The sequence below is a fragment of the Eulemur rufifrons genome, chromosome 12 (genome assembly GCF_041146395.1).
Source record: "Eulemur rufifrons isolate Redbay chromosome 12, OSU_ERuf_1, whole genome shotgun sequence".
NCBI classification, from domain to species: Eukaryota; Metazoa; Chordata; class Mammalia; order Primates; family Lemuridae; genus Eulemur; species Eulemur rufifrons.
The window spans coordinates 2,798,005-2,940,201 of record NC_090994.1 but is presented as its reverse complement, the minus strand read 5'-3'; the positions used below and the strand labels follow the sequence as shown (position 1 = coordinate 2,940,201).

The following is a 142,197-nucleotide window of genomic DNA, read 5'->3' as shown; positions in this document are numbered from 1 at the left end:
CCCCTCCTTGCACCATCAAACCTCACTCAGGCAACCATACCTTTGGCCATTGAAAAAATAGCATCCCGTTTATTTTTTATTTTGCCAAATGTTATTTGCATTCATTCTATACCTTTACCATATTATTTCATTTTTTATTCCCACTCCAACATTATTGATTGCAGGGCAGAAGGAAATATAATTTCTGTAAGATGTTGTGTGTACTGTTACATATATGTATTTACCAAGGTGTTCTATGTTGAATAATTAGGAAATTGGCATTTTAAATGCTTGATATTAAAATTCTTCATGAATATTTAAATAAATAGAGATTTTCATAATATTTGGTGAAATTCATTAAGGTTTTAGTTGAATAATCTGGTAACTCATTAATATTTTTTCAATTTGTAGGAAAAGAATATAGGATCCAGTTATCTAGACATACATTTTCTATTATATTTTCAAAACTACATTAGATTATGACAATGAAGAATGTCTGCATTTTCTTATGCGGTATTAAGTCTCTGTTTCACTTAACATTTTTCTGGAAAAATTTCTCATCTCCCCTTCCCATCATCCCTCTCCCTTCATGCCTCTCTTAATTGGGTCAAATTTGCATCAACGTTTCTGGCTGACTGGTTATTTGATTTTAAATGTTAACTTTCAGTTAATGACCTTTCCCAATTCTCTCTGCTTATTGGTTACTGATTGAAGCGTAACAAATTAACCCAACACACAACGGCTTGAAACAACTTTTCTGTAATTATAGTTTCTGTAATTATTGTACAGGAATTATTTCTGTATTATCCTATAGTTTTTGTAGGTTGGGAGTCTCTCACAAGGCTGCAGTCATCTCGAGGCTTGATTTTGAGGGATCTGCTTCTGAGTTAATTCACATGGTGATGGCAGGATCCAGTTCCTCGTGGCCTGTTGGACTGAAGCCGCTCTCAGCTCCTTGGTGTGTGGGCCTCTCCGTAGAGCGTTTTACAACATGGTAGCTGGATTTACCAGAGAAAGCAAGTGAGAGGGCAAGGGATAATACCAGAGAGAGAGAGAGGAGAGAGAGAGAGAACAAGAGGGAAGTTTTAGTCTCTTAAAACCTTATCACAAGTTGGCGAACTCCATCACTTTTTGCTGTCTTTGATTCATGAGAAGCAAGCCAGTTGGTCCAGGGCACACTCAAGGGGAGGGGACGACACAAGGGCATGAAAACCAGGAGGCAGGGATTATAGGGAGCTATGTCAGAAGCTGCAACTCTACGGATTGTATAAGTTTTTAGTGGATATTTTTCCCTCACTAAAAAAATTTCATTAGCAAATACGAAACAATTCTTGTCTTTTACTTTCTTTCTTTTTAAAAAATATATATTTACTCTTATACCCTTCTTTTGACTAATTACAGGGACTAGGATTTTCAGAGCAATTTAAAGTATTTTAATTTGTAGGTAGAGAAAATCCTTATTTTAATACTTGCTTCTTTCATCATTGTGCATGGTGCTGATAGTTGGTTTAAAGTATATTTTCAGCAAGGCAAGTGTACAAACATTATTATTCATATGCATATGATATGACATAAGATTACATATCTCATATCTTAGTCTTTTCTTAGTAAAACAGTCACCTTTGGCTTAATGCTTGGTCTTTAAGAGTTCCTTTCCCTCACTCTGTTTCTCCCTAAATTTGTATCATTTTGTGTTTGTGAGCGGAAGGGGTGGTGTTGGTGATCTTTTGTTAGTGGGGAACTTGGAAATCATGTTTAAGTGGATATACTACAGAAGAGAATCATTGTCAGGACTATTCAATTTAGTAGAATAAAATTTTACATTTTACGTCATAATCCTAAATATTGTGTAGGAGTGATGTTAGCTTATCTGAACAGTAAACCAGTATAAGAAATATTTTCATTATCCTTGTGGTTATTAAGGATGTGTTTTAATTACTTTGTTTACTTATTTTAGTTTTCATTTTGTTATTAAATTGCAGGTACATTGCATTATGATAAAATATCCTTGTCTGTGCTATTGCTACTCAGAAGAAACTATCGAGGATCTCAGGAGGGCTCTTCTATAGCCAATTCTTCTTTATGTTCTGTGGAAAATAGAAATTAAATTGTGTCTTACATTATCAATGTTTAGAGTTGAACTTAAGTCTTCTAGATTTTACCTAATGAACCATTGTTTTAGTTTATTCTTGGTTTTAATGTATTTTTCACCTACTTGATCTATCAATTACGATGAAATATAGTCTGCATCATTACTCTTTTTCCACATATCCACTAGGTGCCCAGACCTGTTTATCTTACAGACATATAGGATAAGGTAGTGGCAACAGCAGCAGCAACAGGAAACAGTGGTACCATAGTGAGAGCAGTGTTATGTTTTGAATCGTCACACTTTTGTTTTGACACGCAGGTGTTTTAAGTGACTGTGTTGTAAACTCACTTGTAATTTCTCTGACAGATTTTAAGTAATCTGGAGAAGCAATGTTCCAGGGTAAAATATAAAGAAAAGTACAAAACTAGGGGAATGAATTTAGTCAGATTCATTTGGGCAATCAGATCTGACGCTAATCAAGCCAGAAATTAGACACTTTCAGAAGATGGAGAAGCAAAAACAAGAGAGAAACCATATGCAAGAATAAGCATGTTAACAATTACGCTGGCGTATCCAGGAATCACTTTCATGTGCTGCGTGTCTGTGAAGTAAAGACACCGCATGCCAAAGGGGTGGGTGTGGGTGAGTGGCCTGCACTTCTTCAGAGGTGGGACTTGGGGTTCCCTAGGAAGATCACACCGTGCTCTTGAGGCAGGACATTGGTCTTCCTCTGGCGCCTCTGGTCCTTATCACTGTGCAAAGCCTACAGCAGGGTTTCCAAATCTCAGCACTATTGACATTTCCTAGGATGTGTAGTAGCATCCCTGGCCTCTACCTGCCAGATGCTGGCAGCACCTTTCTGGTTGTCACAACCCAAAATATGTCCAGACATGTCCAGTTATGTGCTAGAGGCAAAACCATCTCCACTGGAAATACCTGGTCTACAGTATCTAAATCCTCATCCCAGATTTTTTTTTTTTCTCCCTAGTCATTTGAACTAATAATTCAGGGTTAGGTTGGGCTCTAGGATTGTCAGATTGCAGCTGACTTTGAATGAACCCAAGGGAAAGTTTGGGTTATGTGAATATGTCAGGTGCAGAGACAAATCAGATTCTTTGTGTGAACATTACTGTATACTTTGGACTACAAGAGAGAATTATGCAGGTTTTTCTGCATGACTGGGTCTCCTCCAGGTTTTTATCTGCCCTGTAGTTGTGCCAAGCCTCAAAGGGACAGGAAAGTTATGGGGGTGGAAGCTATGCTCATTCTGGAAGGTTGTGTTCTGGGTGGGTGGAGGAATACAGCAAATTCTCATAACTGATTTTTAAAACTTATTTTATTTTGTTCTTTATGCTGACATACAAAATTGTATGTATTCACTGCCTACAACATGGTATTTTAAAGTATACATGCTTTGTGGGATGACTAAGTCTGGCTAATTAGCACGTGCATTACCTCACAGGGATCATTTCTGTGATGAGAATGCTCAGAGAATGGGCGTAAAGTATAAATAAAACTGTATCATTGACATTCCAGCAATGTGTTCTTCTCTAATATAAGCATTTGGATACAACTAGTTTAGTTCAAAATGCTACTTTACCTTCTTCCACACATTTTGATATGTTGTGTTTTTATTTTTATTCAATTCAAAATGCTCACTAATTTTGATTTGGAAGTTTGTTGTTTAATTTCCAGATATCTGAGAATTTTAAAAAATATTGGCTATTAATTTCTAGTTTAAGTCTATTAAGGTCACAGATCATACTTTGTATGACTTAGATCATTTTTTTTTTCAAGACTTGTTTTGTGGTCCAGAACATGGCCTATATTGGTAAATGCACACTTCAATGTTTATTCTGCTGTTGTTATATGAAGTTTTCTGTAAATATTTGTTAGATTAAGTTGGTTAGTATTTTCTGGGTCTTCTAGCCTCCACCGAACTTATGTGCTTTTATTTTATTTATGATTGAAAGAGAAATGTTAGGTTCTCCAATTGTAAGTGCATATTTAGCTATTTCTCCTCCCCCCCGCTTAGTGTATTTTAAAGCTCTATTATTGGGTGCACATATATTTGGGATTTTTATGTCTTCTTATTAGATTAACCTTGGTACTATTATGTGATGTCCATCTATGTCCCTGGTAATAATCCATGTTTTTAAGTTTATTTTATCTGATGTTAAACTAACAACTACAACTTTCTTTTGACTAGTATTTACACGGTATATCTTTTTCATCCATTTACTTTTAACCTAAATATTTTTACATATAAACTGAATTTCTTGTAGACCACAATGTAGTTGGGTTTTCCTGTTTATCCACTTACACCATCTACCTTTTAATTGTTGTGTTGGACAACTCATACGTGAAATGATTATGGATATGATTGGATTAAAATCTATCATCTTATTAGATATTGTGTTTTTCTTCTTTCTGTTTTAACTTTTTGTCTTTTTAAAGCATGTTGTCTTAAGTCACTAAGTTTTGGGGTAATATGTTTTTTTTTTTTTTTTTTTGAGACAGAGTCTCGCTTTGTTGCCCAGGCTAGAGTGAGTGCCATGGCGTCAGCCTAGCTCACAGCAACCTCAAACTCCTGGGCTTAAGCGATCCTACCGCCTCAGCCTCCCAAGTAGCTGGGACTACAGGCATGCGCCACCATGCCCGGCTAATTTTTCTATATATATATTTTAGTTGTCCAGATAATTTCTTTCTGTTTTTAGTAGAGACGGGGTCTCGCTCTTGCTCAGGCTGGTCTCGAACTCCTGACCTTGAGCGATCCACCCGCCTCGGCCTCCCAGAGTGCTAGGATTACAGGCGTGAGCCACCGCCCCCGGCCTCTCTCACTTTTTAAAATAATGTATTCTTTGGATAGAAAATTCTGAGTTGACAGGTTAGCATTTTTTTTTTTTTTTGGCACTTTAAAGAGATGTCATTTTTTTTTTTTTTTTTTTTTGCTTGCATAGTTGCTCATGAGTAGCTGACGTAATTATTATCTTTATCTCTCAGTATGCAATTTTTTTCTCTGGCTAGTTTTAAGACTTTTTCTGTTTTATTTTGTTTCCAGCAGTTTGAATATCATGCATGCACGAGTGTGTGTGTGTGTGTGTGTGTGTGATTTATACTGCTTGGAGCATTTTTTATCCAATTTTTCAGATTTTTGAATCTGTGATTTAATGTCTTTCCTTATTCTGGAAAGTTTTCTAGTAATTATCTCTTTAAATATTCCCCCTGCCCTGTTCTCTCTTTCTCCTCCTTTTGAGATTCTAAATACACATACAGTAGACCATTTGATATTGTCCCACAAGTCTTGAATACTGTGTTTTTAGCATCTATATTTTCTCTTTGTATGTCAGCGTGGGATTTTTGATGGAGTGTGCAGGCACTGCTGGTGGCAAGATGCTGGTTTAACCCCCCAGCCGCAGACAATGTGCGTGGGTGCTGGTGGTGGCAGCAGCAAGTGGGCCTAAGCCCAGGTGCCCTAGTAGTGTGTGTGAGGGACAGCTGCAGTGAGCAGGTGGTTGGACAGCCTGCTCGGATGGTGGTAGTGATTGTGGTGGTTGGGGTGGGCCTGTCCTCAGGCCGTGGGACAATGCCCAGGGAGGCCAGTCCCCAGGCCCTTTGGAGGTGATGGCAGGTGTGTGGTGGCCCTGCTGCTGGGGGCCAGAGTTGCTGTCAGTGGGAGCAGCCCCAGGCAGGCAGCTCTCAGCCTCTGGAAAGTGCACACTTTGGCTCCCTTTGCAGCCTCTGTGGTGCCCTGCACTGCCCCTTCCCCAGGGCACAGGACACTGCATGGCCAGAGTGCTGGGGGCCAGGCTGCACTGCTGGGTCCAGCCCAAGTGGAGACTCTACAGCTCTCTGGGTGGATGTGGGGGGATGTAAGCAGAGATCCAGGGATGTGGAGATGAAGGGGCTGTTGAGCCCCGGAGCAGGACATAGTCTGGTGGGGGCTGGACTATCCAAATGGTGCCGAGCTGCAGCTGTTTGGGTCTCAGGGAGTGTATAGGACCCAGTGTGAACTCCCTCTCCGGGACAGTGCTGTCACATGGACTCCAGGCACCTCCCTAAACCAGTTTCAGGGCCTTCGAGGGCTGAGGGCCTCTCCCGTGGCTGAGGCTGCAGGGAGTCCACAGTGGGATGTGGACCACTGGGCACCTCTCCCTTGCCTTCCCCACACTGGGGACTCCCATCCCTGCGTTGGTCCTGGCTGGCCTGGCTGCTTTGCTTCTCTCAGAGGTTCCCCATCGCTTCCCTGCTGAATCCCAGTGTTCCCTCTTAGGTGCTCTGTTCAATGTGTGGTTGTCTGCTCTCGGTTTTGGTCTTTGTGGAGGAGGTGAGTGCTGGGGCCTTTATTCAGCCACCTTGAAGCTCCCCCAACAATGGAAGAATGAAATTCATTGTGATGGCTTTAATATATTTGTCCCAGCTGCTTCTCTTCCAGGCAGGTGCTTGCCCCAAGGAGTAAATAACATACAGTGCAAAAATATATTAAAGGGTCAGTTGGTGATGTAATTTCCCGAGTAGCTCTGAGGAAAATTGGCAGTTCTACAAGAGCAGAGGTGGTCGGAATTTGTATAAGTCTCTGAGAGTTTGAGTCCAACGTTTTGGACTTTCTGAGAGTTTGAGTGGGCCAAAGTGGCACAACTTTACATTCCCTGTTTGCCAGATCAGACAAAGCGGAGCATGAAATCCAGTCAATATCCTTGTAAATATCTGGATTCTATACTCTTTCAATGACTAGGGCGAGGCCTCCATAACTTTACACAAAAGAAAACTCTATCAATGAGAGTGTCTTCACAGGAAGCAACTAAAACTATGTCTACATTGAACAAGATGATGACGTGTGGAGGAAACACTTGGTGGCTGTGGTGGGCAGAATAATGCCCCCTCTCCGCTGTAGCGGTTCATGCTCTGATCCCTGGAACTTGTGACTGTGTCACTGTACGTGCCAAGGGGAATTGAGACCACAGGTGGAATGAAGGCTGCAATCAGCTGACCTTCAAATAGAGAGATTACCTTGGATTATCCAGATGGGCCCAATACAATCATGAGAGTCCTAAGAAAATGAAAGAGGAAGCAGATGAATTCAGAGTGATGGGATGTGAGAAGAACCTAACCCACCGTTGGCTGGAATAAAGGTGGAGAAAGGGAACCACAGAGCCTCAGAAGGGAGCTGACTGCTGACTGCTTGATTTTGGCCCCCTGAGGTTCCTGCCAAACTTCTAACCTACAAAGCTGACAGATAATAAATTGTTGTTGTTTTAAACTACCACATTTGTGTTAATTTGTTGCAGTAGCCATAGGAAGGCAAAGCAGTGGTTCATGAGACAGAAAAAGTGCTGACTGGTCATGCCCAGTGAAAGTCAGGAATTAGAGAAATTCCCTGCATCTCTGCCAGGAATTCACAGACAGACCCAGAGCACTGCTTTTGAAGAGGCTGCAGAAGTGGCTCACGCCTGTAATCCAAGCACTTTGGGAGGCCAAAGTGGGAGAATTGCTTGAGGTCAGGAGTTCCAGACCAGCCTGGGCAACACAGCGAGACCCAGTCTTTACAAAACATTAAGTAAAAAATTAGCTGGGCATGATGGTGATTGCCTGTAGTCCCAGCTACTCGGGAGGCTGAGGCAGGAGGGAGGATGGCTTAAGCTCAAGAGTTCAAGGCTACAGTGAGCTGTGATCATGACACTGCACTCCAGCCTGGGTGACAGCGGGAGATCCTGTCTCAAAAAAAAAAAAAACCCCAACAAAATAGCTATAATAAAAGTTTCCCCACCCTCCCCCAGGTCATGTTCAATCAGGAGGGCATCCAGACCAGATAGAAGGATGGGTTTTGCAAGGAACCGAACAGTCATCAAGTGATCATATATAACAGGAATTTTTAAAATAAGTTTTGTGTTTGCTAGCTTCGCTTTATTCTTTATCGAGGACTCAGTAAGAATCCCCGTGGAAAGAAAAGGACAAAGACAAAGAGGGAGAATATAAAACATGCAAAAGAACAAAAGGCTCCACCTTCATTTATGGTCGGGTGTAGTACTCTCAATGCCAGGTTGGTGCCCCAGGGGCAGGCAGCAGTGTTGCTTATTTAAACATCTCCCAACGTGGATTTCTGTTTCGAGGCAGAACTCCTGGCAGGAGCCATTTGGACGCTCACAGATCTCCTTGAACTCGCCCCTGGCTGCACACAGAAGAGGGTTATTGCACCACCTGTTAGTCTCCCTGGATTTTCATTGAATTACATGGAGGTGGGATACGGTGTCTGGAAGCAATCTTGTGTGGATGTTTTTTGGTTGCATTGTTATTTGATTTCTTAAATGAATACTTAATAATCTAGTGTTACACAAAAATTTGAATCTTTTGGTGTTCTTGAAGAATCTGACAATATTGGGTGCACCTAAGTAACAAAAGGCTGGAGCTGAGAAGCACTCCCCCCATCTTTTTAAGTTCCAGGGCATGTACACTCCTGTGTATTTTTCTTACTCCTTATTTTCTTCTGTCACTCATGGCAGAGACTGGTTTGTTTTTAATATCATGTCTTATACTGCTGATTTTCCTAGAGTAGAAGAAAGTTTTTAGAGAAGAATAATATGTCTCTCTTTCTCCCCCTGCTTTCTCTCCACATACACATTTACACACAAATATGTATGTTAGGTTTTATATATATATATATCTTTCAAAAGTGGAACTTAAATATAGATCTAAATGATTATATACTTTAAGGTAATTGTTAGAAAGGACGTTTTTCTAGGGAAGGGAAAACTTTTCCTTCATGTTTAACACACAAATACGTGTGTGTCTGTATTTGTTACATCCTGTGGCTTCATCTACTCCTCGCCTCTCTGCTGCTGGTTTTGAGGTTGCAGTCTTGCTCTAGACACCACTGCATACGTTAGGAGTGAAACATTCAGGTTCTTCTTAAAGGCTGAACAACTAGTTTAAAATATTGAGTAGTATTGGATTTATATCCTAACGTCTCACTGTTCTGAGGATGGACCACAGTTTCAAAACTGGTTTAATTCTGAACGGACTCCATGTCTGACAAAGTGTACCATTTCCATGACAACTTCTGTAGCTCTTTGCTGACAAAAAAAGAGGTATCCAAACCAGTGCTTCTAATTATTTTTCCTATTGTGGAACACAGAGACTGATTCTTCAATAGCTTCAAATCAGTACTCGGCATTTACGATACACTCAATAAATGCCTATTGAATTGAATTGAACTGAAATCCAAATGCATTAGGTTGAATTTACCTCTTTAGTTGTCACAAATGAATTAGTTAATGGATGTGAAGATTAAATATGCAACACCCTATTTTTACCTAAAATGTGAATTGGGAAATAATTTTAAGAGTATTTTTATTTTTAAATGAATGATCATTCTAAGTGTTGAGCACTTGGTAGAAACCAGCTGAAATTGAGTTTTTGATCCTTACGCTTTATATTAATATCTCCTCCTTTTATCTGTAACTAGTCAAGTACCATATGGCCCATTTATCTTGGGCTAAAATGGGACTTTTGCAGCCAGAAGAGTCACATGAGATTAGTATGCTATAGAGGATGAACTGTTGCCATGTCTTGCGCTATGTGGAAAAATCACTCTTGAATGTCCTCCTATTGTGGGAATTCTTGCATTCTACTGTGGGTGTAGAATCTGACTTCATTTCTTGATGATAAATTTCTTGACGTCAGGAATCATATCTTACTCTTCTCTGTATGTGTATCTTAGAATCTGACTCAAGTCTTGGCATATAATAGGTATTCAGCAAATGACTGAGAAATAAATGATTGAGATATAGCTATTTCCCATCCTGTAACCTGTTTGCAGAAATTCGTTATTACCCTCAGTTCACATGTCTTGGAATCCTGTGTGCTATTTTGCTGCAGCTGGCTCTGTTGAGCTTAAATTTTCAAATTGCAAAGGAGCTTTGTAAAAATATGGTGTTCTGTTGCTTGTTTATAAGAGTTCAAGTCACATTATGGGCATTTTATTCTTATTAATTTTTTTGTTTTTAATTTGTTCTTTGCTAGTGAACCTTGTATGTTGCATATTGTGGGCATACTGTCATTGCCAGCTATTTGCTTGGAAACAAATGTTAGATTTACAATAAGCAGTACAGATTATTTTGCTTAGTCACTTACCTTACAGATGAAGAAATGAGACCAAGGGAAAGGAAGACCAAGATCACCTAGTGATCTACTGAGGAAGGTGGAAGAGACAGAGCTAAAGCTTGGGCATCCTGAGCTACATTCTATTTCCCCTTCTTACTCCCTCTCTGTATCCTCCTCTCTTCCCCCAGCCTTTCAAAAAAATTGCACTCCTGCTGCAAATGTCTACCTAAGGACACCCAGAGAGGACCCCACCTTCCGTGCAGACTGCTGTCTTTGGCAGAGTCCTGTGTTCTCTTCTCTAGTCTTATTGCATTTTGGCTCTATTTTGATTGGGTGATTATGAAAACAAACAAAAATGAATTAGGTTTTCTAAATTTGGAAGTTTTAAAGCTTGATCAAAAGCATGGATTTTTCTGGGGATATGAGTACAAACCATATATTTTAAATTTAGTTTTAAAATCCAACCCATATGTTTAGCAAGGGTGACTACTTAATAAGTACTGAGCAGATGGGTCTTTAGCAATCAGAAGGATAATTATCTTCTAAGTCGAAGTCACCAGTTTTGTGTGCTACTGAGTTAGTATAACTGCATATGGCGTCCCCTTTAACCAGTCTTCGGGGAGTCGTACGAGGGAAGCAGCACGACAGAACCCAGGGTGGGATGTGCAGGGAAAGCCAGGAAGGAAAGAGAAGCCTTCACTCTGGTACGGAGTCCACTCTTGAGGGAGGCACTTCACTTTTTAGGGCCTTAATTTTTTCCTCTATACAACAAGAATAAGGAGCTAGGTCATCTTTAAGGTCTTTTAGAATCTTGTCACTGACCGATTTCAGTGTCTGCAGTCCTCATAGCTTCTCTGCTAATTGTAACGAGGCTAACTGCTCTTTTGTTTTGTGAAAAATACTTCTGCATTTGTTTAAAAACTACTCATTCTTCTCTTCTTAAAAATGAAAGCATTTTTAAGGTAATGTATAAAACGTTCAATGAGTCTCTCACATATCAGCTCTTCACACTGTGGTGGGGTAGCTTAGCCCATCCATGGGGGTGTAGCTCTCGATCAGCCTGTCCTTCCTCCCCAAACCCATGTGGAACGTGGGATGGAGGACACACTTCACACGCATGCAAAGACACAACACACACACTCGATTACCAAGGGAAAGGTGCGGAGGAAAGCCTGGGACGGACAGCTCAAAGACTCTGCATATTCTCTGTGGCCATGATTTTCCTTCCACAGCCTGATCGAGGGTCCCTAAGACTTTGCCTTAGGCTTTCAAGCCTTGTGTTACTTGTGGTTTTCAGCTTTCTTTTGGTCATATGTTATTTCTCTAATAGCTCTAATTAATAAAACCTCTTTTTCATCCTGTGCCCATGCTGTGTTTTAGGGGCTTGCTAACTTTTCCCTGGACTATACAGCCGTCAAAGCGACCAGCCTATGGCTTCTTGGGAGTCAAAGGTCCTGTGTTTTTGTTCTTTGCTTGTTTCCTTGTAAGGGCCCCACATACAGTGGATGCTTAACAAATATCTGAAAAACAGAACTGGTTTTCTACCTCTGTTCTCTTCCCAACTCAATCTCTTACGTTTACTTCTTCCAGATTAGTTTTCCTGAAGCAAAAAGGGCATCATCTCACAAACCACCCCTCATCTCCCAGACCTGAGGGCCCAGCTTCCCATTAACACTGTGTAGCCCTTCAAAAGTTACCAGCACAGATTAAGACAGGAAGGTCTGGATTCACCAAGAATAGGCATGCCTCCCATCATATTTTCTGTTGTAAATGTTGGGTAATGTCTTTTTTCAAACAACATAAAGCACAGCCATTGACAGTTCTGGAAAATATAAAAGAATTGTCCACCCTCTCACATATCTGTAACCACTTTCTGACTCCTTCCCAACCCTCAAGTTCCTGAATTCTACGAAAAGATAGGAAGATATTCCACCTGATGAAAGGCAGTAAGTTGCTTATTCTTTTTTGGATCTACATATTCAGGAACTCCAGGCAATGTCCAGATCTATTTTAGATATCTGGTCACTTCCGTGGCTAAAAGCAAAGTGTCCTGCACATTACTACCCCAAAGCATGTCTGTGCAAGATGCCTTACACCTGTTATTCACACATGCATGATGGATGCAGAATACACTCTGTTGCAGGTTCCTCTCTGGTTCTTCCATTTAAGTTCTACATTAGAAGACTAGACGTTGAAAAGGAAGAGGGAAAGCCAAGAATTGGGATGGAGCCTTAAGGGACAAAATCAAGCCCAAGGCACCATCAGTATTATGGGGTAATGGTATGGAGACTTCTTAGAGTACAGTAATCTTCTTAGAGTACAGTAATCCACCCCACCACCTCCACCAGTCCCTTCTGCCTGAGACCTCTCTGGCTTTGGAGCAGCTCCTACAGCAGTGAATTAGGAAAAATCACTTTTTCTGAAAGGAACTAAAGGAGTTTTGCAGACAAATATTTAGTAGAATAATACCCTATATTTTTGTTGTCAAGATCTAGAAACTGCTAGTAAACCTAACTAAATTCACATTTAGTGATGGAGTAAAGAGGGTTTTGAGCACTTGAAACACACTTGCCTTCATTTCATCTAACAGAGTTGCTGTGGAGAACTAATGAGTCAGGTGGCTGCAGGAATCTCAGCCAAGGGGTCTTCCAGATTCCCTGTGAAACCCCCTTTTAGGTCATAGGTGATGGTGATTTCGTTTTGCATATTGGATCCCTGTAAGGTCTCAGGCACTCTACTCTTACCAAGCCTTCTGCAAAGTGTATTTTGTTACCTGGTAGAACTTGGCTCCTAAAGAAGAGAATGGTAAAGAGGGGAACAGGAATCCTCATGGCTGCAGAGAGAAGGAAGCCTGGCTTCATTTCCAGGAGGTGGAGAACACTTCCGTCTGCGGCTCTCTAGCGCCAGTGGAATGTTTCTGTCTGGATACTAAGTGCCCGTCTGTGCTCATTAGTGATGCTCATGGACAGAGCTGCTCCATGTGTGCAGAATGGCTCTCGTGGGAACACTGAGAGTCCTTGTTTTGTTGGACATTCAGTTCATTAGAAGGATGTGGGCGCACAGTTTGACCAGAAAACCTTGTTAAATAGGAACACAAGCTACAAACGTTTTGGCAAAAGATTAAAGTTTGTGAATAAACATCCATCTATATTAAGTTACAATGAGTTAGGCTATGTGGAGAAACCAGTTGGTTTAGTTAAGGACTAAGCATTTTGTTAGCGAATACTTCCCAGACTTAACTAACCCTAATAATAATGAATCACCCTACTCTCTCCTGATCTGAACCTCACATCGGGGAGAAACTATACAAAGGCCGTCCATGTGGCAAACCCCGTAGTTAATATTTTCACATTATACAACATGAGAAAACTCACAGAGGAGAGAAACCATATGGATGTCATGTACGTGGAAAAGCCTTTAGTCAGTGATCTATCCTTAGATGACATGACACAACTCACCCTGGAGAGAGACCATATGAATGTGATGTGTTTGGGAAAGCCTTCAGTCAACAATCTGGCCTTAGATCACACAAGAGAATTCATACTGGAGAGTGGCTATATAAATGCCATCTATGTGGGGAAAGGCTTCACCCAAAGTACTAACCCTAGGCAACACAAGACAACTCACACTCAAGAGAACATTGAGAATGTCTTCTGAAAATATTTTAATGTTAGATGACATGGTATTATAAATGATGAATGTAAGAAATGTTCACAAGGCTCTAGCCATAGTTTTTTTTTTTTTTTTTTTTTTGAGACAGAGTCTCACTTTGTTGCCCAGGCTAGAGTGAGTGCCGTGGCGTCAGCCTAGCTCACAGCAACCTCAAACTCCTGGGCTCAAGCGATCCTCCTGCCTCAGCCTCCCGAGTAGCTGGGACTACAGGCATGCACCACTATGCCCGGCTAATTTTTCTATATATATATTTTTAGTTGTCCATATAATTTTTTTCTATTTTTAGTAGAGACGGGGTCTCGCTCTTGCTCAGGCTGGTCTCGAACTCCTGACCTTGAGCGATCCACCCGCCTCGGCCTCCCAGAGTGCTAGGATTACAGGCGTGAGCCACCGCGCCCGGCCCATAGTTTTAAAATCTAAACACACCATAGGACTTAATTGAAGAAACACTGTAATCTATATGGAAGATCCTTCAGGTATCCTTATTCTTCACTCTTTACAAGTAAATTTACATGGAAGGGAATCCAGTATAAATGACATCTATGTAGCAATAACTTGTCAATGGTTTGATCATAGGTGACAGAAGAGAACCAAAACTGTCAATATAATTAATTTTAAGGTATTGAGCAACAGCTATGACTTAAAAGACACCAAAGAACATGTATAAGACAGAACCCCTATGTGTGTAATTAATGTGGGAATGCCTTAGTTTATTGTTAAATAACATGAAAAAAACCCCACTTGGGAGAATAATTGGTCTGTAGATAAGGTGAAACACTATTCTTCCAAGCACCAGGCTTGTTGTGTGCAAGAAAACTCTATGAGGAAATAGTTGGAAAAACAGTAAATATGAGCAGAAAGGCTTTAAAACAGCAGTGAATCCTCTTGTGAAATACAAAATATGTCATACTGGAGAAGTTACTCAGTGAAAAATCATGAGACATCCTTTATTCATAGAGCAAGACTCCTAGCACATGTGAGGTTTCACCCTTCATGAGATACTCGTCGTGCCACGAGAGGAAAAAGTCCTCATTGATCATGTATTTCTTAGTTAACATTGAGTTTCTCACACTGAGGAGGTATCAATCATAGAATCAATGTGGAGAAATGGCCTGCTAGATTTCAGGTCAGAAAAATGGGTCAAAAACAGAATGTGGACTCTTTAAATACACCTCTAACACAATTTATCAAATCATTCTGAATTCTGAGAACTTTCAGAATTAAAGCACCGAAAAATCTGAAAACCTAAATTCAGCGACTCCAATTCATCTCTTGCACTGTCTTAACACGGCCGGCAGAGGGCGTGCAGGTCCGCCTTGCCTGACCGCATTGGCGCATGCGCGCTCCGCCCGCGGAAACCCAATGTGGATCCATCCCGAGGGAGAAGCTCCCCGTCATGGGCCCTGACTGCGTCTGAAGACGACCCGAGGGTTCCGCGGGTGGCTGCAGGGATGGAGGCGTCCGAGGCCAACTGCCGACCCAGGTGCAGAGGACGGGGCGATGAGGCCCGGAGAACCCGGTTGAGAACCGGAAATGCTGAAACTCACTCCAGCAGCAAATGACTGTTTCCAGCCGGCAGGAAACTGGTGGTTCCGCAGGGGCGTGGTCTAGAAGCAGGCGCCGTGCCCCTCCCTTGTCGCGTTTCCGGGTCAGTTTCTACTTCCGCTTGGTGGATCCCGAGACTTCCGGTTTGTCTCCACTCGATTGTGTGGTGTGCGCGGTGGGTCTGGGCTTCTTCCACCCACTTCAAGCATTAATAAAATGGTTCTCATGTTTTATGGCAACAGCTTATTGTGTGAGGCCATTTATATTATTCCCTCCGAACAGCGAGAAACCAGTTGACTTTAAAGGCCATTTCCTGCACGGATGGAGAAGAGGCGCTGTCTGCGCAGCCGGTGCGACTGCGTCCCCGGGCTCCGGGGGCGACGTGGGCGGTGGGGAATGTGCAGTTGCACGTTCCATCTGTCCTAGACCCCGGTTTCCATTTCCTTTCCCTGTTCACCGGAGCGGTGGAGAAGGAAAGCACCGGCTCAGCCGCAGGGACTTCACAGGGCCAGGACCTGGGCAGTGAGGGCGGAGGGCAGAAAACTGTCTGAGAAGAGCAAAATTACTGCCTGTTTATATACACACATAACATTTTTTTACTTCCCCTCTTTATATTTAGTTCTTATTCTGTTTCACACGGGAGATGATTTATCAACTGAAATACCTTTAAGGTCAATATGAGTTATAGCTCATAATTTAATCCATTCATTAATTCCTATATAGATTGTAATTTCCCATTTGTTTTTACCTTTATTCCCAGAGTATCTGAAAAATTATTTTAAGTTTGGAAAATATGAATTATTTTAACCTATGTTTTAGCTTTCTCTTTTTGAATATTTTATAGTCAATATGGATAATGAGACTTATAAAATGTATTCTTCTTGAGAGATATGTGGAAATTGCTTTTATCTAATGAAAAATTAGTTTTTCAATATTTCTGGGAACACTTACTAAGGAACTCTATACTTTCCCATCAACATGAAAACAATAATAATGGTTTTCATTACTATCAGGTAATTAAACTTTGATGACTAGAACTACCAAGAAATTGATCTGAGATGTTTAGAAATTAAGCTCTGGGCAACATAGGGAGACCCCCAGCTCTACAAAAAAAAAAAAAAATTAGGCAGGCATGAACTCAGTGGCCTGTTTTTCCAGCTGAGCCAGGATGATGTCTCAGGCCTTGGAGGTGAGTGTTGCAGTGAACTGTGATCTTGCCACTGCATTCGACCGTGGGTAAAGAGTCAAACCCTGTTTCCCAGGAAAAAAAGAAACCAGAGTACCTATTGGATATGTCATATTGGGATGAATTTTATTAACATTGCAACAGATTTAAAAGCTACAGCTTTAGAATCAAATTTAACAACCATGTATACACGATGTCACATTTAATGATTATGCAGTATCAGCAGGTATCTCCAAAAAAATGTAGATTTCCCAGCCTACTTGATCCCCCTAAGACTCCATGGGAATTACTTTGATAACCTACTAAAATACATGAAACAATCTATACTCACAGAAGGCATGGAAAAGTAAAAACATCATACCTATCTTAAAAATTTACTCCTGTTTCAATCAGTGAAAGTCATGAATGTGATTCATAGATATCCCACAACACCCAAAACCAAACATCTCATGTCTATTCACAAGGGGTAATACAGCACAACTGGAAAATCATGAAACCCAGTAATAAATCCAGTCCTCTCGACCTCAGAATCATACAATTCAATACATAAAATTCAGCAATTCCCGCTAAATTTCGTATACTTTAAACATATGCACATACAAAGTTCCTCCAAATGTTTGAAATGTTGAGAACACTTGCAAATGCAAAACAAAGTATTTAGCACATGTGGCCACGTCCAGGAATGGAGCCAGCACTGCCCAGGGGCCCCAGGTGCATATACACAAACCTGACCTCTTCCTTTGTTCCTTTCTTCCTCTGGCTAGTGACTGAGTGTGTGTGTGTGTGTGTGTGTTCTCTCACAGGGGTCACTTGTCCTACTGAGATTATTAGAACAGAACCAGAGACCTCAAGCCCAGCTTGTTCCTCCTCTTGCTACCTCTGGCCCCCCTGTCCAGGCAAGGGACATTGCTGAGGGCAGGCACAGCTTCAGAGATTCAGTTCACAGGAATTATCTAAAAATTCTCCAAATTCAGTCATTCAAATCCCAAATACAGAATCATTTCCCAGTTTGCTCTTCACATGATAGTTTACAACTTACTCTTACATGTCAACTCAGTTTCTTACACAATTAACTTCATTAAAAAAAACTTTAAATGCCTGTTAAATAAGTGCCATTTCAACACAATTTGAGTTTCCATAATTCAAGCATGCAGTGTCTGTCTGTGTCCAACATTATCAGGAGTTCCACCATCGGCACAAGCTCTGAGGCTGGAGAAGGTGATTCTCCAGACCCAGGGTGCTCCCTCCACCACCCCCTCCTCAGCCCAAAAGTCCCCTCCTAAGCCATGAGGCTGGAAGCTGAGTCTCCGTCCGCCTCGTGTCTCACTCTGACTCACTGTACTCAGAGGAGGAAATATGAAAGTTTTCAAAGAGGACATTCAATGGGACACAGACACACTTATCCTCACACTTCTCTAGGAAGTGTGGGCTCTGAGCAGGAGGGCCTGGATTCTCAGGAGGGAGGCAAGAGGCAGATGGCAGGAGGCTGGAGCTCCACTGTCCATTGTCCAGTCTCCTGAAGGCCATCCTGAGGGGCTGGCCTGGAGCAGGGCTGGGTGACAGGAGATGGGGCTTGGTGCAGGCCTGGGCAGGGTTCAGGAGAGCTCTGCGCTGTGGAGGCTGCAGTTCAGTGCTGGGCACCTGGACTGCTTTCTTCCTGGTTAATTCAGGTGACACTTTGGATTCAAGTCCAGCTGCTCTTGGTGGAGACTGGTCATTCTTCAGAGGGCGCAGCTCCGGTCTGCGAGAGCTCTTCTGAGGGGTCTGGAAGGGGCTGTGTCTCGGTTTCTTTTGGGGATGCTGGCAAGTCTGGATGGGGCTCTGGGCAGATCTCTTGCCTGGTGCCCTGATGTTGAGATTGAAGTCTTGGCCTGAGCTGTGTGTGGCAGGCGGTGGGCAGGGCTGTGAGATCAGAGCAGGACACTTGGCTCCTGCCTGAGGCTGGAGGACCTGGCTGAGACCAAGGATTTTTGCGGCAGCCTGGGGAGCTGAAAGGGAGACATCATTTGGCCTGTGGTGTGCCAGCTTGTCAAAGATAAGAGAGTCCTGGCCATAGTGGTTTAATGCAGGCTTGGGACAGTCAGTGAGAGCCACCGCTTGTCCTCTATTTAGTCCACTACCGGAGAAGGTGCTGACTTCAGGTCTTGTGATGGGAGACACTGAATGGCCCACAGAGCTCAAGTCAGATTTCTTGACAGGTGGGTGATTAGTAAGAAGAGGGTCTAGGAGAGGCCTCTTCTTGGCTGTGTAGACTGTCATTGGCCTACGTGGGATCTGTAGGAAAAGATAACACACATTAGAAATTCTTCACCATCGAGTGAAAATGAAAATGAACCAATTAAAACATCAAGGAGAAAATAACATTAAATGTCAAAATAAAAAAATTCAAAACAATCACATATGAATGGGTACTACAATTATGCTGATTAGTGCAAGAAAAATAAAAAAAAAATTAACCTGATATATATTCCTGTCATATTAGAAATTACAGTCTTGGAAAATATTGTCTGTTGTTCATCAAGGTTAAGGTTAAAAACCTCTGTGGTACACTTTTCCATGAAGTGTATCCTGCCAATGCTTTTTAGAAGTCAATTGGGTAGATAAAAAATGTGATGCACAATTTGAAAATACTTATTGACTTTGAAAATGCATGTGCCTTGAGGTAATATTCTACATTTTGGAGGCATCAAATTACAATTTTCCACATGCTCCTCCAGGAATATCGTTAGCAGGCCTGCAAAAAATCTTAGTAAAACAAAGAAAAGGGCAAATGGAACATGAAAAGTATACAGACAGGGAGAAAATTCCTGCACATAAACTACAGGCAAGTGAGGACAATCCTCAGAGTCTCTGATGGACCCACCCGCCCAGTTAAAGGCCTCCGGCCACACAATCCTTTCATGGGAAAAAAAAACTGGGTGATGGTGTGAGAATCTTCTACCATTAGTCCTCGACTCTGCGGTGCATATGTCCCCTGATCCCCAAAGAAGATGTTTCCATTTACCCTGGAATTCTCCTTCTCTGGTGGGGGAGCCCTGGGCCCTGAGCGTCCCCTCTGCTGCTTCCTCATGGTCGGGGCTTTGCTGAGTGTGTTCTTCTCAGGCTGTGGGTAGTGACCTGCCATCCGCCTCATCTCCTGGCAGCTTCAGGTCAGACTTCCTCGGGAGTTCACCTTTGGATGGGCTGAATGAAAAAAAGAAATTGTGAAGAGCACTATAAATTCACATAGTGAAAAACATCCTCCCAACACTTTCTTCCCCTGGAGGAAGTCATATCAACCACTTGCTCAACCTTCCCTCACAGAGGGGCCTCCCATTAACTGATGTGTTATCTTCCTCTCCCATCATTCCCTATCCCCAGGACAGGGCCCTGCCTTAGACCAGACACATAGAAATGGTCAGTTTAGATTTTGCCCTTGAAGGGTTGATTCCAAAGAGTTTGAAAAGCCCTAGGGCACATTCCTCCGTTTGTGAAATGGAAGACAATGTTTTCCAAGAGCTACAAAACCATCGAAGCTACAGAAAATTTCATCCACAATCCTGGAGCACACATATTTGAAAATCAGCAATCAAACATGCCTTCCTATTAACGTTTGAACTGTCACTTTGGATGCTAACATATGCCATTTCCTAACTCAAATTCACAGGCAAATGATATTTTTCCCTGCTAACCTGCAAGTTTATGGTCTACAGTCTTTCAATTACTGCCCTATCTCCAAAATCTCACTGTCTATATAGTTTTATAAAAAATGCACAACGAAATGTTTGAAGAAACGAAGAACCAATGAGATATTTAGCCTTTCATGTCCACGGACAAAACCACCAGATTTCCAAAACTGTTGAGCTGTTTACCTACAAAGTCAGCAGGCTGGGTATATTTCCCTAGGAATGTGAAATTTTGTGAACTAATTGACATCTAACTGACATATTTTAGGTCTCTTTTCAAAGAACTACAATTAGAAAGAAAGAAAAAGACACAAAACCCTACCCCATGACCTAAAACCACAACATCATATATTGCTTTTACTGTACTAATTTTCTGAAGTGTAATCGCAAGAAGAAATTAGTGAAAGTTACAAACCTGAAATGCGGCCTTCACCTGCTGTCTGTCAGTAGGTTCTCAGAGCAGTGGAGCCAGATGTGATGCAGCAGCCGGGACTCCTGGGCAAGTGCCTCTGAGGGAGGCTTCCTGTCCAGGCTGACTTTTATGCAGTTCTGTGGGTTGGCAGTTGTAGGCGTGACCTAACCTAAACAACTTAATCCAATTACGTTTCAATTAATGGTCTCCAGAAACGAAGCACTCTACTTTGTTGTTTACCATTTTACAGTAGATGGGAAACCAATACATTGGTATACCTGCACGGTTTTAAGAACATGTACTCTCTGTAAGGAAAATAAATATTTGTACATATACCTGTTTCCCCTTGCACTTTGGATTTTTATTGAGCTTAAATGTACTTAATGTATAATGCAGCATTTTAATTGTATTTCCCTTTGGCATTCTGTGACACTCAGTGCATTCACCTTGAGGTGTAACCTTCACCACCATCCATCCCACAGCCAGTTTTCTTCATCCATTCATCTACTGTTGAGTATTTGGGTGGTTTTCACTCCTTGCTTTTGTGAATTTCGCTAGTAGGAACCAAGGTATACAAATATCTCTTGGAGTGTGTGCTTTCCAAGCTTTTGTCTGTGTATCCAAGAGTGACGTTTCCGGCTTAGATGATAATTACCCATCGAATTTTGTGAGGAATGGTCGTGTGGTTTTTCACAGGACTTTCATCCTTTTCTCATTCTCAATAGCAAAGTGCAGAGATTCTAATTTAATACATCCTTAACAATGGTTCTCAGTCTCTGTTTTGATGGACTGATTTCATCTCAGCAACCCTCAGCAGAGCGGAGCATTATCTTTTTGTATTTGCATTAGTGTTTCCCTAAGAGATAACGATGTTGAGCCTCCCTTTAGGAATTCATTGGCCATTTTATAGCTTCTCTCGTAAAATGTCTATGTTTATATATTGTTGGGTTTTAGTTTGTTTCTTTTCAAAGGCACAATTTTTTTTAATATTTTGAATACTCCTTCTTGATCAGAACTGTACTTTGCAAATATCTTCTCCCATCCTGTGGGTAGCAGTGTCGCTCGTTTTATGGTGGCCTCAATGCATAAAACTTTTAATTTTCACACATCTCAATTTACTTATTTTCTTATTCCTGTTTGTTGGTGTCACATCCAAGAAATCCCCTGCCATGAACATGTCCCCCATGTGCTCTTCTGAATGTTCCATGGTTTACTTTGTACAGTTCTGCGTTCATTAATTTCAGATTCTGTTTCAGTATTTTGTTTCCAGTGATTTTATTTTTCGGTGTAGTTTTTTGTGTGAGGTCCAACATTCTGCGCTCTTCTGAATATCTCAGTTTCACTGCACCCTATTAAGAAAGACTGCTCTCGTGCACTGGAAAGTTTTGACACCCTGGTATGAGTGATTCCGACCAGTCCAGCACACGTGGCCGGGGTTATGTCTGGAGTGTGTGTTCTGCTGCATCGGTAGCAGCAACCTGGCATTTTTATCACGTCATGTCCTCAGAATCCTGCACCTGTGAGGGGAGCTGGGAGCTCACTACTCCTGAGAGCAGAATCAGCAGCAGAGACCGCTTTTCCTCACACTCTGCAGCGTCTACTCATGCCCTGCTCCTGCCTCCCATTTCCCTCCTCTTCCTTCCTCCCATGGGACGGATATTCCTCACTCAGCCGCTGTGGAATAAGTCCCTTAACAGCTTGAAGTTCCCAGCATGCGGTGCACACTGAGGAGGGTGTGAACACGCAGCAGGGGCCCAGGGAAGTTTGCATTATTTCCCAAAGGCCACCCTCCTCAGACTCCTATTTTTATCTGAGTTGACTATTACTCAGCACAGGAAAGTGATCTTCTGGGCGGGCAATGAGTCATCTACCCCGGAACCACGCTTATTGTCCAGGGATGTGAGGCTGGTGGGGGGACCGGGTGCTGGACCTGCTTTCCCAGCTCAGTGCAGCTAGAAGGGGGTTCTGGGGAACCAGCAGCAGCAGCAGCTGGGTCCTCGTACCCAGGTAAATCCACAGGTTCGTCCCACAGTTTTAGTGGCATTTGATGAGGTGGAGATGAATTTTTCCTGAGATTCAGAATGGTTCATGAGCCCAAGGACCTGCCACCGTCCTCATTACCTTCCATAAACTTCCACCAGGAGAAATAAATTCTACGTAATTGGCAGTGGTAAAAAGAAGAAGTACGACACAATATGTTATAGATGTGAGAATTTTATTAACAGTGAAGCAAATTGCAAATGGACTTTTATACCGTGCCATTAGAAAACTACAATGTACAAGGCGAAGAAATATCCCAACCCTACTTTCCCCTGGCAACTTCCAGAGTCAAAACCCCCCCCCTCGGGACAGGCCAGGGCTTCAGAGAGGCAGATCGCAGGCATCACCCAGACACCCTCCAAGTACAGTCATTTGGACCCAAGCACAGAACAGGCCAAGCCTCTCTCCACTTGGTGTCTCACTCCGAGTCACTGTCCTCAGAGGAGGAGGAAACCCAAAGGTCTTCATACAGGATGCTCAGTGGGACCCGGGCACAGTGACCCTCAGACTTCTCTGGGACTTGGGGGCTCTGAGCAGGAGGGCCTGGCTTCTCAGCGGGCAGGGAAGAGGGAGCCAGCAGGAGCCTGGAGCTCCACTGTCCATTGTCCAGTCTCCTGAAGACCATTCTGAGGGGCTGGCCTGGAGCAGGGCTGGGTGACGGGAGACGGGGCTCGGTGCAGGCCTGGACAGGGTTCAGGAGAGCTCTGCGCTGTGGAGGCTGCAGCTCAGCGCTGGGCACCTGGGCTGCTTTCTTCCTGGTCAACTGAGGTGACCCTTTGGATGCAAGTGCAGCTGCTCTTGGTGGAGGCTGGTCAGCCTGCAGAGGGCGCAGCTCCGGTCTGCGAGTGCTCTTCTGAGGGGCCTGGAAGGGGCTGTGTCTCGGTTTCTTTTGGGGACGCTGGCAAGTCTGGATGGGGCTCTGGGCAGATCTCTTGCCTGGTGCCCTGATGTTGAGATTGAAGTGTTGGCCCGAGCCACGTGTGGCAGGCGGTGGGCAGGGCTGTGAGATCAGAGCAGGACACTTGGCTCCTGCCTGGGGCTGGAGGACCTTTCCCAAGCCAGGGGCTTTGGAGGCAGCCTGGGGAGCTCCAAGGGAGCCTTGGGCACCCGAGCTGTGTGCCAGCTTGTCAAAGGCCAGAGGGTCCTGGCCATAGTGCTTGGATGGAGGCTCGGGGGTGTCTGTGAGAACCCCTGCCTGTCCTCTATTTGGTCCACTAGTGGAGAAGGAGCTCAGTCCCTGCGTTGTCATGGGAGACACTGAAGAGCACGTGGAGCTAATGTAATTTTTGGCATGTGGCTGACTTCCCAGGAGAGGGTCCAGGAGACGCCTGTTCTTGGTTGTGTAGACCGGCATGGGTCTGCTCGGAATCTGTAGGAAAAGACAACACACATATTAGAAATTCCTCACAAAGAAGTGAACATGAAAATCAACCAAGTGAAAAGAAACAAAGGAGGAAGTCAACTGAAATGTCACAGTAAAGTAATTACGGGCAGTCATTTTAAATATGGACAGGTACTCAAACTCAGGTGGACAGGACAGTTACAAAATGAACTGAATACGTGACTAGGTCATATTCCACGACGTCATTTTTTCAATTAGTGTCCCCTCTTGACTCATTTGAAAAACCTATTTTGTGCCACGGAGTGTAACTACCTAACACTCTTCAGAATGCACCTTGATGGCTAAGGAGATGAGATAGAGAATTTGGGAATACTCATCCATTCAAAGATGTGTGTTTCTGGATGTAAGATTCTGCCTGTGGGAATAATGCGATAAAAATTTTCCCCTTGTCCCTACACACATACCGTTGGTTGGCATGGAAGTCAACTTACTAAAGCAAGGACATAGGGAAAATGGCATCTGGGAAATGCATATACTGGAATCAGTTGGTCCCAGTGGATTTTTCACTAATCTCACACAGAGGGGTAAGGACTAGAGTGTGCACACACAGCAGGGTCTGCAATGACACACAGCAGGGGGACCCAGCAGAGAAAAGGAGCAGGGGGCCAGGGGTACACTCACCCTCAGGTAGGCACAAGGTTGCAGCAGTTCCTTCCAGTCCTGCAGCTGCTTCGCCCGGGGTCTCGTGGGAGACGTCTTCAGGACAGCCTTCCTCTGCTGCTGCTCCTGCCTGCAGAACAAACAGTGTGAGTAAAACCCACTGATTTCCTGTCCACACGTGGGAGAAACGTTCCTGGGGCCCCGGCCCACTGAGTGTTTGAGTGTGACACAGGTGTGAATGCCCTGTGACCTGCCCTAATTCTGCACCTTCCCTCGTGTGGGATCCCTCCCCTACTCCAGGCAGCCCTGCAGGTTTTCCCATTAAGGACTTTGCCTTAGACTCCATGCCCTTTCTGCCTGTCACGTGCAAAATCTCAACAGCTGCCCTGGCCCCTCACCCTTACTGAATCTCCAGGAGTAGGAAGAGTTCCTGGGCCTGGAGACCTGCAAGAGAGGGACCTCCTGTCTCTTTGTCCCCAGTGTTTCTGTCTTTGCCTGCACAAGGCTGTGCATGTGGTGTGAGGTGGAGAGACACCTCCTCCTGGGCTTTTAGTGCCCAGGCAGCAGCTACACCTCCCACATGGCTCACCTTGGTCTCTGCTCCTTGTCCCTCTCACTCTGGTTGAGGGCCACTGGGTTCTGGAGATTCTGGGGCCTCCGTGGCAGCAGGTTCTCCTTCCCCCTGTTGGAGCCCAAGGGCTGTGGCTCCAGGGCTCCATTCCAGCGCTTCATGGGGCACCTCGTGCTTTTGGCCGTGTGTCCAAAGGCCCCACAGTCCTTGCACTTCACCTGTGGGGGAGAAGGACGGTGGTCAGGGAGCGAATCAGCAGCAATCACAGGCAGCTGTCCAAGGGCAATCGAAGGACAGATTTTGTATTCAGAGCTGAATATTGGTTTTAGGGAGGTGACCTGGACAAGTAGCCAGTGACCTGCTATAGGATATTCAAGACAGGAGGTCATTTCCCAAAGCCCACGTTAGGAAGGACAGTAGGAGGAGAGAGTGAAGGTTCTAGGGGTGGGGACAACGAATCAGATTTGAACCCCAGGACAACATCCTGGCTGCACCTGAACTCACTGGGAAGTGAGTTCCCTCCTCAGAGTCTGTGATAGGCTCGCCTGCCTGCTTAGTCTTTTCCCTTGGATGGGAAAAGAAAACTGGGTCATGGTGGGAGAATTTTCTATGATCAGTCCCCCGGTCTGAGGTGCATGTGTCCCCTGATGCCCAAAGAAGACGTTTCCACTTACCCTGGGATTCTCCTTCTCGGGTGGGGGAACCCTGGGCCCTGAGCGTCCCCTCTGCTGCTTCCTCATGGTCGGGGCTTCGCTGAGTGTGTTCTTCTCAGGCTGTGGATAATGACCTGCCATCCGCCTCATCTCCTGGCAGCTTCAGGTCAGACTTCCTCGGGAGTTCACCTTTGGATGGGCTGAATGAAAAAAAGAAATTGTGAAGAGCACTATAAATTCACATAGTGAAAAACATCCTCCCAACACTTTCTTCCCCTGGAGGAAGTCATATCAACCACTTGCTCAACCTTCCCTCACAGAGGGGCCTCCCATTAACTGATGTGTTATCTTCCTCTCCCATCATTCCCTATCCCCAGGACAGGGCCCTGCCTTAGACCAGACACATAGAAATGGTCAGTTTAGATTTTGCCCCTGAAGGGTTGATTCCAAAGAGTTTGAAAAGCCCTAGGGCACTTTCCTCCGTTTGCGAAATGGAAGACAATGTTTTCCAAGAGCTACAAAACCATCGAAGCTGCAGAAAATTTCATCCACAATCCTGGAGCACACATATTTGAAAATCAGCAATCAAACATGCCTTCCTATTAACGTTTGAACTGTCACTTTGGATGCTAACATATACCATTTCCTAACTCAAATTCACAGGCAAATGATATTTTTCCCTGCTAACCTGCAAGTTTATGGTCTACAGTCTTTCAATTACTGCCCTATCTCCAGAATCCCACCGTCTATGTAGTTTTCTAAAAAAATGCACAATGAAATGTTTGAAGAAACGAAGGACCAATCAGATATTTAGCCTTTCATGTCCACGGACAAAACCACCAGATTTCCAAAACTGTTGAGCTGTTTACCTACAAAGTCAGCAGGCTGGGTATATTTCCCTAGGAATGTGAAATTTTGTGAACTAATTGACATCTAACTGACATATTTTAGGTCTCTTTTCAAAGAACTACAATTAGGAAGAAAGAAAAGAACAAAAAACCCTACCCCATGACCTAAAACCACAACATCATATATTGCTTTTACTGTACTAATTTTCTGAAGTGTAATCGCAAGAAGAAATTAGTGAAAGTTACAAACCTGAAATGCGGCCTTCACCTGCTGTCTGTCAGTAGGTTCTCAGAGCAGTGGAGCCAGATGTGATGCAGCAGCCGGGACTCCTGGGCAAGTGCCTCTGAGGGAGGCTTCCTGTCCAGGCTGACTTTTATGCAGTTCTGTGGGTTGGCAGTTGTAGGCGTGACCTAACCTAAACAACTTAATCCTATTACGTTTCAATTAATGGTCTCCAGAAACGAAGCACTCTACTTTGTTGTTTACCATTTTGCAGTAGATGGGAAACCAATATATTGGTATGCCTGCATGGTTTTAAGAACATGTACTCTCTGTAAGGAAAATAAATATTTGTACATATACCTGTTTCCCCTTGCACTTTGGATTTTTATTGAGCTTAAATGTACTTAATGTATAATGCAGCATTTTAATTGTATTTCCCTTTGGCATTCTGTGACACTCAGTGCATTCACCTTGAGGTGTAACCTTCACCACCATCCATCCCACAGCCAGTTTTCTTCATCCATTCATCTACTGTTGAGTATTTGGGTGGTTTTCACTCCTTGCTTTTGTGAATTTCGCTAGTAGGAACCAAGGTATACAAATATCTCTTGGAGTGTGTGCTTTCCAAGCTTTTGTCTGTGTATCCAAGAGTGACGTTTCCGGCTTAGATGATAATTACCCATCGAATTTTGTGAGGAATGGTCGTGTGGTTTTTCACAGGACTTTCATCCTTTTCTCATTCTCAATAGCAAAGTGCAGAGATTCTAATTTAATACATCCTTAACAATGGTTCTCAGTCTCTGTTTTGATGGACTGATTTCATCTCAGCAACCCTCAGCAGAGCGGAGCATTATCTTTTTGTATTTGCATTAGTGTTTCCCTAAGAGATAACAATGTTGAGCCTCCCTTTAGGAATTCATTGGCCATTTTATAGCTTCTCTCGTAAAATGTCTATGTTTATATATTGTTGGGTTTTAGTTTGTTTCTTTTCAAAGGCACAATTTTTTTTAATATTTTGAATACTCCTTCTTGATCAGAACTATACTTTGCAAATTTCTTCTCCCATCCTGTGGGTAGCAGTGTCGCTCGTTTTATGGTGGCCACGATGCATAAAACTTTTAATTTTCACACACCCTGATTTACTTACTTTCTTATTCCTGTTTGTTGGTGTCACGTCCAAGAAATCCTCAGAAAATCCCCTGCCATGAACATGTCCCCCATGTGCTCTTCTGAATGTTTCATGGTTTACTTTGTACAGTTCTGCGTTCATTAATTTCAGATTCTGTTTCAGTATTTTGTTTCCAGTGATTTTATTTTTCGGTGTAGTTTTTTGTGTGAGGTCCAACATTCTGCGCTCTTCTGAATATCTCAGTTTCACTGCACCCTATTAAGAAAGACTGCTCTCGTGCACTGGAAAGTTTTGACACCCTGGTATGAGTGATTCCGACCAGTCCAGCACTCGTGGCCGGGGTTATGTCTGGAGTGTGTGTTCTGCTGCATCGGTAGCAGCAACCTGGCATTTTTATCACGTCATGTCCTCAGAATCCTGCACCTGTGAGGGGAGCTGGGAGCTCACTACTCCTGAGAGCAGAATCAGCAGCAGAGACCGTTTTTCCTCACACTCTGCAGCGTCTACTCATGCCCTGCTCTTGCCTCCCATTTCCCTCCTCTTCCTTCCTCCCATGGGATGGATATTCCTCACTCAGCCGCTGTGGAATAAGTCCCTTAACAGCTTGAAGTTCCCAGCACGCGGTGCACACTGAGGAGGGTGTGAACACGCAGCGGGGGCCCAGGGAATTTTGCATCATTTCCCAAAGGCCGCCTTCCTCAGACTCCTATTTTTTATCTGAGTTGACTATGACTCAGCACAGGAAAGTGATCTTCTGGGCGGGCAATGAGTCATCTACCCCGGGACCATGCTTATTGTCCAGGGATGTGAGGCTGGTGGGGGGACCGGGTGCTGGGCCTGCTTTCCCAGCTCAGTGCAGCTAGAAGGGGGTTCTGGGGGACCAGCAGCAGCAGCAGCTGGGTCCTCGTACCCAGGTAAATCCACAGGTTCGTCCCACAGTTTTAGTGGCATTTGATGAGGTGGAGATGAATTTTTCCTGAGATTCAGAATGGTTCATGAGCCCAAGGACCTGCCACCGTCCTCATTACCTTCCATAAACTTCCACCAGGAGAAATAAATTCTACGTAATTGGCAGTGGTAGAAAGAAGAAGTACGACACAATATGTTATAGATGTGAGAATTTTATTAACAGTGAAGCAAATTGCAAATGGACTTTTATACCGTGCCATTAGAAAACTACAATGTACAAGGCGAAGAAATATCCCAACCCTACTTTCCCCTGGCAACTTCCAGAGTCAAAAACTCCCCCCTGGGGACAGGCCAGGGCTTCAGAGAGGCAGATTCCAGGCATCACCCAGACACCCTCCAAGTACAGTCATTTGGACCCAAGCACAGAACAGGCCAAGCCTCTCTCCACCTGGTGTCTCACTCCAAGTCACTGTCCTCAGAGGAGGAGGAAACCCAAAGGTCTTCATACAGGACGCTCAGTGGGACCCGGGCACAGTGACCCTCAGACTTCTCTGGGACTTGGGGGCTCTGAGCAAGAGGGCCTGGCTTCTCAGCGGGCAGGGAAGAGGGAGCCAGCAGGAGCCTGGAGCTCCACTGTCCATTGTCCAGTCTCCTGAAGACCATCCTGAGGGGCTGGCCTGGAGAAGGGCTGGGTGACGGGAGACGGGGCTCGGTGCAGGCCTGGACAGGGTTCAGGAGAGCTCTGCGCTGTGGAGGCTGCAGCTCAGCGCTGGGCACCTGGGCTGCTTTCTTCCTGGTCAACTGAGGTGACCCTTTGGATGCAAGTGCAGCTGCTCTTGGTGGAGGCTGGTCAGCCTGCAGAGGGCGCAGCTCCGGTCTGCGAGTGCTCTTCTGAGGGGCCTGGAAGGGGCTGTGTCTCGGTTTCTTTTGGGGACGCTGGCAAGTCTGGATGGGGCTCTGGGCAGATCTCTTGCCTGGTGCCCTGATGTTGAGATTGAAGTGTTGGCCCAAGCCACGTGTGGCAGGCGGTGGGCAGGGCTGTGAGATCAGAGCAGGACACTTGGCTCCTGCCTGGGGCTGGAGGACCTCTCCCAAGCCAGGGGCTTTGGAGGCAGCCTGGGGAGCTCCGAGGGAGCCTTGGGCACCCGAGCTGTGTGCCAGCTTGTCAAAGGCCAGAGGGTCCTGGCCATAGTGCTTGGATGGAGGCTCGGGGGTGTCTGTGAGAACCCCTGCCTGTCCTCTATTTGGTCCACTAGTGGAGAAGGAGCTCAGTCCCTGCGTTGTCATGGGAGACACTGAAGAGCACGTGGAGCTCATGTCATTCTTGGCATGTGGCTGACTTCCAAGGAGAGGGTCCAGGAGACGCCTGTTATTGGTTGTGTAGACCGGCATGGGTCTGCTCGGAATCTGTAGGAAAAGACAACACACATATTAGAAATTCCTCACAAAGAAGTGAACATGAAAATCAACCAAGTGAAAAGAAACAAAGGAGGAAGTCAACTGAAATGTCACAGTAAAGTAATTACGGGCAGTCATTTTAAATATGGACAGGTACTCAAACTCAGGTGGACAGGACAGTTACAAAATGAACTGAATACGTGACTAGGTCATATTCCACGACGTCATTTTTTCAATTAGTGTCCCCTCTTGACTCATTTGAAAAACCTATTTCGTGCCACGGAGTGTAACTACCTAACACTCTTCAGAATGCACCTTGATGGCAAAGGAGATGAGATAGAGAATTTGGGAATACTCATCCATTCAAAGATGTATGTTTCTGGATGTAAGATTCTGCCTGTGGGAATAATGCGATAAAAAATTTCCCCTTGTCCCTACACACATATCGTTGGTTGGCATGGAAGTCAACTTACTAAAACAAGGACATAGGGAAAATGGCATCTGGGAAATGCATATACTGGAATCAGTTGGTCCCAGTGGATTTTTCACTAATCTCACACAGAGGGGTAAGGACTAGAGTGTGCACACACAGCAGGGTCTGCAATGACACACAGCAGGGGGACCCAGCAGAGAAAAGGAGCAGGGGGCCAGGGGTACACTCACCCTCAGGTAGGCACAAGGTTGCAGCAGTTCCTTCCAGTCCTGCAGCTGCCTCCCCCGGGGTCTCGTGGGAGACGTCTTCAGGACAGCCTTCCTCTGCTGCTGCTCCTGCCTGCAGAACAAACAGTGTGAGTAAAACCCACTGATTTCCTGTCCACACGTGGGAGAAACCTTCCTGGGGCCCCGGCCCACTGAGTGTTTGGGTGTGACACAGGTGTGAATGCCCTGTGACCTGCCCTAATTCTGCACCTTCCCTCGTGTGGGATCCCTCCCCTACTCCAGGCAGCCCTGCAGGTTTTCCCATTAAGGACTTTGCCTTAGACTCCATGCCCTTTCTGCCTGTCACGTGCAAAATCTCAACAGCTGCCCTGGCCCCTCACCCTTACTGAATCTCCAGGAGTAGGAAGAGTTCCTGGGCCTGGAGACCTGCAAGAGAGGGACCTCCTGTCTCTTTGTCCCCAGTGTTTCTGTCTTTGCCTGCACAAGGCTGTGCACGTGGTGTGAGGTGGAGAGACACCTCCTCCTGGGCTTTTAGTGCCCAGGCAGCGGCTACGCCTCCCACATGGCTCACCTTGGTCTCTGCTCCTTGTCCCTCTCACTCTGGTTGAGGGCCACTGGGTTCTGGAGATTCTGGGGCCTCCGTGGCAGCAGGTTCTCCTTCCCCCTGTTGGAGCCCAAGGGCTGTGGCTCCAGGGCTCCATTCCAGCGCTTCATGGGGCACCTCGTGCTTTTGGCCGTGTGTCCAAAGGCCCCACAGTCCTTGCACTTCACCTGTGGGTGAGAAGGATGGTGGTCAGGGAGCGAATCAGCAGCAATCACAGGCAGCTGTCCAAGGGCAATCGAAGGACAGGTTTTGCATTCAGAGCTGAATATTGGTTTTAGGGAGGTGACCTGGACAAGTACCCAGTGACCTGCTATAGGATATTCAAGACAGGAGGTCATTTCCCAAAGCCCACGTTAGGAAGGACAGTAGGAGGAGAGAGTGAAGGTTCTAGGGGTGGGGACAACGAATCGGATTTGAACCCCAGGACAACATCCTGGCTGCACCTGAACTCACTGGGAAGTGAGTTCCCTCCTCAGAGTCTGTGATAGGCTCGCCTGCCTGCTTAGTCTTTTCCCTTGGATGGGAAAAGAAAACTGGGTCATGGTGGGAGAATTTTCTATGATCAGTCCCCGGCTCTGAGGTGCATGTGTCCCCTGATGCCCAAAGAAGACGTTTCCACTTACCCTGGGATTCTCCTTCTCGGGTGGGGGAGCCCTGGGCCCTGAGCGTCCCCTCTGCTGCTTCCTCATGGTCGGGGCTTTGCTGAGTGTGTTCTTCTCAGGCTGTGGATAATGACCTGCCATCCGCCTCATCTCCTGGCAGCTTCAGGTCAGACTTCCTCGGGAGTTCACCTTTGGATGGGCTGAATGAAAAAAAGAAATTGTGAAGAGCACTATAAATTCACATAGTGAAAAACATCCTCCCAACACTTTCTTCCCCTGGAGGAAGTCATATCAACCACTTGCTCAACCTTCCCTCACAGAGGGGCCTCCCATTAACTGATGTGTTATCTTCCTCTCCCATCATTCCCTATCCCCAGGACAGGGCCCTGCCTTAGACCAGACACATAGAAATGGTCAGTTTAGATTTTGCCCCTGAAGGGTTGATTCCAAAGTGTTTGAAAAGCCCTAGGGCACTTTCCTCCGTTTGCGAAATCAAAGACAATATTTTCCAAGAGCTACAAAACCATCGAAGCTACAGAAAATTTCATCCACAATCTTGGAGCACACATATTTGAAAATCAGCAATGAAACATGCCTTCCTATTAACTTTTGAACTGTCACTTTGGATGCTAACATATGCCATTTCCTAACTCTAATTCACAGGCAAATGATATTTTTCCCTGCTAACCTGCAAGTTTATGGTCTACAGTCTTTCAATTACTGCCCTATCTCCAGAATCCCACCGTCTATGTAGTTTTCTAAAAAATGCACAATGAAATGTTTGAAGAAACGAAGGACCAATGAGATATTTAGCCTTTCATGTCCACGGACAAAACCACCAGATTTCCAAAACTGTTGAGCTGTTTACCTACAAAGTCAGCAGGCTGGGTATATTTCCCTAGGAATGTGAAATTTTGTGAACTAATTGACATCTAACTGACATATTTTAGGTCTCTTTTCAAAGAAATACAATTAGAAAGAAAGAAAAGGACAAAAAACCCTACCCCATGACCTAAAACCACAACATCACATATTGCTTTTACTGTACTAATTTTCTGAAGTGTAATCGCAAGAAGAAATTAGTGAAAGTTACAAACCTGAAATGTGGCCTTCACCTGCTGTCTGTCAGTAGGTTCTCAGAGCAGTAGGTTCTGGAGCCAGATGTGATGCAGCAGCCGGGACTCCTGGGCAAGTGCCTCTGAGGGAGGCTTCCTGTCCAGGCTGACTTTTATGCAGTTCTGTGGGTTGGCAGTTGTAGGCGTGACCTAACCTAAACAACTTAATCCTATTACGTTTCAATTAATGGTCTCCAGAAACGAAGCACTCTACTTTGTTGTTTACCATTTTGCAGTAGATGGGAAACCAATACATTGGTATACCTGCACGGTTTTAAGAACATGTACTCTCTGTAAGGAAAATAAATATTTGTACATATACCTGTTTCCCCTTGCACTTTGGATTTTTATTGAGCTTAAATGTACTTAATGTATAATGCAGCATTTTAATTGTATTTCCCTTTGGCATTCTGTGACACTCAGTGCATTCACCTTGAGGTGTAACCTTCACCACCATCCCTCCCACAGCCAGTTTTCTTCATCCATTCATCTACTGTTGAGTATTTGGGGTGGTTTTCACTCCTTGCTTTTGTGAATTTCGCTAGTAGGAACCAAGGTATACAAATATCTCTTGGAGTGTGTGCTTTCCAAGCTTTTGTCTGTGTATCCAAGAGTGACGTTTCCGGCTTAGATGATAATTACCCATCGAATTTTGTGAGGAATGGTCGTGTGGTTTTTCACAGGACTTTCATCCTTTTCTCATTCTCAATAGCAAAGTGCAGAGATTCTAATTTAATACATCCTTAACAATGGTTCTCAGTCTCTGCTTTGATGGACTGATTTCATCTCAGCAACCCTCAGCAGAGCGGAGCATTATCTTTTTGTATTTACATTAGTGTTTCCCTAAGAGATAACGATGTTGAGCCTCCCTTTAGGAATTCATTGGCCATTTTATAGCTTCTCTCGTAAAATGTCTATGTTTATATATTGTTGGGTTTTAGTTTGTTTCTTTTCAAAGGCACAATTTTTTTTAATATTTTGAATACTCCTTCTTGATCAGAACTATACTTTGCAAATATCTTCTCCCATCCTGTGGGTAGCAGTGTCGCTCGTTTTATGGTGGCCTCGATGCATAAAACTTTTAATTTGCACACACCCTGATTTACTTACTTTCTTATGCCTGTTTGTTGGTGTCACGTCCAAGAAATCCTCAGAAAATCCCCTGCCATGAACATGTCCCCCATGTGCTCTTCTGAATGTTTCATGGTTTAGTTTGTACAGTTCTGCGTTCATTAATTTCAGATTCTGTTTCAGTATTTTGTGTCCAGTGATTTTATTTTTCGGTGTAGTTTTTTGTGTGAGGTCCAACATTCTGCACTCTTCTGAATATCTCAGTTTCACTGCACCCTATTAAGAAAGACTGCTCTCGTGCACTGGAAAGTTTTGACACCCTGTTATGAGTGATTCCGACCAGTCCAGCACACGTGGCCGGGGTTATGTCTGGAGTGTGTGTTCTGCTGCATCGGTAGCAGCAACCTGGCATTTTTATCACGTCATGTCCTCAGAATCCTGCACCTGTGAGGGGAGCTGGGAGCTCACTACTCCTGAGAGCAGAATCAGCAGCAGAGACCGTTTTTCCTCACCCTCTGCAGCGTCTACTCATGCCCTGCTCCTGCCTCCCATTTCCCTCCTCTTCCTTCCTCCCATGGGATGGATATTCCTCACTCAGCCGCTGTGGAATAAGTCCCTTAACAGCTTGAAGTTCCCAGCACGCGGTGCACACTGAGGAGGGTGTGAACACGCAGCAGGGGCCCAGGGAAGTTTGCATCATTTCCCAAAGGCCGCCTTCCTCAGACTCCTATTTTTATCTGAGTTGACTATGACTCAGCACAGGAAAGTGATCTTCTAGGCGGGGAATGAGTCATCTACCCCGGGACCACGCTTATTGTCCAGGGATGTGAGGCTGGTGGGGGGACCGGGTGCTGGACCTGCTTTCCCAGCTCAGTGCAGCTAGAAGGGGGTTCTGGGGAACCAGCAGCAGCAGCAGCTGGGTCCTCGTACCCAGGTAAATCCACAGGTTCGTCCCACAGTTTTAGTGGCATTTGATGAGGTGGAGATGAATTTTTCCTGAGATTCAGAATGGTTCATGAGCCCAAGGACCTGCCACCGTCCTCATTACCTTCCATAAACTTCCACCAGGAGAAATAAATTCTACGTAATTGGCAGTGGTAAAAAGAAGAAGTACGACACAATATGTTATAAATGTGAGAATTTTATTAGCAGTGAAGCAAATTGCAAATGGACTTTTATACCGTGCCATTAGAAAACTACAATGTACAAGGCGAAGAAATATCCCAACCCTACTTTCCCCTGGCAACTTCCAGAGTCAAAAACTCCCCCCTCGGGACAGGCCAGGGCTTCAGAGAGGCAGATCCCAGGCATCACCCAGACACCCTCCAAGTACAGTCATTTGGACCCAAGCACAGAACAGGCCAAGCCTCTCTCCACTTGGTGTCTCACTCTGAGTCACTGTCCTCAGAGGAGGAGGAAACCCAAAGGTCTTCATACAGGACGCTCAGTGGGACCCGGGCACAGTGACCCTCAGACTTCTCTGGGACTTGGGGGCTCTGAGCAGGAGGGCCTGGCTTCTCAGCGGGCAGGGAAGAGGGAGCCAGCAGGAGCCTGGAGCTCCACTGTCCATTGTCCAGTCTCCTGAAGACCATCCTGAGGGGCTGGCCTGGAGCAGGGCTGGGTGACGGGAGACGGGGCTCGGTGCAGGCCTGGACAGGGTTCAGGAGAGCTCTGCGCTGTGGAGGCTGCAGCTCAGCGCTGGGCACCTGGGCTGCTTTCTTCCTGGTCAACTGAGGTGACCCTTTGGATTCATGTCCAGCTGCTCTTGGTGGAGGCTGGTCAGCCTGCAGAGGGCGCAGCTCCGGTCTGCGAGTGCTCTTCTGAGGGGCCTGGAAGGGGCTGTGTCTCGGTTTCTTTTGGGGACGCTGGCAAGTCTGGATGGGGCTCTGGGCAGATCTCTTGCCTGGTGCCCTGATGTTGAGATTGAAGTGTTGGCCCGAGCCACGTGTGGCAGGCGGTGGGCAGGGCTGTGAGATCAGAGCAGGACACTTGGCTCCTGCCTGGGGCTGGAGGACCTTTCCCAAGCCAGGGGCTTTGGAGGCAGCCTGGGGAGCTCCGAGGGAGCCTTGGGCACCCGAGCTGTGTGCCAGCTTGTCAAAGGCCAGAGGGTCCTGGCCATAGTGCTTGGATGGAGGCTCGGGGGTGTCTGTGAGAACCCCTGCCTGTCCTCTATTTGGTCCACTAGTGGAGAAGGAGCTCAGTCCCTGCGTTGTCATGGGAGACACTGAAGAGCACGTGGAGCTAATGTCATTTTTGGCATTTGGCTGACTTCCCAGGAGAGGGTCCAGGAGACGCCTGCTCTTGGTTGTGTAGACCGGCATGGGTCTGCTCGGAATCTGTAGGAAAAGACAACACACATATTAGAAATTCCTCACAAAGAAGTGAACATGAAAATCAACCAAGTGAAAAGAAACAAAGGAGGAAGTCAACTGAAATGTCACAGTAAAGTAATTACGGGCAGTCATTTTAAATATGGACAGGTACTCAAACTCAGGTGGACAGGACAGTTACAAAATGAACTGAATACGTGACTAGGTCATATTCCACGACGTCATTTTTTCAATTAGTGTCCCCTCTTGACTCATTTGAAAAACCTATTTCGTGCCACGGAGTGTAACTACCTAACACTCTTCAGAATGCACCTTGATGGCAAAGGAGATGAGATAGAGAATTTGGGAATACTCATCCATTCAAAGATGTGTGTTTCTGGATGTAAGATTCTGCCTGTGGGAATAATGCGATAAAAATTTTCCCCTTGTCCCTACACACATACCGTTGGTTGGCATGGAAGTCAACTTACTAAAGCAAGGACATAGGGAAAATGGCATCTGGGAAATGCATATACTGGAATCAGTTGGTCCCAGTGGATTTTTCACTAATCTCACACAGAGGGGTAAGGACTAGAGTGTGCACACACAGCAGGGTCTGCAATGACACACAGCAGGGGGACCCAGCAGAGAAAAGGAGCAGGGGGCCAGGGGTACACTCACCCTCAGGTAGGCACAAGGTTGCAGCAGTTCCTTCCAGTCCTGCAGCTGCTTCGCCCGGGGTCTCGTGGGAGACGTCTTCAGGACAGCCTTCCTCTGCTGCTGCTCCTGCCTGCAGAACAAACAGTGTGAGTAAAACCCACTGATTTCCTGTCCACACGTGGGAGAAACGTTCCTGGGGCCCCGGCCCACTGAGTGTTTGAGTGTGACACAGGTGTGAATGCCCTGTGACCTGCCCTAATTCTGCACCTTCCCTCGTGTGGGATCCCTCCCCTACTCCAGGCAGCCCTGCAGGTTTTCCCATTAAGGACTTTGCCTTAGACTCCATGCCCTTTCTGCCTGTCACGTGCAAAATCTCAACAGCTGCCCTGGCCCCTCACCCTTACTGAATCTCCAGGAGTAGGAAGAGTTCCTGGGCCTGGAGACCTGCAAGAGAGGGACCTCCTGTCTCTTTGTCCCCAGTGTTTCTGTCTTTGCCTGCACAAGGCTGTGCATGTGGTGTGAGGTGGAGAGACACCTCCTCCTGGGCTTTTAGTGCCCAGGCAGCAGCTACGCCTCCCACATGGCTCACCTGGGTCTCTGCTCCTTGTCCCTCTCACTCTGGTTGAGGGCCACTGGATTCTGGAGATTCTGGGGCCTCCGTGGCAGCAGGTTCTCCTTCCCCCTGTTGGAGCCCAAGGGCTGTGGCTCCAGGGCTCCATTCCAGCGCTTCATGGGGCACCTCGTGCTTTTGGCCGTGTGTCCAAAGGCCCCACAGTCCTTGCACTTCACCTGTGGGGGAGAAGGACGGTGGTCAGGGAGCGAATCAGCAGCAATCACAGGCAGCTGTCCAAGGGCAATCGAAGGACAGGTTTTGCATTCAGAGCTGAATATTGGTTTTAGGGAGGTGACCTGGACAAGTACCCAGTGACCTGCTATAGGATATTCAAGACAGGAGGTCATTTCCCAAAGCCCACGTTAGGAAGGACAGTAGGAGGAGAGAGTGAAGGTTCTAGGGGTGGGGACAACGAATCAGATTTGAACCCCAGGACAACATCCTGGCTGCACCTGAACTCACTGGGAAGTGAGTTCCCTCCTGAGAGTCTGTGATAGGCTCGCCTGCCTGCTTAGTCTTTTCCCTTGGATGGGAAAAGAAAACTGGGTCATGGTGGGAGAATTTTCTATGATCAGTCCCCGGGTCTGAGGTGCATGTGTCCCCTGATGCCCAAAGAAGACGTTTCCACTTACCCTGGGATTCTCCTTCTCGGGTGGGGGAACCCTGGGCCCTGAGCGTCCCCTCTGCTGCTTCCTCATGGTCGGGGCTTCGCTGAGTGTGTTCTTCTCAGGCTGTGGATAATGACCTGCCATCCGCCTCATCTCCTGGCAGCTTCAGGTCAGACTTCCTCGGGAGTTCACCTTTGGATGGGCTGAATGAAAAAAAGAAATTGTGAAGAGCACTATAAATTCACATAGTGAAAAACATCCTCCCAACACTTTCTTCCCCTGGAGGAAGTCATATCAACCACTTGCTCAACCTTCCCTCACAGAGGGGCCTCCCATTAATTGATGTGTTATCTTCCTCTCCCATCATTCCCTATCCCCAGGACAGGGCCCTGCCTTAGACCAGACACATAGAAATGGTCAGTTTAGATTTTGCCCTTGAAGGGTTGATTCCAAAGAGTTTGAAAAGCCCTAGGGCACTTTCCTCGGTTTGTGAAATGGAAGACAATGTTTTCCAAGAGCTACAAAACCATCGAAGCTACAGAAAATTTCATCCACAATCCTGGAGCACACATATTTGAAAATCAGCAATCAAACATGCCTTCCTATTAACGTTTGAACTGTCACTTTGGATGCTAACATATGCCATTTCCTAACTCAAATTCACAGGCAAATGATATTTTTCCCTGCTAACCTGCAAGTTTATGGTCTACAGTCTTTCAATTACTGCCCTATCTCCAGAATCCCACCGTCTATGTAGTTTTCTAAAAAAATGCACAATGAAATGTTTGAAGAAACGAAGGACCAATCAGATATTTAGCCTTTCATGTCCACGGACAAAACCACCAGATTTCCAAAACTGTTGAGCTGTTTACCTACAAAGTCAGCAGGCTGGGTATATTTCCCTAGGAATGTGAAATTTTGTGAACTAATTGACATCTAACTGACATATTTTAGGTCTCTTTTCAAAGAACTACAATTAGGAAGAAAGAAAAGAACAAAAAACCCTACCCCATGACCTAAAACCACAACATCATATATTGCTTTTACTGTACTAATTTTCTGAAGTGTAATCGCAAGAAGAAATTAGTGAAAGTTACAAACCTGAAATGCGGCCTTCACCTGCTGTCTGTCAGTAGGTTCTCAGAGCAGTGGAGCCAGATGTGATGCAGCAGCCGGGACTCCTGGGGAAGTGCCTCTGAGGGAGGCTTCCTGTCCAGGCTGACTTTTATGCAGTTCTGTGGGTTGGCAGTTGTAGGCGTGACCTAACCTAAACAACTTAATCCTATTACGTTTCAATTAATGGTCTCCAGAAACGAAGCACTCTACTTTGTTGTTTACCATTTTGCAGTAGATGGGAAACCAATACATTGGTATGCCTGCATGGTTTTAAGAACATGTACTCTCTGTAAGGAAAATAAATATTTGTACATATACCTGTTTCCCCTTGCACTTTGGATTTTTATTGAGCTTAAATGTACTTAATGTATAATGCAGCATTTTAATTGTATTTCCCTTTGGCATTCTGTGACACTCAGTGCATTCACCTTGAGGTGTAACCTTCACCACCATCCATCCCACAGCCAGTTTTCTTCATCCATTCATCTACTGTTGAGTATTTGGGTGGTTTTCACTCCTTGCTTTTGTGAATTTCGCTAGTAGGAACCAAGGTATACAAATATCTCTTGGAGTGTGTGCTTTCCAAGCTTTTGTCTGTGTATCCAAGAGTGACGTTTCCGGCTTAGATGATAATTACCCATCGAATTTTGTGAGGAATGGTCGTGTGGTTTTTCACAGGACTTTCATCCTTTTCTCATTCTCAATAGCAAAGTGCAGAGATTCTAATTTAATACATCCTTAACAATGGTTCTCAGTCTCTGTTTTGATGGACTGATTTCATCTCAGCAACCCTCAGCAGAGCGGAGCATTATCTTTTTGTATTTGCATTAGTGTTTCCCTAAGAGATAACAATGTTGAGCCTCCCTTTAGGAATTCATTGGCCATTTTATAGCTTCTCTCGTAAAATGTCTATGTTTATATATTGTTGGGTTTTAGTTTGTTTCTTTTCAAAGGCACAATTTTTTTTAATATTTTGAATACTCCTTCTTGATCAGAACTATACTTTGCAAATATCTTCTCCCATCCTGTGGGTAGCAGTGTCGCTCGTTTTATGGTGGCCTCGATGCATAAAACTTTTAATTTTCACACACCCTGATTTACTTACTTTCTTATGCCTGTTTGTTGGTGTCACGTGCAAGAAATCCTCAGAAAATCCCCTGCCATGAACATGTCCCCCATGTGCTCTTCTGAATGTTTCATGGTTTAGTTTGTACAGTTCTGCGTTCATTAATTTCAGATTCTGTTTCAGTATTTTGTGTCCAGTGATTTTATTTTTCGGTGTAGTTTTTTGTGTGAGGTCCAACATTCTGCACTCTTCTGAATATCTCAGTTTCACTGCACCCTATTAAGAAAGACTGCTCTCGTGCACTGGAAAGTTTTGACACCCTGGTATGAGTGATTCCGACCAGTCCAACACACGTGGCCGGGGTTATGTCTGGAGTGTGTGTTCTGCTGCATCGGTAGCAGCAACCTGGCATTTTTATCACGTCATGTCCTCAGAATCCTGCACCTGTGAGGGGAGCTGGGAGCTCACTACTCCTGAGAGCAGAATCAGCAGCAGAGACCGTTTTTCCTCACACTCTGCAGCGTCTACTCATGCCCTGCTCTTCCCTCCCATTTCCCTCCTCTTCCTTCCTCCCATGGGATGGATATTCCTCACTCAGCCGCTGTGGAATAAGTCCCTTAACAGCTTGAAGTTCCCAGCACGCGGTGCACACTGAGGAGGGTGTGAACACGCAGCAGGGGCCCAGGGAAGTTTGCATTATTTCCCAAAGGCCGCCTTCCTCAGACTCCTATTTTTATCTGAGTTGACTATTACTCAGCACAGGAAAGTGATCTTCTGGGCGGGCAATGAGTCATCTACCCCGGAACCACGCTTATTGTCCAGGGATGTGAGGCTGGTGGGGGGACCGGGTGCTGGGCCTGCTTTCCCAGCTCAGTGCAGCTAGAAGGGGGTTCTGGGGAACCAGCAGCAGCAGCAGCTGGGTCCTCGTACCCAGGTAAATCCACAGGTTCGTCCCACAGTTTTAGTGGCATTTGATGAGGTGGAGATGAATTTCTCCTGAGATTCAGAATGGTTCATGAGCCCAAGGACCTGCCACCGTCCTCATTACCTTCCATAAACTTCCACCAGGAGAAATAAATTCTACGTAATTGGCAGTGGTAAAAAGAAGAAGTACGACACAACATGTTATAGATGTGAGAATTTTATTAGCAGTGAAGCAAATTGCAAATTGACTTTTATAACGTGCCATTAGAAAACTACAATGTACAAGGCGAAGAAATATCCCAACCCTACTTTCCCCTGGCAACTTCCAGAGTCAAACCCCCCCCCCTCGGGACAGGCCAGGGCTTCAGAGAGGCAGATCGCAGGCATCACCCAGACACCCTCCAAGTACAGTCATTTGGACCCAAGCACAGAACAGGCCAAGCCTCTCTCCACTTGGTGTCTCACTCCAAGTCACTGTCCTCAGAGGAGGAGGAAACCCAAAGGTCTTCATACAGGACGCTCAGTGGGACCCGGGCACAGTGACCCTCAGACTTCTCTGGGACTTGGGGGCTCTGAGCAGGAGGGCCTGGCTTCTCAGCGGGCAGGGAAGAGGGAGCCAGCAGGAGCCTGGAGCTCCACTGTCCATTGTCCAGTCTCCTGAAGACCATCCTGAGGGGCTGGCCTGGAGCAGGGCTGGGTGACGGGAGACGGGGCTCGGTGCAGGCCTGGACAGGGTTCAGGAGAGCTCTGCGCTGTGGAGGCTGCAGCTCAGCGCTGGGCACCTGGGCTGCTTTCTTCCTGGTCAACTGAGGTGACCCTTTGGATGCAAGTGCAGCTGCTCTTGGTGGAGGCTGGTCAGCCTGCAGAGGGCGCAGCTCCGGTCTGCGAGTGCTCTTCTGAGGGGCCTGGAAGGGGCTGTGTCTCGGTTTCTTTTGGGGACGCTGGCAAGTCTGGATGGGGCTCTGGGCAGATCTCTTGCCTGGTGCCCTGATGTTGAGATTGAAGTGTTGGCCCGAGCCACGTGTGGCAGGCGGTGGGCAGGGCTGTGAGATCAGAGCAGGACACTTGGCTCCTGCCTGGGGCTGGAGGACCTCTCCCAAGCCAGGGGCTTTGGAGGCAGCCTGGGGAGCTCCAAGGGAGCCTTGGGCACCCGAGCTGTGTGCCAGCTTGTCAAAGGCCAGAGGGTCCTGGCCATAGTGCTTGGATGGAGGCTCGGGGGTGTCTGTGAGAACCCCTGCCTGTCCTCTATTTGGTCCACTAGTGGAGAAGGAGCTCAGTCCCTGCGTTGTCATGGGAGACACTGAAGAGCACGTGGAGCTCATGTCATTCTTGGCATGTGGCTGACTTCCAAGGAGAGGGTCCAGGAGACGCCTGTTCTTGGTTGTGTAGACCGGCATGGGTCTGCTCGGAATCTGTAGGAAAAGACAACACACATATTAGAAATTCCTCACAAAGAAGTGAACATGAAAATCAACCAAGTGAAAAGAAACAAAGGAGGAAGTCAACTGAAATGTCACAGTAAAGTAATTACGGGCAGTCATTTTAAATATGGACAGGTACTCAAACTCAGGTGGACAGGACAGTTACAAAATGAACTGAATACGTGACTAGGTCATATTCCACGACGTCATTTTTTCAATTAGTGTCCCCTCTTGACTCATTTGAAAAACCTATTTCGTGCCACGGAGTGTAACTACCTAACACTCTTCAGAATGCACCTTGATGGCAAAGGAGATGAGATAGAGAATTTGGGAATACTCATCCATTCAAAGATGTATGTTTCTGGATGTAAGATTCTGCCTGTGGGAATAATGCGATAAAAAATTTCCCCTTGTCCCTACACACATACCGTTGGTTGGCATGGAAGTCAACTTACTAAAGCAAGGACATAGGGAAAATGGCATCTGGGAAATGCATATACTGGAATCAGTTGGTCCCAGTGGATTTTTCACTAATCTCACACAGAGGGGTAAGGACTAGAGTGTGCACACACAGCAGGGTCTGCAATGACACACAGCAGGGGGACCCAGCAGAGAAAAGGAGCAGGGGGCCAGGGGTACACTCACCCTCAGGTAGGCACAAGGTTGCAGCAGTTCCTTCCAGTCCTGCAGCTGCCTCCCCCGGGGTCTCGTGGGAGACGTCTTCAGGACAGCCTTCCTCTGCTGCTGCTCCTGCCTGTAGAACAAACAATGTGAGTAAAACCCACTGATTTCCTGTCCACACGTGGGAGAAACGTTCCTGGGGCCCCGGCCCACTGAGTGTTTGAGTGTGACACAGGTGTGAATGCCCTGTGACCTGCCCTAATTCTGCACCTTCCCTCGTGTGGGATCCCTCCCCTACTCCAGGCAGCCCTGCAGGTTTTCCCATTAAGGACTTTGCCTTAGACTCCATGCCCTTTCTGCCTGTCACGTGCAAAATCCCAACAGCTGCCCTGGCCCCTCACCCTTACTGAATCTCCAGGAGTAGGAAGAGTTCCTGGGCCTGGAGACCTGCAAGAGAGGGACCTCCTGTCTCTTTGTCCCCAGTGTTTCTGTCTTTGCCTGCACAAGGCTGTGCATGTGGTGTGAGGTGGAGAGACACCTCCTCCTGGGCTTTTAGTGCCCAGGCAGCAGCTACGCCTCCCACATGGCTCACCTGGGTCTCTGCTCCTTGTCCCTCTCACTCTGGTTGAGGGCCACTGGGTTCTGGAGATTCTGGGGCCTCCGTGGCAGCAGGTTCTCCTTCCCCCTGTTGGAGCCCAAGGGCTGTGGCTCCAGGGCTCCATTCCAGCGCTTCATGGGGCACCTCGTGCTTTTGGCCGTGTGTCCAAAGGCCCCACAGTCCTTGCACTTCACCTGCGGGGGAGAAGGACGGTGGTCAGGGAGCGAATCAGCAGCAATCACAGGCAGCTGTCCAAGGGCAATTGAAGGACAGGTTTTGCATTCAGAGCTGAATATTGGTTTTAGGGAGGTGACCTGGACAAGTACCCAGTGACCTGCTATAGGATATTCAAGACAGGAGGTCATTTCCCAAAGCCCACGTTAGGAAGGACAGTAGGAGGAGAGAGTGAAGGTTCTAGGGGTGGGGACAACGAATCAGATTTGAACCCCAGGACAACATCCTGGCTGCACCTGAACTCACTGGGAAGTGAGTTCCCTCCTGAGAGTCTGTGATAGGCTCGCCTGCCTGCTTAGTCTTTTCCCTTGGATGGGAAAAGAAAACTGGGTCATGGTGGGAGAATTTTCTATGATCAGTCCCCGGGTCTGAGGTGCATGTGTCCCCTGATCCCCAAAGAAGACGTTTCCACTTACCCTGGGATTCTCCTTCTCGGGTGGGGGAGTCCTGGGCCCTGAGCGTCCCCTCTGCTGCTTCCTCATGGTCGGGGCTTTGCTGAGTGTGTTCTTCTCAGGCTGTGGATAATGACCTGCCATCCGCCTCATCTCCTGGCAGCTTCAGGTCAGACTTCCTCGGGAGTTCACCTTTGGATGGGCTGAATGAAAAAAAGAAATTGTGAAGAGCACTATAAATTCACATAGTGAAAAACATCCTCCCAACACTTTCTTCCCCTGGAGGAAGTCATATCAACCACTTGCTCAACCTTCCCTCACAGAGGGGCCTCCCATTAACTGATGTGTTATCTTCCTCTCCCATCATTCCCTATCCCCAGGACAGGGCCCTGCCTTAGACCAGACACATAGAAATGGTCAGTTTAGATTTTGCCCCTGAAGGGTTGATTCCAAAGTGTTTGAAAAGCCCTAGGGCACTTTCCTCTGTTTGCGAAATCAAAGACAATATTTTCCAAGAGCTACAAAACCATCGAAGCTGCAGAAAATTTCATCCACAATCCTGGAGCACACATATTTGAAAATCAGCAATCAAACATGCCTTCCTATTAACTTTTGAACTGTCACTTTGGATGCTAACATATGCCATTTCCTAACTCAAATTCACAGGCAAATGATATTTTTCCCTGCTAACCTGCAAGTTTATGGTCTACAGTCTTTCAATTACTGCCCTATCTCCAGAATCCCACCGTCTATGTAGTTTTCTAAAAAAATGCACAATGAAATGTTTGAAGAAACGAAGGACCAATCAGATATTTAGCCTTTCATGTCCACGGACAAAACCACCAGATTTCCAAAACTGTTGAGCTGTTTACCTACAAAGTCAGCAGGCTGGGTATATTTCCCTAGGAATGTGAAATTTTGTGAACTAATTGACATCTAACTGACATATTTTAGGTCTCTTTTCAAAGAACTACAATTAGGAAGAAAGAAAAGAACAAAAAACCCTACCCCATGACCTAAAACCACAACATCATATATTGCTTTTACTGTACTAATTTTCTGAAGTGTAATCGCAAGAAGAAATTAGTGAAAGTTACAAACCTGAAATGCGGCCTTCACCTGCTGTCTGTCAGTAGGTTCTCAGAGCAGTGGAGCCAGATGTGATGCAGCAGCCGGGACTCCTGGGCAAGTGCCTCTGAGGGAGGCTTCCTGTCCAGGCTGACTTTTATGCAGTTCTGTGGGTTGGCAGTTGTAGGCGTGACCTAACCTAAACAACTTAATCCTATTACGTTTCAATTAATGGTCTCCAGAAACGAAGCACTCTACTTTGTTGTTTACCATTTTGCAGTAGATGGGAAACCAATACATTGGTATGCCTGCATGGTTTTAAGAACATGTACTCTCTGTAAGGAAAATAAATATTTGTACATATACCTGTTTCCCCTTGCACTTTGGATTTTTATTGAGCTTAAATGTACTTAATGTATAATGCAGCATTTTAATTGTATTTCCCTTTGGCATTCTGTGACACTCAGTGCATTCACCTTGAGGTGTAACCTTCACCACCATCCATCCCACAGCCAGTTTTCTTCATCCATTCATCTACTGTTGAGTATTTGGGTGGTTTTCACTCCTTGCTTTTGTGAATTTCGCTAGTAGGAACCAAGGTATACAAATATCTCTTGGAGTGTGTGCTTTCCAAGCTTTTGTCTGTGTATCCAAGAGTGACGTTTCCGGCTTAGATGATAATTACCCATCGAATTTTGTGAGGAATGGTCGTGTGGTTTTTCACAGGACTTTCATCCTTTTCTCATTCTCAATAGCAAAGTGCAGAGATTCTAATTTAATACATCCTTAACAATGGTTCTCAGTCTCTGCTTTGATGGACTGATTTCATCTCAGCAACCCTCAGCAGAGCAGAGCATTATCTTTTTGTATTTGCATTAGTGTTTCCCTAAGAGATAACGATGTTGAGCCTCCCTTTATGAATTCAATGGCCATTTTATAGCTTCTCTCGTAAAATGTCTATGTTTATATATTGTTGGGTTTTAGTTTGTTTCTTCTTGAAGTCACAATTTTTTTTTTAAATATTTTGGATACTTCTTCTTGATCAGAAATATACTTTGCAAATTTCTTCTCCCATCCTGTGGGTAGCAGTGTCGCTCGTTTTATGGTGGCCTCGATGCATAAAACTTTTAATTTTCACACATCCCAATTTATTTATTTTCTGATGCCTGTTTGTTGGTGTCACATCCAAGAATTCCTCAGAAAATCCCCTGCCATGAACATGTCCCCCATATGCTCTTCTGAATGTTTCATCGTTTACTTTGTACATTTAATCTTTCATTAATTTGTGGTTATATTTCAGTATTTTATGTGAAGTAATTTTATTATTTTTTGTGTTTTTTTTTGTGTAAGGTCCAACTTTCTGGGTTTCTTCTTAAAATCTATGTTTCACAACATCCTAATTTGTAAAGGCTTCTCTTCTGCATTGAAAGCTGTTGGCACTCGGTATCATTCAATGCAGTCCACCATTCATCGCCGTGATTTATGTGGGGTATCTGTTCTATTGGTTTGGTCTCTTTGTCTGATCTTATGCCAGTAACACACTTGACTTAATTAATGTGGTTTGTAGTAAGTTTTAAAATCAGGAAGTATGAGTCCAATTGGTTCTTATTAAGTATTGTAAGGCATATTATTACTTTGTAAATGTATATGAATGAAAATGTGGACAATCACACACACACACACACATGCACGTACACACAGGCAACCCATGTCACTTCCTCCCATTTTATTCCTTTTCTTTCTTTTGGAAGAAGCCTGACACCCATCACCCCAACTCAGTGGAACTATCAGCGTATTTATGGAGACTACTGATATCTAAATCTGCTTCAGGTGTTCAATAAGTAGTATTGTCATTTAGGCCCACAGATTTTCACCACAATAGCAGAGACCCCACTGTAAAACCCCTAAGGCATTAATGGATTGGATTTAATTCCTGCACATTTTACATAGTGAGTGGGTGTGTTGGGCCTGGTTTGTGTGGAGGGTTTCGTTGGTTGGATGAACCATAAAAGGGCTGAGGACATGAGAACACCTGCCATTTGTCACTGTCTCTCAGGGGAAGAATCTTTCTGTAACTTGAGGTCCCAGTGGAGAGGCCTTGTGATCATTACTCCTTTAGACATGGAGGTTGCTTCACTCAAATGGGGAGGTGAGCCGCGGTTCAATTCCTTTCCAAAACTCAAACTTTCTCTGCCAAATTCATCTGATATTACAGTCCACTGGAATCTTCATCTACCTATGACCTCATCACTTTCAACTAAGGCAGATCTCCCCCTGTATTCTAAAGAGGCTCCTGTGACAAAGCAATTGTCTCCCAAGGAGAAACTTCTGCTGATGGGGAAGAGACCTTATGAGGTTGGTGCTGGGCTCTGGAATGTGGGAAAATCCTGCTACATGAATGCTGCACTGCAGTGTCTGACATACACACTACCCCTTGCCAACTATATATTGTCCCAAGAGCATTCTCTAACCTGTTGTCGTCAGAAATTCCGCATGCTGTGCACTATGGAAGCTCATGTTACACGGGCACTGCACCAGCCCGGCCAGGTTTTGCATTTACAAGTGTTCTGAACATTTCAAACATTTGGAGGAACTTTGTATGTGCATATGTTTAAAGTATACGAAATTTAGTGGGAATTGCTGACTTTTAGGTATTGAGTTGTACGATTCTGTTGTGAAGGTATTGGAGAGGATTGGATTTATTACTGGGTTTCACCATTTTCTAGTTGTGCTGTATTACCCCTTGTGGATAGACATGAGGTGTTTGGTTTTGGGTGTTGTAGGCTATCTATAAATCATGTTCATGACTTTCGCTAATTGAAATATGAGTAGATTTTTAAGATAGGTATGATGTTTTTACTTTTCCATGCCTTCTACTGGTATACATTGTTTCATGTATTTTAGTAGGTCATCAAAGTAATTCTCATGGAGTGTTCTTGGGATGTAATAGGCTGGGAAGTCTACATTTTTTTGGAGATACATGCTCATATTGAATAGTCAATAAATGTGACATTGTGTATATATGGTTATCAGATTTGGTGGTGAAGCTGTAGTTTTTAAATCTTTTTCAATGTTAATAAAATTCATCCCAATATGACATATCCAATAGGTACTTTGGTTTCCTTTTTTCCTGGGAAACAGGGTCTGACCCTCTACCCAGGGTCAAGTGCAGTGGCAAGTTCACAGTTCACTGCAACCCCCAATTCCAAGGCTTGAGACATCATCCTGGCTCAGCTGGAAAAACAGGCCAGTGAGTCCATGCCTGGATAATTTTTCTGTTTTTTTGTTTGTTTGTTTGTTTGTTTTTTTGTAGAGTTGGGGTCTCCCTGTGCTGCCCAGGGCTTAATTTCTAAACATCTCAGATCAATTGCCTGGTAGGTGTAGTCATCAAAGTTTAATTACCTGGTAGTAATGAAAACCACTACTATTGTTTTCATGTTGATGGGAAAGTATAGACTTCTTTAATAGGTATTCCCACAAATATTGAAAAATTAATTTTTCATTAGATAAAAGAAATTTCCACAGATCTCCCAAGAAGAATACATTTTATAAGCTTCATTATCAATATTGACTATAAAATATTCATAAAGACAAAACTAAAACATAGATTAAAGTCATATTTTTCCAATTTAATATAATTATTCATATACTCTGGGAATAAAAATAAAGACAAATGGGAAATAACAAATACAGACATTAATGAATCAATTAAATTATGAGCTATAATTCACATTGACGTCAAATGTATTTGAATTGATAAATCATCTCATGTGTGACACAGAAAAGAACTAAATGAAGAGAGGGAAGTAAAAAGTAGATGTGTATATATACATAGGCAGCAATTTTGCTCTTCTCAGACAGTTTTCTGCCCTCCGCCCTCACTGCCCAGGTCCTGGCCCTGTGAAGTCCCTGCGGCTGAGCGGGTGCTTTCCTTCTCCACCGCTCCGGTGAACAGGGAAAGGCAATGGAAACCGGGGTCTAGGGCAGATGGAACGTGCAACTGCACATTCCCCACCGCCCACAGCGACCCCCGGAGCCCTCCGGAGCCCGGGGACGCAGTCGCACCGGCTGCGCAGACAGCGCCTCTTCTCCATCCGTGCACGGAAATGGCCTTTAAGGTCAACCGATTTTTCGCTGTTCGGAGGGAATAATATAAATGGCCTGACAACAATAAGCTGTTGCCATAAAACATGACAACCATTTTATTAATGCTGGAAGTGGGTCGAAGAAGCCCAGACCCACCGCGCACACCACACAATCGCGTGGAAACAAACCGGAAGTCTCAGGATCCACCAGGCGAAAGTAGAGACTGACCCGGAAACACCACAAGGGAGGGGCACCGCGCCTGCGTCTAAACTCCGTCCCGGAGGAACGACAAGTTTGACCCGGAAGCAGTCTTTTGCTGCCCGAGTGAATATAAGAATTCTCACAGCCGTATTCTGCGGCGCTCCCATAGCCCCGTCCTCTGCATCTGTATCCGTCGTTGGCCTCGGACGCCTCTATCCCTACAGCCACCCGCGGAAGCCTCGGGTCGTCTTCAGAGGCAGTCAGGGCTCAGTGCTGGGAGCTTTTCCTCGGGATAGAGCCAGAGTGGGTTTCCGCGGTCGGAGCGCGCATGCGCCAATGTGGTCCCGAAAGGCCGGCCTTGGCGCCATCTGCCGGCGTTGGTGTCACAGTGCAAGAGCTGAATTGGAATCGCTGAATGTTGGTTTTCAGATTTTTCAGTTCTTTAATTTTGGAAGTTCAAATGGAAGTGCAGCACGGTATCTTCTCCTTTGAGGAAGGTGGATAGAAATAATAAGAAAAATACGAGGTCAGAATACAAAATGGATTGATTTTCTCTGTGTGTAGGGAAGACGAGGTAGAATAAGAGAATTGTGTGGGATACTTTCATGGTGTAGACCTGCCACTATGCATGTGTCAAATCCATACCACTTTACAGCACAAATAGTACATCTTATTGCGGGCCAGGAGTACAGGTAATGTCAGCTACTGGCTGGGAATAAATTAAATTTTTAAGTAAATAGATTAAATTGTCAATATAATGCGAGCCCCTGCTTGGACCCAGCCCCTGCCTCTCCAGCCAGGATGTCAAGGATTGGGGTTGATTGTTCCCTGCGTTCCCAGGCAACGTGACATAAACCCTGGCTGCAGTATAGAATTGCTGTGGAGATTTTTAAAATAATTATGTACTAATTATACCCAAGGAAGCATCCACTTAATTGGCCTCTGGAAGGCCTATGGTTTGGGGAGTTTGCCAATTTGTCAAAACCTCAAATCATCCCAGTTTGTATCCTGAGAGATTTTCCTTTGATGTTTAGGTTCAGAATGGGGGTTTTGAAGGACATGTGTTTCCAGGCTCTGGGCTCAAAGCAGAGAAGAAATGCTTTGTTCATTTTGTTTGTGGATAAGAACATTGAATGAAATATACGAAGGATGTGTGTGGTGGCTGTAGATTTGGGGAGCTTTATTTTGCTGTTTTACCTTCTGAGCTGCAGTAAGGGGAGCACAGCTGTGTCCCTGTCTGTGTCGTAACTCAGAAGTGACCTGTCTACAACTTGTGGTGTCATGAGATTGACTCCTACCCTCGCTTAGAGAGGCTTCAGAGACAAAATACAAGGAGCCATCTGTGAAGTAGGAGAGAAGAGTTTCCTTATTCTTTGACCCTAGGAAGCTGCTCAGGAGCAGAGAAAAAAACAACAGTTTATACCAGATTTCTTTGATGCCGCCCTCAATTCCCGACTAAATCGAAGTCATGCCACTCTGAGGAACCAGACAAATGGTGCTAAAGATCCCTGTTATGTCAACTCCAGGGCTAGAAAGAGACAAGTGGCTTTGGTGGAACTTGGAATGAGAGAAGGTGTGCGGTGTGGAAAAAGCTGTTGAAGGCTGGAGAGACTCAGAGAGGAGTGCTGAGTCTCCATCCACGTGCCAATGAGAACACATGCAAATCTGTGTCTTAGAGTTGCAAATATTATACTGAAACTCCATGAATCTATTAGATTTTTCCCAGCAGGTTTTATTGTTTACAGTAAACATGTTTGCAACTATTGGAAAGCAGTTTGATTTCTTACATCATTCTGCATTAAATATTCTCAGATGAGTACATCAACATGCTACAGTTTTATGAGTAGACATTTTCTCAGAATTCAGAATGATTTCATAAATTGTGTTAAAGGTGTATTTTTAGAGTCTGCCTTCTGTCTTTTACCCAGTTTTCTGTCCTGAAGTCCACCAGGCCATTTCTTCACATTGATTCTAAGATGGATATCTCCTCAGTGTGAGAAACTCAGTGTTAACTAAGGAATACACCATCAGTGAGGACTTTCTCTTTTTGTGGCACTAAGAGTGTTCCATGCAGTATGAAATCTCACATGTGCCAGAAGTCTTGCTCTGTGAATAAGGGATGTCTCATTATTTTTCACTGAATAATTTCTCCAGTATGACATATTTTGTATTTCACAAGAGGATTCACTGCTGTTTTGAAGCCTTTCTTCTCATATTTCCTCTTTTTCCAACTATTTCCTCACAGAGTTTTCTTGTGTACACCAAGCCTGGTGCTGGGAAGAATATTGTTTCACCTTATCTACAGACCAATTGTTAGCCAAGTGGGGTTCTCTCATGTTATTTAACAATAAACTAAGGCATTCCCACAATTACACACATAGGGGTTCTGTCTTATACACGTTCTTTGGTGTCTTTTAAGTCATAGCTGTTGCTCAATACCTTAAAATTAATTATATTGACAGCTTTGGTTCTCTTCTGTCACCTATGATCAAACCACTCACAAGTTATTGCTACATAGATGTTATTTATACTGGATTCCCTTCCATGTAAATTTACTTGTATAGAGTGAAGAATAAGGATACCTGAAGGATCTTCCATATTGATTACAGTGTTTCTTCAGTTAAGTCCTATGGTGTGTTTAGATTTTAAAACTATGGCCAGAACCTTGTGAATTTCTTACATTCATCATTTATAGTACCACATCATCTAACATTAAAATATTTTCAGAAGACGTTCTCAATGTTCTCTTGAGTGTGAATTGTCTTGTGTTGCCTAAGGTTAGTACTTTGGGTGAAGGCTTTCCCCCCATAGATGGCATTTATATGGTTACTCTCCAGTATGAATTCTCTTGTGTGATCTAAGGCCAGATTGTTGACTGAAGGCTTTCCCAAACACATCACATTCATATGGTCTCTCTCCAGGGTGAGTTGTGTCATGTCATCTAAGGATAGACCACTGACTAAAGGCTTTTCCACGTACATGACATCCATATGGTTTCTCTCCTCTGTGAGTTTTCTCATGTTGTATAATGTGAAAATATTAACTACGGGGTTTGCCACATAGACAGCCTTTGTATAGTTTCTCCCCGATGTGAAGTTCAGATCAGGAGCGAGTAGGGTGATTCACTGTTATTAAGGTTAGTTAAGTCTGGGAAGTATTCGCTAACAAAATGTTTAGTCCTTAACTAAACCAACTGGTTTCTCCACATAGCCTAACTCATTGTAACTTAATGTGGATGGATGTTTATTCACAAACTTTAATCTTTTGCCAAAACGTTTATGTAGCTTATGTTCCTACTTAACAAGGTTTTCTGGTCAAACTGTGCGCCCACATCCTTCTAATGAACTGAATGTCCAACAAAACAAGGACTCTCAGTGTTCCCATGAGAGCCATTCTGCACACATAGAGCAGCTCTGTCCATGAGCATCACTAATGAGCACAGACGGGCACTTAGTATCCAGACAGAAACATTCCACTGGCGCTAGAGAGCCGCAGATGGAAGTATTCTCCACCTCCTGGAAATGAAGCCAGGCCTCCTTCTCTCTGCAGCCATGAGGATTCCTGTTCCCCTCTTTACCATTCTCTACCAGGTAACAAAATACACTTTGCAGAAGGCTTGGTAAGAGTAGAGTGCGTGAGACTTTACAGGGATCCAACATGCAAAATGAAATCACCATCACCTATGAGCTAAAAGGGGGTTTCGTAGGGAATCTAGAAGACCCCTTGGCCGAGATTCCTCAAGCCACCTGATTCATTAGTTCTCCGCAGCAACTCTGTTAGATGAAATGAAGGCAAGTGTGTTTCAAGTGCTCAAAACCCTCTTTACTGCATCACTAAATGTGAATTTAGTTAGACAGGTTTACTAGCAATTTCTAGATCTTGACAACAAAAAAATAGGGTCCTATTCTACTAAACATTTGTCTGCAAAACTCCTTTACTTCCTTTCAGAAAAAGTGATTTATCCCAGTTCACTTCTGTAGGAGCTACTTGAAAGCCATATTGGTTTCAGGTAGAAGGAACTGGTTGCGGGGGGCAGGGATCTCCTTGAAAAGATTACTGTAGTGTAAAAAAATCTCTAAACCATTGCCCCATAATACTGTCGGTCCCTTGGGCTTCACTTTGTCCCTTAAGACTCCATCCCAATTCCTGGCTTTCCCTTTTCCTTTTCAACGTCTAGTCTTCTAACGTAGAACTTTAAACACAGGGACCAGAGATGAACTTCCAACAGAGTGTATTCTGCATACAGCATGCATGTGTGAATAACAGGTGTAAGGCACCTTGCACGGACATGCTTTAGAATAGTGTGTGTAGGACACTTTGCTTTTACCCATGGAAGTGACCAGATATCCAAAATAGATCAGGAAATTGCCTGGAACTCCTGAATATGCAGATCCAAAAAAGAAAGCAACTTACTGCCTTTCATCAGGTGGAATATCTTCTTATCTTTTCGTAGAATTCAGGAACTTGAGGGTTGGGAAGGAGTCAGAAAGTGGTTACAGATATGTGAGAGGGTGGACAATTCTTTTATATTTTCAGGAACGGTCAATGCCTGTGCTTTATGTTGTTTGAAAAAAGACATTACCCAACATTTACAACAGAAAATATGATGGGAGGCATGCCTATTCTTGGTGAATCCAGACCTTCCTGTCTTAATCTGTGCTGGTAACTTTTGAAGGGCTACACAGTGTTAATGGGAAGCTGGGCCCTCAGGTCTGGGAGATGAGGGGTGGTTTGTGAGATGATGCCCTTTTTGCTTCAGGAAAACTAATCTGGAAGAAGTAAACGGAAGAGATTGAGTTGGGAAGAGAACAGAGGTAGAAAACCAGTTCTGTTTTTCAGATATTTGTTAAGCATCCACTGTATGTGGGGCCCTTACAAGGAAACAAGCAAAGAACAAAAACACAGGACCTTTGACTCCCAAGAAGCCATAGGCTGGTCGCTTTGACGGCTGTATAGTCCAGGGAAAAGTTAGCAAGCCCCTAAAACACAGCATGGGCACAGGATGAAAAAGCGGTTTTATTAATTAGAACTATTAGAGAAACAACATATGACCAAAAGAAAGCTGAAAACCACAAGTAACACAAGGCTTGAAAGCCTAAGGCAAAGTCTTAGGGACCCTGGATCAGGCTGTGGAAGGAAAATCATGGCCACAGTGAATATGCAGTCTTTGAGCTGTCCGTCCCAGGCTTTCCTCCGCACCTTTCCCTTGGTAATCGAGTGTGTGTGTTGTGTCTTTGCATGCGTGTGAAGTGTGTCCTCCATCCCACGTTCCACATGGGTTTGGGGAGGAAGGACAGGCTGATCGAGAGCTACACCCCCATGGATGGGCTAAGCTACCCCACCACAGTGTGAAGAGCTGATATGTGAGAGACTCATTGAACGTTTTATAAATTACCTTAAAAATGCTTTCATTTTTAAGAAGAGAAGAATGAGTAGTTTTTAAACAAATACAGAAGTATTTTTCACAAAACAAATGATCAGTTAGCCTCGTTACAATTAGCAGAGAAGCTATGAGGACTGCAGACACTGTGAAATCGGTCAGTGACAAGATTCTAAGAGGCCTTAAAGATGATCTAGCTCCTTATTCTTGTTGTATAGAGGAAAAAATTAAGGCCCTAAAAAGTGAAGTGCCTCCCTCAAGAGTGGACTCCGTACCAGAGTGAAGGCTTCTCTTTCCTTCCTGGCTTTCCCTGCACATCCCACCCTGGGTTCTGTCGTGCTGCTTCCCTCGTACGACTCCCCGAAGACTGGTTAAAGGGGACGCCATATGCAGTTATACTAACTCAGTAGCACACAAAACTGGTGACTTCGACTTAGAAGATAATTATCCTTCTGATTGCTAAAGACCCATCTGCTCAGTACTTATTAAATAGTCACCCTTGTTAAACATATGGGTTGGATTTTAAAACTAAATTTAAAATATTTTAAAATATATGTTTTGTACTCATATCCCCAGAAAAATCGATGCTTTTGATCAAGCTTTAAAACTTCCAAATTTAGAAAACCTAATTCATTTTTGTTTGTTTTCATAATCACCCAATCAAAATAGAGCCAAAATGCAACAAGACTAGAGAAGAGAATACAGGACTCTGCCAAAGACAGCAGTCTGCATGGAAGGTGGGGTCCTCTCTGGGTGTCCTTAGGTGGACATTTGCAGCAGGAGTGCAATTTTTTTGAAAGGCTGGGGGAGAAGAGGAGAATACAGAGAAGGAGTAAGAAGGGGAAATAGAATGTAGCTCAGGATGCCCAAGCTTTAGCCCTGTCTCTTCCACCTTCCTCAGTAGATCACTAGGTGATCTTGGTCTTCCTTTCCCTTGGTCTCATTTCTTCATCTGTAAGGTAAGTGACTAAGCAAAATAATCTGTACTGCTTATTGTAACTCTAACATTTGTTTCTAAAGCAAATAGCTGGCAATGACAGTATGCCCACAATATGCAACATACAAGGTTCACTAGCAAAGAACAAATTAAAAACAAAAAATTAATAAGAATAAAATGCCCATAATGTGACTTGAACTCTTCTAAATGAGCAACAGAACACCATATTTTTACAAAGCTCCTTTGTGATTTGAAAATTTAAGCTCAACAGAGCCAGCTGCAGCAAAATAGCACACAGGATTCCAAGACATGTGAACTGAGGGTAATAACGAATTTCTGCAAACAGGTTACAGGACGGGAAATAGCTATATCTCAATCATTTATTTCTCAGTCATTTGCTGAATATCTATTATATGCTAAGACTTGAGTCAGATTCTAAGATACACATACAGAGAAGAATAAGATATGATTCCTGACGTCAAGAAATTCATCATCAAGAAATGAGGTCAGATTCTACACCCACAGTAGAATGCAAGAATTCCCACAATAGGAGGACATTCAAGAGTGATCTTCCACATAGTGCAAGACATGGCAACAGTTCATCCTCTATAGCATACTAATCTCATGTGACTCTTCTGGCTGCAAAAGGCCAATTTTAGTCCAAGGTAAAAGCTCTTACTGTGCTGCCTGACACACAATAGGTGTCTAAAGTGTGACCAATGACTGACACAGGTGCAAGGGGAAAACAGCAAAGAAAGCAGCTGACGGTGCACATATCCTGAGACTTTGGGAAAGGAAGAACAATAACCAACTGCTTTCTCATCCATTGAGTTATCGCCACGTTTATGTCCTTTTGTGTCCCTGGAGATTTCCTGTGGGGGACTCAGATATTCTCTCTTTGTCAGGCTCTACTAACCAAGAACAAACCACAGGTCCAGGCAGCACCATAAAAAGCCCCAGACCTGCCACACTCAGGAACTTCAGGCTCCACCGCGGCGAAGCCTCTCCTCAGTGGCCTCGCAGCCATGAGACTCCGTCTGCTTCTCTCCACTCTCCTCCTCCTCCTGACTCTCTTACCCTCAGGTAAGTCCGTAACTGGCTCTAGGGACCTGCAGTTTAGAAGCTCCCTGGCAGGTCAGACACGATCCTGGAATAAGCCCTACGGGTTCAGAAACCTAATATCAACAGTTTCCTCAGGATTATAACAGGGCAAAAGGGGAAAGAGACCATTCTATTACCATTAGCCTAACTGCCCAATGAGATCACATTCTGCTTTATCCTTACTATGTATCTTGGGATGCCTTGGTGAGGTGTGGAAATTTCTCTGTAGGCAGTTAGATGTGACAGAATTGAGTTGCAGCAACATCTGCTATTATAATCACGTGCTGGGTCAGAGAGATGGGTGGACCTAGTGCTGAGTGCTTTGCACCGGGTCTGAAAGGTTTATGGGAAGAGACAAATATATAAAAGAATGATTATTCCAAGATAGGTGAGAAGTTAAAGAATGGCTGTTTGGCAACATGGAGTTTCAGAAGAAGGAAACTCATTCTTTTTATGAGACTGGGCAAAGTATAAACAAACAAACAAAAACAATATAACACAGACTTTACAAAAGAAATCATGACAGTATATGGTTATAAATAAAAAATGATTTGCAAAGTGAACCTGAGGACTAGAGAAGAGAATTAAAGGAACATCAGACAAGTGAAACAACACGAGTAAAGACACAAGATGTGCTGATCATGGTGTGTTACAGGTTCATCACACAGTAATGAATAACACGTAACTACGATGCAAAAAAGATAAATGACTGAAAGTTAATGGGCTAGGCATGCCTCTTGGGACTTTAGAAGAAAGCAGCAAAGTAAACCTAAAGAAGATAAAGGGAAGAAAATGATAAATGCAAAAATATGAAATAATGAAACAAATGAGAAAGAAAAATATACAACAGGTCAACAAAAAAAAGCTGCATTTTGAAAGACTAACACACTTTATAATAATCTGGTGACACTTCGGAAAAAAACAAGAACATATTTAAAATAAGCATCTCAGGAATGACATCTCAGGTTGACATCACAACAGATGTCCAGAGATTCAAAGAAAATTGTTAAAAATATTATAAATGTGTACACTATATTCCATCTCCTCTGTGTACTTAAGAATTTCTCCGCTACAGTTCACTATATCGTCAGTTTTCTTCCTACTGGATTATAACCATCAACATACAAATACACTGTTGTTTCTCTGATCTGAAGAAAAAAATACTTCCTTGCTTTTGTTCCAGTGCCAGCTGTCACCTCATTTCTTTGCTCCATTTTGCAGCAGAGCACCTTAAAATAGTTATCCATACTCTCTGTCTCCAATTCCTCTCCTCTCGTTGTCTCATAAATACATCCCAGTCATTCTCCCCATTTTTTACACCCTACTACTGATACTGCTTTTGTCAAAGTAACCAATAATCTCCACGTTGCCAGATCCAGTGGGCATTTCTCACTGCAACCTTGCTTGCCCTGTCGTCAGCGTTTGACGTGAATGGTCATGCCTTCTTCATAATGCACTGTCTTCACGTGGCTTCCAGTACCACATTCACTTGATTCTCAGCCCATCTCACTGGAGCTACCTCCTCAGTTTCCTTTGCTGCTTCTTCATCTCTTCCCATAACTCTTTGCATCAAAGAGCCCCAGGGCTCCATTCCTGGTCCTCTTCTGTCTCTCCATCCACTCCTTGGGGGTCTCAGCCTGTCCCGTCCTTTTAAATTCTCCTGCCAGACCTCTCTTCTGAACTCCAAGCTTGTAATAAATTATCCAACAGCATAACTTATACCTCTATTTGGCCATTAGACTAGCTCCACAACCGAGTTCCCACACAATCTTTTTTCCTGAAACCTTCACTTTAGCCCTATCTAAATGACATGGGGGAAAGGAGGTAAAAAAGGTCAAACAGTAAACATTTAAAAGAAGAATTACCACGTGGATTGTTAAGGGAGGTGAAGTGAGCCAACTGCCACATCAGATACATGCATCTGCAAGCTTTCAGTGAGCTAGAGCCATACACGATCTTCATCCTGTTTCTCTTCACCTTATTCTTATAAAACTCATTCCTTTTCCAATCTGCTCCATCCACACAGGTTTCCTTGCTGTACTCCAAACAAACTAAGCAAGGGATGGTCCCTGTGGACTTAAGGCCACATGTGGCCTTCTAGGTCCTTTAAGTTCAATGTTTGACCAAATCCAAATTTTACAGAGCAAATGTTAGATTTGTTTTTAATATACAATAAAAATATAGCAGATGAACAAAAATGTGCTAATAAAAATAGAAAGATTTTGTTAAAATAGAAGGCCGCAGGTTTCCCACCCCTTATTTTTGGTATGGTTAGATTTTCTTCATTGCACATAAGTTCTGTGAGAATTAAGAAATGTTTCTGCCATTTTTACTGTCCTATTATTAGGACAAAAAATACCTGGTAAGTAGACACTCAGTATTTGTTGAAGACCCACATAAAGAAGTAAAGTAATGAAGAAATTAATGTATTTAGGACATACATTTTTTTCCATCCTCTTTTGTTTTATTTGATATTTACCAAAGTTCATTTTGAAGTCTAAAGTAGACATAGCCAAAAATTACAGGAAAAAAAAGGTTTTTTTTTTCTTAATATTTGAGCTTCTGGTTAAAGAAGAAAGAGAGTGAACATGAGGGCCAGAATGGGGGAGGCTCTAGCAGAAGAAACTGTATCGTTTGTCCAGCGTGTTTCCCCACATATTTAATGGAAATGCTCATACAAGAATTATTCTGTTACTTAAGAGCGCATATGGTTTAATACTCCATCCATTGACTAATTATCTGACTGGATCTCTCCCACTGCAGTAAGAAGTGGTATGGCGTCTTCTGAAGGCCACTGTCTCAATCTGTCTGGCATCTGCAGAAGAGACACCTGCAAAGTAACAGAAGATACAATTGCTACCTGCCGAAGAAGGTGGAAATGCTGTAGAGTGTGGTGGATTCTTATACCAATTCCAACACCAATTGTATTTTCAGAGTATCAAGATCCTCTTAAGCCTAGGTTGAAATGAAACTAGGAAAGGCATCCAAAGGAAAGTTTTTTGTATCTAAGAACATTAGAATATACATATTAAACAGTTCCAGCTTCATAATCACCTTTTTATTTTCCCCTGCCAATTAAAATAACCAAATATTAATTTCAAATATACTCAGAGCCTATTCCTTTTTGATTGTTTTGCAGATCTAAACAGTATCTTTAAAAGCAAGAAACCACATGTATTTTTTAAAGGAGTTTTTCAAATAGTCACAGAAAAAAATGAATGATTAACAAAAAAGTTGTGAAGATGAAGTTATAATTATACAAAACATAAGTAATCACACAGACAGAACAAGGAAATGTGTAAAGAAATTCCACACAGGCTGGACGCAGTGGCTCATGCCTGTAATCTTAGCACTCTGGGAAGCTGAGGCAGGAGGATCACTTGAGGTCAGGAGTTCGAGACCAGCCTAAGCAAGAGCGAGACCCAGCCTCTACAAAAAATTACAGCATTCTCACAGTTTCATGTCTTAGGTTTAAGTCTGTTATCCATTATGAATCCTCCCATGGAATGTATATTCTTTTCTGAGGAGCTGTAGGAGAATTAAACTCTCCGGTGTGCCCTAAACACCTGAACTCACAGTAGATGCCCAGTGAAGTTTGCTTTAATGAAGGGATGCATATTGTTTCCCGAAGGCTGCCTTACTCAGACTCCTATTTTTATCTGAGTTATTAAGAATCATCAAAACAAAGTAAACTTTTGGTGAGGCAATGGGTGACCTTCCCAGGCAACCAAGCTTATTTATACTGGGGTGTGAGGTGAGGATTGGGTGTGGAGACCCATGTGCTGGACTGGATTTCCCAGCTCAGTGCAGCTAGAAGTGGGGTCTGCTGGCACCAGCGCCAGCAGCACCAGGGTCCTCGTGACCATGTAAATCCACAGGCTCATCTCCCATTTTTAGTGGCATTTGATGCCGTGGAGATGAATTTTACCTTAGATTCTGAATTATTAATCAGCCAAAGGACCTGCCACCATCCTCATTACTTTACATAAATAAACTTCCATGAATAGAAATAATTTGTAAAATAATTTGCATTGCTAAGAAGAAAAAATATGATACAACATGTTATAGGTGTGAGAATTTTATTAACACCGAAGCAAACTGAAAAAGAATATTTACAGTGATATTAGAAAACCACAATGTAGAAGGCCAAGAGAAATATCCCAACCCTGGTTTCCCCTGAGAACTTCTACAGAGTCAAAAACTCTCGCCTTGGGACAGGCCAGGGCTTCAGAGATGCAGACCCCAGGCATCACCCAGACACCCCCCAAATGTAGTCATTTGGACCAAAGTACAGAAAAATTTCTCAGTCTTCTGTTCACATGAGAGTTCACAACTTTTCTCCCACATGTCAATTCAGTTTCTTACACAATGAACTTCATTAACAAATATTTTATATGCCTGTAAATAAGTCCCACTTTAAAGGCATTTTGAGTTTATGAAATTCACATAACCACTGTCTGTCTGCATCCACTATTACCTGTGGTCCCACCATTGGCACAAGCTCCACAGCTGGGGAAAGTGATTCCCCAGACACAGGCTGCTCCCTCCACGGTCCTCTCCTCAGCACAACAGTCCCCTCGCAGGCCAAGAGGCTGTAGGCTGAATCTCCCTCCCCCTGGTGTCTCACTCCCAGTCACTGTCCTCAGAGGAGGAGGAAACCCGAAGGTCTTCATACAGGACGCTCAGTAGGCCCCGAGCACAGTGACCCTCAGGCGAGTCTAGGACATGAGGGCTCTGAGCAGGAGGGCCTGGCTTCTCAGCGGGCAGGGAAGAGGGAGCCAGCAGGAGGCTGCAGCTCCACTGTCCGTTGTCCAGTCTCCTGAAGACCATCCTGAGGGGCTGGCCTGGAGCAGGGCTGGGTGACGGGAGACGGGGCTCGGTGCAGGCCTGGACAGGGTTCAGGAGAGCTCTGTGCTGTGGAGGCTGCAGCTCAGCGCTGGGCACCTGGGCTGCTTTCTTCCTGGTCAACTGAGGTGACCCTTTGGATTCAAGTCCAGCTGCTCTTGGTGGAGGCTGGTCAGCCTGCAGAGGGCGCAGCTCCGGTCTGCGAGTGCTCTTCTGAGGGGCCTGGAAGGGGCTGTGTCTCGGTTTCTTTTGGGGACGCTGGCAAGTCTGGATGGGGCTCTGGGCAGATCTCTTGCCTGGTGCCCTGATGTTGAGATTGAAGTGTTGGCCCGAGCTACGTGTGGCAGGCGGTGGGCAGGGCTGTGAGATCAGAGCAGGACACGTGGCTCCTGCCTGGGGCGGGAGGACCTCTCCCAAGCCAGGGGTTTTGGAGGCAGCCTGGGGAGCTCCGAGGGAGCCTTGGGCACCCGAGCTGTGTGCCAGCTTGTCGAAGGCCAGAGGGTCCTGGCCATAGTGCTTGGATGGAGGCTCGGGGGTGTCTGTGAGAACCCCTGCCTGTCCTCTATTTGGTCCAGGACTTGAGAAGGAGCTCAGTTCAGGGCTTGTGATGGGAGACAATGAATGGCCCACAGAGCTCAAGTCAGATTTCTTGACAGGTGGCTGACTAGTAAGAAGAGGGTCTAGGAGAGGCCTCTTCTTGGCTGTGTAGACCGGCATTGGCCTAGTGGGGATCTGTAGGAAAAGAAAAAACACATTAGAAATTCCTCACCAGCGAATGGAAATGAAAATCCACCAACTGAAAAAACAAGAAGCAAATAACATTAAATGTCAAAATAAAACAGTTAAAAACAATCTTTTAAAGATAAATGGGTACTCCAGTTAGGCTGATTAAGGTAAGACAAATTAAAAAATTAACTTGGTATATTTTCATGTCACACTGGAAAATAAGTCTTTCAAAATATGCAGTTGTTAATTAAGTTTAACATTGAAAACCTGTCATACACTCTTCCTTGAAGTGTGTCCAGCCAGTGTTTTTTGAAGTCAGTTGGATGGTTAAAAAATATAACACACAATTTGAGAAAATTTGTTCTCTTTAAAGATACATGTTCCTTGAAGAAATATTCTGCATTTTGGAGGAATCAAATTAAAATTTTCCATATGCCTCTCAGGAATATCGTTAGCAGGCTTGCAAATAATCTTACTAAAACAAAGAAAAGGGCAAAATGGAATCTCAAAAGTATAAAGAAATGAATGATATTGGCCTGAGAGGACTATAAACTAATTCTTCACACAGAGGGGTAAGGACTAGAGTGTGCACACACAGCAGGGTCTGCAATGACACACAGCAGGGGGACCCAGCAGAGAAAAGGAGCAGGGGGCCAGGGGTACACTCACCCTCAGGTAGGCACAAGGTTGCAGCAGTTCCTTCCAGTCCTGCAGCTGCCTCCCCCGGGGTCTCGTGGGAGACGTCTTCAGGACAGCCTTCCTCTGCTGCTGCTCCTGCCTGCAGAACAAACAGTGTGAGTAAAACCCACTGATTTCCTGTCCACACGTGGGAGAAACCTTCCTGGGGCCCCGGCCCACTGAGTGTTTGGGTGTGACACAGGTGTGAATGCCCTGTGACCTGCCCTAATTCTGCACCTTCCCTCGTGTGGGATCCCTCCCCTACTCCAGGCAGCCCTGCAGGTTTTCCCATTAAGGACTTTGCCTTAGACTCCATGCCCTTTCTGCCTGTAACGTGCAAAATCTCAACAGCTGCCCTGGCCCCTCACCCTTACTGAATCTCCAGGAGTAGAAAGAGTTCCTGGGCCTGGAGACCTGCAAGAGAGGGACCTCCTGTGTCTTTGTCCCCAGTGTTTCTGTCTTTGCCTGCACAAGGCTGTGCACGTGGTGTGAGGTGGAGAGACACCTCCTCCTGGGCTTTTAGTGCCCAGGCAGCAGCTACGCCTCCCACATGGCTCACCTGGGTCTCTGCTCCTTGTCCCTCTCACTCTGGTTGAGGGCCACTGGGTTCTGGAGATTCTGGGGCTTCTGTGGCAGCAGGTTCTCCTTCCCCCTGTTGGAGCCCAAGGGCTGTGGCTCCAGGGCTCCATTCCAGCGCTTCATGGGGCACCTCGTGCTTTTGGCCGTGTGTCCAAAGGCCCCACAGTCCTTGCACGTCGCCTGTGGGTGAGAAGGACGGTGGTCAGGGAGCGAGTCAGCAGCAATCACAGGCAGCTGTCCAAGGGCAATCAAAGGACAGATTTTGCATTCAGAGCTGAATATTGGTTTTAGGGAGGTGACCTGGACAAGTACCCAGTGACCTGCTATAGGATATTCAAGACAGGAGGTCATTTCCCAAAGCCCACGTTAGGAAGGACAGTAGGAGGAGAGAGTGAAGGTTCTAGGGGTGGGGACAACGAATCAGATTTGAACCCCAGGACAACATCCTGGCTGCACCTGAACTCACTGGGAAGTGAGTTCCCTCCTGAGAGTCTGTGATAGGCTCGCCTGCCTGCTTAGTCTTTTCCCTTGGATGGGAAAAGAAAACTGGGTCATGGTGGGAGAATTTTCTATGATCAGTCCCCGGCTCTGAGGTGCATGTGTCCCCTGATCCCCAAAGAAGACGTTTCCACTTACCCTGGGATTCTCCTTCTCGGGTGGGGGAGCCCTGGGCCCTGAGCGTCCCCTCTGCTGCTTCCTCATGGTCGGGGCTTTGCTGAGTGTGTTCTTCTCAGGCTGTGGGTAGTGACCTGCCATCCGCCTCATCTCCTGGCAGCTTCAGGTCAGACTTCCTCGGGAGTTCACCTTTGGATGCGCTGAATGAAAAAAAGAAATTGTGAAGAGCACTATAAATTCACATAGTGAAAAACATCCTCCCAACACTTTCTTCCCCTGGAGGAAGTCATATCAACCACTTGCTCAACCTTCCCTCACAGAGGGGCCTCCCATTAACTGATGTGTTATCTTCCTCTCCCATCATTCCCTATCCCCAGGACAGGGCCCTGCCTTAGACCAGACACATAGAAATGGTCAGTTTAGATTTTCCCCTTGAAGGGTTGATTCCAAAGAGTTTGAAAAGCCCTAGGGCACTTTCCTCGTTTGTGAAATCAAAGACAATATTTTCCAAGAGCTACCAAACCATCGAAGCTGCAGAAAATTTTCATCCACAATCCTGGAGCACACATATTTGAAAATCAGCAATCAAACATGCCTTCCTGTTAACTTTTGAACTGTCACTTTGGATGCTAACATATGCAAATTCCTAACTCAAATTCACAGGCAAATGATATTTTTCCCTGCTAACCTGCAAGTTTATGGTTTACAGTCTTTCAATTACTGCCCTATCTCCAGAACCCCACCGTCTATGTAGTTTCTAAAAAATTCACAGTGAAATGTTTGAAGAAACGAAGGACCAGTGAGATATTTAGCCTTTCGTGTCCACGGAGAAAACCACCAGATTTCCAAAACTGTTTAGCTGTTTACCTACAAAGTCAGGAGGCTGGGTATATTTCCTTAGAAATGTGAATTTTTGTGAAATAAATGACATTTAAACTGGAGTATTTTATGTCTCTTTTCAAAGAAATCCAATTAACAATAAAAAAAAAAAAACCGCTACTCCATAAGCTAAAACCACAATATCACTTTTTTTTTAAATTCTACTAATTTTCTGAGGTATAATCTGAAGAACAAATTAGTTAAAGATACAAACCTGAAATCCAGGGGTTCACCTCCTGTCTTTCAGTAGGATTTCAGAGGAGTTGAGTCCATGCTGGAAAATCTCTGCTGGGTGTGAGGCAGCTTCCAGGACTCCTGAGTAAGGGACACTGAGGGAGGCTCCCTGTTCACGCTGACTTTTATACAGTTCCATGGTGGGCAAGTGTAGGTGTGACTTAACGTAATCAACTTAATCCTGTTATATCCCACCTAATTGTCCTGGAAACAATTCACTCTACTTCGTTGTTTACTGTGTTGGAAGTATTTTTTAAAAATATAGGTACCCCTACATGGTGTTAAGAATATGTTTTTTGTAAGAATAAATAAATATTTGTACATATATCTGTTTCAGTTTGCACCTTGTATTTTTTACTGTACTAACATATATATAACAGGAAATATACCATTTTAATTACATTTAAGTGTGTGGTTTTGTGACATCAAGGACATTCACAATGATATTCCACCATCACCATTATCCATCCATCCAGAACTTCCCATTTCCCCCACCTGAAACTGTGCAGCTTTCAACAGGAACTCCACATTTTTCTCCCCAGAATCTCTAGCAAACCACAATTTTTCTTCCTATGGGTGTGACTGATCTAGAAAACTCATGTGACATGAATTATAAATTATTTGTCCTTTGTAGCCTGGCTTAGTATTCATCTTGCTTTGTGACTCGAATAATCATGCCTAAAAAGTCTCTAGATGGCCACACAGACCCACATGTATCTCTTTCAGTTTCATGGTCGTTTACTGCCCATTTGTGTAGAAGCAATGGGCATTCTGTTTGAACCCCTCTCATTTTGGTTGACACTTGTGTTATTTCCAAATATCCTCCTTAACAGTGTGTCAATAAACACTTTCATTTTTTTTAAGTCTAAAGGATATTATATCACACAAACACACACAAGCACACCCCATATTTTGTTTATAGATTCAACTACGGATGGATATTTGAATTGTTTCTACCTTTCTCTTTTGTGAATATTGCTAGTATGTACAATTGTTTACAAATATGTTCCATCCCTGCTTTTAATCTTTTATTTATGTACATAAAAGTGGAGTTTCTGAATCCTATAGTAATTATAGGTTTATGTTTTTACTGAGTGGCCATACTGTTTTACACAAGGGTTGCACCATTTTCTCATTTCTAGTAATAATATTTAAGAGTTCTATTTCTCTACATCCTTAACAAAACTTCTTATTTTCTCACTGGTTGATTGGTTTGTTTGATTTATGTTAGCTTGGCCTACCTAATGGGGTGGGTAGGAGTACCTAATGGAGCAGTATCTCCTCATAGTTTGATATGTATTTCCTGAACATATAATGATGTTGAGCAGCTCTCCCGGATTTATTGGGCATTGTGTATCTTTTTTGGAGAGATGTCTATTTAAATAGTTTCCTCACTTTAGTTTGGATTTTTTCTTTTTTTTTTTTTAATTTTTACAAATAATTTATTTTTATTTATTTATTTATTTTTTTTTAGACAGAGTCTCGCTCTGTTGCCTGGGCTAGAGTGAGTGCCATGGCATCAGCCTAGCTCACAGCAACCTCAAACTCCTGGGCTTAAGCGATCCTACTGCCTCAGCCTCCCGAGTAGCTGGGACTACAGGCATGCGCCACCATGCCTGGCTAATTTTTTCTATATATATTTTTAGTTGTCCATATAATTTCTTTTTATTTTTAGTAGAGACAGGGTCTCGCTCTTCCTCAGGCTGGTCTCGAACTTCTGACCTCGAGCTATCCACCCGCCTCGGCCTCCCAGAGTGCTAGGATTACAGGCGTGAGCCACCACGCCCGGCCTCAAATAATTTATTTAATTCTCAGGTATTAATTTGAGATGCCTGAATGCATAATGGAATCTTTTTAAGGAGGAGAAATCTACTACACACAAAGATACAGACTCAAACCTTCTTTGTGGTCGTAAAGAACTGTCTTGAAAGGAGCGTGTGGGCCAAAGCCCCATGCTCCCATTTCCCAGGCTACACCATATTGATTTTGTCACCTCCTCCTAATCGTTCTAGAGACAAGATCTCACTTTGTCATCCAGGCTTGAGTGCAGAGGTGAGTTCATAGTTCACTGCAGCCTCAAACTCCTGGGCTCAAGGAATCCTCCTACCTCAGCCTCCTGAGTAGGTGGGACTACAGAACTGTGTCACCATGCTGGACTAATTTTACTAATAACATTTTTGGTAGAGATGGGGTCTCACTCTTGCTCAGGCTGGTCTACATCTCCTGAGCTCAAGCGATCCACCGGCCTAGGCTCCCAGAGTCTGGCATGACAGGCCAGATCCACCTTGCCCTGCCTTTCTTCTAAATAATTTATACTTTATTTTCTACATTTATTCTTTCATCAATTTTGATTTAAACTGTGATATTGTTTTAGGTAATGATCGAAATTTACGTTGTTTTGTGGATATCTAAGTTTCACAGCAGCATTTTTTGAAAACACTATCCTTTTCACACTGAAAGGTTTTGATACCTTTGTACCAATCATTCACGTCAATTGACCATAGAAGGAGGGGTTATTTCTGGGCCATCTGTTCTATTCCCTTGGTCTCTGTGTCTGACCCTCCACCAGTGCCATTATGCCTTAGTAACCTTAGCTTTGTAGGAAGAATTAAAATCAGGAAGTGTGAGTCCAACTTCTTATTTAATATCTAATGTTCCTCCGTTATTGTTTTCAAAGAGCTAAAAGAAATATATGCCCACCACCCCACCCCTGTTCCTTTCTCAGGATATTTATGCATAATCCTGATAGTTCAATTTGCTCCAGGTGTTCTCTAAATAGTAATGGGGATGGTGCTGATTGGATTATCTGGGGAATTCCAGAGAACACGCCCTGAGGCCTCCTAATCCGATTAAGTGCTTGGACTTGATTGGTGCATCTTGTACCTAGTGAGTGGGTGTGAGGAGTCGGATGAGCAATAAAAAGGCTCATGTGGAGGTAAACCTGCCATTTGAAGACAGTCTCAGAAGAGGAAGCGTCCTTCTTCGAGTTGAGATCCCAGCCGGGAAGCCTTGGAATCGTTACTCCTGGAGACATGGAGGCTGCTTCACTCCACAGGCCAGGTGAGTCTCCTTTCAATGTCTTTCTGAAACTCAAAGCTTCTCAGCCAAATTCACCTGATGTTAAAGACAACCCCAGTCTAATGAGAACTCATCATTGTTATTCCCAACAGATCTCGACCTGTATTCTAAAGAGGCTCCTGTGACAAAGCAATTGGCTCACAGGGACAAAATTCTGCTGATGTGGAAGAGACCTTATGAGGTTGGTGCTGGGCTCTGGAATGTGGGAAACACCTGCTACATGAATGCTGCCCTGCAGTGTCTGACATACACACCACCCCTTGCCAACTATATGCTGTCCCAGGAGCATTCTCTAACCTGTCATCATCAGAAATCCTGCATGCTGTGCACTATGCAAGATCATGTTACAAGGGTGCTGCAGCATCCTGGAAATGTTGTCAAGCCCTCACATGCACTCGCTGCTGGCTTCCATAGATACAACCAGGAAGATGCCCATGAGTTTCTGATGTTCACTGTGGATGCCATGAAGAAAGCTTGTCTGTCTGGGCACAAGCCCTTAGATGGTCACTCTGAGGACACAACCCTAATCCATCAAATATTTAGAGGGTACTGGAGGTCTCAAATCAAGTGTCTCCACTGCCATGGCATTTCAGACACCATTGACCCTTATCTGGACATTGCTCTGGATATCAAGGCAGCTCAGAGTGTGAACCAAGCTCTGGACCAGTTGGTGAAGATAGAACACCTGGATGGAGAGAATGCCTATGACTGCAGTAGTTGTCTAAAGAAGGTACCTGCCTCCAAGTCCTTGAATTTGCACACTGCCTCCAAGGTCCTCATCCTTGTATTGAAAAGGTTCTCAGATATCACAGGCAACAAAATTGCAAAAGAAGTGCAATATCCTGAGTGTCTTGACATGCAACCATATATGTCTCAGCAGAAGAGAGGACCACTTATTTACCTCCTCTATGCTGTGCTAGTCCATGCTGGGAGGAGCTGTCAAAGTGGACATTACTTCTGCTATGTCAAAGCTGGGAATGGCCAGTGGTACAAAATGGATGATGCTAAAGTAACCGCCTGTGACATATCTTCTGTCCTGAGTCAACATGCCTATGTCCTCTTTTACATCCAGAAGAGTGAATTGGAAAGGGACGGTGGGCGTGCGTCAATAGAGGAGAAACCAAGAGCCCATGGGGCTGAAGACACAGATATTGGAGCAACCCAAGGGGGACTCAACAGGGACTCCTGCATCAAGGTTCCTGAGTTGGAGGTGCACTTCGGGAAAACAACAACTAGAGAACTGTCCTTACATCAGTGGAAATGCCTCCTGGAGCAAAACCGATCAGAGCCTGAATTCAACTTCAGAAAAATAGAATCCACCCTGCCTTCCAATGGAGTCATGTCTCATCAATTGAAGTACAGGAGTGAGCTGACAAAGAATGACACTGAGCAGGACAACTACCTGCTGCAGAAACCGGCCAGGAACATGACAGAGCAGATGTCCCTGAGCACTGGTAAAGTCCCCTGTCTGGGAAGGAGGGCCAGAGATAGCAAGAAGCAGGGCACAAGTTTTCTGGTTGTGTTGATCATATTGATGTCATGGTTGATGTGGGTGGTGTACAAGAGGAGACTGCAGGGGTTTGTGCACGTCCCTCGCCCTTGGTCAGACTTTGGATTTTGATGCAGACAGTATTTGGATACGTAGGCTTTTGGGGGTTGGAGAGAATCTGTGTAATTGGGGATGAGAGGCCCTTTGCCTTAGTGATGGAAGTTTTCATGGAGATGCAAACGCCTTGGGCACAAGTAATTCCTGGGGTTTTGGCTACATATTATTCATATCTTCAAAAGTTGTCCTGACCGCCACCTCAATCATTAGACATTATCTGCCAGTTTTCCTTGAGAAGCAAAACTGGATGGAACTGACAGAATCTTTCCCTTATCTGAGGGTGAGGCTCTGCCCTGGGTCCCTGCCCCACCTCACCAGTCAGTGACCCAGATCTGCACCCTTCCCAACCCCTTCAGTGTGAAGACTCAGCTAACAATTCAATTCTAGATTGTGGGGTTAAGTTTTCATTTGCTTATTCTTCTGATGTCATTTTTCGTGTGTTTCTTTAGTTGTAAAACTGTATGTGTGCCAGCAATGTACTAGAGGAGGCATGTAGAAGTGATTTTGTCAGATGCCTCCTAAAGGTATAATCGTATAAGGGAGAAAATCTGATAAAGTCTGATAAATATTCTCAAATTTTCCAGGAAAACACAATCCTCTGAAACTTCCTTGAAAACATATTCATCTCTATTCTGTAAAACCCTGAATAAAAGTGCTTGTTTCAACTTATTTAACAGGACATGGTATGAAAAACTGTCATAATCTTCGATCTGATGGAGAAAATTTATGAAGTTGTTATTCAAAATTGTTTTCTCTTCACAAATTTGAGATACTTTTGCCATTAAAATGACCATTGGTATTTCTTTGCCTGTTTTATGTGACTGTTACTGAAAATTCGGCACTTGTTCCCAAGGCCATATCAGAAGAATGTGGACAGTGGCTTTAGGAGAAGGAAAGAGATTATTAATTTGCCAGCATATGAGAAGACTTGGAGACTCCTGTCTCAAAGTCCCAGCGTCCCCCTTCTGAGCAGAAGTACAGAGCTTTATTTATTTATTTATTTATTTTGAGACAGAGTCTCATGCTGTTGCCCGGGCTAGAGTGCCATGACGTCAGCCTAGCTCACAGCAACCTCAAACTCCTGGGCTCAAGTGATCCTTCTGCCTCAGCCTCCCAAGTACCTGGGACTATAGGCATGTGCCACCATGCCTGGATAATTTTTTTTGTATATATTTTAGTTGTCCGGCTAATTTCTTTCTATTTTTAGTAGAGACTGGGTCTCGCTCTTGCTCAGGCTGGTCTTGAACTTCTAAGCTCAAACGATCCACCCGCCTCGCCTTGGCCTCCCAGAGTGCTAGGATTACAGGCATGAGCCACCACGCCCTGCCTTAAGGGTTCTGTTCAATCCCATCTTCAGCTAAAGCAATCTCATGACCTCCACCGGATTAATCCAATCTTCACTCAAGGTGGTCTTGTGACCTCCACCCAGACAATCCCCTAGAGCCATCATTTCCTATAGCACAACAAACAAAACACATTCCTCTTCTGCTCCAGACCACTAGCCTGAGGCAGGGATGCAAGGGGATGTTTTAAAGGGACATAACACGTTTTTGCCCATCTGCAAGCCCTTTCTTCTGTTATATGACCCATACCATTTTATGTGGTGAGTTTCCTCTTTCACTGATGTAGAGGAAACCCGAATTGATGTTCTATTTAGGTGTCTTTGCCAGCACTATTCTCCCAGGTCAATCTCTCTCCACACTAACTAGATAAAATCTGTCCTTGACCCTGTTCTCACCTGTAAAGACAGTGCCATAATGTCCATCTGTCCTGCAGTGTCTCCCACGAGAAGAACTGAGCTGAGGTCCTCTTCAAGCTGCTGGACAAAATAAGAAACTGCAAGTGTCAACCCCTGATGCCCCTGTCACATTCCTGCACTGTCCCCAGGACACTGGCCTCCTGTGAATATGACAGCAATGGACCTCATGGTTGTTCCCTTGAAGTTCCTTAGGTGGCCTTCAACCCCCAGATGATCCAGGATCCCAAAGTCAGCCTCAAGTAAGATATCTGCCCAAATCCAGTTTTGTCAGAATCCCTAAATCAATTCAGACTCAGCCCTTTCTCAGCCTGCAATAAATGCACTCAGAGTGCTGAGCTGGGGCATCAGACCCTCAGTCTCCACTTAGTATAAATACATGTGGACTGAAAGAGGCATCCCAAGAGAACAAGCTGAAAATTACCCAGAAAGCTGGCGCTCACCTGCAGCCTCCACAGAGCAGAGCTCTCCTGAACCCTGTCCAGGCCTGCACCGAGCCCCGTCTCCCGTCACCCAGCCCTGCTCCCCCTCAGGATGGCCTTCAGGAGACTGGACAATGGGCAGTGGAGCTGCAGCCTCCTGCTGGCTCCCTCTTCCCTGCCCGCTGAGAAGCCAGGCCCTCCTGCTCGGAGCCCTCAAGTCCCAGAGAAGTCTGAGGGTCACTGTGCCCAGGTCCCACTGAGCGTCCTGTATGAGGACCTTCTGGTTTCTTTGTCCTCTGAGGACAGTGACTCAGAGTGAGACACCAGGTGGAGCAAGACTCGTCCTCCAGCCTCATGGTCTAAGATGGGACTGTTGTGCTGAGGAGGGGACCGTGGAAGGAGCAGCCCCTGTCTAGGGTATCGCCTTCCCTGACTGTGGAGCTTGTGCCGATGTTGGCCCCCAGGTCATGCTGGACACAGACAGACATTTGCTTTTGGAATTGAGTAAACTCAAATTGCATGTAAAACGAAACTCATCAAACTAGCATTTAAATTATTTTAGTTAAGTTATATGTATAATAAACTGAATAAAGACATGGGGGAATGCATTAACCAGTGATATAAATTGGAAGGTGTGTGTTATAGCCTAAGATGCGAGAAATGACCACCTAAAGACCGAATTGAGCCAAATTAGGAGTCTTTATTAGCTGGCCAACAACCATCCCTGTCCTGGGAAAGTCCAGAGACAGAGAATGGCCCTGATCTTAAAGTGAGCAGCAGTTATATACCTTCACCATTAACGATACTAACAATACACATATGGCTAAGAACATGTTGATTACAATAATTCATAAGCAAGCAAACTTACAGAAGCAAATAGCATCCATTAAATCAAGGAACATTTCCTTGAGGAACATCCAAGGAACATTTTTCCAGGGAACTGCCAAGTGTAGTACAATGTAACTATACACACCTAATGATTTTAAACAATCACTTACAAGTGAATCACTGTATAAATTTTTTTCTGTTATTCATGTATTCTTTTTTTAACTTTACACAACAGTGAGTCCGTACACAGATGGCTGCACTAGCCTGCATACAAGATGGCTTTACTGTGGCTCACAGAGCTATAGTGATTACTGTGCCTCATCACAGTGTGCAATCAGTCTGTATTTGATGTGTCAGTGACTGAAATTTGGAAACTCTCCGTAGAGAACTCACCTCTGGGACCTGCATTTTTTAAACTGTTTCCTGTCCTGAAAGAAGAGTCTTCATCTGTGGACATGTGTCACTGAAAACAGTTATGGGGGATATTCTCTTGATGTGGTATATTCATTATTAAAGTTTATTGTACAGCATCTTTTTATAATCTGTTTCAGTGTTAATAAAAGTCATCGTAATATGGCAGATCAAATAGGTGCTTTGCTTATCAAACATCTCAATCAATTTCTTGTTGGTCGTAATCATCAAGCTCCATTTACCTGAGAATATCCAGAACATTGCAGGTCCTAGAGCTTTGCTAAAATACAGAACCCAGAAATAAAAGCCGGCCCCAGTGCATCAAAATGTGCATCTGAACAATGTCTCTGAGTGAAGTTCATGTATATTTGAGTATGATAAACACTGCACACAGGTCTCAGTTTGGGCCCTGCTCTGTCCAAACCCTTGGTAAGTGTCCAGCTGGGCCAACCCCCAGGACTACAGGTGCTAACACTGGCTCCCAGTCTGGACTTGGGAGGAGGAGCCCAAGAAAAGCCCTTGCAAACTTTGGAAGGAGTTTGGTGACATTTTGCAGGAAATTGAAGCCAAGTAATCAGAAAGGGGAGGTGTGATCATTTCTGCCACAGTGGGTCCTTCTAAAGCCAGGACCAGGTCAGGGGCTATTCTTGACTTATGCCAAGAGTGCTTTGAACTCTTTCAATTCTTCTAGACCATTCTTCTTATTGATAAGTAAAATCCTCATTTTTCACTTCCAAGTTTTTCATTTTTATATGAATTTTTCCCTTCCTGATCCACATACTGATAGTTACACCCCAGATCCACCCTGCACCAGGACACACACCCGATACTCCTCATGCTGTCCTTGTAGTCAAGGTGGATCATAACTTTTGGTTAAATGCGTATGTAGTGTTTTCATTCCGAGGATCCTTAAGTCTAAATCACATTGAGGTCTCAACTCACAAGGTACCTTGTGGAAGAGCCTTTCCCTTTCGCTTCAAAATACAGTGATGCCCCCACCCCCACCCACGGTGCCAAGTCCCTATTTCCTCCATCATGTGAAATTACCGTGTGCGTGGCCCTCTCCCTACATGACAGCTAGAAACTTCTTTGTCCCGCTCAAATCTATGTCCCCAGTTTTGCCAAGAAATTTGTGAGATACACAATTGTTAGTCCATGAGCACAAGAAGAATAAATAAAAGAATCAAAAACAAAGCAAAGGGCCGGGCGCGGTGGCTCATGCCTGTAATCCTAGCACTCTGGGAGGCCGAGGTGGGCAGATCGTTTGAGCTCAGGAGTTCGAGACCAGCCTGAGCAAGAGCGAGACCCCACCTCTACTAAAAATAGAAAGAAATTATATGGACAGCTAAAAATATATATAGAAAAAATTAGCCGGGCATGGTGGTGCATGCCTGTAGTCCCAGCTACTCGGGAGACTGAGACAGGAGGATCGCTTGAGCTCAGGAGTTTGAGGTTGCTGTGAGCTAGGCTGACGCCACGGCACTCACTCTAGTCTGGGCAACAGAGTGAGACTCTGTCTTCAAAAAAAAACAAAAAAACCCCCCAAAAAAACAACAAAGCAAAGGCAACAGTGAATGGACACACAATCTCTCCGAAGGCAGAGGGGAGTGTGTCAGTTGGAAGCAAGACAGAGCAGTCACACATTCCGATCACAGCCCGAATGTTTTTAAAAATTTTTATTTTTAATTTTTATGGGTATATACGAGTCGAAAGCATTCATAGGGTACATGTGATGTTTTCATACAGGTATACGACGTGAGTTAATCAAATGCGGTATCCGTCACCCCATTAGCTGTTACTACCCGTGTTACAGACCAAGCAGCACAAGGACGGGTGGAGGGGCGGTGCTGACCGTGGGAATGAGCCGCTGTGTTCAGAAGAATTTTTGGCCGCTGAGTGCTGGGAGCAGCCTCTCACACAGGGCTGTCAGGGCGTCTGTGGAGTGACCCATGTGTTTGGGTCAGGAAGGGAAATTCTAGGGGACACTGTGTGCCAAGTGCAACAGGAACATGTTATCTTAAATCCCTGCCATTCCCCATCCCTACAGCGTGTGGGGCCCTCTGACGCCCAGAACAAGCAATGATGGCAGGTCACAGCCAGGGAGAAGCAAGATGTCACTGGTACGGCTCTCCCTCCATGTCCTGGGGGCGCACTGACAGGGACTCGGTCAATCCCTGACCCAGCAAAGCAGGGTGGCTCTTGGGTCCATCACTTTGGGAACAGACATCGCCGTGCTCTGCTGGGCGGCCTATAGTGAACCCTGCGGCACATCCGGGGCCCTGGACTTGGCGAAGGGGGCAGAGGTCGGAGGGCAGAGCTGGGCACAGGCTCCAGACCACGGAGGTTGAAGCTGCCGTCGGTTGGCCGAGGGAGTCTCACGGGACTAGGAGTGGGTGGGAGGGGGAAGCGCTGGGGGCCAGACATCAGGAAGCATGGAACATAGAACGGGGTCATCAGGAGAGAAGGGCTGATCCCAGCAACCTGGTCTCCAGGGGGCCTCACAAAGGGCTGGAGGTCGAGGGGAGCAGCCTCCTCTTCTACCTGCAGGACAAGCATCTCTTCTGCTCCCACGGCCGGGGCGTCTCCATCTTGAATGTGGAACTCCCAGGTGACATCAGCAGGGCAGGGCAAGATGCAGTGGGTCTCCACGAGTAACTGCCGACCTTCCAGTGACCTGAGGACATGCTCAGGGACCACCACCAGGACCACATTTCCAAGGGTCACCTGCATGGCTGTCTGCGGGACCAGGGTGACGACTTCTTCTCCCAGGCTCAACTGCAGCCCTGCCCCTGGTTCCAGGACCACCATGAGCGCCTCTGTGCTGGAATCACAGTGCTCCTGTGGAGAGACAGCCCTGAGTGCTCCCACTTCAAAAGAGGCTACAGACGGTGCTGATGGGGAGGGACCCACCAGCAACTGCACCCTCTACTACTTTAAAACACCAATTCCCTCCCACAGTTTGCTGTCATGCTGACTCTCCCGAAATGCACACCCCTGTATGCCCCCTCGACCCTGGATTTTAGGCAGCAATGTCCAATCTTTGCCATCCAGGAAAGAGGAACTCACCTGGGCTGGTTCCAGGGGCTGGCATGGATCCAAGTGAGGAGCTCCTTCAACTGCAGGTGATTCTGCACCTGTGGGGACAGCAGAGGGAGGGAAAAGGCTGTGGCTCTGCAGGGTGTGGGGCTAAGGGTGCGACCTGCAGGAAGCCACTCACAGAACATCTGCCACGAGGACCGAGGATGCCTTTGCCCTCACCCTGGAGGAAGCGCCCTCTCCTTTCATGACTTTGTGCATGTGACTGTTGGTGCCAGGCGGTGGGAACTTCAGGAAAAGCAGGGAAAATGTCTTACCTGTCCTGGGACGCTGTTCCAGTTGCTGCCGTTTGGGTGGATTCACTCTTGCAGGAGTTGAGCTGCAGGACAGAGAGGGACCAGTCAGGCTTCCACACAGTGACGGAGTCCCTTCTCACAGCTCACAGCTGCATCTGTCAGCCAGCCCACATTCTCACTGGGGCCCTCGGCCACATGCACTTCCCCTGAACTCCAAATACACTCCGCACTCGATGTGCCCTAAAGCCCACCCCTCACCCTCGCCCCTTCTGAAGGGTCTTCCCTGAGTCAGGGGTGGCATGTGATAAAGGGTGGTGACCACAGGAAGCAGTTTGCTGCCTCAGGAGCTCACCCACATGAGAGGGGGGACATGTCATTTGGTCTGCGGACTTTAGTGGGAAAAGTTGTTATTCTGGGTATTTGACCCCTGCATCTATGCAGTTAGAGTGTGTGCGGAGTAGAGATGGTGGGAACACTTGCCTCTCCTAGGAGCACGAGGTAGAACACTTAGATCATGTCCACGCTAGTCCTTTCTATGCGTAGGAGACACGACTTCCATTTAGAGAGGAGACGTGGATTGACAGTACGGGGCAACCCGAGACAGGGCCACTGACGGAAACGCACCCCAACACCGCCGCCCCCCGAGCAGGGGGCTAACTCTGCAGGGCTCACGCCTCCCCGGCTGTCCTCATTCAGAACATTCAACGTCATGGCATTCCAGGATGCCATCTCTGCCCCAGCGTGGCTCTCTAGCACACAGTCATGTGTGCACACGCACACACACACTCACAGTCACATGTCAACCTACTGGGGACCCCAGGCAGACACACACTCAAACACACCTGCTCTCTCCTGCACGGTCAGCCTCCTTTCGGGTCCCGGACTCGCTGGGGCTTCTTGGGCGTCGGTAACCATACATGGTAAAGGTTCTGTGCACGGGATTGTGTCTGCCAACGTCAGTCTTTATCCTATTTCTTGAAAATCCTTGATCTTTACCTTAAATGAAGGACAGATGTCAGCTCCCAGCTGGGCACACACAGCCAGGGCCTGGAGGAGAGAGTGTTCCCTGCCTGTGGCAGGTTGAATAGTGCTCTGAGAGTGAGGTCTCTGGCAAGTCCTTTAGGAGTCCTTAGGAAGGCACAGAGCCCAGGGATTGGTCAGCAGGGCCGGGTGTGATTGGCTTGTGCTGCGGATTATATAATGGGAGGGGCCTTCAGGGGGGAGGTGTCCACATAACTCCATCATGTGGGGGCACCCCCAGAATCAGCCTCATCCGTTCAAAATCAAAATCGGTGCTATGTGTCCTCTACCCTGAGTCATCCCCAATCCAGTAGGATTTTGTGTTAGTGATATTCACTTTCTATCACACTCTGTTTATTAGTTGGGCAGGATAATTATTCTCTGTGGGATTCTTTTGTACAATCCTCCCTAGTATCCTTGCGGGATCGGTCCTACATCCCCTGGGTATATAAACGTGTGTGGATACTCACGTTTCTGATGTAAAATGTGCACATAACCTCTTCGCATCAACCCAAACACTCTAAATCATCTCTAGTTTACTTATAATACACGTAATAACATGTCTACACCACACTTCATTTGTGTGGATTCAACATAGTACTTACAGTTGCAGTGTAAATTCAAGTTTTGCTGTTTGAAACTTTGTGGAAATTTTATTTTCTGAACATTTGCAATCTGCAATTGGTTGAATCCACAGAAGTGGATGGACAAGGAAGGCCAGCTACACTTTTTAAATATTAAAATCATACATATTTGTTCATGAGAATCACAGTTCAAAATGAATCTCTTGGGGAAAATGATCCAAGCATATTAAGCTCCGAACATAAGACAAGTAGGTAAAAGATACCTTGACCTAGTTTCCAATATATCACTATACATTAATCTGTTTGCAATTTTATTTAGTGCCTGTGTTCCCTAAGAGACTAATTGCAGAATTGTAAGTCAAGTGTCCCTTTGACTATTCCTAATTATGAATCCATAAGCTCTCCTTTTTCACGCTCATCTAAACTTCCTTCAGATAGCCAGACACAAAAAGGCTGAAGTCAGAATTAACAACCCTTTTGAAATTAAAAATTCTCTGGCAAAATGAAGAAGGTTGGATTCTATCCCGGAAGGGTAGGGAACGTGCCCAGTAATCACTAGGAACACAGCGGATGGAAACCTCTGACGTTGCTCCCCTACCCCACCAGGCTCCTCAGCTCAGCACTTCATTCTCTCTGGGGAACTGCTGTAAATTTTTGTGTGGATTCCCTTTCCCTTTAGCTGATAATCTCATCAGTTTAATAATGAGCTGTTAAAATTTGAATTGTCATTTTGACATTAAAACATACCGTTTCCAAACAGAAAAATCACATACAAATGTTACTTCTTTTCCTACTAAACTGGAAGTTTGTGGTCTACAGCCTTTCAATTACTACTCTATCTTCAGAGCCCCACTACTTATCTAATTTCAAATAAATTCATAATGAATATGTTTGGATAAATGATGAACAAATGAAATATTTAGGTTTCACATGTTCATGGCCAAAATCACTAACTTTCCAAAACTGTTTATCTGTCTACCCACAAAATCAGTGGGCTGGGAATATTTGCTTAAGAATGTGAACTTTTATGAAATAATTGATATTAAACTGAAGTGTTTTATGTCTCTTTTCAAAGAAATACAATTAAAAAGGACAAAAACCCTTATCCCATAAGTTAAAACCACAATGTTACATATATATACATATATATATTTTTCACTCTAGTATTTTTCTGAAGTATAGTCTGAAAAACAAATTGGTGAAAGAAACCAACCTGAAATCCAAGTGTTCACCTCCTGTCCTTCAGTAGGATTTCAGAGGAGTTGAGTTCACGCTGGAAAATCTCTGCTGGGTGTGATGCAGCAGCCGGGACTCCTGCATAGGGGAACTGAGGGAGGCCTGCCCGCGCTGACTTTTATACAGTTCCATGGGTTGGCAGTTGTAGGTGTGACCTAACCTAGTTAACTTAATCCTATTACATTTCAATTAATGGTCTCCAGAAACGAAGCACCCTACTTTGTTGTTTGCCATTTTGCAGTAGATTGAAAACCAATGCGTTGGTATACCTGCACAGTTTTAAGAGCATATACTTTCTGTAAGAAAAATAAATATTTGTACATATACCTGTTTCATCTTCCACTTTGCATTTTTATTGAGTTAAAATGTGCTTAATATAAAACATACCATTTTAATTGTATTTCTGAGTGTGATCCTGTGACACTCAGTGCATTCGCCTTGAGGTGTAACCCTCACCACCATCCATCTCAGCGACCTCTCATTTTCCCAACTGAAACTCTGTAAACTTCAAACCTTAACTCCACATTTTCCCTCTGGGAAGTCCTTCCAAACAATTCTTTCTGTCACTGTGGATAAGAATGCTCTAGAAAACTCATATGCCATGAATCCTAAAGTATTTGTCCTTTGGTGACTGGCTGATTTTTCACCTTGCCTTGTGCCTCAAAGAATTGTTCCTAAAATGCCTTTGGAGAGCCAGATGGAGCTCTGTTTCTTGCACTTTCATTTCCATCTTCTACTTACTTGTACAGACACAGTGAATGCTGTTTACACCCCTCTAATATTGGCTGATAGAAGCTTTGTTTCCACCATTTCTCCTCCATTAGCAACTTGAAAATAGACAACTTTATCTATTTTTAAGACCAAATGATGTTACATTGACACACACAGAAAAACACACACACAAACACCCAATTTTTTTCATCCATTCATCCACTGTTGAATAGTTGGGTTGTTTTCACCCTTGTTTTTGTGAACTTTGATAGTATGAACAAAGATGCATGAATATTTCTTTGAGCATCTGCTTTTCAACCCTTTGTCTGTATACATAGGAGTGACGTTTCTGGAGCATGTGATAATTGATAATTATGTCTTTAATTTTGTGAGGCATGGTCATGTGGTTTTGCACAGGAATTTCATCATTTTCTCTTTCTCAATACCAGTGTATAGAGATTCCATTTTTCTACAACCTTAACAACACTTAATCTCTGCTCTGATTGATTGATTGATTTAAACAGCCACTCTCACAGTAGCAGAGCATTATCTCATTGCATTTTGATTAGTGTTTCCCTAATAAATAAAGACGTTGAACATCTCTTTATGAATTCATTAAGTCTATTTTATACTTTTTTTCCTTTTAATTTGTTTTTTTTTTTAAGTTGCAGAAAAGTTTTAATATTCCACATACTGGTCCTTTATCAGATATATATTTGGCAAATATTTTCTCCCATCCTATGTGTTTTATTGTCACTCATTTTATAGTGGCCTTTATGAATAAAAGTTTTAATTTTGATAAACCCTAATTTACTTATTTTTTTCTTTTATGCCTGTTCTTTGGTGTCACATCCAAGAAATCCCCAGAAATTCCATGCCATGAACACATCCCCCATATGGTCTTCTAAATGTTTCATAGTTTACTATGTACATTTAGTCTTTCATTAATTTCAGAATAAAGTTTAGTATTTTGTGTGAGGTAATTTTATTATTTTGTGTAGTATTTTTCATAAGGTCTAACTTTTAGGGTTTCCTGTGGATATCTAAGTTTCACAACACTGTATTTTGTAAAGACTGCACTTTCTCCATAAAAGTTTTGACACCCTTGTATCAATCACTCAAACCAGTCTATCACAGATGGCAGGGGTTATATCTGGGCTACCTATTCTGTTCCTTCCATCTCTAGGTCTGATCTTATGCCAGCAACACATTGACTTATTAATGTAGTTTGTAGTAAGATATAAAATCAGGAAGGATGAGTCCAGCTTCTTCTTACTCAGCATCCTAAGGCATTTTAGTACTTTGAAAATGTAAATGCATGGAAGTATGGATAAACACACACACACACACACACACATACACATGTCACTTCTTCCCATTTTATTCCTTCTCTTTCTTTTGGAAGAAGGCAGACAGAGGGATACCCATCACCCCAACTCAGTGGAACTCTCAGCGTATTTATGGAGAATACTGATATCTAAATCTGCTTCAAGTGTTCAATAAATTGTAATGTGGATAAGGCCCATGGGATTCTCACCAGAATACCAAAGTCCCTCTTGTAAAACCCCTGAGGGAATTAATGGATTAGACCTAATTGTTGACCTTTTACTTAGTGGGTGGGTATGCTGGCCATGGCGGGAGGCATGAGCCACAAAAGGGCTGACGAGATGACTAAACCTGCAATTTGAAGTCTGAGAAGGGGAAGCATCTTTCTGTAACTTGAGGGATGAGAGGGGAAATTTACGTTGTTTTGTGGATATCTAAGTTTCACAGCAGCACTGTTTGAAAACACTATCCTTTCCACACTGAAAGGTTTTGATACATTTGTACCAAGCATCCATATCCATTGATCATAGAAGGAGGGGCTATTTCTGGGCCATCTGTTCTATTCCCTTGGTCTCTGTGTCTGACCCTCCACCAGTGCCATTATGCCTTAGTAACTATAGATTTGTAGGAAGAATTAAAATCAGGAAGTGTGAGTCCAACTTCTTATTTAATATCTAATGTTCCTCCATTATTGTTTTCAAAGAGCTAAAACAAATATATGCCCACTACCCTACCCCGTTCCTCTCTCAGGATATTTATGCACAATCCTGATAGTTCAATTTGCTCCAGGTGTTCTCTAAATGGTAATGGGGATGGCGCTAATTGGATTATCTGGGGATTTCCAGAGAACACACCCTGAGGCCTCCTAATCCGATTAAGTGCTTGGACTTGATTGGTGCATCTTGTACCTAGTGAGTGGGTGTGAGGAGTTGGATGAGCCATAAAATGGCTGCTGTGGAGACAAACCTGCCATTTGAAGATAGTCTCAGAAGAGGAAGCGTCCTTCTTCCAGTTGAGATCCCAGCTGGGAAGCCTTGGAATCATTACTCCTGGAGACATGGAGGCTGCTTCACTCCACAGGCCAGGTGAGTCTCCTTTCAGTGTCTTTCCAAAACTCAAAACTTCTCAGCCAAATTTAGCTGATGTTAAACACCACCCCAGTCGTTACCCACCTGAGTACTCATCATTGTTATTCCCAACAGATCCCGACCTGTATTCTAAAGAGGCTCCTGTGACAAAGCAATTGGCTCACAGGGACAAAATTCTGCTGATGTGGAAGAGACATGAGGTTGGTGCTGGGCTCTGGAATGTGGGAAACACCTGCTACATGAATGCTGCCCTGCAGTGTCTGACATACACACCACCCCTTGCCAACTATATGCTGTCCCAGGAGCATTCTCTAACCTGTCGTCATCAGAAATTCTGCATGCTGTGCACTATGGAAGCTCATGTTACACGGGCACTGCACCAGCCCGGCCAGGTTATCAAGCCCTCACTTGCACTGGCTGCTGGCTTCCATAGATACAAGCAAGAAGATGCCCATGAGTTTCTGATGTTCACTGTGGATGCCATGAAGAAAGCTTGTCTGTCTGGGCACAAGCCCTTAGATGGTCACTCTGAGGACACAACCCTAATCCATCAAATATTTGGAGGGTACTGGAGGTCTCAAATCAAGTGTCTCCACTGCCATGGCATTTCAGACACCTTTGACCCGTACCTGGACATTGCCCTGGACATTGAAGCAGCTCCTAATGTGAGCCAAGCTTTACAACAGTTGGTAAAGCCCGAACACCTGGATGGAGAGAATGCCTATGACTGCAGTAGTTGTCTAAAGAAGGTACCTGCCTCCAAGTCCTTGAATTTGCACACTGCCTCCAAGGTCCTCATCCTTGTATTGAAAAGGTTCTCTGATATCACAGGCAACAAAATTGCAAAAGAAGTGCAATATCCCGAGTGTCTTGACATGCAACCATACATGTCTCAGCAGAAGAGAGGACCACTTATTTACCTCCTCTATGCTGTGCTAGTCCATGCTGGGAGGAGCTGTCAAAGTGGACATTACTTCTGCTATGTCAAAGCTGGGAATGGCCAGTGGTACAAAATGGATGATGCTAAAGTAACCACCTGTGACATTTCTTCTGTCCTCAGTCAACCTGCCTACCTCCTCTTTTATATCCAGAAGAGTGAACTGGAGAGAGACAGTGAGCATGCATCAACAGGGGAGAAACCAAGAGCCCTTGGGGCTGAAGACACAGACAAGGGAGAAACCCAGAGAAAGCTCAAAAGTGACTCCTGCATCAAGTTTCCTGAGTTCGAGGAAAACTTGGAAAAAACAACAACTAGAGAACTCTCCTTACATCAGTGGAAGTGCCTCCTGGAACAAAACTGACCGAAGTCTGAATTCAACATCAGGAAAATAGAATCAACCCTGCCTTCCAATGCAGTCATGATTCATCCACCAAAATACAAGAGTGAGATTAAAAAGGACAATTACTTGCTGCAGAAATCAGACAAGGAAGAAACAGAGCAGATGTCTCTGAAAATTAGCAAAGTCCCTTGTCTGGGTAGGAGGGCCAGAGGTAGCAAGAGGAAGAACAAGCAGGGCACAAGGTCTCTGGTTGTGTTCTAGTAATATGAGAATTCATGCATGCGCAATCACTCACACACACACACACACACACACACACACAGTCACTACTGGAGGAAGAAAGGTACAAATCAAGAGGTCTAGTTTGGCTATATGAACCTGGAGCCATTGGTTAGTGGTGGCTACATTCCAGGGTGAGGCCACACGTGTGAAATACTTTCTTTTGGGTTTGCAAATGTTCTGAACATTTGAAGGAACTTTCTATGTGCAGATGTTTACAGCATATGAAATTTATTGTGAATTCTGAATTTTAGGTATTGAAATGTAGGATTCTACTGTGAGATTATTAGAGAGTATGGGATCTATTATGGGGTGTCAGGATTTTCTAGTGCTACGTTCATACTTATTCTCACTTGTGGATAGTTTGCATTTTGGTATTGTGTGATATCTATGAATCATAGTGACACTTTAATTGAAATAGGAGTAAGTTTTCAAGACACGTATGATGTTTTTACTTTTCCAAGCCTTCATCTACTATAGATTGTTCCATGTATTTTGGTGGGCTATCAAATTAAGTCTAATGGTGTGTTCTCTGGATACAGTAGGCTAGAAAGTCTACATGTTTTGTAGATATGTTGCTCCTATTGTATAATGATTAAATTTGACCTTGTGTGTATATGGTTATTAAATTTCACTATAAAGCTGTAGTTTTTAAATCTGTTTCAATGTTAATAAAATTCATCCCAATATGACATAGGTACTTTGGTTTCTTTTTTTCCTCAGAAACAGGGTCTCACTCTTTACTCAGGGTCGAGTGCAGTGGCAAGATCACAGTTCACTGCAACCCCCAGCTCCAAGGCTTGAGACATCTTCCTGGCTCAGCTGCAACTACAGGCAGGTGACACCACACCTGCCTAATATATATATATATATATATATTTTTTTTGTAGATTTGGTGTCTTCCTATATTGCAAAGGGCCTAATTTCTAAAACACCTCAGTTCAATTTCTTGGTAGTTACAGTCATCAATGTTTAACTAAGTGAGAGTAATGAAAACCTTGGTAGCACCTTATTAGAAATACAGAATATAAGGTAAAACCCACCCCCTATGAATCAAAATGTACATACTAACAATATATCTGAATGATATTTATGCAAACTAAAGTGTGGTAAGCAGTGCGTGCAGAATTATTCTCAATTGGATTCACATTCAAAGCAGTTAGTGAGCTTTAAAATATATTGATGCTTATGTCCTACCCCTGAGATAACACTTTCCAGTGTCTGTATACAGCTAGGGAATCTGCACTGTTAAACACTGTCCACATCATCCAAATGCCCAGCACTGTCTAAGAACCATTGGAGGTGGTGGACAAGGATAACACATCAATCCCTTGCTAGCTCCAATCTCTATCTGACAGGAAAGTTTTACTAAGACCAAGAAAAGTTGTATGGCTCTGTAGAGAGAAGGATTTTCTGAGGAAGGGTAAATGACAGCTCCTCCTCCCTGTCAAGCCACTTTCTCAGGAGTGTTTCTTTCACACTTTAGGACTCTGGTTCTTAAGCACAAGGTGCCTCCTGGTTGAGCTCATGAGGTCCGTGAAAAGATCAAAGTAAAGGAACTGAAGGTTGGAACACACTCAGTCCACCATACCCTCTGAAAAGATCCTGACTTCATGCAGCCTGAGTCAGAGGCTATATCTCTATACTCCTAAAACCTTGTCCCATGGCCTAAATACTGCCTTATTACTGAGTGTCTCATGCATTTTGACAAAAACCACAGATCCCGGGTCTTCAGTTCCATTAAAAAAGAGGCTAGATGCACAAGAATTCTCTCCCTCTAAAATCCTCTAAGGATCACAGGAGTCAATGAATACAATGGTCCACCTTGCTTGGCATCCTGAAATTTGAATTATTTTGGTGGGTCTTTATCTTCTTTGATTTGCAAATACAGGTATCAGGGGCTCAGGATGCAGGAAGGTTTTATTAGAACAGAATTGATGTAAGACTCCACCACAGAACAATAGACTAACTTCATCTTAGTGAAACCCACCAATTTGCCATCCTATAACCACTGTGCATGGGTCGGGCTATAGTTTCCCCTGTAAAGGGCACTAGTTCTTCAGTGAGGATGTTTTTCCAGGGATTCCTGTACATTGTATTTTCATTTTAAGAAAGACTGTAATACATTAAGGAAAATATAAATTGAAAAAATATGTATAGAGTGCACTCCAACTCATTTGATTTAATCCCAGCCAAGGAAACAGTCAGAGATATGGTGAAAGAGCTTGCCATTCATCTTACGGGATCAGCTTCCCTTAGAGTGCTTCCAAACAATATGTACCTCACGTGAACTAAAGAGGAAACAATTCTGTTAATCTTGAGGCTTCCCAGGCACATGCTGTGTATAAAAATGAACACAGAATTCATGCAGGTAAGTGGGAGGCTGAGTGATTTACACAGGCAGAGTTATATCCTATGAAAAGTGTGAGGGTACTAAAAATATTGATTAGGGGTTCAGATATCTGGATATCTTGATCACCAAATTGTGTACAGTCCTGGCTACTGAATCTGTGTCCAATTACTAACAAATATGAGAGAAATGAGCTGATCTCGGGAAATGGTTTCAGCCCTGGAGACAGACAGGGATGGCACCGGGCAAGGCTGTTGCCTCTTCTCTGTAGGAACCACAGGCTTCTTTCTAATATCTAGCCTACAAGAAAGTTATCCTCCAAAATTTGAGAAGAAACACTCAACACTTTCTGAAAATACTTAAAACGTTGAGAAACTGAGAATTTAGTTATGGGAAAACCAATAGGGTACCATTTTGGGGACATAATCTTTGAGAAATTTCAGCACCATGAACAACTGGGAAGTGTTCTTGCTACAATCTAGGTAGCTCAAACTTAACAATGTCCACCAGAAATAGAAAAGTAACTATAAACTCACATACTTCACATTAAAATATATTAAGGGTATAAATGAGGCTATCGAAATTTGAATATCCAGTTTTACTACTCTTTTAATATTTATGTGAAAGTATAGACTTCCCTATTGAATGTTCCTAAAAATATTGAAAAATTAATTTTTTATTAGATAAAAGCAATTTCCACATAGCTCCACAGAAGTATACACTTTAGAAGCCTCATTATCCATATTGGCTATGAAATATTCATAAATAGAAAACAAAAACATACATTAAAATAACTCATTTTTTCTAATTTAAAATAACTTTTGAGATACTCTGGGAATAAAGGTAAAGACAAAAATTACAAAGTATATAGAAATTAATGAATCAATTAAATTATGAGATATAATTCATATTGACCTTAAAAGTATTTGAATTGAAAATCATCTCAAGTGTGAAATAGAAAAAGAACTAAGTGCAAAGAAGGGAAGTAAAAAGTAGATGTGTGTATATAAACAGGCAGTAATTTTGCTCTTCTCAGACAGTTTTCTGCCCTCCGCCCTCACTGCCCAGGTCCTGGCCCTGTGAAGTCCCTGCGGCTGAGCCGGTGCTTTCCTTCTCCACCGCTCCGGTGAACAGGGAAAGGCAATGGAAACCGGGGTCTAGGACAGACGGAACGTGCAACTGCATATTCCCCACCCCCCACAGCGACCCCCGTCGCCCCCCGGAGCCCGGGGACGCAGTCGCACCGGCTGCGCAGACAGCGCCTCTTCTCCATCCGTGCACGGAAATGGCCTTTAAGGTCAACCGATTTTTCGCTGTTCGGAGGGAACAATATAAATTGCCTGACAACAATAAGCTGTTGCCATAAAACATGAGAACCATTTTATTAATGCTTGAAGTGGGTGGAAGAAGCCCAGACCCACCGCGCACACCACACAATCGCGTGGAGACAAACCGGAAGTCTCAGGATCCACCAGGCGGAAGTAGAGACTGACCCGGAAACGCCAGGAGGGAGGCGCACTGCGCCTGCGTCTAGGTCCCGTCCCTGTGGAACGACCAGTTTCCTGCTGACCTGGAAGCGGACTTTTGCTGCTAGAGTGAGTTTGAGTGTTTCTGGTTCACAACCGGGTCCTGCGCGCCCTGTCGCCCGTGTTTTGCACCTGGGTCCACGGTTCGCCGCGGGCTACACAATCCCTACAGCCACAGACCCGCCCGCGGTAGCGTCGCGGTGTTTTCGGACGCTCCCAGATCTGTCGCTCCGCTGTGGGGTCCACGGTCCGCGTCCATTTTTAGTTAAAATAGCTCAAAGGTGGGCACTGTCCTGGCCTTTCCGTCTTCGTTCTTTTCTCCTTCTCCACTGTTCACCACGAAGAAAGTCCCTAATCGCGGGAAGTAGATTCTGGAACCTCTTGGATGCTTGAGGGCAGCGCCAGGACACCGCGCCATAGCCTTGTCCCAGGGATTCTGCAGACCCCAGCCCTGTCCTGGGAACCCCCGCCCTCCGTCCTCACCTCATACTCGTGCCCTTGTAGGGCTCAGCCCTGTTTCTCCTCAGGCCTCCCCTTTCCAGCCACTGATTCAAGGAGCCTCTAAGCCTAGACCTGGGGGGAATTCTCCCACCCTTCACGAGAAAAGAAGAGTTCGGGGATAGCTATGTGCACACTAGTCCCGTGGTGTGTGCCCTACTTTCCAGTGTAGAGGCCACATAGGGAAATATTTTGTGTTGCAATGTGAGTAGGGAGGTAATGCAGAGGGTGACTTTCTATATGGATGAGTTCATGGCATATTAATCAACGTGTGCATATGTGTATATTGGATTTTGGGGTGAGAGTCCCCACTGCAAGATTATTGGAGAAGATTGGATTTTTACTGAGTTTGAGGGTTTGCAGTTTGTGATGTGTTTGGAGAGTCAGTTGTTGAAGGAGTATGGGACGCTTCAATTTTGACAATGTGAAATACATGTGAATCAACTTAGCAGTTTTAAATATTCAATTTTGGAGTTTATATGGGAGATGCAGGGATGATATTTATTTTTCCTTGTGTCTCTTACTGGCATCGCGTGTAATAGTTACTTGGACGGGTTATCCAAAGAGGTTTCAGAGTGTGTTGTTGGAGAGTAATGGGCAGGGCGACCTACAGAGCTTTGAAGATGTGTCATTTTTATTATGTTTTTATGGTTTATGTGTGTGGCTGAAAGGCATAGGCTTGTGCATCTGGCAATGGAGAGTGTTTGTGCATATCATCTGGCCTTGGTGACACATTAAAGTTTCTATTTGAAGAGGGTTTGTGTTTAGTGTACATTTACATATGAGGTGAATGTGTGTTGGTGTTTATGTGTGAAGAATGTTTAAATTTTTGTATATTTGAGATAATAGAGAATGTCAGGAAAGAGTTCATTTGGTGAATGGGGAAAATGAGCCCTGTACCTGAATGTTGGGATATTTTTGGAAATATAAATACTGTGGGAATAATTTTTCCTGTGATTTTGGCTGGCCCCATTGTTTTAATATCTTATTTAGTTGTCCTGATTGCAACATTTATCATGAAAAACTACGTGCAGTCTTTCCTTAATGATATAAAGATATCTTCAGAAGAACAAAGGTAAAGCTCATCTGCATTTCAAACTAAATTTTAAATAGCAAATATCCAGACTTATAAGGAAAACTTAAATATGGAAAAAATTACCAAATGCTATATGCTGTGTTTGCTGGATTTGATTTAAGAAAATAAAAGGTTGTATAAGAATTTCTACCCTTAGAGTCTTAAACTTGTCCTGGCTTCCAGAGGGGGCTGAGAACATTTTGGCTGAGTCATCCTTCAAATGGACACCAGACAGTACAATGGGGACCAGCTGTATGTATGAATGTCTGCAGTGAAACCCTCCTAACCATCATCAGTAAATGGGACCCCATACTAGCCTAGAGAAAAATCTATTCAAGAGGATATAAAATAAACCAGAAAAAATAATCTATAGTAAGAAGTAGAATAAGTCCTTTTTATAATTAGTTACCTAATTAGTATTAAAATTCCCCTAATTGCATAAAATTTACTCATTTACATTTCATTTGAGTCACTAGCAATAAATCTGATACTTTGAAGTTGGTTGATCTATTTTTAATATGTCATCTACTGAATTCAGGATGGGGTGGAAGGCAGGGGTGTTTTGTATATGTTTGTGTGTGTTTATGTGCATGTGTGTGTTTGAGAGACAGACAGAAAGAGAAAGACACAGAAACACACAGAAAGATTCACACATCAGCAGAGATGGAGAGTAACAGAGAATACTATTTTGCAGGAATTGGAATGCCAGTTTACTGTAGTTTGATTTTTGACAATTGCTATCCCCATGCTGTCATTTAACATTTAATCTGGCACCTCTTGTTCCAGGGTTTTATTGCTGTAACTGACATTTTGATCATTTTCTTGTTTTATAGCAAGATGAATTCATAGGAATTGATATGATCATCCGAAATCTCTGTGTTAGAACTTCATAATTAATACTTGAAGCTCCATCAACCTTTTAGGTTTTTCAGCAACAGGTTTTATTGCTTACAATAAATACATTTGCAAGTACTGATCTATTGAAAAGCATTTTAATTTCTTACATCATTCTGCACTCAATATTCCCAGATCAATACATTTAAATGCCACATTTTTTATGAATAGACATTTTCTCAGAATTCTGAATTATTTGGTAATTTATGTTAAAGGTGTATTTTTAGAGTCCACTCCCTGTCCTTGACCCAGTTTTCTGACCTGAAATCTAGCAGGTGATTTACCCATGTTGATTCTAGGATTGATATCTCCTCAGTGTGAGATAATGTTAACTAAGGAATACATGGTCCCTGAGGACTTTCCTTCTTTTGTGGCACTAAGAGTGTTTTCATCCAGTGTGAAACCTCACATGTGCAAGGAGTGTTGCCCTATGAATAAAGGATGTCTCATGATTTTTCATTGAATAACTTCTCCCGTAGGATGTATTTGATATTTCACAAGAGGACTCACTACCCTTGTAAAGCCTTTCTTCTCATATTTCTTGTTTTACCAACTATTTCCTCATAGAGTTTTCTAGTACACAACAACCATCATCTTGGTAGAATATTTTTCACTTTATCCACAGACCAAGTCTTCTCCCAAGTGGAGTTTTTTCATGTTATTTAACAATAAACTAAGGCATTCCCACATTAATTACAGACACAGGGGTTTTCTCTTCTACATTGTCCCTCCCTGGCTGCAGAGTAAAATCACTTGGGAAATTTTAAAAAATTCTGATGTATCAGTTTTACTCAGCAATGTGCTCATTTACTTGGCCTCGGTTAGGCCTATGGTTTGAGATTTTTTCAATTTTCCAACAGCATATGTCAGCCCAGTTGATCTTCTGGCAGTATTTACCCTTTAGGTTTAGGTTCAATATTGAGGTTTGCAGAAAGATAACATTAATACATATCTTAGCCCTGAGGTGAAAGCAGGGGAGATTCCCTTTGTGTAAACTTAAATTTTTCTTCAGGAAATTAATAACAAGAAGGTCCTACATGGTGGTTGATAAGCTAGGGTATTTTTATCTTGTTTTATCATCTGAGCTGCTGTTGAGGGAGAACAGTTGTGTTCCTATCTGTGTCATAAGTCAGGACTGACCTTGATAAAATATATGTTACAGAATTAATTCCTGCCTCCACTTAACTCAGAAGGGTTAGTGAAAAAATCCAGGGAATCTTCCATGGGCTGGGAAGGCAAAGATACCTGTCTCTCTGGCCAGAGTTAGCTGCCCAGGGACAAAAACAAGGTTTGGGCCACTCAATGGTAAATACTATATGGCTTTGATATTGTTCCCAATTCCCTGATACATCCATGTCATGGCACTTTGAGAAATCTGACAAGTGGGGTTGAAGGTCCCTGTTGTGTCACCCTCTGGGATAGATGGTGCCAGCTGGTGTTTAGGGGAAGTTGGAATGAGTGTAGCTGAGCTGTGTGGACACAGCTGAGGTCTTTTGGAGAAAAGGGAGACTTAGAAAGTAGGGCTGAATCTCTACCCACATGTCAAGGACTGCAGACCCAAATTTATGTGTTTAGAACTGCATACAAAACTAGATTATCACCAATATATTAGATTTTTCAGCAACAAGTTTTATTATTTAGATATTGTATTAATCTATTGAAAAGTGTAATATAATTTTTTAAAATTCAACATTCAGTATTCCCAATAACTTCACTCTCTTAAATGTCATATTTTTCATAGATAGGTATTTTCTGAAAATTCTGACTTGCTGAATTGTATGTTAAAGAATTCATTACAAAAATATTAGAGTCAGTTTTCTTTCTTAACCTTTATTGTGATATAAATGGCATACAAAAATTGCATACATTTAATATACATATCTTGATGAGTCTGGACATATAAATAAACCCCAGATACCATCACCACACAACCAAGGTACTAAACATATCTCTCAGCTCCAAAAATGTCCTTGTGTTCTGTGGTTATATATATATCCATCCATACATACATACATACACACACACACACAGTAGGGTAGAGATACTTAACATGATTTATTTGTTTGCTTGTTTGTTTATCCTAATGCCAGTTGTCTAATATAAAATGTAGTATATTTTATGATTGATACCTCCTCAGCATGAGAATGTTAAGGTTGGCTAAACAAATGAAAATGGAAAACTTTACTTCATGCTCAACACTGACAGGATGTTGTCCAGTGTGAATCATCTCATGTGCCACAACTGCTGCTCTATGAATAAAGTATTTCTCATTATTGTTCATTGAATAACTTCTCCATTATAAAGTGTTTGGTATTCATCAGGAGGTTTTACACTCCAAGTAAAGACTTTCCTCTTATTTCTTATTTAACAGGTTATTCCTCCAATAAGATTTCTTCTGTACACCAAGGCTACTGCTTGGCTGAATGTTTAAATTATTCTGGACCTAATTGATTCCCCAAGTGGAGTTTTCTCATGTTGCTTAACAATAAATTATAAAATCACTCTCATACTGATTACAGAACTAGGAGTTCTGTGCTGTACAAGTCCTCTAGTGTGTTTAAAGTTTTGATTTGTTCCTGAAAACTTTTATTATATTTACAGGCTCAATACATTTATAGTTTGCCCTCTCATGCCATTTATGATCAAACCACTAAAGGTCTAATACACATATCATACGTATAAATGAATGTGTTTATGTCAACTGAGGAGTAGGGATAATGGAAGGATTTTCCACATTGATTACAGACAATGTTTCTTCAAGGTTCTAATATTCTAGTATGTTTAAACTATGGCTGAATTCTTTTCCAAGTCAGTTACATTTCGAATTCTGTGTTATCTAAGGTCAGAATATTTTCTGAAAACATTTCTCATTTTCTCTCCATTGTTGAATTCCCTTATATCATTTAAAGGAAGAATGGTGACTGAAGGGCATCCCACTTAGATGACTTTTTTTTTTTTGAAATGGGCTCTTGCCATATATCTCCCAGCCTGGCCTCAAACTCCTGGGCTCAAGCAACAATGTCTCTCTGTCTACAAAATAGCTGGGACTATAGGTACACACCATTGCACCTGGCTAATTTATTTTTATGATTTTATTTTAGATTCCAGTCTCATTATGTTGCCCACACTTAACCCAGCCACATAGATGACATTTTTATGGCTACTTTACTGTATGAGTTCTCTCATGTTTTCTAAGAGGGTAAGTTTGACTGAAAGCTTTCCCACATAGATGACATTCATATGGTTTTTCTCCGGTGTGGGTTCTCTCATGTCTCTTAAGAATAGAAGTTTGAATGAAAGCTTTTCCACATAGATAACATTCATACGGTTTCTCTCCAGTATGAGTTCTTTCATGCCGTTTAAGGACAATGGTTTGACTGAAGGCTTTCCTACATACATGGCATTCATATGGTTTCTCTCCGGTATGAGTTTTCTCATGTTGTCTAAGTTGAGAACATTGACGGAATGCTTTTCCACATACATGGCATTCATATGGCTTCTCTGCACTGTGAGTTTTCTCATGTTGTCTGAGGCCAGAGTTACTACTAAAGGATTTTCTACATTGTTGACATTCATATGGTTTCTCTCCTGTGTGATTTCTTTCATGTCTTCTAAGGTGAGAACATTGACGGAAGGCTTTCCCACATGTGTGGCATTCATATGGTTTCTCTCCTGTGTGAATTCTTTCATGGTGTCTAAGGACAACTCTTTGACTGAAAGCTTTCCCACATAGATGGCATTCATATGGTTTCTCACCAGTGTGAATTTTCTCATGTTGTCTAAGGTGAGAACATTGACTGAAGGCTTTCCTGCATACCTGGCATTCATATGGTTTCTCTCCAGTATGAATTCTCTCATGTTGTCTAAGGTTAGAGCTATTACCAAAGGATTTCTTACATAGATGGCATTCATATGATTTATGTCTATTAAGAACTTGCTTATCTTGACTAATGCATGACATGTCACTGAGGGATTTTCTGCACTGCTTTCTGACATAGGATTTCTTTGTGGTGTGAGTTAACAAATGTTGAGGAATCGATAAAGACCTGTGAGTGAAATCTTCTGCCAAATTATTCAGTTCAAAAGGATCCTCTTGAGGGTGAGATTTCTGATTTGGGGAAGGAGATAAAAGGCCATTAATGATTTTCTCACATGCCTCCATACATTCTTTTCTTTACAAGCCTAATCATTCAGTCACAGATTCCAGTTAAAATCTTTCCAATGTTAATTAAATACTTTAGTGTGTTACTTCTCTGCATATACAAATAATTTATTTTTTTATAGCATTCTAACCATAGAATTCATCAGATTAATTGTGAAGGCTGCAGTGTTTCAAATATTTAGATTTAAGCAATACCTCCTCAATGTTTCTGTTTCCTTTTTGTAAAGATTTCAAGTTATAAATTTGAGCTAAGTTTAATTTATTCACTAAACTCAAACTATCCAAAAACTTTTGCTCAGAGTTCTTAGTACTTAATCAATTCCAGTCAGGTGATTATGCTCAATTACTAACTTATCCCATTCCCAAATCTTTAATTTGCATGACCAGTATTCATACCCATGATACTTACTGCTGGCATGACGGTGGATGTGCCTTTCCTGCTGACATGGTATGTGAATATCAGTTTTTGTCTTTTCAGGGAACTTTTTCCACCTAAAACAATTGAAAAAATATATTTTAAAGTCGCGTCAGGGGAAGAAAAACGTTCAAAATAATCAAGTCTCATGCTAGTATGTTTTAAAAATTTATACATAGATGGGGCAAATATGTCAAATGAAGGATTACTGTAGATGGTAAAAACAGATTTTAAAGTACTGACAATTAGAGAAGATTTTCAGGATTGAAATATGAAAAAAGTAAAATGGAGATGAGATGTTGGCTAGATAAATAAATGGAAAATCTTCAAAGGAAAGTATCAGGAGAAGAATCAGTATGAAATTTTAACTCCAACAAGTACATGAATATCCTTTACCCTAAACAAAATGTAATAGTAGGCAAATATGAATAATTATTGAAACATGCAAGTAATGACAACATCTGAGGCATTTTGCCCATTAATATATATTCATTTTAGAAAATAATCACTCACTTAAAATCTTCAGTTGGTATTTTAAAGGCTCACACAGTCACTGATCAGGAACCTCCTAATCCTTTCTGCTTACCTGGACTCTGGCCTTGAAGAAATTTTCTCCCTTCTTTCCACAGCTCTTCTCCTTGTTCCAATCGCAAAATCACATCTAATTGGTGGAGTGGATACCCTGTTCATGGAAAAAAGGTATATCAATTTTAAATTATGTGCTAATTATCATGCATTTTCATCAAGTTTAGGCCAGACTATAATGAAGGAATGGGAACAATAAAGTTTAGCCCAGGTAACAATGCCTAGAATAGAGAAAACATCAAAGGTCTGTCCTTAGATTTAAAAAAATCCAGATTATTTGCCCCCAAACAGTAAGGCTCTACGGATGCTGATGTCCATGACTCAGCTGAATAACAGAATGCAGAATCCTCAGTCTTACCAAAATGAGAAAAATACATATCTCCAATGTAGGGTAGATATTATTTTCCAATATAATATAACAATCATACATCTTCAGAATAAAAATCTATGTTCTATGTATATAAAAATATGCTCATTATTTTACTAATCTTGTTTCAAGCCTCAGAATATTAAACAGGATAGTTATATAGAAAATATTTAATCCACTAATTCTTGCACTTAAAAATATTCATCAAGTTTCCAGATCTATGCTCAGTGTTGGAGATTGAGTAGCAAGAAAGACATAAAACTGTGGTCAGGATTACACTCTATTGAAGTGATAAACATTATCTCATGTTGTTATAAGGGATATTAAAGAATTAGGGCAGAGATTAGAGACAAAATGGGGAGAAGATGTTCTAAATCCTAGTTGAATGTATGAAGAACTGAATGAATACATGCAATTGTACAGAAATACATAAATGTTGATATACTCACCAATGGAGACTAGGTGACTCATATTTTCCAGCATCACATATTTGTACTGCTTTCTCTGAGATGTGTCAAGCAAGGCCCATTCTTCCTGGGTGAAGTCTATAGCTATATCTTCCAAGGTCACTGATTCCTAGAACATCACAGACATTCAGGTCTAGATAAAGCATTCCCAGTCAATGTCCAGAGTGGTAAGGTTGAGGTGACAGCACTGAGGAAGGGGGAGTAACATTGTGTGTAGAAATATCAAACTGTGTTTGGGGCTCCAGCCAGTTTATTCTCAGTGCTGAGCTATCACTGTGCTTTTCAAATACATTTACAGAGACAAACACACTCTAAATTCATCAAACTTTATCAGAAAGGGCTGTAATAGGAGTTGTTGTAAAATATAACTTGGAAATTTTCCAACAGATTAGTAATTATGACTCCCAGATAGGTAATTATAAAATTTTCACTGGAAAATTCATAATTGAAACTCCTTCCCCATCAATTTCAAGTAACTCTAGATTCATCACAAGGCAAACAATAATCATAACTTGTTACTTTTCAACCATGTTTATGGTTAAATTATTCCACTAAATGAACCATACGTTCCTCATTTACCAAATTGATTTAACTTGATTTGTGTTAAAAGATCCAATTAATTAATGTATATTAATTTATGAAGTGTTTCCTACTTAGAAAAGAAGTATTAAACACAAACCATTAGTCTATAATTCATTAAAAATACAGAGAACCTTGGAACAATCTTAAACATTTTTCAGAACTCAACAAGTTTCTTATAGAACTTAGGATCTGTGACTGCAGTCTCCCTCAACTCTACCTGAGTCAAGTGTACAAAATAAGATTCAAAGACAGTTCAGCAGCACAAACCAGGAACCTCTGCACCAGCTGTTCTGAAGGACAGTCCTACTCTGACCATTCCTGAGGCATGAGGCCTTCTATTCTCAATTTTTGCTAGGTCTTTCAAGCAACAGTTATCAATGTCTCTTTTATCTTTATGTTGTTTATCTGCTCAAGGGCAAAAGAAGTCTCTGTATTAGTTTTGGTCTATCTCTTTCCTCAAAAAGTTCCACAGGGCTTAAATTTTACTCTACCTACTAGACTCCTTCTCATGAATTCACAGCCACAATTAAGAAAACACTCCCTATACGTTATTCCAGTTACCAAATTTGAAAAAAATGAGATTAATTATAGAGAGAAGTAGTGTGATGGGGACAAGGCTGACAATGAGAATTTTAGGTATTGTCTTTGAAGTTTTCAAAAGTACAAATATGTTTATCAAAACTTTAAGTTTGAAATAGAAAAAAAATCTGAAGAAATGATGCTTATGCCTTCTCTAGCCTTAAATGTTCTCATGCTCTCCTCAACACTGCACAGATCTCACCCAGGACTTTTCATACTAGATTAAACTCATTTGAGGAGACACCTGCCTCCCTATTGGACTATAGTTCAAGTGCAAATGGGCATTCCTTAATCATCTGTATGGCCTTCATTCATCACAATCTTAAGCCCATTGCAGCCAATAATATGGTTACTCTGTCAATTATTTCCCAATGAGACCATGGTTTTTATGACAGAAAGAAAATCTCTCTGATCTCTTCTATAAATATACAGTCTTAGTGGAGGCTAGGATAAATTTATATAATTTAGGAATAAGGCTAGTTATAGATGAGTTCCTGACCCAGGATACTCATCCCAGAGTTGTGGGGAAATGTCACCGAAGCCCTGATCCTTAATAGCTGTTTATTGCACTTAGAACATGTATCATAATAGGGGAAGCCCGCTCACTTTCTGGCAATACTGGTGCAATTTAAGCAGAAAGAAACATGTCCTACTCACCAGTGGCTGCATTGTCAATGAATGTCACGCAAGCAGTCTACTTCTGGCTTTCCACACACAGATAGTCTAAGCACTAGGCAGGCAAAGCTGAGAATGGAGAAAGAAAACATTAGACTCCAGTCTTGTGCACAATTTCCAGACCAACTTATCGTGAATCCCCAGACTTTAACCTTATTGTGACCCCCACTCCAAAGACAGACTCATGCAGTATACTCTAAAAGATATACGCAGAGGAAACTCTTCCTTTCCCAAGGGCAAAAGCAATAAGGCTATGGCTGTGGTTGCCCATAAAGATAGAAACATGTATATCTCACTTGGCCTCACAGCATAGGCAGCAACCCACCCAGCTAGAAATCCTGACAGCAAGGTCTGTCTGTATGCTGTCAGCTGGCTCATCCAGAATCCCAGACTAAAGTAAATAGTGAAGGCTTATCACCACCAAAGAACACCTGGAAAGGTTAGAAGAGGTGGCCATTTTCTCAAACACACAGGCACCAAGGTAAGGACTCAAGGATTATGAAAAAATCAGAAAAGTGAGACCACCAGAAGAAACTAATAAATCACAAATAATGAATCACGAGAAAAGCAAGATTGATAAAATGACTGAAAAACCCCTCATAATAATTACCCAGTCACAGGAATAAAAGGAAAAAAATCCCTGTGGGAATTATGGAACACCATCAAGAAACCTAAGTTGGCATAATAGGAGTTCCAACAGGAAAAGATAAATAGGTCCCAAAGCAAATTTAAATGAATATGGCAGAAAATTTCTAAAATCTGGGAAAGGTAACAAGATCTAGCTATAGGAAGCTCAGAGATCTCCAATCAAAGCCAACCAAAAGAGTAATCAAACCATAAAAATAAAAAAAAAATTCTGAAAGCAGCAAGGAATAAAAAAATGTGTATCACATTGAAGGGAGTCCCATTATGGCTATCAGCAGATTTCTCAGCACAAACCCTGCAGGCCAGGAGAGAGTAGAAAAATATATTCCAAGTGCTAAAGGGAAAAATAAACCTGCCACCAAAGAATAGTTTATCTAATAAAGATCTTCTGAAATAAGAGAGAAACAAAACCTTTCCCATTTTCTTTAAAATGGCCAAAAATGGCCTAATGGCCAGAAAATTACACAGATTCACTGTAATCCTAATCAAAATGCCAATGCCATTTTTGACAAATAGACAAATAAAATCCTAAAATGCATAGGTTGCCAAAATAGAGCCCAAATAGTCAAAGAAACCCTGGGCAAAAAGTACAAAGCTGGAGGCATGACACTATTTGACTTCAAATTATACTACTAGCCTAATCAGCGTGGTGTTGGTATAAAAACAGACACAGAGACCAGTAGGAACAGAATATAACCCAGAAATAAATCCATGTATTTTCAGCCAACTGATTTTCAACAAAGATTTCAAGAACATATACTGGGGAAAGAATATCCTCTTCAATAATGGTGCTGGGAAAACTGGACATTTATATGCAGAATAGTGACCTCTATCCCATCATGTACAAAAGTCAGTTCAAGATGGATTAAAGACTTAATTGTAAGACTTGAAACTATAAAAATACTAGAATACAACATAGGCCAAAAATTTCAGAATGTTGGCCTAGGCAACGATTTTATGGTTAAGACCTCAAAAGCACAAGCAACAAAACAAAAATTGACAAATAGGACTATATTAAACTAAAAAAACCCTCTGCACAACAAATAGAACAGTCATCAGAGTGAAAAGACAACCTGTTGAATAGGGGAAAATATTTGCAAACTATTCATCTGACAAAGGACTGAAATACAGAATATACTAGGAACTCAAATACAACAGTAATTAATAACAATAATGATAATCCCATCAATAAGTGGGCAAAGAACTTGAGTAGACATTTCTCAACAGAAGACAGACAAATGGTCAAGAGGTATATGAAAGAGTAAAAAATGACCAATATCACTTATCAGAGAAATACAAATCAAAGCCACAGTGAAATATCATCGTACCCCAATCATATTCCTTCAAAGCCCCTGACCATCTGGTCAAACTAATGGCTACAGCCCATGAATTGGTATATAATCTCAGATATGGCTCTTTCTCCTTCCAAGCAAAATGTACAGCCAGCTGTCCAAAGTTCACTCATTGAGACTCCCCCTGCATCATTGTCCTTTGGGGTGTCCCCAAAAGGAGCTGTAGTACTGCAGCTGTCCAGCACCTGCATATCATTCAGAGCCATCTGTAAACCAAGCCCTAGTCTTCTCTTCCTCTGTCAACTGTAGGGGACACCCCAGGAGGTCACAGTACAGGCTGAGAGAGAGAAAGCAGTGTAGCAGAAGTAGGAGCCATGGGCATTTAGACTACTTCTTTGGGTAACCTACTAGCACCTTAAGGACCTGTTCAGGTCCCATCACATACCCAGTAGTCCCTTCTTTTCTATGGGGATGTGTTCCAAGACCCCCAGTGGATGTTTCAAACCATGGATAGCATCCAACCCTATATATACTATGCTGGTTTTTCTTATACATACAGATCTATGATAAAGTTCAATTTATGAATTAGGCACAGTAAGAGATTAACAACAATGGCTAATAATCTAAGTGACTGATGGGTGGACAGCACATGCAGCCTGGATAAGCTGTACAAAGGGTTGATTTACATCTCAGATGGGATGGAGCAGGACAGCTGGATGTTTCATCATGCTCAGCAGGTCCAGTCAGCATAATGCCATCAGTGCAATGAAACAGTGTCACTTCTCGTAGAAGGGAGAAGCAATCAGGATCTCTGCCAACTATATTGTGACGTAGGGATGGAGAGTTAATTCATCCCTGAAGTTGGACAGTGAAGATGTATTGTGGCCTTGCCAGCTAAAAGCAAACTGCTTCTTTTGGGTGCCTGAAGGACAAATATGGAGAAAAGGGCATTTGCCAGATCAGTAGCTGCCTACCAGGTACCAGAGATGTTTGTTTGCTCAAAAAATGAAACCATTATCTGGCGTAGCAGTTGCAATTGGAGCTACCACTTGCTAAACTTACAATAATCCACTGTCATTCTTCAGGGTCAGGCCAAATAGGGGTATTGCGTGGGGAAGTGGTGCGAGTCACCACCCTTGCGTCTTTCAAGTCCTTGATGGTGGCATCAATTTCTACAGCCCCTCCAGGGATGGGCTATTGTTTTTTTTTTCTTTTTTGGGCTATTGTTTTTGACTTACTGTTTTCCTCAGTAGAGGCAGCTCTAATGATTTCAATTTGGCCTTTTCCACCAGAATAGCCCGCACTCTACAAGGTAGGGAACCAACGCGGGGATTCTGCCAGTTGCTATGTCTGTTTCATTCACGCATTGTGGAACTGGGGAAATGACCATGGGATGGGTTCAGGGATCCACAGGATTCACTGTCAGACCAGAGCTAAAACTCCATTGACTGCATGACCTCCACAAGCTCCTACTCTAACTGGAGGGCCACAGTGACATTTGGGTCTCTTTGATCCAGTGTCAATTCAGAGCCAGTGTCCAGTATTCTTTGAAAGTTTGATTATTTTTCTCACAATGCAGTTATTCTGGGAAAAGTCCATAGGTCTTTTTGGAAAAGTTGGGAGAAGGATTTAACAGTATAAATTTTCAGTAGTGTACTGGGGTCCTTCCTGGGGGTGGGGACAATCTGCCCCCTCCTTCATTCAAAGAGCTCTGGGTCTATAAACTGGCTCCACTCTAGTAATTGATTGAGGGGCCATGACTCTCTGCTTTTATGATTCAAGCTAGACTGTGTTCACTTGACATGAAAGTTTTACTACCATTGTCTTTAAGTTTTCCAATTGAGTGACTGTGGTTCCCACTGTAAGCTCCAGCCTTCAGAGAAGAGCAATCACAGAGCTTGTCAGGGATGCTGAAGTTTCCCTCCCAAATCTATTTCTCAAAGTATTTGTGAAAATGTCTTCTGAACCCTCCCAGCATGTGTGAGTAGGTCCCAGTCTCCCCTAGCCTATGAATCCCTTCCTCTATGGAAAACCAAGAGAGATCAGACATCTACAAATTTCTCACATTGGGCCATAGTTTGATCCACGTTTCAGCCAACCAACCATTTACACATTTCTTAACTTCCTGAGCTGCATCATTAAAAGCAGAATCTCTGCTCAGTGGGCCCAAATCAATAAATTTGACCTGATTCAACTTTATCTTCATTCTACCATTATCCCACACCCTTAATATCTATACCCACACATATTCCCTGGATTTCTGCTTGTATAAATTACAAAATTCAAACAGTTCTTTTGGAATGCAGCACACATCCTCATGGGGCATACTTTGTACCTCACCTTTAGGGATCTGTGGGCACTTGAGTCTAGTTATAGGTCAGAAGCAAAGAGGGATGTTGGGTGGGTCCTGAGAAGAGGCATCTTTGTCTTGACTGGCAACTGCCTTGGGGGAGGCCACTGCCATTGCCTCAGGCAGTGCAGAGTTAATTCCCTCAGACAGAGGTGGGGGTGGGGGTAGGGAGGACACTTCTACTGACAAATGAGATTCATCAGAATTTAGGAGCTCAGTGTCCCCAGCCTCCTCAGGGTCTTTCCACATGTCCCCTTGCCCCCAACTTGCAGGATCTCATTCTTTCCTAAACAGTGCCCTCACTTAATAGTAGACACCCTGCAAGGCTGAGAGCTCAACTTTTGCTGTAATTCAGCCAATCATGTGATAAGGACTTGTGTTTGATTTTTAGCAATTGAAGCCCTGTGTTTACAGGAGAAAATTCTGGCTCAGGGCACACTTAGCTTAGGCTATTATGGAGCTGGAGCCAGAAATTTGAATCACTGAGTTCATCCCTTTATTTCATCACTTTATCCCATGACATTAGAAAAACCTACCAACTTCATTATATTCCTTGGTTTTCCACAAATGTTTGAAGGCATCATATAGAGTTACCAAGTTTCCTTCCTTTTATAAGTGAATGATTAGGAGTATCAGATATTTTATATATGTCACTAAACAGTCCATGCCATGGATTCTCAGTGCTCTCTATACAGTCCTGGCTAGTGCTGTGGCTCACGCCTGTAATCCCAACACTCTGGGAGGCCAAGGAGGGAGGATTGCTTGAGCTCAGGAGTTTGAGACCAGCCTGAGCAAGAGCGAGACCCCATCTCTACTAAAAACAGAAAAATTAGCCAGGCATGGTGGCGTGCGCCTGTAGTCCTAGCTACTTGGGAGGCTGAGGCAGGAGGATTGCTTGAGCCCAGGAGTTAGAAGTTGCAGTAAGCTATGATGATGCCACTGCACTCTACCTGGGGTGACAGAGTGAGACTCTGTCTCAAAATAAAAAAAATATATAGTCCTTAGCATTTGTAGGTCTAATCAAATCAGAGAACCAATTCGAAACTCCAAAACCAATTAAGGAAACTAATCCTTAAAATTCTAGTCCTCTAGAATCACTATTGGTACAAAAATCTGCATTAGCCAGCATTCTCCAGAAAGACAGAATCAATAGGTTAGACAGACAGACAGACAGACAGATAAATGGCTCACGTGATTATGGAAGCTGAAAAGTCCCAGGAGAAGTTGTCTGCAAGCTGGAGACCCTGGAATGCCAGTAGGATGTCTCAGCCCAAGTCCCAAAGCCTCAGAACCAGGGAAGGCTGTGGTGTGATTCTAGTTTGAGGCTTATGGTCTGAGAACTTTGTCGGGTGGAGACTGCTGGTGTAAGTCCTGGAGTCCCAAGGCCAGAGAGCCTGGAGCAGAAGCCTGTCCGAGGGCAGAAGTAAAAGTGTTCCAGCTCTAACGGAGTGAGAGAGACAGGAAATCCTTTCCTCTTTTTGTTCTATATATGCCCCCAGCCAATTAGATTATGCTGACCCACATTGAGGGTGGATCTTCCTGAATTAATCCACTTACTCACATGCCAATTTTCTCTAAAGACACCCTCACAGACACACCTGAATTAATACTTTCCCAGTTCTCTAGCTATTACTTAATCCAGTCAAGGTGACTCCTAAAATTACCCATCCCACTCCATGTACCTGTCTCTTCCATGACTACGTTTAACTGCATGTAGTAAGATATAGATCCCTGTCTAAACACAAAATCAGTACTCCTTGTGGCTTTCAAAGATGCCTGTCAACTCTACAGCACTACAGTGTTTTGCTATATAAATTATTCTTCTATGCTCCATAAATATTTCAAGTATCTCCTGCCTTTTGAATCTCACATCCTCAACTACTTTACTCTTTTCAGAATATGAGATTACCTCTGATTAAAGCATATTGGATTAGTTAGATAAGGCTTCCAAAACAAAGTACTGCAGAGTGGGTAGTTTAAACAGAAACTTTCCCCCCAATTCTGGAGGCCAGAAGTGCAGGATGAAGGGGTTAATATGGTTAGGATCTTCTGAAGATTCTTTCTGTAGCTTGTAGGTGGTAGTCTTCTTCCTGTGTCTTCACATGGTCTACCCTACAAGTCTGTGTCCTAATTTTCTCTTATAAAGACAACAATCAATCAATCAGTATTGGATTAGGGCCCACCCTAATGATGTCAATTTAAGCTGATTTCTTTTTTGAAGACCCTCTCTGCAAATGCAGTCACATTCTGAGGTACAGTGGGGTAGGACTGCAGCTGAACTTAAGGGGCACAATTCAGCCCATAACACAAATGAAGTACATAATGTAACAAAATAACTAAGTTTATCACCTTAATATCTACAAATATTCCTACATTCATCCCCATTTGTTCCTCCTCTCCTATTAAACTGAAGAGTCATGTTGTGTCTGGCTAAGTCCAAATGCTTCTATTAAGTCCCTTTCTCTCCTGTTTTGTCAAGGACTATATTAATTATGAATAAAATCTCCTTTAATGGGAATCTCTCCATGTTTTCAAAATCAACAGGTCATCATTCCAGGTCATTATGTATATTTTATCTTGAAACAAAAATCTCTTCTGATTATGTTGTCCAGTTTTTCTCCTAACCTTTCACAATGGAAATGCAGTTTCCTCATATTCCCATCACCTTTTGACTTGCAAATACCACCAGTGAATTTTTTTGTAAATAAATCTTAACATCACCAATTATCTCCCCAAATACTTGGAAACAAAGAAAATAAAACCATGACCTCATTTTCAAAACCAGTTGTTTCTTAGGGTTCTCTGACATTTCACACAATCACTACTTCCACCATGCTTTCTGCATCTGAGTCCTGAAGACTATTGGAAAGTCTCTAGAGTCAATCTAATCCCCTATTTTCCTCCTTTCACACAGGGACTTAGTAGGCTCACATTTACTCAGTTGCTTCAGTTTTGTACTTTGCTGTCTCTAAATTGAAAGTTACCAAACTTTTCTGGATCCCATTTCTGAGCTATCATCTCTGCTGACAAATTTACATGCACCTACAATGAACTGTATCTTAGGATATTACCTGCATGTCTCTCTCCTCGACGTGTAAAAATCACTACTTCACTCTCCAGCTATAGTTAATGGCTCCAGCAGACACCCAACGATTGATATTTCATATGCCCTCACAAAACCAACAACACTGCTGTCATGTCTACAGGGCACGATTGCTATCCTTCATTCCTAGGCCAGTCCACACAGACACCCTTCCCACCCCATACAAATTTTATTTCGGTTTTAGTTTAAATGTCAGTTTCACAGAGGTACCTTCACTGAACTCCAACCAAAATTAGCCATTTCTCTCGCCTTTGCCCTGACTGAATTAGAACTCTACTATTCTTTGAAGCCACTCATCTAACTTTCCATTTCGATGGGAGTGTTTTCTCAGATGCCCAGTGTGCAGGAGTCTCTCAACTAGTTTCTGGATTTTTCTCAGAAAGAATTGATCTGTGTGTAGCTGTTTATTCACAGTGTCTGTGGAAGGAGGACGAATCCGGGGCCTCCTGTCTCACCATCTTGCTGATGTCACTCCTAAAACTGTGTCAGTATTTCTTAAATCTCATCTGCTCCACTCATTTCTTACCTCTCTGTCACCTGAAGATATTTGATTAATATGGGCACTTGTCTCACTTTTTATGTCTTTTTAGTTCTTTCTTAGTGAACTGTATAGCTTGCATTATATGTTGTGAATACATTGTGTTATTTCTATTTGCTTTAGAGGCACCCAGAGTTAGGAGGATCACACAGGTGATCTAGTCTATTATAATAACTTTGTTTTACAGTTGAAGAAAGAAAGACCCAGAGAAGGGAAGGTCACCTACTAATTAGAAGAAGGGGTGAGGACAGATTTACAACCCTGTGTCCTGAAGCTCATTCCACTTTTCCAGGTTTGCTCTCTGTGGACACACTTTCTATCTCAGAACATGCATACTGGCCACCTTTGTTTTAATGCCTTGAAGTAGTTACTCCATCTGTCCCATATATTATAAATGGTGGGTATGTACGAAGAACCAACCAGAACCTTTAGTGTTGTTGTATGATGACAACGGTACTGTAAATCGAAATCATCATTTTTATGTGCTCCCACATTAATGCAGTTGGATGTGGTGGCAGCTTTCCCCCTGACTTTACTAGAAAGTCTGTACAAGGGAAACAGTACAACATAACCTCCACATGGGATGCCATGGGAAGAACACAGGAGTAGAAGTTAAGATATTAACATGTATTTTTGGCACTGACAACCAGCTCATGCTGTGATATTGGACTTCACTCAGGCAGGTGGGGGGGACGGGGGAGCAGTCATAAATGTCTTCTGTGTAAAATGACACAATTAGACTGGATCATCTATGAGATTTCTTCCAACTTTGACACTGAATGATTCTGTGGTGTCTGCAGATAACTTAGCCTCACTACTATTCCTAAAACCCTATGGATTATATTGCTTACAACACTCATTTCTTAAAGAACATATTAACCCCTTGAAAATAAATAGAAATCATTTTTCAAGTTAATTTGCAAAGTGTTTATGACACGTTACAGAGAAGCTCTTCATGAAATTAGCTTATTTCCAGCCATTGGGGTAGAGATTCATGCCAACACATCATTTGTTTCAAATCCCCATGTTTATTGTGAATATATAGTTTATGTGTAAATGTGGATGTGTGTGTGTGTTCATTCTTGTGCTGAATTGACAAATCTATGTAATTACCACAGGTAGGTACTCACCTCCACAATCCAGGTACAAAACAGTTCCATCAGCACAAAAAGTTCTCTGAGCCCCCTGGCTCTTGGCAATCACTCATGTTTCCTGTCTCTATAGTTTTGTTTTTCCCACAATGTCATGTAAATGGAATCACATGATATATAATTTTTTTTTTAAATCTGGCTAGCTTCATCTAGTATAATCTACTTATAATTCCAACACGTTGTGCACGTCAGTGGTACATCTCTATTAACTGCTGAGTAGCTCACCGCCATCTTGCTGATCCATGTGTGTTCATCCATGTCCCTATCGAGGGGCATTTGGGTTGCTTCCAGGTTTTGACAATTAAAAATAAAGCTGCTAGAAACATGTGCTATAGATTTTTGTGTGAATATGGTTTTTATTCCTTTTGGGTAAACGTGTACCAGAGGGATTGCTAGGTTATGTGCTAAGTAGATGTTTAACTTTATTAGAAATTGCCAAGCTTTATTTCAAAGTGGCTGCATCATTTTACATTTCCACCAAAAGATGTTACAGAGTTCTAGTTGTTCCACACTTTTTCAAGCACTTGATATTTTATTATTGTTTTTTAAATTACTTATTACTGACTTTCAATACATTTATTCGTGATTCTAATATTGCGTAGTGGTATCTCATTGTGGCAGCCCGTATTTACTAATAGTTTTGTTTCTTACAAGGTTTTTGTTCGTTTGTTTGTTTGTTTGATGGAAATACTTCTCTGCAATTTTCACAATTGCTCCTAGTTCTTCTGTTTTTTAGGGTAACAAAAACATCTAATAACTTCACTGAGTAAAATGGTATATAGGGTGATTTTTACAGAATCATTTAATTGAAGACTTAATAGGCTCCTAGACAGTAGAAGCTATGTCTTATTTGTCTATGTGGCTGCAATGCCTGATGGATGAAAATCATCACCATTACCGTGGCCACTGTCATCCTCATTTTCCTTCCCTTTATAATGACCACCACTAAGCCAGCACTGCTGCTTCCTCTGTGTCTACTCTATACACTTCACCATACTGTAGGGCCTTCGTTCCTCAGGAAAACATAAACAAATATCTGATTTCAAGTGCATTGATATTGTCTGTTCCTCCTGGAACATACTTGAGCAGGAGTTTTAGAAACTGGCCTGTTCTTTCATGTTTCCAGTTATTTCCTTGGACAAAGGTGGGGAGTCTGGCTCAGAGCAGCTTCAAGGCAGGTCTGGGCAGGATGGTTGTTACCCCTAGTCCCTGCTCCCACCTTGAATGTGAAAGGGCCACTCGGTCTCAGGGTCAGCTCAGATCCCTGGTGTGGGGTCTCTTTGAGAAGACCAGGGGTTGGAAAAAAAAAGAGGCAGAGCCAAGACTTGGAATAGACTCACAGGGACAGAGTCAAGCCCAGAGAACAGCAGAACTGAGGGCAATGGGTTGGTTTTCCAAGAGAGCCTTTCAAGTAGGCCTGCATCACCCCACTTTCCCGGGGCCATGGAGCTTTCCCGTGGCTCTCTCTTGCCCGTGTCTTAGAATCACTGACTTGGAGAATAAGCAGAAGGGTTTCAGAAACAAAGAATTATCAGGAAAATGCCCCATTTTCTATCACGCAGATCCTTTGGTTCCAGACACCTACAAAGCCCCTGAGTGCACTTCACATACGTCCATCTTTACCTGACCCAGCGCCTGGCCACACAGTCTGGGGGACATGTGCCGGGGTCACGTGACTGCAGTTCTCTCCGGCATTGGCACTTCCGGTTTCTCACGGGGCCCCTTCTCAGAGTACGGATATTGGAGATTTTGTCCCATGGTAGGATTCCCTCAAGCTCTTAGGTTCTATAAACTTACCAAGACTTACACACCCTTTTTGTGTTCCCTGGTGAGACTTGTTTCAAAAAGAGTGAAATGGAAAAAAAAAAAAAAAAAAGCAGTGGTGAATGAAAATGCTAATAGTCCTCACAGGTGAAGGTGTCCGTAGAGACAGGCAGGAGATGGCTTCATTGTGGTCAGCAGCTCACCAGGGCCAGTGGGATATACTTGTTTGGATAATAAGGACCTTTGTATACCTCAGTCAGGATCACCAGGGACAAAGGTGACTCGTACGGGCAGAATGGCTTTCATGAGAGGACAGAGAGTCATTATTTTGGGCATCCAGTTCTCCAGAAGAATGGAAGTGGGCAGTTTTGAATAGAAATAATTGTCAAATGGGAACATAAACTACCAATATATTGGCAACAGAATAGAGGTTTATCAACAGCAATCCTTCAGTTTAAGTGATGTAGGCTAGGTTGCATTTTGTCTGGGAAACCTCCCCAGACTCCAGTAACTCCAATCATAATTACTTGCTCCCTCCACACCTGTTCTAAATTCCCACAGGTCTCAGGTAAGGTTGTAGAACTTGCCACACTGCTCGTGAGTTTGCCGGGCATATATCTGTCTCCCCCTACTAAAGTTTGGGCTCTGTTCCTTGAGTTAAGCAAGCAAGTGAGCCCTTTAGCCATTCCCTATCAACACTCCTCTTCAAATGGTAAAGGACAACGCAGTAAAATTGCACTAGACGCAAAGCCAGGAATTCTGGATTTGAGTTCTAATTCTCTATTTCTGCCACTAACTGAGGTGTGGCACAGAGACCAGTGCTCATATGTGAATCTCAGATGCTCTTCTGTTCAATGACCAATAAATAGCTCTCAAACATTACTGTGCAGGAGACTTAATTGGAAAAGCTGTTTAAAAATTCAGACTCTTGCTAGGCGTGGTAGTTCACACCTGTAATCCTAGTACTTTGGGAGCCCAAGGTGGGAGGATCGCTTGAGGCTAGGAGTTCAAGATCAGCCTGAGCAATACAGCAAGACCCTGTCTCTACAAAAAAAAAAAAAAAAAGAATCATATTTGTTTTATCTATTTATTCACTCACTCACTTGATCAGTCAACAAAAATATTAATAGGCCCTGTTCCAGGAACTGGGGGTGCAAAGGTGAACAAGACATAGTGCCTGTCCTGGAGAAGTTCACGGCCTAGGGAGGGTATCTCCCTGTAGCATGAGACACTGGAATGATGCAACTGCAGAGAATCCGAAATCTGGAGGTCAAAGAGAAGATTCTGAGAGGTTTCCCCACTGATACCACAGCCAGAGTATCTTCACCTCTTTCATTCTTGTAGCTATTGCTTAGATTTTAAGACGTCTTCTTTTGCAGCAAAATGGTATTAATTCTGCTCTACAGCCCCCAATCTGGTCTTCAAAGGTGAGGCATTCAGCTTGACAATGACCTCTCAATTTCCGACAAAGCAGTTTTCTTTGAATTTCTCCCCTGGCTAGGTGAAGAAAGCAGTTAGTCTTTAGTTATCTATTAATTGGTTACTGGAGGACAAAATTACATCACCCAGGAAAAATTCAAAATTCCCCAAGACCAAATCTCCTTGAGTCACAGGCTATGAGCCTAGGGATCATACCTGAATAGTCACGTCTGAGCTCAGACCCCAGCACAGCATAATCAATGTCCTCATTGGGTAGCCAATTAGGAAAAACAAAAAAGAGTTCCCTCTGCCAAAATTATATCTATGTTATATAGAAACAGAATGTTTCTTCCTGGGAGGGTGGCAAAATACTTTCTAATTCCAATAAACAACTATTTCTAACAAACTATTTTTTTCATATCTCCAAATTAATAGTTTATGATATTTAGCAAAGGTTACACACTGTGTTATTACATTATAGGCAGATCTATGATAGATAGATACCTCGGCATATGGTTTTGGAGTTTCACAGTCTTAGGTGGAAACATAAAAAAGCAACATGGTGCTAGTCCTGTCACTCTGCTCTGCAGAGAACATGAATGTGGTCATGCGTGTAGCTCTGGCAAACAAATTTAGAGGGGTATAGGCAATGTGCATTCATTCAGAACAGAGACTAAGTTGAAGAGAGTAAACATATTACAAAAAAGGAGTTTTGTTTTACATTGGCAATATATTAATATATTCTTAGGAGAAATAGGAGGAGAAATAATTGAAAGAGATGTCAGTCTCAAAAGGAGCAGTGCTTATTCTTGGAGAGAACAACTTTGGGGGGAAAAGGTGCATGTCACTGGCCACATATCTGAATTATTACCATGTGGAAGAGATGTTGGGTTTGTTAATGTCCAAGTTAGGGCTGAGACCAGTGGAAAGAAATTGCAGGGATTTCTGCTTAAAATAAGGGAAAAATTTTAAATAAGCTGAAGGAGAACTGAGGATATTGTGAGTTATAGATCACTGAAATTTATCAGGCATCTGGACAATCAACTGACATGGAATACATATATATATATATATATATAGTGTTCAAATACTGAATCGGGGCAGAGAATAAGAAAAATAAGAAAAGAACAAATTACAATACAATGATAATGACATTTAACTCTGACATGTATGTGCCTGGCACTATCCAAGCAGTTATATGAAGAGAGAGATTGTGAAATTGTCTCCAAACAGTCATTTTTTTTCCCTTCAGACTTTTAGTAGTAGAACCTCTGGGTTTAGCTAGACACATGGATACTTAAAATGTCAGCACCTAGTTTCTGTATGGCCACAGGAATAAGTTTGGACAAATGAAATAGGAGTGGAAAAATGTGAGCTGCTCCTATGTAATCTTTTAAATCTTGATTAAGGAGAGTAGGGAAGACAGCTTAAAATGAGTTTCTCTGGCCTAGAACATTGTCTGACATCTGTAGAAAGAAAACTCAGGGCAGAAACTAAAGAATCAATTTTACAAGTGAGACTTGTAGAATTAGGGGGGCATTATTATCAAACATGGGGGCATTATTCCTTGGTTTAGTTCTTTATATTTTTTCTCTTTTTATTTGTTAAAAACTTTTATTTTTCTATATATATATATATATTTTTTTTTTTATCACTGGCACATGTGTAGAGCAAGGTTCTGTTCTTTAGTTCAAGTCCTGTATGTTTTCAAAGATGCAAGGCAAATACGATTTCTCCAAAAGCCTTTCCAAATCTCCCAGTTAGAACCAAGCTGCCCCTTCTCTTTGTACTCTGCATCTGTCGTGTCATTTATGAAAATTGTTTCCTATTAAAGTTACTTGTCATCCTCCTATCTTGACCATTCACTTATTTATAGATTTTAAATGTATTAAATGCTTATTTACAATGTTGTGCAACCTATTTTTGAACAACACAGAAATAATAGACTAATACATTTAAAGAAAATTAAGGCCAGGGACCATGCTTTAATTATATTTTTACTTCTTCCTTTTACCTGCCTTTAATATAGCGGCTAGAGCAATTTCTCATAAGTGGCAAGCGGACATTTGATATCTATTTGTTTGCTAGGACTATTGAGCCTGGAATGTGTAATAAATACATGTAGAAATTCAGGAAGCCAGGAGGAAATGAACAGGGTGCTTTATGACACACGCAGAGCCTCTAAGAAGGAAAGGCTTCGTAACAGAAGAAAGGAAAATAGTTGAGAAAATAGGGACACAAAAGTTTCTTAGAAGTAGAGTCATGACTATATTGAGCAAAGAGACACCAGTTCAAGGGACTTAAAGACTGAAGAGCACCCGAATTGCAACGTTAGTGGTTTCAGTGATGTAATTTTCCATCAGTGTGTTAGAGCCAGAAAGAAAGTCTGAAATAATCTATTGATGAGAGATTTGGACCAACTACGCAGACATGAAAAAAATAGCTGTTTAAAGAAACTATTAATGTAACTTTCATTTAATTTAGGCTACAAAAGGTGTCCTTCTCTTAATTAACATAAGCCTTTGGCATTTGCCTCTGTTTTTTTTTTTTCTCTCATTTTGAAGCAATCACTTTAGCATATGCTGAAGCTGGGTTGAAGATTACAAAAGGAGAAAAGACATCTAAAAGTAAAATAAGTCTGAACCTCTTGGTAGAGCTATTAGGAAATTAAATAGACACGCTTATGGTTGGAGGCGGTCTGGGTAAGTGTAGTGACATTGTTTTATGTCTGGGCTCAGGGAAAGATTTCCAGTGACTGGTTGGCTTGGGACATTTATAGGACACCGGGATGAATCATGAGTTATTGTAAAAGTTGAGCTTTCTTCTCAAAAGACAGACCCTGTACAGGTTGCCATCCCTACCTCTGTAAAGATTTCCCTCTTACCTGGGACAGTTTGAACAAGAAGAACGAGAGCAGCAAACATTAAGAAAAAGATTCTCATGGCTCCAGGTATCAGTGGAGAGATGGCGAAGAAGGTGCATTAGCTAGAATCCAGCTCTTTATCAGGGGAAGTTGACTAAAACACATACTACTGCTCCGAACGGGCTGGAAGTCAACTTTGGTTTGTGATGTTCATTAAGAAGTGCTATTTTCCATGCTCCATTGAACAATGTGTGGGCTGACAGATCAGATTTTACCTAAAGCACATTTATGGGACAGTAAAGCAGAGAACGCTGCCTTCCTGCCTGGAATACTCTATCCTGTGTCTCTGCCCAGACTTCTCCTATTTTTTCCTGCAAGCCCCGTCGTACGTACCACCATGTCCAGAAGATCTGTAATTGCCACCTTTTTCTCCTTAGCTAATATTTACATACAACTTACTCTTTTATAAAATTTATTTAGCAGTTATTAATTGGTGGCTGGTGCAATTGCTTTGCAAAAGTTATAGTATATAAAACAAGGTATCTCCCTAGTTGGACTGCAAGCTCCATAGAGGAAAACAACTTGCCTCTCATCCTTCTTTTCCATTCATGCCTCACAGCAGTGCTTTGCAACAGTAGATTCTCAAAGTATATGTGGTGTTTGATTTATTCATTGGAAGTTGTCCAGTTAAGGACATTCATGAATAGTCAAGCAATTAAATGGATTATTATTAAATGTTCAAAGTTTATACAGATGTAGCATATTATTAAGGACGACAACATTATATTAAATACAACCATATTTTGTATTTCATGGAAATAGCATTCATTCAACAAACGTTGTTAGGCAACTACCGTGTGTACTTAAGCTGCGCAGGTATATGTAATTAAGAAATTTGAATTTTGTCCTAAAATCAAAGGAAAGTTATTGAAGGATTTTAAGTAGGAGAAAGACTACTGAAGACTGAAAGACTACAAACAAAGTGAATGGTTTCATTTCCAGTGAGCTTCCAGTAGACCAATCCTCCCATTAACAACAAGGAAGACTCTGGGGGGGAAAAAAGGACTACCTGAAGGTTGAAATAAAAGCAGGCATATTTTGGAGAAAAGGCAAAACTTGTTTAAAAGGACAAACATGGAGTGAGTTCTGTGTGATTTCAGTGTGGCATGAGGAAGCTAAAGCTAAAAAAAATTCTATCTTTCTGAACTTTGGACACAAGAGTGGCCGTAGCCACTGAAAAATACTGAAAGGGACACCCAGAGAAGGCGGGCTCCAGGTTCTTTGCACAAACTCTGTCCCTGACTCTTGCTAACCCATGTACCACACACACACAGGGCCAACGCAAAGCAACCTAGTTAAAAACAAAAGCAACAAATGAACAGGAAGATTTGAGCTCCTGCCCATCACAGACATGACCATGTTTGCAATTTGAATTTCACTGAGTTAGTTTTCTATTAAAACAAAAACAAAAACAAAAACACAACAAGCTTCAGAGAAACATAACAGTATTCAAATTCTCTTCAACATATCAGTCACAACTTAGATGCTGAAATGATCAGACAAGGACTTCAATACACTCATTTTATTTTTTTAGCACACCCATTTTAACATTCTCTAAGTGGTAAAGGAAATTCCCTTGAAATAAGTTTTTTTAAAAAATGGAAAATCCCATCAGAAAATAGGAAATATAAATAAATTTTGAAACTAAAAAACATAATACCTGAAAAAATTGACTGACTAGATTTGATAAAATAGTGAATATGATAGGATAATGACTCAGTAAATCAGTAAAAATTATACAATGTGAGGATCAAAGTGGCAAAATGATTTAAAAAACAGGCCATCAAGGCTACTACTATGAAAATCTATAGTAAATAGGTAATTGGAATCCCAGAATGAGGCAAGAAACAGAATAGAGCAAAAAGTAATTCAAGAAAAAATTTCTGAAAACTCTCAAATTTGGTGAAAGACATAAATTTTGAAAACCAGAAGCTCATCAAACCCTAGAGAGCATAAATGCCATGCTTAGGTGCATCACAGTCAAACTTTTGAAATCCAAACAAAAAGAGAAAATCTTGAAAGCATCCAGAGAAAAGTAACGCATTCTGTCCAGAAGAAAACTGAAACACCACTGACTTCTCACCAGAAAATTAAAGGTCAGATAAAAACAGAACAACACCCTAACGTGCTAAAGGAAAACAACAATAACAACAAAACAAACAAAAAACTGCCAGCCTCAATTCAGTATTCAGAAAAAAATATTCTTCAAAAATCAAGGAATTATAAAGACATTTTCAAAGAAAACTAAAAGAATTTTTCTCCAGCAGAAATTCCCTACAAGAACAGTTAAAGGAAATTCTTTAGGCTGAAGAGAAATTATACCAGCTAAAAACTTAGACTTTCAGCTAGACTAAAAAGTATAATAAAAATAAGTATCTGAGTAAAAATAAAATAATATTTTGCCTCTTAATTTATTCCAAATTATGACTGAGGATGGTGACTCACGCCTGTAATCCTAGCACTCTGAGAAGCCGAGGCAGGAGGGTCCACTGAGATCAGGAGTTCGAGATCAGCCTCAGCAAGAGTGAAACCCCATCTCTACTAAGTAATAGAAAAAGTTAGCTGAGTGTGGTGGTGTACGCCTGCAGTCCTAGCTGCTTGGGAGGCTGAGGCAGGAGTGTTTCATGCATGTCTGTGAGGTCTAATTTGTTTGTGGTGTTATTTAAATCTTATGTTTTATAAGGAGCCATGGAACAGGGAATGCTAGGCAGCCCTTAGTTGCTGGTGCTGTTCGGGTTGGCTTCTGGCCACACAAGTTTGGAAGAGGATCTCTGGCCTCAGATGAGATCATAGCCCCTGTCAATACTGTCATTTCAGTCCTGTGAAATCCTGAGCAGGGACTCTAAACACATCACAAACAGACTTCTGAGCTGCGGGATTGGTGAGACCATATGTGTGGTTTTAAGCTGCTAAGTCCATGCTTCTTTGTTACACAGTGAAAGAAATGACTACAGCAGCATTCTAAGGTGAATCTCTTTTGGTGGTAAATTTATGTCTTCTCTCAAGCCTCCTGAGCAGGTCACAGCATTTTGCAGTTTCCTGAACGGTTAATATTCTTTCTAGTTGATTTCTTATGAATTTACCTCAACTCCCCTCTTCCCAGGTCTACATCTTTAATACCATTTTATGCTGAGTCTCTTTGCCCTAACATACCACATCCTAGGGTACTTTTCCTTCAGGATGATTTCAACCCAGTGACCTCATGTAGCATCCATCTGGTCTATGGGAATCACACCTGTTGTCATGCTTAACATACCACTGTGGCTACTCCCGCTGCTGCCTACTTCTTGTCCTGCCATCCTGGGCAGGCCTGGTCATGACTTTCTGCCTGTAGATATTTTCTGGATGCATCAGACACAATGCACCACCATGCTGAAATTTCCAAGTAGCCTTCCTGAAGCCCATCCCATAAGGCTTGGTGTGAAAGTGATGTTTTTCTCATGCTTCCCCATGAGAGGCAGAGTGAAGTCACAATCACAGCACACCAACACAGTGTGCAAAGAAATCTTGTTTCCTGGCTTCTTTAGCTTTTTTCTACACCTTCAAGTAGGCATAGAAGGTAAGTGTCTCAAGATGCTTTTCGTGGTGAACTTCTTTGCTAATCCTGCATTTGTGATCTGGTTCCTCCATTGGGAATGTGGGAATTAATGTTAATGTTTTCTCCTGTATCTTTTGGGGCTTCAGCCAAAACTGACCAATCAATCTTGCTGTATACTTATTGCCATTCCCTTTCAGATATTGTGAGGACGCTTCGAAATGAAACCCAGAGCCAAGAAGGAGTAATATGTGGTTAGCATAATGAGACCATGGCTATAATTTTAAAAATCAACTGGGTTAAAGCCATGCTAAACAGGAGAGTTATGTAGGGTGGAGATAGTCTATGAGAAAACCACATGCAGTAGACCTCTTTTCTTCTCATCCATTTACCTCTGACCCACCCGCCATTCCGAGACCTTCCCCTCTGCAGCTCCAGTAAAAACTGAAACCAGAAATCCCTTTAAGTTCCCACGGAATTAACTGATCCGGGGAAACCATCAACCTCCAGTTGACACATGAAAAAACTGAACTTTCACATAACAAGAAATTAGTAAAGGTCAAGACTTTATTATTCTTCAGGAAGGACTGGGTGTCTCAGGGAAGAGGGGGACATTAGATGGAAAAGACCTAAAAGGGAGCCAAGGCAGAAGAGAGGAGAGAATAAGAGAAAGAGAGAGGGATGACTTGTGACTAGGTGAGCATGCATGAACGGTGTCTTCTGCAGCTGTACGTTGAACTACAGAAGGTTATTAGGAAGGTCACATCAGGGCACAACCACTGAAATACCACTTTGTATGGCTCTGAGGCATGTACATGAATCTTTCCATAAAAGAAACTTCAATAAGGGTCCAGACAATTTTAATTTTTTTTAATCAAGCAATGTGGTATCTGAAATGAGTGGGGAATATCCCAGTTGCATGATATTCTGAAAGCCAGCGGCTGCATCCTCACTGTGGAGACCTGGGAGGAAGAGCATCTCCCTATAAGCCACCTGATTGCTCAGCTGTGGGCTCCTAAGACCAGATATCACACTTCCCACCTCCCTCAGGTAATTCCTGTGCAAATGAAAGAAACACTCTAGGTTTCATGATTGAAAGACAACTGATAATATGTAAATAGATCTGAAAAGAGAGTGAACCTAAAAGCTAAATGAGTCAGGGTCCAGACATGGAAAGGGTCCTCACACCAGGTTGTTCCATGGAGAGAACTGGATATGGACAGCTGACCATGAATTGTTGGAAAAGCTGGAAACGCAAAGATGGAGTGATGAGGCAACCCTAAAGATAGCTGCAGCTGGAACCCCTACTACCCCATGGTGTGGGGGAAACCAAGGGCAAGTGGGGCTGGCAGGAGCTGCACCTGCAGTGGGACTGCCGGGAGAGAGCTGAGGACACAGACACAGGGGCTTTCCTGTGGGCATGAGAGAAGAGAGAGTGGGGGAGAAGTTCCCTGAGTCCACCCTTTCTGCAACCTACCGTTCTCCTGGGAGACGCTTGCCTTGACTGACACCAGCCAGAAGTCAGGAAGCCTGGAAAATGTAATTGCATCGTTCCCATTTTACAGAGCAAAGCGGGGAAAGGACAAAGGATGGGTCTGAACACAAAGAGACAAAGGATTCGCCCAAATATTAAGCAAAATATTGTTCAGTCTCCTGTGCGAAAACTGACCACGTTTGAGTCATTGGCCATAGGACTGGTAATTTTGACCTTTATTTTGTGAAGCTACAAATTTTATTTCATAAGGCAAAAGTTATACAATCATTTATGTACATTCTGCGCTGAACATTTTAAATGCATCTGTAACCATTTTCTTTCATGGGCAAGAAGAGAAATGCAAAGTTGGCGCCTAGGCATTAACTCAGTAGATGTGAGTTGTTTTAAAAATACAGCATAAGTACTAGAATTGGTGAATGCTTTGATTTACATATCAAGAAATGACATGAATAAAAAGAGCTTCTTATATTCAATAGAATTATAACTCCATTAACATAGATGTGGATGCCACTTCCATTTATCTATTAATTATGTGAGAATTAATACATGCAGATAGATACACACTATGACTGTGGCATTCACATCAGTTACAGCTTCCCAGCTATGGCCCTGAGGAAATAGCAGCCTCCTAGGTCTCCATTCCTTTAAATAGAGATAGGAATAATAAAAGCTACCTTATAAGGTAATCTTGGGTCATATGAGAAAAGTACAAAATAAGAATTTATAAATTATAAGGTACTCCACAAATATAGAGTAGTGGTATCTGATTAAGTGGGTAGCTATTAGGTATCCTCTCATGTCTTGTTGTTTTGTTTTGTTTGGGTTTTTTTTTTCTTTTTTTTTAGATCATCTTTAAAAATGAGCAAAGAAACAAAACAGAGAAAGAAATGGGCAGGGTCCTGAAACGCACTCACTGTGTGACATGGAGAAGCCACGTAACTTCTCCTGACCTTCCTCGAACATCCAGTCCTGCTCCTAAGACCAGAAGAGTGTTGGTCTGGATTATAAGATCCTCTTTTGGCAGCAGAAAAAGTTCAGCCTGCAGCGTCCTTTAGTCCTCTCATCCTCCAAGCACATCCTCCTGCACTTGCCCCGACCAAGCCTGCACGGCTCGCAAACAGCAAACTCCCCTGTGCCAAGAAAGAGCTGCTGACACGGCTTTCCGGGAACTCTCTAAAAACGGGGGACATGGCAAAGGCCACCAGCCAAGGGAGGGTTTGTATGGATGATTATAAAGAATATTTTCAAGAACCAGCCCAGATTTTTCAAAGAGCTCCTGCTTTTTGCAGGATGGAGTTGGGGAGAGTTAATTCTTAAGGAAGAAATAATCACAATTCCTGCTCCCCAAGTGCTTAGAATCTTGCATGGAGCAAAAGTAAACCACGGGCAGAAAAAAAATGACATATGTATTACAGAACTGTAAAATACATACCTGACACCCCTGTGAAGTTTGTTAGGTGAAAATGGGAGGGATACCATGAGGTTTTGGAAAGATGCTTGAAGATGGAGTTAAGAGACCAAGATTCAATTCTTGTTTGGCCCTTGTACGAGGTCTGCCCCGAAAGTGTCCGACCATTGTTAATCTAACAGGAGTGGTTACATGGCTGGACGCTTTCTGCACAGACCTTCGTATGTCCTCAGTAAACTCTCAGTCTGTTTTCTCATTTGTCTACTGGGCATTCTAGAAGCACCTGACTACATTTTTAGTCTGTTTAGTGGTCAAATGGAATCATTTATGTGAGAATATTTTGGTCATAATAGTACCGACCTCATAGGGGCGTTTTGCAGATTAAATGACACAATCCTTGTAAAGTTGTTGAATAGAGTGTCTGGTACATAACAGGCACTCAGTGACTAGTAGCAACCTGAGTATTTCTTACTCTGAAATTCCGTCTAAACACTTTCTAATTTTTTTTTTTTTTTTTTTTACAATTTTTCTTTCAGTTTACAATGTGCTTTCTTTCTGTAAAAGATGACTTCACAAAAAAAGATCCGTGGGCTCTTCCTTATGAATAGCTCATCTGTAATCATGATGAGGTTTCACTGAGTCACTCTGTTATTGGAGCCTTCTTCGACCAACAGCATGCATTTGTTTTTACTAGATTTAGGAGATGAGCTTGTGAGAGATGGGCAGGCATGTTCTCAGAGCAGTGCTAACTGGCTGGTAAAAGATTAAATCTATGACCTCAGTTTAGTTAGCATCATGAGCTAATGGGAAGAGCCAGTGGGTACAAATCTCTATGGCCAAATTGCAGTCCAGTAATAAAGATATTTGTCTGTGAAATGGAAAAATCCAAATATGATACTGGGGACAAGAGGAAAAGAAGAAAATAGAGTTAGTGGACTGAGATCTCAGACAATTCTATTTGCACGACTCTTTCTACCCCTCTTTCTCTCCAGAAGTCAGCAATAGCTAACAGGGCCAGAGCTTCTAAAAGAAAGGAAAAATTATATGCACGGGATTTAACCTACCTGCTGGAAATGAGTAGGTGTAATCCATTCCTGCCTGGCACCCTAAATTCAAAACAACACACATTTTGAAAGTTAAAATCGACACAGGAAAAAAAAAAACTGTATAAAACAGTATTCCCAACTGTACACGTGACATGGGATGTCAAGAGATGGGAGATCACAGAGTTGCAATCTGTTTCCCAAGCCAGCACTCCTGGCCACCACAGCAAGACCAAATTAACACAAACAAAAGGTAAAGTATCATACTCAGTTTGCTCTTGGAAAATGCCATGACAGGTCCAAGAAATCCCCATGAGAGGCACCATGGAGGGTGGACCTTTACTCTCAATTTCAGGGTGGTACTAGACAATTCTTCAAACTTTATGATCCGCCCCATCAAAATCTCATCAATTTGCATTTACCTGATGGCAATTGAGCCAAAGTGAAGAAAAACGCAAAAACAAAATAAAGCGTCTTCCTGCTCAGGGCCATCTTTGTGGAAGACTCTTTAGAATAGAGGTTTGGGATTTCTTTGAGAGAACAAGAGGCTCATTTATATTTAAAAGTAATGGGATATGCTCTTGGTCAGTGAAGTGAATCAATAAAGGAAGCACAATTATATGCCCCATTTCTCAGGATCAAGGGCTGATATCATGGATAATGGCCCTGGACGCCCATGAAGCCGTACATTCGGGGGAGTTTAACTGGTGTCGTGAGAACCCCAGGCTGGGAGTCGGGAGACCAGGGGTTATTCACGGGGCTGCCGTAGTCACCCAGGGATAAGGAGCTAATGACTCCATCTCTTCCAGCTTCCATTTTCTGGATGCAAATAAGAAGAAACTCACAAATTCTGCAGCCTCTCAAGGTTGTTGTAAGGATCTATCTAGCACGATTATGATGCAAAAGTGTTTTGAACATGTGGCATGCCTCGGGGGCCTGGTACCCTTAAAAGCTCAATCAATGTGGATTCTTCTTTTCCTAGCTTTCATTTTTGTTGTTCAGAAATACCACAGGGAGAAAGGGAGGGGGAACAGTCATTTTTCAAATTACCTCTGAATCCCTGGGCCTGTGACAACGTCACTTCAGAGAGGAAAGCCGTGATTGCCACATCTTTTCAATTCATTAAAAACATGGGCATCAAAAGTCATATTCACATCACTCCGCCCCCCCCCCCCAATAAGTTGCCTCTATTTCTGTTCTTCATTCCTAGAATGCAAAACAGAATAATTAGAAAATGTTAAGACTACGAAGTCAGAGAGATGGACTTAGCAAGTGTATGACCTTGGATAGGTTGCTTGATTTGTTGAACTTCAGTTTCCTAATCCTTAAAATAAAGATACAAAATGGTACGTGCTTCCCAGGGTATTTCATAAGATTAACCGATGCTAAGGAGCACGGCCAGGTTTAGAAATCCAAACTGTCATCCCGATGTTCCTTCTTGGGAACTTGCCAAAGTCAGCAAGACGGTACGCTGTGGATGGAGTGACACCCACTGAGGTTTGTGGGCTCTACTCAGCAGAGCATGGAAAGACTCTCAACCCTGACAAGCCTCACTGATCAAGATGTCATTTGTTCTGGAGAAACGTATAAATGTGGGTGTTCATGGCCCTTTCTCATGGACACTGTGCTGCTCTCTCAAGACCCTCCAGTCATGAGGACTTTCATCTTTCTCTCTGCTTTTCTCCTCTTTGTGGCCCCAGGTAACATGTGTATGTTGACAGGGAAGGGGAGCAGAGGTGGTGTTCCAGAGGGAGGGTCGACCTCAGTGAGCGTCCAGGCGTGACCAACCCTGGCGTGCAAAGGCACCCTTGAAACGGTGGCCGTGAAGGGGACCATTTGCTGCAGGAGGAGACTTCCACCCTAATGCCTCTTCCATAAATCCCTTGCGTTTTCCATTATTATCTGGGAGGGGCTGTCACAGTTTTGAAGAAATAAAGGATGGCCAGGAAGGATAACTTTTGGTGCCCCCTAAAAAACTGGGAAAAAAATTAAAAGCAAGGGTAGCAGTCTAAGGACCTTTTAAGATATGGTTATGGTAGAGATTAAGAGAAGGAAGGGAGACAAAGAAAGGAAAGGATGGGAGAGAAAAAGAATGGAGCTTAGAGACACCTATGCATTCACCTCGGCGGGCACCAGATGAAACAGTGTAACTTACACTGATGTTCCTTAGTTACATACCATAAACTGCGTGCTGTGATAAAAACTACACATAAAATGCCTTTAATTCTCCAAGCCAGTGCCTTTAAGGAAAATTCTTTCCTACCTTCCGTTGAATGGTATTCAGGGCATCTTTTTGGGTTTGGACCGTCCATTTTACATATATTTTGCAGATGCATAAATTGCACCTCAGATGGGCTAAACAGCTTCTCAGAGTCATACAGACAGGCAAGGGCGAAGCCAGGAGTGGAGGCCAACTCTGCTTTGCCCCAGTGAGAGGCAGTTAAGATGCCCTCCCCATGTCAGAGCTCTCTTCACTTGCTCCTGGGAAACTCCAGTGCCTCCAGTTAAGGCATAAGACTATACTCATCCAAAGTACCAGAGAGCTGAAGAAAGGGCTTCTCAGAACCCACGATAAAGTCCAAATTTGTGCCAGATGCTAGTGATACATTATCCCGGGAATAATGCTCAGAAATTTCACACCGGCTGTTTTGTGGCAAGCCCATGTGAATAGATTCTGTGTGAGGATATGAGGCTCTAGGACCTACAGTGAACCCGGCTACATCCACCCCACTGGTGTTGACGTACACACTGGAAACTGACCAGAGTTGTCCTTTTCAGATCACTCATTATGAGTCAACACAAGACAAATTTATTTACTATAAAATTATTTAAGATATTTAAATGAAACCAACGTATTAATGCACCATATGCGCACACACATACACACACACACAGTCCACATGGGCATCTGGGATGATCCGTTGGAAGCCTGTGGGCACCAACACCCTTTACTTCCTGAGTCTGCCTGAGTCATCCCTGTGGATTGGATCCAGTACAAGGGTTCTTGTCAGTGTGAGGTCCTGCAGCTCTGGCCCGAGATAGCCTCACAACATTATTGACAGAAGGGCAGAAAGAACATAGACCGCTGCAGTGGAAGCCAGGGTTCACTAAGCTTTGAAACAGCGGGGCATTTATACTTCTGAACTGAGATACTGACCCTGAATAATGGTTAGCGCATATGCTGGAACTAAGCCATCTGGTTGTTAAGTTTCACATAGATATGAATTAGGCACCTTTATTTTTTTTTTATTTTTTTTTATACAGTTTTCCTTTATATTTTCTTTCTTTTTTTTTTTTTTTTATTTCATCTTGTTATGGGGGATACAGAATTGCAGGTTACATACGTTGCTCCTGTACCGCTAGGCACCTTTATATTTTGATGTTAAATGCAATCTCTGTACATCTGACAGCTTCATTACATATACCCAAATTAGGCAACTCTAAAATGTTGATTCTGATGAGATATGTTGACTGTCCTTAATTTGAAGCAGACTTCTCTTGTTATTGCTACTGATCAAGTCCTGAGGCCAGGACTGTGCAAAATGATATTAGAAAAATCTTAAGGAACCATTCCCAACATACTCCTCCTGCCCGCTCCAAAGCACCTGCTGTCTACAGCTGGTGTTTTGATGGAATATGAAGAAGAAATCCTTTCCAGGCTGCTCCTTTACTTTCTGTCTACAATAATAAACATTTTTTTTTTCCTTTTTATGTATTTATCCAGTCTGAGTCATCACCCCAATCTCAGCTCTTGCTCTGCTCTCAGCAAGTAGCGATCTTCGAGAGTCCATTGCTGAACTCATGGACTCTGGAGGTGTTTGTAGGAACAAGTTGATAAATACCTCTACAGATTTTGATAGTGTGTGTTTCCCAAAGCCCCCCCACAGCCTAATCTCAAATGCTGGAAGACAAATCTGTTCTTCCAGGCATTTCACCCTGGGTGGAAAAAAAGACAGAAATATCAAATAGGAAATATTTCCCCAGCCATCTCCTCTAACTGCAGGGTATGGCACTGTGACAGCTTGTAAAGAAATCTTCACCAACTCATTACATAACTGATATCTAGACATGTCTGGAAAGAGAATTAATCCACGTGGCTCCTTCCCTTGTGTAGCCAAGAATGAATTTTTTGGTGAGAAATGCAAGAAGCTTAATGGGCAATGCACACATTTTTGTCATAAAAATGAAGAACTTGTTGCTCTCTGCTCGAAGTTCCTGAGTTGCTGCGTGCCTCACCAGCCATGTGGGAGCGATAACGAAGATGACTAATTTTGAAGACGAGCTTCCGGGAGAAGCATCAATGACCTAGCTTCTTCTTGTTATACTTTAATAAAAATAAATGGCTGTCTTTGATCAGTTTGTCAAATGCTTCATTTGGAAGGGAGAACGTGACTACCTAATCTTTAGAGTCCCACCACCCTGGCTTATTTTGTATAATTTTGGAGTAAAGAAATTCTTCCAAAGTCATGTGATATTTTTCTTAAATAGGGAATGTAAATCAACAAACTTCTAGCTTGCACACAGGCAGTTGGCCCTAACCAACCTGTTGAGATGAGAGAAAAAGAAGAAGAAGGAAAAAAGGAAGGAAGAAGAAAGGAAGGCAGGAAGGAAGGATGGACCTTCCAGCCACAAGAACTGTGAGCAGAGAATTTTTATTGTTTATAAATTACCCAGTGTAAGTAAGGTATTTTGTTATAGAAGCATGAATGAACTAAGACAATTATCTAGTTTAAGTAAGAATTTCCTGTCATGTTCCTAATGCTTAAGATCCAGTGTAGTTCCCCCCTGGGATGGAAACCTCGCCTTACTTCCATCTTCATTCCTCGAGATCAAGGTATTCAATCCTCTTAGAATCAATAACCCTTTGACAAAGTACTTCTTAATTACACTTTCTGTTTTGAGATAACTGTCGATGCCCATGCAGTTGCAAAAAAAATAATACATAGAGATTCCCAGATCTTTTACTAAATTTTTCTCAATAGCAACATCTTGCAAAACTATAGCGAAAATCACAGCCAGGATATTGACATTGATACAGAGGATTTCCCTCATCACAAGGGCTCCTTGTGCTATCCTTTTAGAGCCACACCCACTTCCCTCTCACCTCCACCTCCTTCTTTACCCTGGGAAAATTAACTTGTTCTCTATTTCTATAGCTTTGTCCTTCTAGAAATGTCATATAAGTGGAATTATACAGTATATAACCTTTTTGGATTGGCTTTTTCTCCAGTCAGCACGATTCTCTTCTGTCCTTCATAGGCATTCCCCAATAAATTCATTTCCTTTCTACTTCATGTTGCTATCTGCTTCTTGGAGGACCAGAACTGGGACATGTGGCGATCTCTGATTGTCTGTCCTGTTACTGTGTAAGGAGAACCTAAGTGGGAGCTCTGGTCGGGACACACTGACGGCTTGGTTTTGCTTAGGATGTGGGAGCAAAGTGTTGTTTCCGGGCTTTGTCTAACCTGTGTTCCAGAATGAGGAGAGCTTATTCTAGAATGTCAACTTTCAAAACTGGACATTTTCATCTCCTCTAAAATACTTCATAAATTTTCCTTAAAATAAATTATCTGGTGTTTTCCCTAAGGGCAAATCCTGGGAGCCTACGTTCTGTCTGTTTTGCCTGGGGTGGGGGCAGGGATTACATCCAAAGGCATATGCTCTCTGGAAGGGTAAAGGTAAGTAAGGTCACATGTGATTTGGTGCCATTGTTAGAAATACAGCATTTCAATAAGGCGTCCCCTTTTAACCTCTCTTCTCACTCTTGTCCCCTTTTTTGTTCTGAGCTCCAACCCAGTCTGCTGTTCTGTGGCCAGACATCGCCCCCTTTGATGACTGACGATGCCCACCATAAAGTATTCCCTATTGTCACTTATTGGCATTCTCACCCCACACCCTTTCTGTCCCAGAAGTGTGCTGAGACCCCTCGTGCATTCATGACCTCCTCGCATCCCACACCATGCTTCTTTTTGACACTACGTGTTTATTTATTCCTATAGTTTATTCCAGAGGCATCTTGGGAGGGATGAACTTTAGCCCCACTTACCTACACCAATATTTTCGACAAGAAGCTCCTGACTGATACCCACCTGGAACAATTTCATACCAGTTTAACTGAAACAGAACAGAAAGTCCTTTCACCAGAATCACAGAATGTCGAGGCCGAAGGTTATCTCAGAGATCATCTAATCCAATTCTTGTTTCAGATGGGGAGGCAAATGTGACTTGGGCTTCCCACATGACACTCACTCTCCCTGCCCTGAACTCTGCTGAACTCAAACTTCTAATGCCTCAACGCCGCCCCCTCACCCTGCGTCTTGGTGCTCCAGGCAACGCCGGCCTGTGATAAGCTTCAGTACTCAGGAGCAGCACTGCCCATAAAGACAGCCGCCCTGTCCTGCCCAGGGTGATGCCCTCCGACCTGCCCCTGCTCAGTCCGGCAGCCCTCGCCCCATGAGGATCCCTGTGCTGCTCTTGGCCATTTCTCTTCTGCTCTCCCAGGATCCTCCAGGTAAAAAGAGGCCCTCAGCTGGAAATATACACCATGGCAAAGGATGAGAGGTGGGGAGAAAAACTTGATTTAGGAAAAAAAAAAAAAAAACTTGAAGGATTCAGCAACCTTCTTCCATCCCAGCCTTTACCGCTTTGTCTTCATTGGGTCCATTAGTAAAACACAGTGGCAGCCCTCACACACACCTCCCAGCCGTGAGGCCTACGGCTCTAGGGAGGAAGACAAAGGCAGAAATCAGGGTTCTTAGATGTCACTGACCCCTGGCTGCCCATGGTGGCAGTTCCTCTTGGACTCCTTAGCGATGGGGACCCACCAGCCACATTTACTCCACTGCAGGGCAGCTGCCGGTATTCCTCATTGATTTTGTGGAATGAGATGGCTTCTCCCATCTGCCTCCTTCTGAGCAGCTTTGCTCTGCACGGAAAGGGGTCCTTCTAAATTTTACAACTTTTCATATCAGGTCAGAGGATTAGGATCAAAAGGAATGCAGTGAATTTAGTAGGCAAAACCATAATTTATTAACAACGCAAATAGCAGGTGTCTTTGGAGTCTGCTAAGGAAATTTCAGTTAGACTGAGATGTCAGCAATCTTCTGACTCCGATGTTAATCTGTGTACCAAGAAGCATACAGTTTTATAATATTGGATATGGAATGGATATGAGAGATCATCTAACCTAAGTCCCTCCTTTTAAAAGCTGAGCCAATAGTATAGTGAGTGGAAGTAATTTTCCCCAAGTTGCTCAACACATGTAGCCATGCTGGGACCAAACCAATTGTTAGGATTCATAGAGCCCACCCAATCCTCTCTCCCTAGCTGCTCCCTGAGTTTTCCAAGGCTCTGAAGAAGCCCAGAAGCCCCACGTGCATCCTTCCCCTCTTCCCGATGGGGTCTCTGCGGTGATTCACATGGGTTAATCATTATTCTCAGAGGGTATGTGTTTAGCTTACTCCTTCCTTGTCCTGTCTTCCTGGGTCATTTCTCATGGATGCTTCTATAAAATCCTGCTATCAGCATATTCCAGGTTTGTCAAAATATGATAATAATTTATTTATCAAGAGACAGGTTTCCCTCAACCTATGATCACAAGACAGAGAACCTGTCAAGATACAAAGCCTGAGTCGGATGGCCCTCCAGGGCCAGGGAGTGACGTGCAGAGATGGGAGCCATCCCCTGGGGGCCAGGTCAGACTGCCCTCTGCAGTGTGGGCTAAGAAAAGGCCTTAGCAGGAAGATGATCTGGGACAGAGGTCCCCAAAATTTTTGGCACCAAGGACTGGTTTCATGGAAGACAATTGTTCTGTAGGGGGATGGTTTCAGGATGATTGAAGCAAATTGTATTTATTGTGCAGTCAAACCTCTCTGCTAATGATAATCTGTATTTGCAGCCGCTCCCCAGCGCTAGCATCACCACCTCAGCTCCACCTCAGATCATCAGGTGTTGGATTCTCACAAGGAGCACAACTTAGATCCCTCCATGCACAGTTTACAGTAGGGTTCATATTCCTAAGAGAATCTAATGCCCCACTGATCTTATGGTGATGTGAGTGATGGGGAGCGGCTGTAAATACAGAGGAAGCTTTGCTCACTCACCTACTACTCACCTGCTGTGTGGCCCAGAGCTGGGGGGAGGGGGACCACAGATCTGGGAGAAAGTAGCAGGCAGAGGTGGGTGAGGTCAAGGTAGCTTTGGAACCCTGGTAGTGGGCTTGGTTGGATTTAATCAAAAACTAATGGTACACTGTTGTAGGGATTTTAAAAAAGAGGTGTGTGTGGACTGATTTTATTTTCAAGAAAGAAAGCCATGCTGGTTGGGAACCAGAGGGCCAAGTCAGGCAGGTAGGAAAGCGGAGGAGAGTCGGGGTGTTGGGAAGAGCTGGGCCGCCCAGCTCCAGGGTTCTCTACCTCTCCCACGAAGAAACCTGCTGCCAGTCCCGCCTTTTGGTGCTGGGGCACAATTAACCGTGGTGACTCACCCTGTTGTCTAGTGAGAAGTGAATTTGAAGTGGACAGAATATGCGGCTATGGTACTGCTCGCTGCCGGAGGAAATGTCAAAGCCAGGAATACAGAATTGGAAGGTGTCCCAACACCTCTGCGTGCTGTTTGAAAAAGTGGAGCAGCAGCTTACTGCATAGCACGAAACACTGAAACGCAGCCGTGCTTAAAGCACGACCTCTGTGCCTTCTCTGCCCAAGGCCTTGCGGCCAGGGCGTGCCCCGTGCAACCAAGAATCCAGTCGTCAAACGAGGTCTGCGGAGCTTCCACTCAACGCAAAGCGACGTAGGGGTCGCGGCAGAGCACAGCTCACAGCCTTCTGGGGTCGCAGATAAGGGAAGATGGCAACGCAGGTTAGGCGTGATTTCCGACACCTTAAAAACTGGACAAAAAAAAATTATGTATATCTAACCAGCAATAAACCTAAGTAAAACGTCATTTGTTTTGGTTTGAATGATATCAATTTATCTTAATAATACTGGTTTTCTTTTCTGATCAGAAGTTCTGCTCCACAGTTATATATGTCTTTTGTTAGTTAAAATGGAAAATAAATCGATGTTAAGTGCACCTTGTTTGGAATACAAGGTCTATATTTCAAAACAGACGTGGGAGGAGGAAAACAAAAGAGATGAGGTGTGATGACAAGGTTGGGGACTCCCCCATGACTTAAGGGGTTGACCACGTGGGTGTCTGTGTGGCGTCCCGTCCAGCAGAGGGCAGAAGAGAGCAGCCCTGCGCGAGGCAGTGCTGGGTGGGCGACATCCAGACTCCTTACCCTAGAAACCGCTAAAGGAAGGGGAGTAATGAAACATTTGACCTGCCTGTCCCTGTCACGTCATATTTCAGGGTCACTAAATGGTTTATGAGGAAAAGCTTCTCTCTACAAAAGTAACCCAGGTAACAAATGAGGAGTATCACCATTTTGTAGACACATAGGGAAATAGTGATCTAGCCAATGAATGTTAGTAGTTTTAAAATAAGCAAGAAAGGCCACCTGCAATGCCACGTAGGAGCTGCCAGGCGTGGTACAGCAGCATCCTCACCTCACCTTCGGACTGTGCCCTCTTTGCCAACAACAGCATAATGAACCTTCGTGTAGCTCTCACCTGAATTCCACGTGTAGTTAATCTCGTTTCATCCCTTGAGAATCTCCTTCCTCCTAGATTATTTCAAAGAATAATAACTTATTTCAAGGATGCCCATCTGAGAGTACTTTGGAATGTATAACTCAGAGAAAAGGACTGTTTTTAAAAATATTACCAAGATACTATTGTCATCCCTGGAAAAAAGTCAACGCTAGATCCTTAACATAATGCAATAGCCAATCAGTGTTCAAATGATGCTGATTATTTCACAAGTGCCTTTTTAGGAGGTGCTTTCTTAGAATCAGAGCCCTAAAAGGTCCACACACTGCATTTGTTTGTCTCCAAGACCTGTTGCATAGGTGATGTCGTCTCCTTGCTCTCCTAACTCTAACATACTGAGCCAAAAATGGAATGCAAACCTGGGCCAGCCTCTAGATGTCAGCACTGCAATCACAGCGATGGGAGGAAGCTGTTAAACAGCCCCCAAGGATGCAACACTCCAAACGCAGAGCACAGAATGTGCTATAGGGCTATGTGGCACTTGCTTTCTTGTTTCTTATGCTGTGTTGGTGCCCTTCATTATTCTTCATCTTTTACAAAGTCCTGTCAATACATACTTTCTTCTGATCCTCACGATAAGCTCTTGAATGATGCAGAGTAACCACATGATCCTCACCTTTTAGGTGTGGAGGTTAAGGCTGAGAGGGACCAGGGGCTTTCCTAACATCATCCAGGACCTTAGGCAACCCCACAGTCAGGTGCAAATCAGAGCCCGCACAGCACGGCGCGATCAAATTCGGGGAGCCTGGGGTCCCAGCCCTACTCTCAGCCAGTAGCCTTGCGAAGGTTACTTAACTGGTTTGTGCCTTGATTTTCCCTTCTGCAATACGGCCACTTTACTAAACAATACTTACAAGCACAGACTCAACTTCTAGCCCCACATTAAAATTATTTTTGTCTCTTTTTTAAATTTCAGTTTAATACGTTGCCGAGAGAGAGGCCATCTTGTACTTCCCTATATAACAAAGATCAGAGCAAGGATTCCTCCAGGCTTTAATCAGCGCCACCAGCAGCTGGAGGGGTAACAACATGCAGAAAGGAAAACTACCTCATTGTCAGGTAGAATTGGGCTGGCCTTGTAGCCTGGCTTTCCCGGAAGAGCCTGAGTTTTGCTTGCTGCCCCGATGTTCCATCCTTTCACTTTCTAAAGGGGCTGACGCTAAAACAGCACTTCCCCGATGACAATTCACAGTCATATTAATGAACTGCTACCCTCAGCACTAAAGGGAATTACAAAGTTAGACTATTTTAGTATCATAGCTTAATAGTAAAAGAACAAAGGTACATTTCTCTATTTTGTTGCTTCCAGAATTGGCAGGAAATATGAACAGTTAATGCGTTTAGCATTGATAGTTGATGTACTACATTACACAATCAGAAATTCAATAGCATTGCTACTTATGTTCTTTCTCCGAAGAACGGCTACAGATCTGAAGGCTGCAGTTCCCAATGGAAGATCAGTAACCCTTTGAAATTAGCCTGATGAAAATCAACAGAAAGAAGGATTATTTGGACATTTTTAATTTTATAATTTATGCATTTTTTAATATGTGAACTTGAGAGAGACAGAGACAGAAGTAGACAGAGACAAGAGACATAGAGAAATTGAAGATTGAGCAAGGAAATATCTGGGTGAGCAGATCCACCACCCAGGCCCTTACTGGAAAATGCAAATGTGCAGGGGGTGAGATTTTCAACCCTTTCTTGCCTCCCAAGTGATATCCCGTTAAATCCCAGAAAACATGAATGTGAGGAAAGAAACCACACGGCAGCCAAGTCTGGGCTCAGAAGTTGCTGTAGAATCAGCCTTGAACTCTTCTACTACATTCCCAGTGACCCAGAGAAAGTTACCCTGGAGGAGACTCACAGAAGAGTAAAGCAGAGATTCCCATGTGGATTTTCTTCTTCTTGAATTTTAGGCTGTAATATGTTAACAAATCCACAAGGACTGCTAGGACTCATTTACATCGACACGGATGCCCCTCTACGAAAAAGAAGGTGAGAGGTTGGGTGAGGTGGCTAATGCCTGTAATCCTAGCACTCTGGGAGGCCGAGGCGGGAGGACTGTTTGAGCTCAGGAGTTTGAGACCAGCCTGAGCAAGAGTGAGACCCCGTCTCTACAAAAAATAGAAAAATTAGCTGGTCATGGTAGTGTGCACCTGTACTCCCAGCTACTGGGGAGGCCGAGGCAGGAGGATTGCTTGAGCCCAGGAGTTTCAGGTTGCAATGATGCCACTGCACTCTAGCCCAGGTGACAGGGTGAGATTCCTGAGTCCTCCCAGTGTGATATAGTGAAAGACGGATGTGGACTCATGGGCAGCAGACCTTGGGAGGCAGTGGAGCTACTTTTGCGGCTGAATCCAAGAGAAAAAGTAATCACCTTAGGAGGACTGGGAAGGAGTTGAAATGCTTTGCAGTTGTGAGAAATTAAGCAAAAAGAATAAAAGCAGCAGGGAGAAAACATACCCTTCCTGTGAAAAATTATATTCTTCTTATGTCTGTGACCACCAAGAGTTCCCACTCTTTTCCAAAGGAATTTTCTTCCTTTCCCTTTAACTCTGAGTGTGTCTTTATTTTACCTGCAGTCCGTTCTGTTACCTTAGCGTGCACACAGCCGGGGCCAGATCTTCAGTCTTGAACTCACACGTACGCACACGTCACCTTTTCACCCATCCTTGGTTTCTTCTTAAAACAGTGGCTGGGTCTCTAAGACGTTTCTCAGTTCTAAAGTTTTATGATTATTGTGTCAGCATTGACAGCCTCCACAGATTTATTTAAAATGATAACAATGTAGGTTTTTAAGAGTTTTATTACCCAGAAAAGATATTTATTCCTCAGAACCCATGTAAGAAGATTTCCAGTGTTCTTTTACATACTTTCTTAAGAGTGCTCTTAGGATGGCTGAAGGCATTACAGATCAAATTGCCTTCTGAAGACACAATTCATTTTGTGATTCCTTGTATGAAAGAAAAAAAAAAAACACCAAGTAATATTTTTGTGCAGTTCTCTAAGCCAATCCCTTTATCACTATCCAAAAGCTGTTTTCTCTCCTGTCGTGCAATTCTTCCCCACTTCTTTTCCAAAGAGGGCTTTAATATCTGTGTCTATCTTTTCCATACATCAAGTTCTTTTCCCTGGAGGGGGATCTGTGCCTATGTAAATGAGGTCCTAGCAGTCCCGGTGGATTTGTGAGCATGTTACAACCTAAATTTCAAGAATAAGAAGATCTACATAGAACCTTTGCTTCGTTCTTCTGTGAGCCTCATCCACAGAAAGTTCCACTGGGTCATTTGAAAATGCAGTAGGAGAATCCACATTTGATACCACAGAATACCTCTGCGTCCAAACTGGGCTCCAGTATGGTTTCCATTCTCACATTTATATTTTCCAAGATTTAACAGGATGCCACTTGGGAGACAAGAAAGAGGATGTTCCGGTGTTGAAAATATCACACACACACACACTTTTGCATTTTCCCATAAGATCCTTCAGGGATGGGGGTTGCAGATCATCTTTTCTGTCAAAGGAGTCTCTTTCATTTTACTGTAGCTCACCTATTTGCTTCAAGTAAATCAAGATCCCACATACTAAGCAGCTTAAAAAAATATTTTTTATAAGTTGCATGGACCAAAAAAAAGAGTTTGAACCAACGATTAGCATATTCTGTAATGGGTTCTGCCATTGCCTTCCGCCTCCCTTCAGGATAGATGTGGCTTTTAGCAGGCCACAAGGAATGACAGGAAATGACAGTTTCTGAAACCAAGTCCTACCTGGGAGGTTTGATGACTTTTTTTGCACTGAAATAAGCATGTTCAGCAGACAGAATAGAAGCGCTATGGGCAGCTTTACTTAAGTCATTGTTTAATGAATACCGGGCTACTGAGAAGCGCTTGAGGAAACTGGTGATTTTATGAAAATGACCCATTTGTTCTGCTTCTCCAGACCTTTCATCTTCCTGCTACTCTTCTCTTTCTCTCCCCCTGTTCTTTCTTAATCGCCAAACCCACGTAAGGCATCCAGGCATGTTATTTACTTTCTGAGAAGTACCGCTCGAGCGTCTGTCCCTGCAGCAGTGGGACGCTACCGCCTTGACCTGTGTCCCCCAGGATGAGCCGTCACTGGAACGCGGCTCCGCCCACGCCCCGGGCCCACTCGCCCGGCCCAGCCCCATAAAGGAGCCCTGGGCCTGCGCACCCTGCGCCCTTCCCGGCTGCGGTCCCGCAGCAGACATGAAGCAGCCATCTCTCCCTCCCTCTGCCAGCCTTCTCCTTGTGGCCCTGCTGTTTCCAGGTAAAAGAGAAAGGTGGCCTGGGCCTGGGTGCCAGGACCCCTCTGCAGTGGGCGTTTTGGGAATGGGAGTCCAGGCTGGGCAGGGAGAGAGGACGTCGGGCGGCACATGTTCCGGATGGTGCTCCTGGGCAGGAGCCTCTGAGCTCACTGGCTTCCCCACGGAGAGGGTCCCTCCCCGACGCCGTTTCCTTGTCCTTTTAACTTTCCCCTGCCCCTTCCAGAGAGGGACACTGGCTTTTAGGGGAGCTCAAGAGATGCTCAGCTTGGCTCTGATGAGGGACCCAGGCTCCCTGCTGACCGCACACGCGTCTCACACGCCACGCACCTGCTCTCTCCACACACGCGCACGCGAGTGGCACCGGCCCCCGCCCGCTGCCTGTCCCCTCGCCCGCGTGCGCTCAGCCCCACGAGCGCAGGTGCCGCGTCTTCACGGGTCCGCCGCACGGAGAGCTCCGAACTTGCCGTGCTGGTGTTTATGCTTCAACAGGACCGTCCGGAACCCGCTATGTTAACCTCTCAGGCACTGCGGGGCCCAGAGAACTCGCGGAAGGGTCGCCTGGTCACTCGTCACACCGCCAAGTAAAACGCTACGTCTTACCGCCGCGTACCCCGCCTTACGAGGGTAAGTCGGTCACCGAAGCGTGTGACAAGTTCATCCCCCGGGAGATGCGGAGGGAAGGAGTACAGGGAAGGTGGCTGGGCAGGCAGGTGCTGGGGGAAGCCGGTGTGGGTGGCCCGGGCTTCCCTGCCTGTCGGGACCCCGTGGGTCTGACGCGTCTTCTGGGCTGCACCACTGAGGGCGTCCCGGGGCCGAGACGCAGCTTCCCTGAGGCCGTGTCTGCAATCCCTGACTTCGCCCAAACACAGCAGCTGGGGGAGGCCCTGGAAGAACATTCTCCTCCTGCCAGGCCGGAGCCCCCGCTCCCTGGGCTTCGGGGCTCAGTCACTCCACACAATTCACTGACTACCTTCCAAATGTGGCTGCCAAATGAGGGTCAGGGAATGCTCCCTGGAGATGCGGGCAGAGAACAGGCTGTGCTGTCCGTCTGCTGGGCGAGGAGGAGCACAGGGGAGGACAAAGGGCAACGAGCCCACGGACGCTCTTCTGGACTTCGCTGAACAGGGCCAGGCTCCTGGTCTGCCCCAAACCCCGTCCAGGGCCAGCTTCCTATCCACAGCGCTGGAGGAGATGCAGTTTCCAAGATGCGTCCTTAATCCCGAACTCACTGCCGACCTGAAACAGGAGAGACCGGGTCAGAAGCTCGGTGGCAAGTGCCCGGAGGACGAGAGCGTGCTGGCCGATCGCTGGCGAAACCAGCAGATGAAGTCCCAGCAGTGTGGCTTCCTGCAGCAGCCCGTCCAATATCCCATCCCTGCACAGCTGCCCTCGTCACAGAGGACTCACTCGTCTCGTCCTCCGCCCAAGGGAAGGGGAAAGAAAAAGCCATTATTGCACCGCAGACAGGAACAGGCCCAGCACCGGGCAAGCGCCATTTGGTCTAACAGCACTTCTATGAGACAGGATTGTTATTCCCATTTGGTTAGAAGAGACTTAGAAGGAGCAGAGCTATCTATCTGGTGTGGATGTTATAGTTCAGAACTAGATTATCTGTCGCAGGATTAGGAAAAAAAAAAAAAGAACAAACACCTTAAAACTTTGAGCTACAGAAAGGTGTTTCCTATCCGTTGCCATCCTACCATATTCCTAAGGGCTAAAGTGACCACTGTTTGATTCTTTTTTCTTTTCTTTTATTTTTTTGTAGTTTTCATTTTGTTGTTTTTTAAATTTACTGTTTGATTCTTGAGCTCGTTTTAAGAGGCTAATGTTGGGTATTTCTTCATACAGAACCTGAACCAAATTTCTATGTTGTCAACTGCAAGAGAAGTGAAGGCTACTGTCAAGAATTTTGTAACTATATGGAAACACAAGTAGGCTACTGCTCTAAAAAGAAAGATGCCTGCTGTTTACGTAGGAGCTGATGTTGCTGACGCAGAAGCCCAAGCTCGACCACCTGCCTGTACTCCTAGGCCACGATGCTATTATCAGTCCCGGATTTCTGAGAAGTTTCTGAGCAGGGAGGAACTGAAGTTACCATTCGTGCCAGACAGTCTAAACATTTTATCGTGGCAAAATAAATGACAAAAATGCTACCGCGATCTTATAGAAAGTGACTTAGCTTATGCTGGTAGATGTGTATGTAATAAAATGTCATAGGAAAGCATTCAAATAATTTATTCTTTTATTTAACAAATATTTCTTGAAAACCTACTTTTGTCCTAGGCATGAGAAATGAAGCCAATTGGAAACATGAATCATATATGTGGGGAGACAAGTATCTAAACAAATAAAAACAATAAATGCTACATACGATATCCATGTGGATATACCCTAGGCAAATGTGTGCAGCAGATAAACAAAAGATAGTTTACAAAGAGTTCCTGGGCAAATCTGAGAAGGATTTTGGAGGTTGAGTAGGGATTATCAAGTTGAGAGAGAGAGAGAGAGGCAGAGGTTTCCAAACAGAGGGTATAGTTTCTAGGAAGGCCTGGAGACATGAAAGTATGGTTTGCTAAGTTAATGGGGGGAAGTTCAGCATAACAGCAAATGAGAGGTTAATTAGTAGTAGCAGATATGACTGGTAGAAGCAAAACAGTGTGAAAGTCTCAAAGCACAAAGGCGCACTCACTCCAGGCTGATGCCCAGGGACAAGGAAGGTCTGATGAAACTAGCACTTACATATGAAACCAGAACCCCCAGCGATTTGTCTCACCTCTTTGTAAAGCAATCTGTCCATATACCCGCAAGACAAAAACTACTTGTTTTTGTTGTCTCAGTTCTGCTTCCCAGAAATTATCCTCAGGAAATAACAATAATATGTTCATAAACTTTTTGGGGAAAAAAATCTAAATGTTCGAAACAGAGCAATATCTTAGCAAACTATGGAACATTGACTTAAAGGGATATTTCTTAAGTATAATAAATATAAAAGCAATGAAACACCATTAAAATGGATACGATAAAATATTCAAGGTAGTTTTCTCTCCTAAAAATTACAGCATTCCAAGGTCCGTAAATTTGACATAAAACTAATTATGAAAAATACATCCAAAAATGATAAAGTTTCCAATGTTAAGATTAGCGGTGATTTTAAATTATTTTTATCTTTAAAAGCACCCTGTCAAGTTATTGCATTACTCTTAAATTTTAAATATGCATTTTTAAACACAAAAGTAATATGCCTAAGGCTAAATATATAGACATCCTTTGATCACAGGCAAAGACATTTTGTAGTAAACTTAAGTTGCACCAAGGAAGTCTTAAATTTAACATAAGAAAGGACTTCCCAGGCACTAAGATGATAGAGCATTAAAGCATATTACCTAGGGAGAATTTGGAGCCTACTCTGAGATTCGTAAGAAATAGGTAAAAAATGATTTTTTTTCTACCATTCTGTGGTAGTTTTTGCAGTTCTGCCTGGAGACAAGAGAATGAATGTAATGTCTTCTCAAGGTCGGGTCTGAACCAGCAATTCCCTTAGTTACACTTTGTTGTTCTTTTCACAGAAGCTGTTTAGTGGAGACCCTAAGCAACCAGGGGCTTTATGGACACCAGCTGTGCCCTGAGTGACTCTGGGCCACCCCGGGGCCGGGATCACACACCTGGCTGCCCCGAGTTCTGCTCTGCACGCCCACCTGCCACACACCGTGTCCTTCCGCCCACTGCACCTCCGTGGGCTTTGATCCCTCTGATTCAGCCAGGGAGTCTGCTGGGGGGATGGCGTGGGCAGGCTCAGTCAGTGCCGTCCCCATTTGGCTTCCTGTGACTTCAGTGATGGCCACACCTAATCTCTTCTTCCTGTCCCCAAGTGTGGTGGTCACCACAGCCCTGCAGGCGTGGCCTGCTCTGCCCTGGCTCAATCTTGTCTCTCAGGTCACGGGAAATGACCCTCCTCCACCCAGGGAATCTCCCCGAGAAATAAGAACAAAAATAGAAGTTAGTGTGCCTTAATGAACAGAGACTGAATTAAAGCAGGGTCTGCCTTTTTCTCGATAAACCAAAATAATTCTCTGGAGCAAGATGAGTAACATTAGCATTGCCTCTGGGGACAGCACGGTGGGAACCCACCCCGGCTGCAGGGAACAATGTGCAGCCCCGATACCAGGCAGAGGGGCTTCCCTGGAGGGGTCTGACTAAATGGCTCTGTGAGGTCTAAATGCTTCTGTGCGTGCTGGGCTGAAGCATCTGGCCAGTCCTCTAAAGCCGTTAGGACACCAGAAAAGCCTTCCAGAGAATCTGTTCTCTCTCTTCCATCTGTTTCCCAAATCCCTTCTCTTTCAGCTGCAGCCCTCCTCCTCCTCTGAGCTCTGAAACCCCCTCAGTGAATTCTAGTCATCCCCTCCCACCTGCCTGCCCAAGGGGCTGCAATGTGCCAGTTACTTGCGGACTCTGCTCTGATGGCCCCTCCCTATGGGGACGAGCCCTGCGTGCCGCTCTCAGGGGTCTCTGTGCTGCTCTGGTGGAGCATGTCCCAGCTGTGGCCCCGGGTGCTCCCTGCCACCCCCTCGAGGGGGAAACTTTGTCAAATGAGAGGAGAATCCGCCCTCTTCCCCCAAAGCAGACAGCATCTTGGATTTTAATGAACACATATGTTTGTTCTGCCAAATTTTTAGAATAATATAATACGTTGTATTTGGTTTTTTTTCTCTCAGCATAATTTTGTGGGGTTCATCCATGTGACTGTATGCATCTATAGTTGTCATTTTCTGTTTTTGTTGCTTTGTGGAAATACACTACTTGTTTTATTACTGTCGTGCTACGCTCTCTGGGCTGCGTTCTGTTGCTGCAGTGAATGATGCTACAGCGAACACTCTTGTGCACGTCTCTTGGGGCACAGGGGCCCCAGTTTCTGCAGGGTAACCTCCTGGGAGCCATTTGCCTGGTCGTCGCCTGTTCATCTGCTCAACTGTGGTGGCCGCTGCCCCAACCGAAATCCCCCTGCAGGCAGGGAGGACGTCTGACAACTGCATCGCCGCCACCCAGAGCAGTTCCCGGCTACACGGCCGCCCCTCGATGCCGGTTCTCTTTCCTCCTCAACCTCCATACAGCCATCGAGTCATTGGTCCACCTCTGCTTCTCAAGACACCAAGAAGCCTGTCTATTTTTAGGCAGAAAGGGAAGAGTAGTCAGTACCTTCTGCCCACAGCCTTACTCAGTAGAGCAGATAAATATGCTCGTTTCTGAGCAGTGTTCTCAACAACCTATAAATGTCCCATTTTATTCCTTTTCCGCCCCACTTCATCCCGTCACTCGTCACACCTGCTTTCCTGCACAGGAGGACAGGGAGTTCCGAGGGGACCTGAAACTATGAAGGTCGTCTTTCTTTTTGCTGTTCTCGTCTGTGTGCTCCAAACCAACTCAGGTAAACGTCTCTTGATCGGCCCTGGGAGGGTGGGGCAGGAATCCCGCTCACGTGCGTGTCGGTGCGTGGACAGGGCGCAGCTGTGTCTGTGTGTTGTAAGTGGGCGCAGGTGGCCTCTCCCCCCCCGGGGCTCAGCCCTGGGCCATTTTGATCTTCCCCATGAAGAGCTCGTAAACGCTACGTGAGAGTTGTGAGAGTCGTAACATAAGTCAAAGGGGCGTCTTTGTTGCAAACCAGAAGCATTTGCTGCAATCTGCAGTCTGGGAAAGGTTCCCAGAAGGAAGTTACAGTCACACAAATGTCAGAGCTGGGCAGGAATCAGAGATCTTCCCTAGCAGCCCACACTCCACAAGGGGAAAACCGCAGCCCAGAGAAAGTGCTAATTCACCGCTAGGCAATGGATAGTTATGGTCATAGGAGATCTCCACACTTTAAATATTTTCCCACCTTGCACAGATAACCCATGTCACAGATGAGAAAACTGAGGCATAACCAGTTAAATTATCCAAGGAGAGAAACTGAGTTATTCAAAGAAGTAAGGCTAGAATCCAGATCTCCAAAGTTTTAGGCTGGTGGCTTCTGGATCTTTACTAAAGCAAAGGCAGACCCACCTGTTCATTTTGTCGTCCCCGCTGAGCCGTGGCAGGGATGAAGGGACCCAGGATAATAGCG

The 142,197-nt window shown here is 43.5% G+C and overlaps 10 protein-coding genes across 10 annotated transcripts in view; 6 read left to right on the top strand and 4 right to left on the bottom strand.

Annotated features, from left to right (window-relative positions):
* Positions 1–8,076: 8,076 nt before the first annotated feature.
* DEFB108B (defensin beta 108B) lies at positions 8,077–13,002 on the bottom strand. The gene is made up of 2 exons (XM_069484780.1): positions 12,945–13,002; positions 8,077–8,240 (listed from the first exon to the last, which is right to left on the bottom strand). The coding sequence occupies exons 1-2, from the start codon at positions 13,000–13,002 to the stop codon at positions 8,077–8,079; spliced, it is 222 nt and encodes a 73-aa protein (XP_069340881.1).
* A 35,342-nt stretch (positions 13,003–48,344) lies between these two features.
* On the top strand, positions 48,345–73,548 carry LOC138393565 (ubiquitin carboxyl-terminal hydrolase 17-like protein 6). Its single transcript, XM_069484778.1, has 3 exons — positions 48,345–48,461; positions 69,627–70,899; positions 73,325–73,548. The coding sequence occupies exons 1-3, from the start codon at positions 48,345–48,347 to the stop codon at positions 73,546–73,548; spliced, it is 1,614 nt and encodes a 537-aa protein (XP_069340879.1).
* A 3,128-nt stretch (positions 73,549–76,676) lies between these two features.
* On the bottom strand, positions 76,677–78,719 carry LOC138393564 (proline-rich protein 23D1-like). Its single transcript, XM_069484777.1, has 4 exons — positions 78,643–78,719; positions 77,822–77,883; positions 77,535–77,602; positions 76,677–77,306 (listed from the first exon to the last, which is right to left on the bottom strand). Exons 1-4 carry the CDS (start codon positions 78,717–78,719, stop codon positions 76,677–76,679), a joined length of 837 nt encoding a protein of 278 aa, XP_069340878.1.
* A 5,015-nt stretch (positions 78,720–83,734) lies between these two features.
* On the top strand, positions 83,735–85,306 carry LOC138393563 (ubiquitin carboxyl-terminal hydrolase 17-like protein 6). The gene is given in 2 exon segments (XM_069484776.1): positions 83,735–83,762; positions 83,880–85,306. Coding segments are annotated over 2 exon segments (1,455 nt in total).
* Positions 85,307–111,693: 26,387 nt separating this feature from the next.
* On the bottom strand, positions 111,694–114,709 carry LOC138393561 (beta-defensin 107A-like). Its single transcript, XM_069484775.1, has 2 exons — positions 114,646–114,709; positions 111,694–111,839 (listed from the first exon to the last, which is right to left on the bottom strand). Exons 1-2 carry the CDS (start codon positions 114,701–114,703, stop codon positions 111,694–111,696), a joined length of 204 nt encoding a protein of 67 aa, XP_069340876.1. The 5' UTR covers positions 114,704–114,709.
* A 6,007-nt stretch (positions 114,710–120,716) lies between these two features.
* On the bottom strand, positions 120,717–122,657 carry LOC138393560 (beta-defensin 105-like). Its single transcript, XM_069484774.1, has 3 exons — positions 122,588–122,657; positions 122,187–122,228; positions 120,717–120,844 (listed from the first exon to the last, which is right to left on the bottom strand). The coding sequence occupies exons 1-3, from the start codon at positions 122,655–122,657 to the stop codon at positions 120,717–120,719; spliced, it is 240 nt and encodes a 79-aa protein (XP_069340875.1).
* Positions 122,658–123,816: 1,159 nt separating this feature from the next.
* LOC138393559 (beta-defensin 106A-like) lies at positions 123,817–126,434 on the top strand. Its single transcript, XM_069484773.1, has 2 exons — positions 123,817–123,865; positions 126,280–126,434. Exons 1-2 carry the CDS (start codon positions 123,817–123,819, stop codon positions 126,432–126,434), a joined length of 204 nt encoding a protein of 67 aa, XP_069340874.1.
* Positions 126,435–128,618: 2,184 nt separating this feature from the next.
* Positions 128,619–130,823, top strand: LOC138393691 (beta-defensin 104A-like). Its single transcript, XM_069485071.1, has 2 exons — positions 128,619–128,676; positions 130,663–130,823. Exons 1-2 carry the CDS (start codon positions 128,619–128,621, stop codon positions 130,821–130,823), a joined length of 219 nt encoding a protein of 72 aa, XP_069341172.1.
* A 5,221-nt stretch (positions 130,824–136,044) lies between these two features.
* LOC138393558 (sperm-associated antigen 11B-like) lies at positions 136,045–138,085 on the top strand. Its single transcript, XM_069484772.1, has 3 exons — positions 136,045–136,105; positions 136,593–136,727; positions 137,952–138,085. The coding sequence occupies exons 1-3, from the start codon at positions 136,045–136,047 to the stop codon at positions 138,083–138,085; spliced, it is 330 nt and encodes a 109-aa protein (XP_069340873.1).
* Positions 138,086–141,470: 3,385 nt separating this feature from the next.
* The window catches only part of LOC138393557 (sperm-associated antigen 11A-like), a 1,578-nt gene continuing 851 nt past the window's right edge, over positions 141,471–142,197 (top strand). Inside the window, exon 1 of the mRNA XM_069484771.1 lies at positions 141,471–141,525. Within this exon, the coding sequence (XP_069340872.1) occupies positions 141,471–141,525 (55 nt within the window). The remainder of the gene's footprint in view (positions 141,526–142,197) is intronic.

What these genes read in the sequence shown, in the direction of transcription:
- LOC138393560 (XM_069484774.1), bottom strand. Translation starts at nt 122,657, where the DNA reads ATGGCCCTGAGCAGGAAGACGCTTTATTTTGTTTTTGCGTTTTTCTTC. An exon ending in TTTGGCTCAATTGCCATCAG is followed by an intron (nt 122,229 to 122,587) that starts GTAAATGCAAAT and finishes TTTTGAATTTAG; the next exon opens with GGTGCCAGGCAGGAATGGAT. An exon ending in CACCTACTCATTTCCAGCAG is followed by an intron (nt 120,845 to 122,186) that starts GTAGGTTAAATC and finishes TTCTTGGCACAG; the next exon opens with GGGAGTTTGCTGTTTGCGAG.
- LOC138393561 (XM_069484775.1), bottom strand. Translation starts at nt 114,703, where the DNA reads ATGAGAATCTTTTTCTTAATGTTTGCTGCTCTCGTTCTTCTTGTTCAA. An exon ending in TCTTGTTCAAACTGTCCCAG is followed by an intron (nt 111,840 to 114,645) that starts GTAAGAGGGAAA and finishes TTCTTCACCTAG; the next exon opens with CCAGGGGAGAAATTCAAAGA.
- LOC138393691 (XM_069485071.1), top strand. Translation starts at nt 128,619, where the DNA reads ATGAGGATCCCTGTGCTGCTCTTGGCCATTTCTCTTCTGCTCTCCCAG. An exon ending in GCTCTCCCAGGATCCTCCAG is followed by an intron (nt 128,677 to 130,662) that starts GTAAAAAGAGGC and finishes CCTGTTGTCTAG; the next exon opens with TGAGAAGTGAATTTGAAGTG.
- LOC138393559 (XM_069484773.1), top strand. Translation starts at nt 123,817, where the DNA reads ATGAGGACTTTCATCTTTCTCTCTGCTTTTCTCCTCTTTGTGGCCCCA. An exon ending in TCTCCTCTTTGTGGCCCCAG is followed by an intron (nt 123,866 to 126,279) that starts GTAACATGTGTA and finishes TCCCTTGTGTAG; the next exon opens with CCAAGAATGAATTTTTTGGT.
- DEFB108B (XM_069484780.1), bottom strand. Translation starts at nt 13,002, where the DNA reads ATGAGGATTCCTGTTCCCCTCTTTACCATTCTCTTCTTTAGGAGCCAA. An exon ending in TAGGAGCCAAGTTCTACCAG is followed by an intron (nt 8,241 to 12,944) that starts GTAACAAAATAC and finishes TTCTGTGTGCAG; the next exon opens with CCAGGGGCGAGTTCAAGGAG.
- LOC138393565 (XM_069484778.1), top strand. Translation starts at nt 48,345, where the DNA reads ATGACCTCATCACTTTCAACTAAGGCAGATCTCCCCCTGTATTCTAAA. An exon ending in TGGGGAAGAGACCTTATGAG is followed by an intron (nt 48,462 to 69,626) that starts GTTGGTGCTGGG and finishes AGACCTTATGAG; the next exon opens with GTTGGTGCTGGGCTCTGGAA. An exon ending in GCAGATGTCCCTGAGCACTG is followed by an intron (nt 70,900 to 73,324) that starts GTAAAGTCCCCT and finishes CCCGTCACCCAG; the next exon opens with CCCTGCTCCCCCTCAGGATG.
- LOC138393558 (XM_069484772.1), top strand. Translation starts at nt 136,045, where the DNA reads ATGAAGCAGCCATCTCTCCCTCCCTCTGCCAGCCTTCTCCTTGTGGCC. An exon ending in TGTGGCCCTGCTGTTTCCAG is followed by an intron (nt 136,106 to 136,592) that starts GTAAAAGAGAAA and finishes ATGCTTCAACAG; the next exon opens with GACCGTCCGGAACCCGCTAT. An exon ending in GCGTACCCCGCCTTACGAGG is followed by an intron (nt 136,728 to 137,951) that starts GTAAGTCGGTCA and finishes TTCTTCATACAG; the next exon opens with AACCTGAACCAAATTTCTAT.
- LOC138393564 (XM_069484777.1), bottom strand. Translation starts at nt 78,719, where the DNA reads ATGTATGGTTACCGACGCCCAAGAAGCCCCAGCGAGTCCGGGACCCGA. An exon ending in GGAACAGCGTCCCAGGACAG is followed by an intron (nt 77,603 to 77,821) that starts GTAAGACATTTT and finishes CTGTCCCCACAG; the next exon opens with GTGCAGAATCACCTGCAGTT. An exon ending in AGCCCCTGGAACCAGCCCAG is followed by an intron (nt 77,307 to 77,534) that starts GTGAGTTCCTCT and finishes GTCTCTCCACAG; the next exon opens with GAGCACTGTGATTCCAGCAC.